Raw genomic sequence first — 144,179 nt, forward strand, 5'->3', positions numbered from 1 at the left:
ATAGTACCAGCCGATCGTCTCGGCTCCATTGTAGCATGCACCATTCAGATGCATCGACAGTGGATCAGTGGGCGGCTGGTGGTCTGAGTCGTCGGCTACAGTTCGGGATCGCTCGTTCTTTGGGGAATAACCCTAGCATCTTCGACGGCCTGACGCCTCGCCTGCTTGAAGGCATTTTTCGGTGACAGTACTGGTCGGGGGTCTCATATCCGTTGTAGCATGCACCATTCAGACGCATCGGCAATGGATCAGTGGGCGGCCGGTGGTCTGAGTCGTCGGCTACAATCCAGGATCGCTCGTTCTTTTGGGAATAACCCCAGCGTCTCCGACAGCCCAGGAGAACAAAAGGAGGCTTTGGGAGATTTGCAGAGCCAAAGGAGTTCTGGCATGACTGTGTCAAGGATAACAATCCAACGACGAGTGGTCTCTCTCTCTCTCTCTCTCTCTCTCTCTCTCTCTCTCTCTCTCTCTCGATGGCCTTGCTTTAAGGTTTTTTCGCTTGCCTTATCCATGCCTCCCTCATCCCTCTTCTTTTGGGGCCTATGCCCCATCCATCCTCTGCTTGTCAACCAGCAATCCCTCTTCTCCATCCAAGAGGCCTTGAATGACTGGGGGCTAGCTTTCGCCCTGCGTCGCCTAGGCGCCTTTGTTGCCCTCCCTTTTCGCCTCTCCTTTCATATGTTCTTTTCCCTCTCGAATGTGTTAACTTCTTGTCTGGCCTTTGGTTCGTTGCTCCCTCGTGACATCAGGCATTTCATGTCGCCCATCAAGGTTGAGCCCCTTCATGCTTGCTCAGTCGGTGCCCTGCTTCGTGCTCCTTTTTTCTACTGTATTTCTTCCCGATCGAACGGCTTACGTGGCTGGCAAGAGGTTAAGTCACCCTGGCAATGGTCATTTACCCAGTATCTATCTCGTTTGAATCTTCCTTGGGCTAAGTCGGGTGACTGGTGGTGTGTCGTTTGTCGGTCACTCAACTATCAAAAGTGTCTCACTTGCCACCTTTGTGCCTCATCTTTTTGGTCCAAGCGACACCCGGTCTGCAGGCGCTCTAGTGTTGTTCTCTCATCTCCTTCCTGCAGTCGGGCTTCTTCGCGTGTTAAACACCCCCAACGCAAAACTGCGTTCTCACCTTGGATGAAGATCGGCCAGTTGCAGGATCCTTCATCTTCTTTCATGGCTATAAAGATTGGTTCTACTTGGGTGTCGACTCTACCGTCGTCGTCCGCGCCTATGTCGTTCACGGGGAAACTTTTTCAACAAGCTCATCTTGGTCGCGTCCCTCCCGGTGGACCTCTCTCCCCCAATGCTCGTCTTGGTTCTTGCGCCTCAATGTTGGTTCCCCCTTCCTCTAGTGCTGCCATCAATTCCACGGATTCTTCTTCCAGCGATGATTGCAGTTCTAGGGTGTCGTCCAAGTGCTCTATGGTTTTGATGGCAAAAGGAATGGTAGGCGGTCTTTTTGACTTAGCTCTGCCTCGATTCTATCATTCTATCATTTGGTGGCTGCATTGGCTCTTGGTAATCAAGTTCGGCTGCAGCCATCTGATCGGGTGGTTCTCCTGCTCGACATCGCTGGGTCAAAAAGCCCTATGAAGGTTTTTCATGGTACTCAGACGACTCTAGGCTCGCCCCTCAAGGCCTTAGCATCAGTTTGTCCTCTTTTCCAAGATGGTAGCTCATCTCATGTGTGTTCCAAAAAATTGGTGTTTCTTCTTTCATCTAACGATGGGTTTGCATACAACAATCATCAGCCTCTGCATGGGACCTCGCCACCTTCCTTTATTGTTGTCACCTCTTCTCTTGGCACTTCATCCGGAGTTGACAGTCGTCTTGGGGGTCCGCCCCTTTGCGCTTTGGAGTCTGTGGTTGGGATGAGTGGTGGTTCATGTTGAACGCATCCTTTCACATCCTACCCCCTTGCCTCTCATTCCTGAGGCATCGAGCCGACTCAAGGAGGAGCTGGTAGGTGTTCCGAGTCATCTATGTCAAGATCTCGCCCCTCCAGTGTTTGGTGGGTTGAATGGATGCTCGATAAGCATTGTTCGTTGTGGCTGCCCTCTATGGTGGACCACTTGCCCGAGGCTGATAGGCCTTAGTGCCCTTTCGTGGTCATCCAGGAGCCTCAGTCTTCTCTCAGCCCATCGTATAAGGCCGCATCATCATTTTTGTCTCCTCTTCACGATGGTGGTTCAGCTCCTGTGTCTTTCCTGCAATCGACGGTTCATCTCTCGGATGCTTCTGTTTCTGTGTGGTTCAATCATCAGCCTCTCTTTGGAGACTCGTGTCTGCCTCGATTCCTCTGCATGCACGTTGATGGCATCTCGGTGATGGTGTCGTCTCTCAAAGATTGAAGCAACATATCTCCTATATGCCTGATTTCCAACAATCTTGTTCGTCCTCCACCATTCATCGCGGCTGTCTGGAATCAGTCCTCCTCTGCCGACACCCCATCCTCCAGATAGTCTGAGTTCGATGGACTGGGGGGCTCTCCCATCTTTCCCTCTCCTTCGATTGCCGCTCTGCCTTCTCCGCAAAGTCCTCTCTCTTCCTCTATGCATCTATCAGTGGTTGAAGCAGCTCGGCGTCTCGATCTATTGCTCCCTCAGTCGCAGATACAAAGCATCTACATCCTTATGCGTGAGTCCTTCGATGCTATCACAGATGATTTGTCATGTGTGATCGTTGTTGATCCACATATCCCAGCAGTCAACGCGCCTCCTCCTTCTTTGGTCGGGGCCTTTTCATCTCTGGGGCATGGTGGTTTCTCCCACAGGGGATGCCATCGGACCGTGCATTCTCCCTCCTTCCAGTATGGGGTAACTCCTAGGTGCTCAGCACAAAATTGTACTCCTCGGGGTTTTTTCTGATTTCCAGTTATGAAGATTCTGTGTTGGAATATTAGGGGTTGGAATTGCCCCTCAAAGTGTCTGTTCCTTGCAAGCTGGATTCGTCAAGAGAAGCCTGATCTCATCGCTCTTTGTGAGACAAAGATGGTGGAGGTCTTGTGCTTGATCGTATCTGAATTATGGCAAGGTGCAGATTTTTTTTTTAAGCTCGCGCTCCATTACACTGGAGGTCTCTTAATCCTCGGGGAGCCTTCTCTAGGCATCTATCAACTAGACGAAGGCACGTTCTCCATCTCCGTTGCCTTGCCCCTTCCTGCCAAGCCCATGCCGATCGTGATCACCATGGTGTACGGTCCCCACCGCCAAAGCCGTCGGAAGGAGTTTTGGTCAGACCTGAATAGGATCATTCAGTCCCTGGGGGAGCAGCATCTTATCATGTCAATTTCAACTGCCTGTTGTCATCAAATGACTCAAGCAATCATGTTTCCTACTCGGCTTCTATGTTTGGCTTCCAAAACTTTATTCAGATACACCAGCTATATCTCATCCCCCATACCGGTGAAGCTTTCTCTTGGTTCAATCGGTGATCTCGCTCGTGCTATCGCGTGCTTGTCTCTTTGGTTCTGCTGGGCTCTCTTAATAACATCTTGTGTTGTCTCCTACCCCAATTCATCTCGGATCATAGTCAAGTTGTTATCCGATGGGGGCATGACTTCTCCAGCTACAGAACTTTCAAATTTGAGCAATGGTGGCTTAAGGAGCTTGGTTTTGAGTCGATCGTCCTCCATTCTTGGAGTAGACCTTGCTCTACGGCTAGGGCGGCAACCCGTTGCCTGGTCAAGCTCCTTCGCTTATCTCGCAACATTAAATCTTGGCTTATTTCTAGTAACATCAGCAAATTCCATAATCTAGGGGAATGGGAGCGCGAACTGTCTTCTATCCATCAGTCTTTCTCAGATACGACCTCCTTGTCTGTCTCCGATATTGAAAGCCTCAATGCAAGATCTGTTGAACTGACTCTGCAATTGCATTCTTGGCGACTGAAGGATGAGATTCGCTGAAAGCAGCGGTCTCGTGTGATATGGCTTAAAGCGGGTGACGAGAACACCAAGTTTTTTCATTCCTTTGCATTTCATAGGCATAGGAGGCAAGCCATTCACTCTCTTTTAATTGAGGGTGTCTTCTACTCAGGCGAACAGGTCCTACCCGCGGTTACCAATTCCTTCATTAACCTATATTCCTGCAGCCACTCAGTCAGTGGTTCAATGGGTTCTGCCTTCGTTTGGTTCATGGACTGTGCTCTTTCCTCGTCTATGCAAGTTTCTTTCACTGAAGAAAAAATATATTCTATCGTGCAGAATTCGTCGGGTTGGAAAGCTTCGGGCTATGATGGTTAGCCTGTGGATTTCATTCACATTTTTTGGCCCTGTGTTAAGAGTGACATTTTTAGTGTCTTCGCTGAGTTCCATCGCAACTATCGCTTGTCGATCCACTATCACCTGGCCATTGTTTCTCTTATTCCTAAGGAAGTAGCTTCATTAGACGTCTCGCGGTTACGCCGCATATCAATTTTAGGGGGAATTTACAGAATTATCGCCAAGGTCATGGCAAATAGGATGCATTCAGTCGCTCCTTGGATTTTTTTTGGATGCTCAGTTTGCCTTCATCCCTCATAGATGACTGCAACATTCCTTCATTCTGGCCACAAAAGTGCTACACTCTCTCAAGATCAGTGGGCGGCCTTTCTTCACCCTGAAGCTTGACTTCCACAAAGCCTATGACTCGGTTCATTGGCCTTTCCTTTTCCACATGCTGGTGAACTTTGGTTTTGGTCGGCGTTTCTCTAGTTGGGTGTGTGAGCTGGTTACAAATGCTTAGTCACAAATTCAGATCAATGGGATCCGTGGCTAGCAGTTCAAACTTGGTTGCGGTCTTCGGCAAGGATGCTTCACGTCTCCTTTGCTCTTTAACGTCGTCTCTGAAGGCATTATGGTTCTGTTTAAGAGGGTCTTGGAGTGTGGTCTCATTGGTTCTCTCGGAATCCAAGAGTTTCCTAGTCATATCCTGACTTATGTCGATGACATGATAATTTTCGGCAGTGCATTCATCCAACAAATGTTAAGAATCAAGCTTATCCTCTCTTTTTTATCGATGTCAGGTTTATCTATGAACTATGATAAGTGTTGTCTGTTCATGATAAATGCCCCTCCTTCTATGTTGACTATTGGTCAGCGAATTTTTGGATGTGCTATTTCAGAAAATTCTTTTTCCTACTTGGGTCTGCCGCTACAGATCTCGTGTATCCCATCAACATCCTGGAATGCAACTCTTCAAAAGGTTCAGACTAAAATATCGGTCTGACAAGCATCCTACCTTTCCATTATTGGTAGACTTACTCTCATTAAGCATGTTTTAAATGCTATGCCAGAATTCTTTATGTCTATGTTCCTGATGCCTATGGGGGTCAGCAAGAAGCTCTCTCGGTTGTTGGTGAATTTCCTTTGGTATGGGCGAAGTACCAACAACAAGCGCCACCTGGTGGGTTGGAAATACCTAATGCTTCCTTAGAATAGGGCGGGGCTGGGGATTCCAGATTCCAGGTTGATAAGTATTGTTCTCGTCGTGAAGTAAAGCTGGTTTGCGCACCAACCGAGGTCTCCTTATGCAAGCTTTCTTCTTGCTAAATACGGATCAGTTGAATCGTTGTTTGTTGACCACAGTGCGATTCGGCCAACCGTTTTGCAGTTGCATCGCTCGTGGATCCAAGCTTGGTCTGTCGCTTTTTCCTATGAGGGTGACGATGTCTCTCAGGCCCAGTTCTTTCGCAGCACTCTCGCCCCTAACGGCTCTTTTCGCATAAGAGCTTGCTACCTTTCTCTCCTTCTTTCGGGGATGGATTGGTTCCCTGCGCCTTATCTGGGGCAAGGGACCTACTCCTCAATCATGTTTATTGGCATGGCTAATCCTTCACGAACAGGTGCAGACAGATAGCTTCCTCAAATCTATCAGTTTTCATCTTTTCAGTAAATGTGTTCTATGCGAGGCGGCCGAAGAATCTGCGTTTCACCTTTTCTGGGGGTGCCCTGTTTTCATAACCTCTTTAAGGTTACCTGGAATAAGCTTATCGTTAATGTGCGCCAGGAGTCGTTCGTTGTAGACCTTTTGTGGGGCCCTCAGCCAGTTCGCAGTTGCAAGCACTGGCGGATTATTTGGAGAATGTGGCTTCTCTCATCCTGGGGGGCTGTTTGGATGACTCGCAACAATGTCATTTTCTGGCAAGTTCCGGTTGTTTTTAATAAATTAGTGAATTGTATTTTGGCGGATGTGTACACCATTTTGAGCATTACCATCCTCGATCTTCAGCGCTTTCTATTGCCCTAACCCCCCCCCCCCCCCTCCCCCCTGAACCAGGCTGATCTAGCTTGGTTTTTGTTTCTTTTTGTTTATAGTTTTGTTTCTGTGCTCTCGGCCTGTTTGGGGCCAGTTTTGCGTTGCCGCCGGGTTTAATGTTTGTTGACCCTTTTAGTAATGTTGATGTTTATAGTCTCTCTCTCTCTCTCTCTCTCTCTCTCTCTCTCTCTCTCTCTCTCTCTCTCTCTCTCTCTAGTCTTTATTCCATTTACATTGTCTTTGGATTTTGTCGCTTTAGGTAAGGACCTGGATTCCATGGCACTCATTCATAAGTAGAACCAGATGGGTCTTTTATACTTGGATCTAGATCATGTTCCAAACATAAGGAGTCAGACCCATTTAAAAGCTTTGCTCAAGTTGAATCCAGCTTTGTAATAGCACACTGAACATTGACACAAGGATCCAGACCCAAGAGCACCCAAATTTTGTTGTAGTAACCTTTTTTCTTCTTTTCCGTAATCACGCTATATTTAAGATAGAAATGCCAATGGCATGGGGTTGGGTCGGATATCCAACTGACACAAATTCATTTAATCGGATGTTGTACTGGTTTTCACATCCAATTAGTCAATTGGGTTTGATTCAAATTCAGATTTTCACATCCAACTCTGTTTCTGTCTCAAGATCCTATTCCATTTACATGTGAATATACTCGTAGATTATGAAACGTAACTAATCAGATATTGGCTTAGGGAAGCCGCCTTGATCATGTCAGGACCCGAACTCTGAGAAGATGGTCCTGCAGAATTCGAGCAACATGGGGCATGAAGCACAGTGCGAGAGAGAGAGAGTGACGCAAACCACAAGAGAGGAACATGCTGTGGGAGAGGAGGGAGAGAGAGAGTCGTCTCTCATGTCCGACAGCTTAGAGAGACGTGATGTGGAGAGGTTGACGACAAGAGGAGGGAGAAAGAGTGTTTCCTGGCGATGAATGCGGATGAAAAGGAGGTGAGGAAGAAATATGCTCCTTCAAGTGTTAGAATTAAGAATCAAAACTAAGATTAGAGAGTTTTCAATAAGCATCATTGAAAAATTATCTAAGTTATGTAGACATATTTATAGATTTACAAAGAGGGCAATTACATAAAAATACAAGGAGGGTGTCTCAACTTTGATGATTTAGTGGTTTAATATGCACCCTTAATTGTTTGTCAAAATCAAATGATATGAAAGAGTGTGTTGCACCATAATCAAATAAAGCAAGGGCGGCTTGAGAAATGACAAATATACCTTGCACTAGATCACCCTTCTTTAGTTATTCTGCCATAGTCGCATAGACTCATCTCGGTAATTTCTTCTGCATGGTCGATTATTGTTGCTACTACTTATATTGTTGTGGTTGTTTCTGCCTCCCTCTATTCGTCTGCCTCTGCAAATCCGCTATCTTCTTTTGACAATACTAGGCGTAGTGACCCACCTTTCTACAGTAATGGTAGGTGCCTGTGTCATAAGAATATAGTTGTCCGTTGTGGAAGTGATTGCACTTCAAACACGGCTGGTTCATCCTCAATTGTGAATGGTTCTCTCCCTGATTTCTTTCCTTCTTGAATGGAGGTTGCCCCCTTCCACCAGTGAAAGATGGCCTATGGGCTCCACTTTTGCCACTACTCTTGCTATGGTCCTTCTTGGATTTCTCCCACTCTTCACTTAGAGTGGTGGCTACTTCTATGACATCATTAAATGTGGAAGGTCGGTTGGTCATCACTCGGTACCCTAAGCCATCATTGAGCTCTCTCACGAACTTGGTAGCCTTAGCCTTATCATTCACAAACAAGTTGGGGCAGTAACACTCTATGTAAAACCCATGAATTTTCAATATTGTTATGAGGAATAAAGGCAAAATTTAATGTTAAAATATTATTTAAACTTAGGATGAGATTTAATTGTAATTCGAGCTTTAATTGGATTTGGAATGAATCTCGAACTAGAAATTTAATTTGAATTGAGTTTTGATTTTTAATTGAATTTAATTTGAATTTAAGTTGGACTTGATTGAAATTTAATTTGAGTTTCAATTTAGTTGGGATTTGAATTGAGTGTGCATTTGAATTTTGAGTCTCATTGAATTTTGATTTCAATTTCTGAAATTTAAATTCAGATGTGGATTTAATTTAGATTTAATGAATCTCGAATATTCTAATTGGATTTAGACTTGACTTAAATTTTTATCTAAACTATAATTAAATTGGATGTCAATTCAAAATTTGAATCTTTATTAAAATTAAACTTGGAATTTAAATTGAATTTTGATGTAACAACTATGATTCTTCGAAGCATTTTAATGAATAAAATAATAGTAATAAAGATTTTTATGAGAAAAACAATGTAAAAATGCAAATTTGTCTAAGTTGAATGCTAAAAGATATTTTTAAAGAATTAAAGTTGATTTTAGGGAAATTCGCATTCAAAACCAAATTTATGAAAAAAAATAGAATTTCAATCAAATAATTGACAAATTTTGTCAAAATATCGAATAGGATTTCAAAAAATTTAGGTTTAATTTGATATGTATGTAGTGTAATTATATTAAATTAGAATTGAATTTGTATGCATTTGAAATCTAAATTTTAAAATAACATAAAATATTAAATATAGATTTTATAGAATGAAAAACTTGAATAAATTAAATTTTATAAAATGGTAGAGTCCATAGGGTGGGGCATCCCCTTATGTGGGCCCATCCTATGTGGCACCTCGTGCTGGAATTAAATTTAAAAGTTGTAAGTTAAAAACCTTAGAAATTGATATTTCAAAAGTTTTCAAAAAACAAAACAAGCATAGAAAGAAAAAAATGCAGAAGTCAAAACTTATCAAATAAGTGGTGCAGTAGTGTTAGGCTAAGTGGTTTTGGAATTTGAAAAGTTTGGGCTAAAAATTTAGGAATTAAGAAAGGTTTGAAAGAGAGGAGAACACTTATAAAAAGGAGCCAAGAGAGGCTCATGCCCCACTATTGGGATTTTTTAGAGTTTTGCCTACTTTGCTTTCTTCCCTCTCTGATTATCTCTTTTCCCTCTTTTTTCACTTGCTTCTCTCCTTCCTCTATTGAGTGTAAGAGATATGAACCTCCATTGAAGGTGGGCTGATTAAAGAGTTGCAGCCACACAGCGAAAAAGTGGTGCAGATCAAGCCATTGGATTGGTTGTTTTGGCATACGTGTTTACCGATTTTGACAAAACAAGGTAGGGGGTTCTATTTTTTACCCGTAGATCAGAACTCGTATACATGAGTATATTTCGAGGTTGAATAGGTGAAATCATACATCAATCCTTTTATACGAGAATTCAATGTTGGTTCTAGCATATTTAGCATAGAAACGATTTTTAGAATCGAAAATCGCTTCTATAATGTGATTCAAACCCAAATCGGTCTTGGATATGATTTAAATCTTGGGCTGTGTATATATATTGTATTTAAATATCAGATTTGACATGTATATATATATATATATATATATATATATATATATATATATATATATATATATATATATATATATATGTGTGTGTGTGTGTGAAGATATTTGTTTCTAGGACAAACACTATAAAATTAAAAAAAAAAGTGAATTTTCGAAGTGTTATAGCCTTATGCAGGCAAAATCGCGGATAGCTAATTGGTCTGAAACTGGACGTATGGAGGGCTTCAAACGAAACCCTCCGTGGATCAGCTTTTGGTAGATGAATGAAAGGTCAGATTAGAGTCCTTATTAGAAATTGCTATTAGAGTCCTTAGTTATAAAAGGAGGTCAGCCCTCATGTTTCCCTCTTAAGGAACATATCACAGAAAAAGCAAGCCTGTCCATTCCCTTCTTCTCTCCTTTCTTTATTCTGAAATAAATCTGGTTTGAAGATTGTGAACCACGTTTATTAATAGACACTTGTGCTTCATTAGTGCCCCTCAAGGCAAAGCGTGCTTTTCACAACACTGTTGTGGATGCAACAGAATTGTTATTGTCACATTTAGCAGGACAATGAACTGAGGTAATGGCATTTAAACTTGGTTGTGCACTTTATTATGCTTATATTAGGTTTTCATATCCTATGGCAGCTAAAGCTAATTGGTATCTCTGCAATGCTCCTCACACTACATGGTATGGGACTGTCATATGCATATATTAGGCATCATAGTAAACAAATCAACTAGCCATGAATTTGATTTGCGACACAGATATCAAAGCTTGGAAGGTGACAAGTGGATTACACTTCTGCAATATGGAACCTTTCCAGGACAAGATGCTACAAAAGTAACACATAATAGATCATGATTTCCAGCATAGCAGTACTCCAGCAATGATGCACCCAAAGCCTGACGCTGATGCACAGTTTTAGGACAATTGCATTGAAATAATATATATATATATATATATATATATATATATATATATATATATATATATATATATATATATATATATATATATATATATATATATATATATATATATATAGTGATTTGTATGCTATAGTGCATGAAAAAAGGGTAAAATTGGTAATTTTAAAAAAATCAATTCGAGAACTCGAAAGGAGACTGATCTGATTATGAATTAGACCCAAGAGTGATATCCATCAAGCCCAGATCAGTCCAGCTATTTTTCCCTAACCAGTTTTCACAACTGGACTGATTTGGAGTAGAGGATATTCGTGCTTGTACACCGACCAAAATGTTTGATCAGGGATTTTTGGACTAGGCACGGGCTGTATATTAATTTTTTTATGAAAGGACTGATATTTATTTGATGTACTTTTAAAATTTGTGAACTACACTATCAGTTATATCAGAAAAAAAATAAAAAAAAAGTGATGTCCAAATAAAATGTATATATTATATAGAAAATACCAAAAATATTTATGTCATTAAATTAATTATAAAATTAGCAATTAAATTTAAAATCTAAATCATACTTGAAAAAAAATCAAGAGTCAGAGGTATAAAAAAAATGGAAAAAAAATATTATATTTTTTTTGCCAGGGGATTCCTTATCTATGAGGGCAGCAAACATTATCCCTCATCCAACGCTTATAATATGATAATTTGCTACAAGAAACTTTGATCATAAAGAAAGAGGCCCTCGAAAGCATCAAATTCCCCATAAAAACCCAAATCCCCACAAAGCCATACCAAAAAAATTCTTCAAACAAAAATTGCTCACATACACAAAAAATATACAGAATTCACCAAAACCAAACTTATTTCATAGAATCACATACACAAAAAAACCACCCACCCAAATACACAGAATGCCACCAAAATCTCAAACCCTCAATCCACTTTACCCACGGAAACACACACCCAACTTCACCTAAAACCCCAAACTCAGATAGATAGATAGATAGATAGATAGATAGATAGATAGAGAGAGGGAGGTCAAAGGAAAGGAGCTCCTTGGACCTGAGCCAAACCCTGACCCACACGACCGCATCTAGAGCTTGGTGGTACCTGGGGCCTGCATTTATGGTTGCCCTTTAACTCGGGTTAAATCACAAGCCAAATTACAACTCTTCATGATCAAAAGTTTCAATTTTCAAGGGACAAAAGGGAATCATGTTTGGCAATAGGACAAATATCGACCTGAGGTCCCTATTTGACTGTTTTGAGGAAAAGTTTGGCTCATATTTGAGATTTCAGAAACCTGAGACCCATATTTGGAGTTAAGGGCAAAAGGTTGGCTTCTAATGAAATTTTCCCTATTTTTTTTAAATGTATTGAGATTTTCCTGATAATTTTCCATAGAAAGCAAAAACAACTAAAACTGTCATGAGGTTTCCCCTTGCCGAGAAAATCAACCGAACAAGTTTCTGATTATGAATTTATGATACAAGCCATGTAAGAATGTCACCAAAAGTTGTAGCACCACCAGATTGGAGGCCCTTGAGATAATGCTTACTTTTCCGGGTCCTTATCTCTTGGAACTTGATTTACGCAAGTCTTGGTAGACGAGTCGAAACTCTTGTCTTGGTTCAAAATTGATCCAACCAAGATTGTTGGATCCGAACAGTATATATCAAAATATTTGTCAGATTTAAAACAAACTAGTCCCGTTTTTTCGAATCCAAATCATATTTGGATAGGAAAATATGGTCTGACACGAGTCACAATCAAGTGTAATCCTGGCTTTTTTATCTTTTTCATCGTAAACTACAAGTTTTGCCTGTTTTCAATGGATTCAGCACCATAGAGGTTCATAACTCAACCTGATCCAGAATTTCATTTTGAGTTCTGATCATATCTGAATCCAGAATTGAACCCGCTATTCAAAAAATTAGTCCTGTATTGGGTCAAGCAGGACCCAACCCATATAAGACCAGTTTGCAACCCTAGCCTAACACTTTCTCCAAATTATCCCAAACCAATTTGTAGGGAAGGGGATGTGGGTGTGGAACCATATCTAGAAAGAGTATTGCTCTTTTGACCTAATTGAAGATTTGCAAAAAATATGTCCATCAAGTTAGCTGCCCCACAAGAGCTCCTCTTTCGATTGGAGCGTAGGTGCTTTGTTACTTGACATGGGACAACCACAGTTAGGCGAACCAGCAGTGGGCATCCCTTGCTGCAAGGTCGAAGCTGGGTTTGCTCCTTGGTGAGCAGGGGAATCTCAAGTGTTTAAACAACCAGAGGCCTGCCAATACATGGCAGTTCATGGGGTTTTCCCCTTGGCTTAGCCCCCCCCCCCCCCAAAAAAAAAAAACTGCTGTAACGTTTAATGTGATAAAAGTTTACATTTTTTGTTAATTTATAAGGTACATCTAAATTTTGTACAGCTAGTAGCATGGAACAATGGAGCCTTGGACGAGTTCTCAGTTAGTTCATCATCACAACTCATAATTCTGCGACCACATACCCAGTGGGGTCTTTGAAAATGATTTTCAGTTAATAGGTGGCCCATTAAGCATCAGCATTGTAATTATTAACCTTGGTGTAGATCAAAGTCATAAACGTCCGTAAGATTTTGAAGTTATTGCAATATTATTATATGGGATTGTTTTTGGACATTTCCATATTGTCATTATTTTATATTAATAATCTCTTTAGATTTTTTGTTTGAAATGTACCAAGATTTTCTTGCTATTTTCTCAAAAAAGTTTAGCATGAGATATTTCCTTTGTTGAAAAGATCTAAAACCAAGATGATCTAGATTTTCCAAAGGATTAAAAATCCCTTTCCAGCCACCCAGCGATAAATAGAACTGGCTAATCATAAATTAGAAGTTGAAAAGCTGACTTAATCCTATCTCAAAGGGTCAACAGTCTTTAGCTATTCCGAATTGTAGTAATTTTTGGGTTGCTGATGTGACACACACACATTGGAACAAACAGTATCCTTGTGCAGCTTGAACGCATCTAAATTCAAGCATTGCCTTGTGTTAGTTCACCTGCTCCAACATTAAGGCACTAAGGATGTATTTGGTATAACAAGTTCATGACTGTTTTTTGTTTTTGTTTTTGTTTTTTTTTTTAAGGACGAGGAACCCTCGCTGAAGCGAGCAAAACCTCGGGTAGGGCTTCATGATCACCCTGCCTTGGCCTACCTCTGAAAGCTAAGGATACATCCGTGCACCAGTGAGGTTCGATCTGGTGCCTTCATCTCAGCATCCTCACAAACACCCAACTGGCCACGCAGGTGACCCCCGCAGTGGTAACAAGTTCATGATTGTTAACCAATGTTAATGAGCTTGGTAACCTTTATCTGACATATGTAGATGTACCTTAAATCCTTTTCTACCATCAACTTGAATTTGCATAATTTTCTGCCTAGGTGACAGGATCTGAGATTAAAACCAAGAGTAGCGTGTATCATCAAACACACTGTGTTTGATGATACATCAGACCATTTTGCACAGCTGATAGCATGCGTGATCAGCAGTGCAAAAAAAAAATGCTCAAATAATGATTTTTACTGGTGGTTTTGACCGCCGCTAAAAGTCAAAATTTAAGAAAAAACAGGTGCAAAGCAAGGCCGTGCATCCCAGAACATAGGACGCCTGGGGCGTCGACAATACACTCAATGAGTTCAGTGCCAAACAGTCATGAAGAATGATAATGATGCAATTGAACATGAAATTATGACTCAACAGTGAGTTGGCTTAATGACATCATTTATCGTTTATGTTTTTTTAGTCTTATGTGTAATTTCTAATCTTGAGAACTCATGTCATTGGTGCCAGGGGTCGATTCGATCGCGGCCAACATGAAGGAACAGAAGATTACAGTGATCGGTGAAATGGATCCAGTTGCAATAGCCAAGAAACTGAAGAAGATGGGCACCATAGAGATAGTGTCTGTTGGTCCTGCAAAAGAGGAGAAGAAGGAAGAGAAGAAAAAGGATGATCGGAAGGATGATAAGAAGAATGGTAAGAAGTAGCGACCTAATTACAGGTCAATGAGTTTTGGATATATATATATAAAGAGAGAGAGAGAGAGAGAGAGAAAGAGTGTGCTTACTTTGATCATAAAATAGTTCCTATTTATTCATCAAAGTTTTGTGTGGGCGGAATATAAGAAGTTTTGCAGTGGCCAACAATTAACGTTTCGAATATATTATTTTCAGAATTTGAGCAATTTGTGATGTACAAACCCAGTTTGAGACAACTTACCTCTAAGGCGTGTTTGGAGGTTGCCAAATATCGCATGATCCTGAATTTCAAAATTCTTACAGCTAATAGGGATGCCAAATAGACAGTACAAGGTCATTTCCTTAGATACCACTGAAAACCTAGAAAATCCTGAATTTCCCAATTTTCAGCATCCCTATTAGCTGCAGGAAATTTTGGGAATTCAGAACCATATAAATTTGTATGGATCGTCTTTCGTGTACAGGTGTGTGGCTTTTGCGTGCATTATAAACTGATGATCATCGGACACACTGATTTTAGTTTTGTATGTCAAGCAAATTAACTGATTCTGGAGAATAAAGAAGCGTCTCCAATCACAAGTTTCAAACACTAAATGGATTGATTACATAAACGCATAGAGTGCATAGAATTAGATTCAAGCCTGATTGAGCCATGTTCCAACATGGGTCTGTTGGAGGAGTGTGGAGCTTGTTTCCTACTTGAATACAAATCTATAATTTTTGCAGATCTAATTTCGTGGTAAGTTGGCCAGGAATTGCAAGAGGTAGGCCCACCTGCCTGTAAGGTGGGGATTTGGGGGCATTACCCCCGAGGCAAATTTTTGAAGGGTAATTTTTGTAAACGACAAGTTTTACCTGTTTTCAATGGATCCAGAGCCATAGAGGTTCTTAACTCAAGATCCAGAACTTCATTTTGAGTTCCCATCATATCCGGATACAAAATTAAACCCGCTATTCAAAAAAGGAGTCCTGTATTGGGTCAAGCATGACCTAACCCATATAAGACCAGTTTGCAATCCTAGCCTAACTCTTTCTCCAAATTATCCCAAACCAATTTGTAGGGAAGGAAATGTGGGTGTGAAACCATTTCTAGAAAGAGTATTGCTCTTTTGACCTAATTGAAGATTTGCAAAAACTAAGTACATCAAGTTAGCTGCCCCACAAGAGCTCCTCCTCCTTCGATTGGGGCGTAGGTGTTTTGTTACTTGACATGGGACAACCACAGTTTGAAACCAGCAGTGGACATCCCTTGTCGCATGGTCGAAGCTGGGTTTGCTCCTTGGTGAGTAGGGGGAATCTCAAGTGTTCAAACAACCACAAGCCTGCCAATACATGGCACTTCATGGGGTTTTCCCTTTGGCTTAGCCCCAAAAAAGAAAAAAAAAACAGGTGTAACGTTTAATGTGATAAGAGTTTACATTTTTGTTAATTTAAAAAGTACTAAATTTTGTACAGCTAGTAGCATGGGACAATGGAGCCTCGGCCGAGTTCTCAGTTAGTTCATCGCCACAACTCATAATTATCAGACCACATACCTAGTGGAGTCTTTGAAAATGATTTTCAGTTAATAGGTGGCCCATTAAGCATCAACATTGTAATTATTGGCCTTGGTGTAGATCAAAGTCATAAGCATCTGTAAGATTTTGAAGTTATTGCAATATTATTATATGGGATTTGTTTTTTGGACATTTCTATATTGTCACTATTTTATATTAATAATCTATTTAGATCTTTTTGTTTGAAATGTACTATTTTGGAACCAGGAAGATTGAGATATATTGGACAGACAGGCATTAGGAGTTTTCGATTGATGTTAGCCTGAAATATCGATTAATGTTAGCCTAAAATGTCTCATTCAACATAAAAAAAAATGAGAAGACCGCGGTTGGTCTCTTGAAGGTGCTCTCAAACATGTATGAGATAAAAAGAAATTTCAGATTTGATGGAATACATGTATGCAAAGAAATTTCAGTTTTGATAGAATGCATGTATTCAAAGAAATTTCAGTTTTGATATAATACATATATGAAAAAAAATTAAGATTTTATGAAATATATGTATGCAAAGAAATTTTAGTTTTGCTAGAATACATGTATGCAAAGAAATTTTAATTTTACTAGAATGCATTGGTGTAAAGAAATTTCATATTTGATGAAATGCATGCATGTACAGAAATTTCAAGTTTGATATGATGCTCACATGTAGAGACATTTTTTATTTAATAATATGCATGTGGGCACAAACATTTCAGATTTGATAATGTGCATGTATACAAAGAAATTTCAGATTTGATATTGTGCTCATTTGTACAAAAAATTTAGATTTGATATGGTGCTCCTATGTATAAAAATTTCATATCAGATGAATATGTTGGTGTAATGTTTGTGTATTGTGTGATGTTTATGTGCATAGAAAATCAAATTTGATTTGTGTCATGCTTATGTGCATGAAAAATCATATTTGATGTATATGATTGTGTCATGCTTATGTGCATAGAAAATCAAATTTGATGTATGTGATTTGTGTCATACTTATGTAAACAAAAAATCAGATTTAATGTATGTGATTGTGCAATGCTTATGTGCACAGAAAATCAGATTTGATGTATGTGATTGTGCCATGCTTATGTGCGCAAAAAATCAGATTTGATGTATATGATTGTGCCATGTTGATATACAAAAAAAATAGATTTTTTATATATGAATTGTGACATTCTTACATGCACAGAAAATCATATTTGGTGTATGTGATTGTATCACACAGAAAATCAGATTTAATGTATGTGATTGTACAATGCTTATGTGCACAAAAAATCAGATTTAAGGTATGGGTTATGTATTATGTGTACAAAAAATAGATTTGATACATATGTTAATGCCATAGTTATGTACATAAAGAATATAGCTAAATATCATGCTTGTGATGAATTATTGTTGAGCATGTTGTTATATGTTATCATGATAGTGAAAGGATTCGTAATGTTAAGCATGATGTTTAAATGTAGCATAATATGTTATGATGCAATATAATTGATAATGCTTGTAATGCATTATAAATTAAACATCATATGCATGTAATTATCCATATTTTTATAGTTAAAACTCATTGTATGTTAGTCCAAGTGATAAAGAGCTATGTTTCAAATTTTATCCAATTCCGATTTAAATTGGCAAAGTTATGAGCTTTTTCGTGTAATGGAGTGAATCCAGCCAGAATCCAAATCTAGACCCATATAAGAATTATGAATTTTTGGATCTTGGATCAGATTGGATTACATTGACCCAATCCATAGATTCATTCATGGTTTTCTAAAAGAGGCACCCAGTAATTTCTGAGAAACTTTGAGTGTTTTTGAAAGCATAGTTTCATAAGAGTGTTTCTAAAATAATGAAAAGTATGAAACAAAAGGGGGGGGGGGGCTTATTCTTATTTTTGTCTAGAACTTTGAGAAATCCTCCATAGCACCAGCCACCTCCATTTCCCATCCTCCATCACTGTTTCGTTGCACTGAGGAGCTTTCCGAGTGTTGCGCCGCTGAAGAGTTTTTTGGGCGTCTTCTATTTCCTTCTTTTCATGTCTTTTTGTAAGTTTTATTTTTGTGTCTAATTTCTACTAACTTCTGATTTTTGTTTGCAACACTACAACAGCCATTGAAGGAGCTTTATCTTCGCACTGCAGAGTTATCTGAGTGTTATTCGATCGAGGAGTTTTTTGGGCCCTCAAGCGAGCCGAGGAGTTTTTCGGGCTCGGCCTTCTTTCTCACCTACCATCCTTCAAACCACTGACCATTGTTCCTTTCTGGAAGTTATAGACCTTCTTAGAGGATTAGAAGAATCTGTGGGAGGCCTCAAATCTTGGACCAAGCACGGATCGTCCAGTAAGATCCTCGTTTCATTTTTTTTAGTTATTTTGTGAAAATTAGCTAGACATAGTCTAGCCATTTTTGTTGTTCCAATTTGTTTTTGTTCTGATTTTTTTAGCAAATTAAAAAGTTTAAATCCTTGTTTTGGATAGCCTAAGATCGAGTCTTGAAGTGTTTTGTTGTATAGAAAAGTCGATTTTTAATTAGTTTTGCTTTTTAGACCAAGATCATTTTTTTTGTGTTCTATTGTAAAATCAAATTTCATAAGGTTGATGTCTTCTCCATAGAGGATGGCAGCCATTGTTTCTCAGTCAAGCTATATTTTAGCAAGGTTAATTTAGTTTAGTAAGGTCTTAATTTTGTATTTAGTGTATTTAGGGCATAGATTTTTTTTAATTAGCACTTAGTTAAATTAGTATAGGTATATTTGCTAGTCAAAATAGTCATTCACATTTCTTTTACATTCTAATTTTTCCCATGCATTTAGTTTAGATATTAGCTAGGTTAGATTGTAGTTAGTAGCTTATTATAATTTTTAAATTTTGAATGGTATGAAGCGTAATAACGCTCTTTTTCACACTTAGCCAAATTATGATTTTTTGAAAATTTGGCTAAGTCTGAGAGAAAAATCAATTGGACCCCATTATTTAGACCAATGTTTTTGAGTTTGGGCTTGGCTCCAGTCCCATCAACAGGGTCGTAACGAGCAAATCGAAGCAAGATAAAGAGTTTTAATTTCGACCTTTAAATTCAAGCAAAAACTTAGCGAAAATCAAGTTATTTTGGGGCAAAATTCAGAATTTGATATTCGTGTAATATGTCATTGGATGTGTCTCAGAATTTTGAGCGTAATGATATTTTAATTTTTTGAATTCGAGTTCCGGTTAGAGTGAAAATCGTATTTTTTTTTTCAAAAATTAAGCAGTTTATCGAACTAGATCTGAACTGGATCGGATTGGATCCAATGCACATGATCCAAATTATTATGGATTTGAATTTTATTTAAGATCTACTTTAATCTAGGTTAATCCAAATTTCTGACCCAATTTCTTTTTGGATATGGATTTGGATTTTTAGATCTAGATCCAGATCCAAATCTATGTCCAAAAATAATTTAGCTTTAAATTTAGTTTAAAACTTTAAAATAAAGTTAGTTAGGGTTAAAAAGACTCCTAGAGTAATTAAACTAACATTGGAAATTTGAAATTTATTTAATTAATTATTAAGTAATTAATAATTAATTAATTATTAATTTAATTTTATTAATTTCAAAAATACAGTTTAGGGCTGAGTAGGACTCCTTATTCTTACTTAAGAGAGGCTATGAGAGTTTTAAAAGAATTGGTAAGTTAAAAATAAATAAATCTACCAAATATGGAAAAAAAAAGTTAACATGGGAAGTTTCTAAAAATTTGGAAACTAGGGTTGAGAACTCTCCAGCCCTTTTAGAAAGGGCTGGAGAAGGGAGAACGTCACCCCCTCTCCCTCACTTTATAAAAAAAAAAGGGAAAGGGGAAAAGAAAGAGAGGAAAGAAACAAAGGATGAAGAAGAAAAAGATCTCCTCATCAACAACCGTCCGGTGATTGGAACCATTCTTTTTTGTCTTTCTTTCGATCTTCGGTTAAGGTACGAGTTCCCCTTTTGATTTTGAATGAGAAAAGGAGAACAGATTTGTTTTTATGCAATAGTTTAGCGAATCCAATGGGAAGAGGATAAATTTTAATAGTCACCCTAACGATCCATGGTTGAAATTAACGTTTTTTTGTTTGAACACTTTTTCAAAATAAAACCACATATGAGTGTAATTGCATCCCTCTTCTCTATGTTCTGTAAAGTTTTCAATGTTGTGATTGATGTACCATATCGTCTTGACTCCAAATTCTGGAAAAAAAAACTAGATAAAGAAGCTTAGATATTCTCATATTTTCTTGTGTCTCAAATCTGAACGCATATATTCAACTTATTAATCTTCCAAATACGTGTAAGTTTCAAGGAATAAAAGTTGTAGGCCTCTTTTAAATTCTTATATTTTTATTATGTTCTTGTATGAACTTTATGTCATTTGCATAAAAACTATCAGGCATGGCATCGATATAATATATATATATATATATATATATATATATATATATATATATATATATATATATATATATATATTGCTAAGGTACTATTTTTGAATAACAGCAATGACAAGAAGAGTGTTTTGTTAATCTGATGATACTTGAAAAAGTGTCTAACCAGATACATGCCCAACACAATGTGTTTGTGGTTTTACCACCGCATTGGTTACCCACATGGTCAGTGGGGTCCTATGTCAAGTTGAAGGCTCAGGATCAAATTTTGGTGGCACATGGGGGCAGCCATTACTTTTAACATGGTTGGGGCGTGTAAGGCTGGGTAGGTTTGTCTTTGGGTTTTCACAGTTCTTGTTGTTTGCTTGTAATGCATTGCTCCTGTGGTATGCAACTTTCTCTATAAGACATGGTCATGTTGGTCTGATGACTGTTATTAACTTTCTCAATAAAAAAAAGGTTAATATGAGTGTGGTGTATCTTAATTTCATATTTCTTTTAAGTGAAAAAAAAAAATAGCAGGCTTATGTAACCTGGCTCGGGTCTGCAAACCCCCAGCCAGCTACCATGTTTTGGATGGACAGTTGGGTGTTGCACCCTACTGAGCACAGCGGATGCAGCCCACCCTGTTTAGTAGGATGGGCAGCAGCTGCTGCACCTATTTAGGTGCAGCAGGCTGGGTTCAACTGAACCAGCCTGCATGCCAAAGGCATTCTGGGTACTGTTAGGGTTTAGCCCCCAACTGGCTGGGTCATATCTGTATAATCTATATATAGTGCATTTAGGCTAAGTTTTGGATTCATTTTAAATCTATGGTTTTTAATACATGTTAAACCTGAGATGTTACTTATCTGAACTTGTACTTTAAAATGCACGTTAAATCTGGATTTTCAGCTAACTAAGCCTAAGTTATTGTACAACATGTTTTAAGTCTGGATTTAATTAAATCAATCTGGGTTTTTGTTAAACATGCAGACCTCGGGTTCTTCAATTTGTAAACCTGGGATTTTACTTGATTTCGAGCTGTAAAGGTAAATTATGTTTCTTTTTAATATGGTCATAAATCTGCTGTGAATTAGGGCCAAACGACAACTTCAATTAACATTGCATTCAAGAGTTTCATGAGATTGATTGATTTCTCTTAAGTTCTTTGAGGTGGATTATTTGTTTTAATGTCCTTCAGTTTTAAGAGATGCATTTCTATTGCTATTACTCATCAAATTTTTGTTCTGCAAATTATTTGTGTCTTACTTATGAGGCCTATGTACATGTGATTTCATTGATGTTTCTCTACCTGCAACTGTGACCATGATTATACCCCTGTGTTATTTTTAGGAATCTAAAATTTATCCACCTAAGCTATGATATTGATTTTTGTTTGGCATGCACTTAAAGGTCTAATTACTTATATGCTCTAAATGAGATGATGCATAATTGAAAGTATGTATATGGGAGGTTACATTGTATGCATGATAAAATTTTCAGATTTTGTTATGTACATTTATGTGGATTTTAATACATGTTATGAATGAAAATTTTCACATGGTTTGAATTGATGTGACACACTTAAGCATCATACTAATATAAAGTTTGTTTTAAATGCATGTGCATACATAAACTTAACATGTGTTTCGCATGTACATAAGTGCATGAATGTTCACTCGCTCAAATTAAGTTGATTCATGAATAAAAGCATATTTGTGGTTTGGTCACCTGAAAGCACATGCACATGAATAGTGAACACATGCATATGATTGCTATATTTCATGCATATTGTTAATTGGTGAAATTGGTATATATGGATATGCATTTGGAAAGTACGTGATTTATTTTATATATGGCACAGTATTATGGTTTTTGCATATGGTGCATCGATGATTAAAATGAATCATCGTGGGTCGAGTGGGCCTCGAGCTGTGGTTTGCTCCTTTATTTATTTTAAATGCATCGCAAAAATAACATTTATTTTTGTTGCATTATATTGCACTATTCTATTATTTCCACGGACGGGAGTCTCATGATGGCTCTCGCAAGTGTAGATGCAAGTTGTTGCCTTTGTTTGCATGCTAAACTGCAAATTAAAGAAATTGGATGATAATAATCTAATAAAAAATAAATAAAAGAATAGTGTAATGTACTTTCTAAGGTGTCTTGTCGGGAGTACGAGACTCTTAGAGTTGTGGTTTCGGGGCACCACGAGGATACAAAAACTTTGTGTGCTTTATTTATTACCCTTGAACTCGATATTGAGGTTCTTTCTCTTGGCCACGATTTTAGGGAGAGTTTGTCACATTGCCTGGAGGTGGTGTGTAGACACAGTTGTTGTTTTTGTATATCAAGAAAGTGGCGCCAATGAATGCTAATTTTCATGGTATCCCCGACATTAGATGTTGATTTCTAATATTCTGATGGATAGTGTCGTTTTATGATATTAGTCGAGGGCTAAGTTTGGAATCTAATAATAAAATATAAATTATGTGCTAAGCTACCCTGAGAACCTAACTTGACCTCAGGAATTTTACTCGTTTGGTGTATCCGCGGGCAACAGTAATTAAAAAAAAAGAACTTAAATTATGTGCATTTAATAGGGACATGCATATGAAAAAAAAAAATTAATAAGAGGTAATAATTTACTCATGCATTGCACTGAAGACATGCATATTCTTGTTATGCATTAGATCATGCATGTTTACTTGTTTTCTTAATTGTTACATGTTGGTGGATGAATGTTGTTTGATTATTAATGCATGTTAAATATCCTGGTTACTTAAATTATGGTCTCTGTCATTTATTAATGTTCTCTCATGCTTAGTAATTGTTCCATGTTGTATGGATGATTAAATTGAATTATGTAAATGTCATAATTGTATTCCTCTAAAATATTGCATGAATTCTTGTATGTATTCTTTTGCTCATTTGTTTCATTAGAGGTACTTGTACTCAAGATTTTGGTTCTGACACCCCTACTTCTGTGGTTTTTCGCAATCGCAGAGGATCAGTGAAGCAACTAGCTTCTGAGAGAGCTACGAGTGTCACACTTTTGCTAGACAGTTCACAGAGGAACAACGTGGCTCAGTTTTTCCTTATTTACTTTTATGTCATTTAAATAACTCTCATATATCTCTTACAATTATTGTTTAAACACTCTTTCTTTCTTAAATAATGAGTTGCTATGGTTTGAAGTGATAAATGTAAGATCCCTTGTGGTTAGTTGAGTTATTCAATGGTAAGTGGAACTGTAAAGGCCCCGGTCTTTGAGAATGTTTCTGCAATAGTAAAAAAATTTGAATTTTCAAGGGGTATGAGTTAGGGTGGTTATAGGTTTGGTATTAGAGCAACTACAAAATCTTACACTTTTATCATCTTTTTAGCATTAAGTTTTTAAAATTTGGTAAGTGAGTCATGTCTTAAAGTGTCAGCAAGTGATGCCTCGTACTCCAAAGCAGTCTTCTTCATTGGTAAGACTATTTAGTACTTTTATTTAAGCATGTAAATTTTGTGTGCTTAATTGCATTCAGCTTCTCTCTTCTAGTGTCAGTTAAAAAAAAATAATATTGATGTGATTGTATGAACGTAATGGTCTAGAATCAATCCTAAGAGGGTAGGATCGATCAAGGTGTATTTAAAAAAAAAAATTATGCTTTAGATATATACATATTTTTCTAATTTCCCGGATAAAATTCTTTTAAGGGGGTAGGGATGTAATATCACATTTTTTCACATTTAGCCAAATTATGATTTTTCAAAAATTTGGTGGTCTAAGAGAAAAATCAATTGGACCCCGTTATTTAGATCGATGTTTTTGAGTCTGGGCTTAGCTTCGGTCCCATTGACAAGGTCGCAATGAGCCAATCGAAGCGAGATAAAGATTTTTAATTTTGACCTTTAAATTCAAGCAAAAAATGAACAAAATTCAGGTTATTTTCGGGCAAAATTCAGAATTTGATATTCATGTAATATGTCATTGGATGTATCTCGGAATTCTGAGCGCAATGATATTTTAATTTTCTGAATTTGAGTTCTGGTTGGCACAGAAATCACATTTTTTTAAAAATTGAGCAGTTTGTCGAAATAGATTCGAAGTGAATCGGATTGGATCCAATGCATATGATCTGAATTATTATGGATTTGGATATTATTTAAGACCTACTTTAATCTGGGTTAATTCAGATTTTTGCCCAATTTTGTTTTGGATATGGATTTGAATTTTTAGATCCAGATCCAAATCCAAGTCCAAAAACAATTTAGCTTTAAATTCAGTTTAAAACTTTAAAATAAAGTTAGTTAGGATTAAAAATATTCCTAGAGTAATTAAACTAACTTTAGAAATTCAAAATTTATTTAATTAATTATTAAGAAATTAATAATTAATTAATTAGTAAGTAACTAATAATTAATTAATTGTTAAGTAACTAATAATTATTTAATTATTAAATTAATTTTATTAATTTCAAAAATACAATTTAAGGCTTAGAAGGACTCCTTATTCTTACTTAAGAGAGGCTATGAGAGTTTTAAAAGAATTGGTAAGTTAAAAATAAATAAATATACCAAATGTGGAAAAAAAAAGTTAACATGGGAAGTTTCTAAAAAATTGGAAACTAGAGGAGAGTTCTCATATTGAGAACTCTTCATCCCTTTTAGAAAGGGCTGGAGAAGAGGGAACGTCACCCCCTCTCCCTCACTTTATAAAAAAAAAAGGAAAAGGGGAAAAGAAAGAGAGGAAAGAAAGAAAAGAGAAAGAAAGAGAAGAGAGAAAGAGAGGAGGAAGAAGAAGGAGATCTCCTCGTCAACAACCCTCCAATGCTTGCAACCATTCTTTTTTGTCTTTCTTCCGATCTTCGATTAAGGTACGAGTTCCCCTTTTGATTTCGAATGAGCAAAGGAGCACAAATTTTTTTTTATGCAATAGTTTGGCGAATCCAATGGGAAGAGGGTAAATTTTAATAGTCACCCCAATGATCCATGGTTGAAATTAACGTTTTTTTTTGTTTGAACACTTTTTCAAAATAAAATCGCATATGAGTGTAATTTCATCCCTCTTCCCTATGTTCTGTAAAGTTTTCAATATTGTGATTGATGTACCACATCGTCTTGACTCCAAATTCTAAAGAAAAAAACAAAAGAAAAGTAGATAAAGAAGCTTAGATATTCTCATATTTTCTTGTGTCTCAAATCTGAACACATATATTCAACTTATTAATCTTCCAAATACGTGTAAGTTTCAAGGAATAAAAGATGTAGGCCTCTTTTAAATTCTTATATTTTTATTATGTTCTTGTATGAACTTTATGTCATTTGCATAAAAACTATCAGGCATGGCACCAATATAACATATATATATATATATATATATATTATTTTTTGCTAAGGTGTTGTTTTTTAATAACAGCAAGGACAAGAAAAGTGCTTTGTTAATCTGATGATAATTGGAAAAGTGTCTAACCAGATACATGCCCAACACAATGTGTTTGTGGTTTTACCATAGCATTGGTTACCCACATGGTAAGTGGGGTCCCGTGTCAAGCTGAAGGCTCAGGATCGAATTTCGCTAGCACATGGGGCTGTTGTTACTTTTAACATGGTTGGGGCATGTAAGGCTGGGTGGGTTTGTCTTTGTGTTTTCACAGTTCTTGTTGTTTGCTTGTAATGCACTGCTCCTGTGGTATGCAACTTTCTCTATAAGACATGGTCATGTTGGTCTGATGGTTGTTATTAAGGAATACTTGGTTTTTGCCTTTGCAAAAAAAAAAAGAGGTTAATATGAGTGTGGTTTATCTTAATTTCAGATTTATGTTAAGTGAAAAAAAAACCAGCAGGCTTATGTAGCTTGGCTCGGGTCTGCAAACCCTCAGCCGGCTACCATCTTTTGGATGGACAGCTGGGTGTTGCACCCTGCTGAGCACAGCGGATGCAGCCTGCCCTGTTAAGTAAGATGGGCAGCAGTTGTTGCACCGGTCTAGGTGCAGCAGGCTGGGTTCAACCGAACCAGCCTGCATGCCAAAGGCATTCTGGGTACTGTTAGGGTTTAGTCCCCAACTGGCTGGGTCATATCTGTATAATCTATATCTATATATATATATATATATATATATATAGTGCATTTAGGCTAAGTTTTGGATTCATTTTAAATCTATTGTTTTTAATACTTGTTAAACCTGAGATGTTACTTATTTGAACTGGCACTTTAAAATGCACATTAAATCTGAATTTTTAGCTAACTAAGCCTGAGTTACTGTACAACATGTTTTAAGTCTTGATTTAATTAAATCAATCTGGGTTTTTGTTAAACATGCAGACCTGGGGTTCGTCAAATTGTAAACCTGGGATTTTGTTAAATAAACCTAAAGTTTTTGTTTGAACACACAAATTTGAGATTTTGTTTATGAATCTGGATTTGTCTAAGGTGTAGTTATAAAACTTGATTTCGAGCTGTAAAGGTAAATTATGTTTCTTTTTAATATGGTCATAAATCTGTTGTGAATTAGGGCCAAACGACAACTTCAATTAACATTGCATTCAAGAGTTTCATGAGATTGATTGATTTCTCTTAAGTTCTTTGAGGTGGATTATTTGTTTTAATGTCCTCCAGTTTTAAGAGATGCATTTCTATTGCTATTACTCATCAAATTTTTGTTCTGCAAATTATTTGTGTCTTACTTATGAGGCCTATGTACATGTGATTTCATTGATGTTTCTCTACCTGCAACTGTGACCATGATTATACCCCTGTGTTATTTTTAGGAATCTAAAATTTATCCACCTAAGCTATGATATTGATTTTTGTTTGGCATGCACTTAAAGGTCTAATTACTTATATGCTCTAAATGAGATGATGCATAATTGAAAGTATGTATATGGGAGGTTACATTGTATGCATGATAAAATTTTCAGATTTCTTTATGTACATGTATGTGGATTTTAATACATGTTATGAATGAAATTTTTCACATGGTTTGAATTCATGTGACACACTTAAGCATCATACTAATATAAAGTTTGCTTCAAATGCATGTGCATACATAAACTTAACATGTGTTTTGCATGTACATAAGTGCATGAATGTTCACTCGCTCAAATTAAGTTGATTCATGAATAAAAGCATATTTGTGGTTTGGTCACCTAAAAGCACATGCACATGAATAGTGAACACATGCATATGATTGTTATATTTCATGCACATTGTTAATTGGTTAAATTGGTATATATGGATTTGCATTTGGAAAGTACGTGATTTATTTTATATATGGCACAATGTTATAGTTTTTGCATATGGTACATCGATGATCAAAATGAATCATCGTGGGCTGGGTGGGCCTCAAGTTGTGGTTTGCTCCTTTATTTATTTTAAATGCATCACAAAAATCATATTTATTTTTATTGCGTTGTATTGCATTGTTCTATTATTTCCACGGGAGGGAGTCTTGTGATGGCTCTCGCAGAGGTAGATGTGAGTTATTGCCTTTTGTTTGCATGTTGAATTGCAAATTAAAGAAATTGAATAATACTAATCTAATAAAATATAAATAAAAGAATAGTGTAATATACTTTCTAAGGTATCTCGTTGGGAGTATGAAACTCTTAGAGTTGCGGTTTTGGGGGACCACGAGGATACAAAAACTCTGTGTATTTTATTTGTTACCCTGAACCTAATATTGAGATTATTTCTCCTAGCCATAATTTTAGGAAAAGTCTGTCATTTTACGTGGAGGTGGTGTGTAGACACAGTTGTTGTTTTGGTATATCAAGAAAGTGGCACCAGTGAATGTTGATTTTCATGGTGTTCTCGACATTAAATGTTGATTTCTAATGTTCCAATGGATGGTGTTGTTTTCTAATATCGGTCGAAGGCTAAATTTAAAACCAAATAATAAAATATAAATTATATGTTAAGCTACCTTGGGAACCTAACTTGACCTCAGAAATTTTACTCGTTTGGTGTATCCGCGAACAACGATAATTTAAAAGAACTTAAATTTTGTGCATTTAATAAGGACATGCATATGAAAAGAAAATTTTAATAAGAGGTAATATTTTACTCATTCATTGCACTGAAGCCATGCATATTCCTGATATGCATTAGATCATATATGTTTACTTGTTCCCTTAATTGCTACATATTGGTGGATGCATGTACTTTGGTTCCTAATGCATGTTAAATGTTCTGGTTACTTAAATTGTGATCTATGTCAGTTATAGTGTTCTGTCATGCTTAGTAATTATTCTTTGTTGCATAGATGCTTAAATTGAATTATGTAAATATTATAATTGTATTTCTCTAAAATATTGCATGAATTCTTGTTTGTATTCTTTTGCTCATTTGTTTCATTAGAGGTACTTGTACTCACGATTTCGGTTCTGACACCCCTATTTCTTCTAGGGAAGAGATCTCCTCTTAATTTGAGAATTCTAGTCAAAGACGTGTGGGCCCATTAGCGCTGGCATTTTTTACTTTGAAAGGTCAATTTTTTTTTATGTAAAAATGAACTTGGGCCCCACCTTAATTCCAATTAGCCTAACCATTAATTAATTGCCTTTTTCTTAATTAGATTACAATTAAGTATAGGCGTGTTTCATATTTCATGTAATTAGGTAAGTTTTACTTAGACATTTTTTTTATTTTGTATCAATTAGAATTAATATTGCACATTAATTGGGTCATCATTCTTTCCTTGTTACCTTGTTTTCTTTTCTTTTAAATTCAATCTTTAGGAGGTCCCAGATAGGGGACGGTTCATAGTAGGTAGCTTTTAACTTCCTTCTAGTATGTTATTTAGGTAAGTGGTTTTTTTTATATGCATGTTTTATATTTCATACCTTTTAATTTTTGTAGTGCTTAAGTAGGATTCATAGTGCTTAATATTGATATTAGTTGATGCTTGTGAATTAGGTAAATCTTGCATTTACATTTTCTTATTATTTCATGTTAATTAAGAATTAAAATAGCATAATAGTTATTTTCTCAATTTCTTTACTTACATTGGTTATTAGTCTTTTCATTTTGAGTATAGTTTGAGTAGGTCCCACATAGGGGACGACTAACATTGGTGTGCATTTACTTTAGTTAATAATTATATTAACTTAGGTTCGTTTATTTACTTGTGTGTTAGAGTTAATCTAATTCTTTCAAAACAGTTTATGTCTTCTTTTGTTCAAATTAAATTTTTTTAACATATTTAACATTCTGATTTTGGTAGTTTAGCTTAATTATAGATTAGTATCTATGCCTGCTTAGGTTGCATAATGTTTATTAGTGCATGAATTGATTTTTGTTGAGTTATGCTGAATTGATTTTTGAACCAGAAAATTCATTTAATTGCACTCATCATTTTATGTTAAAATTTTCAGAGTTTTGGATTCAAACTGGTCCTATTCTTTTTATCTACGTGTTATCTGAGGCAAACCAATTTTCAATGCAATTAGAGTTGATTTAGTCAGGTTTTTAAGCATTTTTTAAAAACTGGTTTAGCAGAAAATTGAATTTCAAGACGGGCCAAATTTCAGAATTTAAGGGTTTTTAAAACACTAATATATGGAGATTATGAATGAATTTCTAATTTCTGGAAAAAGGGTTTGATTCCTGCACGTGTCAGTAATCCAACAAAACAAATTTCATCAAATTTGAATTTTATTTGACCCTTTAAATCATCTGTTTTATAAAGTCTATCAGAAAAGTCAATTCTGCACTATAGCGAGGTTAAAACAGGCATTTCAATAGTTAATTAGATTTTTGTAGTTTTTTGTATTTTTCTGCAGCTTATCTAGTTTAATTATAGAATTTGAAGTAGTTAGTATTAGAATAAATTAGTTGTTTTTATAGAATTAGCACAGTAGTATTGTTTTTATTTCAATTACATATTAATTGTCAGAATTATTTTTAAAATTAATTTTAGTTATGTTTTTAAATTAGTTATAGTAATTTCATTTTCTAACTTGTTATTTCTCTTTTTATAGGTTTACAAGCACACTGCAGGTCAAAAGGCATTTTATGCCAATGGATTAAATGTGATATTTGTGAAATGATGAAAATACCCTTTTGGACTTGAATGAGTGCTCGAGCAGCATAGTTTAGATTTTTGTATTCTTAGTTAATTTTTGTTCATATTGATGGTTTAATTAAATGTTTAATTGTTATTGTAAACATTTTGAAATATTAATAAATTAAAATATTTAGATTTGCATATTGGATATCATATTGTTCCCTGTGGATTTGACCCGTACATGTATTTTGTAAATATTCATACATGTGCATAATTTATGGTATTGATGCAAATCTTAGCATGAATGGGTGTACATAAACTCGATCTGCCATTTTAATTGTTAGCATGATCTTATGTTATTGTCTGCTAAGATATGCGTTACATAATTGATTTTTTAGAATATATTTGAATGTATTCTGCTATCATGCATTTATTGCAAGTATGTTATTTCATATTAAGCTTTCAAGAGTCTTACTCATTTTATGGGGTTTCAGGTAGATTATGATATACAACTGCGGAGCGAATGCAGAATGTTTGGGCAGTGTCGAGAGCTAGTCTTTTTTTTTACCATCGATAGTTTTGAAAAATAATTATTGTTATCTAAATACTCTGATATGTATTTTAAATTATTGAAACTGAAATAAATCTTAACATTCATATTTTAATTAAGTTATGATAATTGATTATATTGTAACCCGTCCAGAATGTTTAACCCAAAGAAAAATATTGTTTTCTCTGTTTTAAAAAGAAAAAAAAAGTTTTCTCTAAAATTTTAAGGTTAAAATTTTGGGGTGTTACATTAAGCACTCATACCTTCTTGCTAGAAATTGATTGTTAGCCCAATATTTCTCCACCAGTTTCTTAATCACATATAGGTATGCAGCTTCATCTTGCTCCTAGATCTACACTATTGTCTCATGGTTGCTCGAGATGCACTCTATTAGAGTGTATTGAGTGGTGAACCAAATTTCTTATAAAAGATTTCTATTAGGTATTTCTTACAAAATCCAACATAACATCTAGGCTATGCAGGGGGGACAACATACCAAAGCCATAAATGTATATCTAAGATAACTATCAACTCTATTCTTTTTTATCATCGTTGAAGCATGAGAATTTTTTCTTTGAATGCCTCAAAAACTATACCCATAACTCATTTGATACCTTATCTACAACTACAAATGCTACAAGAAACATCTTACCTATAGAATCCATACCATGTGCACCTATGTATTTTTCTTTAAAGAATGTGTCATCTACTATAAAAACCGGAAGACATCCTTTAAAAATTTCATCGATACATAGATGGAAGGATAAGAATAAGTATCGAAATTGATATTTCTAATTGATCTTGATGACACCTAGCAATCCTCAATTAGCCATCATCAAATTATTGCCATAGGCGAGAAGTATTATGAAGGACTCTTCACGAATTTTGTTTTATGGTTATTCTGGATCACACGATCTTTTAAAAACTCATGATAGTGCTCAAGATCATTAAACCTTGTACTGCAAGCAATTTCTACATTGTTTGAGTTTGCTGTTAGCTACTAGAACTGTTTACAAATGTTGAGTTTTTTATTGTGCACATCGTCATACAACTCAGATGCTTATGTTTCAATGATTTTCAATTGTTTTTCATTGAATGAAAAACTATTGAATGAGAACAAAGAGTTTGACTTCCCAAATGTCATTTGTGCATCCTTCTCACTCGCCATTATTTGTTTTATATTATCATTGTTTGGGTCTTTTCCTATTGTTTCTAATTCTTGCTCAGCCAACATGGCATAGTTATCATCTGATTCTTCATTATGGTCATCATTGTTACTACCCCAAATAGATTAATCGAGTGCACAAACTAAATAAAAATTTATCATATATTGCTCTCTTTGCTTTTATGCATGCATTATTCTTAAATTTTTAACTTTCAAGAACAATAATAAAATTAACACATTCAACTCATGTATAAATTAGAAAGTCCAACAACCTTTACATAGATTTGTCATCTGTATTGGAAGGCTAGATGTCATCCCACTTATTGCGATAAAGATTATGAGCACTGGTTTGTCTATGTAGTTCTACATCCTCTGTCGTGATCCTCTCATCATTAACCGTTTGGGACAGTGAGATGTTCTTTAAAGGACTGAGCTCAATACATAAATCTGTCTGAGATAGATGCACATTATCCACTAGATTCTCATCATTTCATCCATCAAGTGGTTCTTATACATTACTTATGACTACTTCTTGTACATCGCTTCTGACTGCTTCTTGTGTAACTTTGCAACCAATAACTTATTGTTTAACTTTACAAACAATAACTTCTTGATTACCTTTACTAGCACCTGTAGTTTTACTAGTAACTAAGTAAACATCACCAATATATAATATTGATTCTACATCATCATTGTCCAAGGCATGTATCCATGTGTTAGCCATCTAATTTTTAAGAACACTTATATTGGAGGATCATTGTCTCTTCGACATATTCAGGTTTATGAGACATCAATGCTACAAATTTCTTATAGTTATTGTTTTAGAGACTAATATATATCTCCAAATAAGTTGATCAATGCTATAGTAAAATACCTCTATCCTTTCAAAGGTCATCATAACTGACCACACAACATATCATTCAGTTAACAACAATCACTTAAAAAATCAACAACTCACAATAACCCATGTAACCTGCATTAAATGTGTGTGCACATTATATATATATATATATATATATATATATATATATATATATATATATATATATATATATATATATATATATATATATATATATATATATATATATATATAAAAGAATTGAGAACCCACAAAATTGAACGTCAAGTGGATATCAAATTTTGTAATGATTTAGAAAATTGCATCAAATTTGTCGTACAATACAATATTTTTTTGTATATATATTGCATTAAAAAAGGCAGTAACACAATATTGGTGAAAGCTCAATAATGATTGTGATCATAACAAAATAAAAAGAGTGGTAGTGAAAAATAAGTAATAATAATAATAGCAAAAAATGGCAAAAATGGGCGGTAAGATAGTAGTGATAGTGGTAGTGGTATTGTTGATAGTAGCAGAGAAATGTGGTGGTGGTGGTGGTGATAGTAGTGCATAAAAGTGTTAAAAGTGGTAGCAAAAAATGAGCAGTGATGATTAAAAATGGTTTCAATAAACTTTATTAATTTATGATAGTGAATCTACTAATTTCAGTTAAATACATAAACTTTTGTATTAAAGCTTTAATAAATTTTATTATTTTTTTATAGTGAATTTATTATTGCCTTGATAGTAACTATAAAAATGACACTATTGCTATATTTCATTAATACTATCACCACCACCACCATTTTTAATAATTATTGCTCGTTTTTCACTACCACTGTCAATACCTATAGTCACTACCATTGGTATTACTACTACCACCACCATCACATTTCTCTGCTACCACCAATACTGCCACTACTACTGTCACAATTATCATAACTATCTTATTGTTCTTTTTTATCTTTCACTATTATTACTCATTTTTTACTACCGCCACTCTTTTATGTTGCCATTATCACCACCAGTATTGCTCTTTCACCAACATCATGACCACGTCACCACCACTACTTTTTTAATGAAAAAGAGAGAGATATAGGAAGTACTAGTTAAATGACATTATAGGAAAATACTGATTGAATAATGCAGAAAGTGCATGCACTTAGGATGGCAGTGGACCGGGGGATAACGGGGCCCCGCCTCGCCCCATTTGGACCGGGGATGAAGGGCATGAAATGGGGATGAAGGTTAAAATCTATCCCCGTGCGGGGATGGACTTACGCTTTCTCCCGCCCCACCCCCGTTTCAATCTTCGCCCCACCCCATCCTCAATCCTTTAAGGAATGACTATAGACCGAGGAGAAACGGGCTCCACTCCGCCTCACCCCCGTTTGGACCGGGGATGGAGGACATGAAACGGGGATGGAAGAGGGGGTGGAGGTTAAAATCCATCCCCGTGCAGGGATGGAGGCGGGGATGAAGGTTTAGATTTTGAAACGGGGCAGGGGTGGAGACCTTGTCCCCCGCCCCCACCCCGGTCCACTGCCATCCCTACATTCACTAACGGAAGAAAGTGGAGGATACTAATTAAAAGTGTTAAACACATGAACTTATAAGGAAAAGAGAGAACATACAATAAGGAATGTTTCAAAAGATATTGTTTAGGTGAAATTAAAGTTAAACAAACTCTCAATAGTCAACTTGCTTTCACTGACACGTTCTTTAGTATAAATTCGCATAAAAATGTGCAACACAAGTAACTTAAATAATTGACAATTCGCCCCCAAAGGGGTTTGACGCATTGGGATAGGGCCTAGGACGCTAGGCAGGTGGTCTAGGTTTAACTCTCGTGGAGCAAGTCGAAGCGTGGCGACTTCCTAGGGGGCAAGGGTACGGAGTTTCACACTGCCAGGACAGTGATCATAAGGAAGGCGTGGCTCCGTCTCTGATCTTGGGGGGCAGTTTATCTGTGCAAATATACACAAAATAAAAATTGCGTAAATTTATCTAAATAATAAGGTACATAATTTTAACTTTTTTAAACATCTACGCCCTACTATATATATATATATATATATATTATTGTTTATTTGAAAAAAGGTTTTTCATTTACTCTTTCTTTCTCTCTCATAAATCATATTGTGGATTATGTGATTAATAAAAAAACACAAGTGAAGAACGACGTCATTTACTTTTTTACTCTCTCTCTCTCTACAAGTATCACAGTAGACCTTTTTTAAAAAATATATATATTTTTAAACTGCAGTGCTGAAGACAGAGTCTGACACGTTTTGAAGCATGTCATCAACCGATTTGGGCGTGTCACTATGACATAGGAAAGAAGGGATTGGCCACGTTCGTCGGCCGTCCAGCTTCCATCCACATTGGCGGAACAGACGGAGTCCGGCTGCCCCTGGTCGAAAGACAAACCACAGATTGCTGCCCCTGGTTTGACTCATTGTTCTGATTGGTCGCCCACTGTGAATTTCTGAAAAATCCAATGTGGGAAGATACATTAACCAGTGGCCAATAAGACGCCAAAATCCCCCCATCATCCCCATCGTCTGGCACATCACGTCATTGCAGCTAAAAAAGGTCACTAGACAGACACATTGCCAATGTCATAACAAGCAAAGTTCATGCTGGCACCACCACCATCGAGAGTTCAACATCTCATCGCAGGTAAAATAAGCCATGACCACAAAGGAAAGGGAACTAAGCACCTATGGTTTACTTTAACCTAATAAAGTTCTTCAAAAACAGTATCTGCACACGCAAGAAATCAATTCATACAAAAGGCACCAAACGGCTTTATCTAATAAAGAAGTTCTTCGAAAACAGGATCTACACCCTCTCCCCATTTCTCATGGTACAATTTTAGAAGCTTCTCTGCTGGTGTAATTCCTGCAACCAAAGAATGACAAATAATTACTTTGAGAAGTAAATAGAGGGAGCACCAACAATCAGTGTAGACTGAGATTCCCGACTTGATGCACACTAACACCCAAGGCAGATGCAATTTGAATCTGTGAAAAAGTTCATGGATTTGGCCATTAAACAGCCAATCCAATTCAACACCACGTTTGGAAGCGGAAAAAAATCATAGAAAAATTAGATTTTTCATATATGAAAATTTCATGTGAAAAGCATGAGACATACAGCTGGAAAAACCGTGAAAGCATGAAAAGATGTCCAAGAGAAATTTCAACATCTCCATGCAGGATAAAACTCACACGTACACAGTGACAATTTATATGAAAATTTTTCTATCATTTGGAATTGCATAGGAAGATATAAACTTCTCATTTCAGTTGGAATCTGTTGTTTTTTCACTTCCAAATGTATAGCCTAAAGGGGTGTTTGTTACACACCCACACAAGGGAAGCCACTTTCTCTTGAAAGGGAGGCCCACAAGAGAAAGTGCTTCCCCATGGGGTAAGGTGTGAACCATTTTGATAACAAAGATGCTTTTATGATTATTGTGTAGACCCCACCACATATTTCACATGGACTTCTCCGTTTCACCCCTATTGAGAAAGAGGCCCTCCCAACTATGAAAGGCCTCTTTCATAGGGAAGGGTATGAAAGAAACATCTCCTAGAGTCAGAACAGATTAGCCATCCAAGTAAAACGACTTAACCCAGTTGTTTGGCATACTAAGATTGGCCAAAAATGTGAGAGCTTGCCACAAAAGTTAATGTTGTTTCAAAGTACCAGATCTGTTAACTCAACCTAATCTGTTACTCTGAGTCTGGAATCAATTGGTCCAGTTTATACTCTCACATTCCTATCAGCAAATGACAACCAAATGATGACTAGCATTTTATTTCCCTTTCATAATTGCATTAAAGCTCAACCATGGCTTTCTATAGTTCAGAATAACGAAATTTATGCATGGATAACACTTATTTTCACATATACACACAAGCACACACATAAAAACAAAGCTCTGCAGCCATACATCAAGCTCAGCAACCAACATACATTACCCCTGTGTGACTTCAAAACCCATATCATGCCAAAGGTCACAATACATGCAGAAAATATTTCCAAGGTTGGCTTCAAATGATTACCTGTTCTGACCACTTCAGCCACTTCATTTAAAAATCCAGTTTCCTTGTAACCTCTTCGTTCCAAGCCATCCTGAAAAGATAATAGTTAGTTGCCAAACCACCCAGAGAAGCAAAGGCAGACAATGCAAAGAAGAGTAACCAAAATCCAAAATGAAGTTCCCATTACCCTTGCCAACTCAACCACATCTTCCGCTATATGTCTAACCAAACCATCTCGAAATGGTGTTTGCAAACCTGTCCTTGGCACCTGCAAATTTCAAACACTGGATGGTTAGACTCCCATCCACCCCAACAAACAATGATATTTATATTTGTGAGTGAAGAAACACATACTGCTAATATGTAGGAAAAACAATTGGGCAGAAAGTCATTTGAACTTTGAAGTGCAGAACATCTCAAGTTCTTAACTCACTTTCCTGAATGTTGCCTCCTTTTTTTTTTGTTTGAGATTAATGAAATTTATTAATAAATAAAAATCAGAGGCGGGAATATGAGTAATAGATTTTAATCTTGAAGAGTCCGGCCCAAGATAAATCAGAGTCCTTCCACATAGCTAAAGCACAAGATAATACATTAGACTGGGTACGCAGAGGAGAAATTTTATCCTTAAACAGCCCTCAAGGGACATGGAACAGTTCTGGCATTATCCCTATGCCTTCCTCTCGCTTGCACTTAAGAATACTATGATGTTATAGGCCTTCCCCGCTGATGTATGTAACATCCCCGTTGAAACCGCAAGATAGGTCTGCACCAGTTCCTCAAAGTGCCACAAGAAGATGTCTCTTTCTCAACTATTCTCACTTTCTGGCAACCACTTGATCAAAAGCTTATGGAAGTAACTGACCTCACTGTACCCTTTCAGCCTGCAGTCCAAAATATGCTCAATCTTCCAATTAAACTGAACAACAATACTAGAGATGCTTAGACCAATCTAGATCACTAGGATTCCCTTCATCTTCAGAATAAGGTTTGAGAAAACTCATATGGAACACCAAGTGGGACTTGATGTGATTCGGCAACGCAAGTCATAGGTGTTGGAACCAGGGTTATCGGAAGCGCCCCTAGACATGGGGAAGCATGCTTCCCCCGAGATGCAGTTCGAAAGCGCGAAACGTGGCACTTTCGAAATGCTAGGGGAAGCCTTGTTTTAAAATGGGAAGTGTTTCACATTTAGGGGAAGTGTGATTCCCCATTGATGGGGAGTGCGCTTCCCCTAAATAGGAAGCGAGATTCCCCATTGATGGGGAGTTCGCTTCCCATCGAGTTTCCCCTTAATGTGAAGCTTGCTTCCCCGAGCAAGCTTCCCCGAGCCCTTTAAAAAAATTAGTTTTTACCAAAAAAATAAAAAGAAAACCTTTTTTTAAGGCTATAATGGTCATTTTCCATTATAAAAGGGAAAGTCAAAACCCTTTTCGACTTTCCCCTCTCTCTCTCTCTCTCTCTCTCTCTCTCTCTCTCTCTCTCTCTCTCTCTCTCTCTCTCTTTGACTCACGCATTGTCATTGATTACATGTGTGGCAAAATTGCTCTATGATTGTTATAGTTAATATTGATGTTTTGGTTTTTCATGTGCTTTGTTATATCATAAGTTGACTTAAAATGGTTGTTTTTTCAGTTTTTTTTTTCATATTATTTATGTATTTATGGCAACTTGTTTTTGTTGATAAATGTATTTGCAATTTTGCGCCAGTTATTGTTAATGGTTCAGTCTCTCAAGTTAACAAAATTGTTTTCCTCAAACTAATTGTACATCATGTGTTTTTTTTTAATCTCTATGGCATTGTTTGTAACTATAATTTATATATCCTTTTAGTACATGAGCATTGCAAGATCTTTTTTATTGCTTGTGACCTACAGTAGGTGGGGTTTCTACTTGACTAGATTTCCAAGTGTCCTCTGCTATTGTGAAATTAAATTTTTTTAGTGCCATTTTGTGCATTTAAAAATTTAACCATATCTCCATGTAATAATTTAGTTTATTGATTTTTCTCTTGCAGATATCACAACCTCAAATAACAAGCCATTTGATTCATTTCTTAAAAAGGTATGTTTCTTAATCGAATTTATAAGATTTCTTGATGTATTATTTGTTAAATGCTTGCATTCAGATGCATTTGTTAAATGGTGGCAACAAGAATATGAATTATGAATTTTTCTTAACATATTATTATTAATTACTTTCAACATGATGCATTTGTTAAATGGTTGCAACTTACAACAGGAATATGAATTATGATTTTTTATTGATGTATTATTTATTAAATGCTTGTAATAGGATGCATTTGTTAAATAGTTGCAACATAAATATGAATTATATACTTTTTTATGTATTATTTATTAAATGATTGCATCAAGATGAATTTGTTAGATGGTTGTCTTGCATACATGATTCAGTTTTGAGATTAATAGATCAACTTTAATGTTATCTAGTCAAGTTTTATTTTGTCAATGATAATATAAATTTTATATTTTGATAAATTAGAAAATTATACATTTCCGCTTTCTTTTCGATTTCTTCTAACTTCCCTCTTCATTTTACCTTTGAATCCTTGTTCTCTCCGGTTCGCTTCCTAGGTCTCTTCCGGTTTGCTTCCTAGGTCGCTTTCGGTTTGCTTCTCTTCTCGCTTTTGAGACGATTTCTAGTTCGCTTCTAAGTCGTGTCCTGCTTGTCACTCCCTAAATTGCATCGCTTCCCGCTTCTGCTACCCGAATCGCTTCCCACTCTTGCTTCCCCGACTGGCAACTCTAGTTTGATCAGGTGAAAAGCAAAATTGTTATTTGAATAGTGATGTGTTTTAGAGGATATTCCTTTAATTATTTTGTTAGGCATGTGCGTTTTATGTAATGTCCCATATGGGACAGATGCGCAATTCTTCATTTTTTCTTGAATTGTTTTGTGATCAGCCCTATTACGGCAAACATATATAATGAATCATTGAGGTTCAACCCTTTATTGACAATCAAAAGGTTAAGGGACAACCATATCTTCTCTTTCCCTCTTCACCTTTGTTGTTGACAATTTTGGGATCATGTTAACATGGTATTAGAGCCAAAAATCTTCATGGGCTTTCTTGTTTTGGGTGCTTGATAAAAGGTAAGACTCCTTTTCCTTTATTGTAAATCTTCAGGGGCTTTCTTCTTTTCTTCTTTCCTCTTCCTTCTCATCGTTCTCTCATCTGATCTCTTCTTTTTCATTTAAATCAATCCTAGTTATCCCTTTTCTGTTTATTCCTATTAAGGTTGCTTTCTTTATATCAAAATCTCTCTTTACTTATGACCCAAGTAATTTTATTTGTGTTTCTTGTTGGGTTTTCTAGATATTTATTCGTTTAAATATTTTCTTATTCATGTCTGTTTTTGTGGCCTCTGATCTTTATTCGGCACCTATTCTTTGCTGACATCATCATCTTGGGTATTGTGTTAATCTTTCATCTTTGGACACTAGCCTATCAACATAGTGATCTGATATCTCAACTGCAGATCATTTATAATAGTGTGATCTCAAAAGAAAAAATCAAGATCATTGTGTCATTATCTTCATCCAATTTCTTTTAATCATGGTGTCTTCTTCTTCTACTTCATCAGCTACACCTATTTTGTTTTCCACAGTTAAATGTCAAATTATCTTCATCCAATTACATTGTTTGGAAGGAAATAGTTTTGCCCTATATCAGTGTAAAGTCAGCGGATTTTCTGGATTTTTCAGAAAAAAATAAAGGATTATTCTCGGTATTTTTTATGGAAAATTCATCGATAGTTATTAATCGATGAACTTTTGGATGTTTATCAAGTTATCTAAGTTATATGAACTTTTTAGACACTTTTGAATATGGGTCTCGACGAGGGATCCACGAGGATCGACCCCCCACCCCAGGAACCTAGTTCAAGTCATACATTTGACGTATGTAGTATCCACGAAATCTCCTAATTAAAATGTGTTTGGATCCAGTATATGATCCGAATTTATGAAACAGCATAACAGGAACTCAGATCCACTTAGCAGACCCAATCCGGGTTCAGAAGTTATTTCTAAAGGAGAGAACGAAGCTCTGGAGAGATTCGGAGCACTCCAAAAACCAAATGGCATAAGTTTGGATCCATTTGGTAGGGATCCAACCTCTAATCACATTGGATCTAAAAGAAGATCCACATCGATCTGGAGTCCAGAATTGGACCCAAACCAATTAAAAACACCAATACTTGGGTGGATATTGGAATCCAATAGTCATCTGATCCGATCCGACTACAAACCCCCTTAAAAGATTTCTCTTTTAAGACTATTGTTTTATTTGGATCTTTGAAAGATCCAAATGCACCCTTTTCTTTGTTTTTCCTTTTTGAGATAAATATACATACATATATATTTATATATATGTGTGTGAGGATTGAGTTGGGTCCTACTGGACCCAACCCATTCCAAATTAGGCTCCCAACCCATTCCAAATTGGGCTCCCAACCCATTTTTTGTGGGGACGAATCTAGGTTGGATCCGACCAGATCCAACCCAGATCTGGGTTGTGATGTCAACTTACTATTTAAAACCCCTACGGGGGTTTTCTGTTTTAAAAATATATATATTTGCACTCCCCCATCTATCTTCCTCTCACGCTCTGCAAACCCCCACAGTCTCTCTGCTCTCTTCTTACCCTCTCTCGCTGCAACCTCTCCCCCGTTGCTGAAGCTCGCCCCTTGCCTGTAAGTTCTCTCTCGCTCTCTCATTGTGGTCGACAGGAGGGTGTCGCCCTCCTATCACCACCACCACCACCCCTCGCTTGAACACCCACCTTCGCCCGACTCCTTTCGGTGTGTGTGCATGCATCTGCGTAAGTCGACCAAAGGCCAACCAACAGCCAACCCTCTCACCCATGGGGGTGAGCTTGTCGGAGAGCCACTTGAGCCTCACCCAGCCCTTCTCTCTCTGTGGTGCGAAGACCATCCGACAACCCTATCGCCGGGTCTTCCTCTGTTCATAGGCACCACCCCCAACCTCCCTGTTGGCCTACTGCTCCCCTCTTGTCTTCCTGCCACCGAATGGACCAAGGGTCGACCCCCCCTCCTCCCTGGTTACCTCGGTTTCCCAGGTCGAGGGTCAGCACCTCTGTTCCCCTGCTGAATCGCCACGGCCACTGCTACCCACAGCCGACCCTCCTCTTCCTCACCTGTCAGTGACCTTGACCCTGACCTGACCCGCGCTCTGTGCATAGGGAGGTACGACAACACCTCCACTCCACTCCAATCCTCTCTTTGTGAACCCTCTCTCAGACGGAGGCTAGCCGACCACTCTGACTGCCTACTCTCCCTTCCTCTTCTCTGTTGATTCCTGCGGGTAGGCCACCCTACCGTCGCACCATCACTTCTCATGTTCTTCCTTTTTGTCGGACGGGAGGTAGTCACCCCTCTTACGGATGTCAATCATGAGGAAGGAAATGAAAGAGGGAAATAAAAAGGAAAAGAAAAGATGGTTGGGGTTGTCAGCTCCGACACCACCATCGAGTCTGGTGGGCCCCACTGAGCTTGTCTGTATCACTGCCATAGTGAACGTAGCTACCTCGGGATTCAAGCACCATCTTGAGAGTCATGCACTGCTTCGGGAACCATGCCGCTTGTCCCATTTGATTTGTCGTGATTTGTTTCATCACTTTGTTTTGCAAACCCTCTCAGGTGCGCAAGGTCACGCACACTTCCGTATTTGTGACACGGGACCTATAGCGTACGCACTAGCCTTTGCCACGTTTGGACCATCTGCAAGCGCTTTGCATCACGGATTTCAATATAGAGATTTCCTACACTAACTCTGGTTTTTATGCGATTTTAATGCTTGTCTGTTAGCATAAGTTTATGTGTGCTTTCGTATTTTACAATGAGCATGAACATATATATATATATATATGTTGAAAGAAGCACCAAACCCTAGGTAGAGAGAGAGATAGAGGGAAAGATAGAAAAGAGAGAGAGAGAGAGGAAGAGACGGCTGCATAGAGAAAACACGTTTTCCTATTATTAGGGCTTCTCTCTGTGTTAAATAGAGAGAGGCTAAAAAGAATAATTACATCTAAGCCCATTATGAAAACATAATTTCAAATAGCCTCTAATATAAAAAGACTTAACTTAAAACCACCTATTCTCAACAATATCAAATAAACTTAAAACTTAAAACCTCTTAATCTCAACACTCCCTCTCAAGCTGGAGCATAGATATCAATCATGCTCAGCTTGTCACAACATTTTGAGAAATTTGGTCTCGCCAGGGCTTTGGTAAAAACATTCGCTACTTGATCTTCAGAAGATACATGATCGGTGCAAATAAACCCAGTTTGAACTGGGTCACGAACATAGTGACAGTCAACTTCAATATGTTTAGTCCTTTCATGAAACACTGGGTTGTTGGCAATATATGTAGCAACCCTATTGTCACACATCATCAACATAGGAAGGGATACTTTCTCCTGAAGCTCGGTCAAGACTGATTTTACCCACATAATCTCAGCTGCAGTCTGAGCCATTGCTCGGTATTCAGATTCAGCACTCGACCTGGCTACAACGGTTTGTTGTAACAAGATTTCCTCTCACAAACACACAAAATCCAGATGTTGACTTCCTATCTTCGACAGATCCTGCATAATCTGCGTCAGTGTAAGCAACCACATCCAAAGATGGATTTCGTTTAAACAACAGACCTTTACCAGGAGATGACTTTAAATACCGAAGAACCATCATAGTTGCATCCCAGTGAACTTTTGTAGGTTTGTCCATGAACTGACTGATTTTACTCACGGCTAATGAAATGTCCGGTCTAGTAACAGTCACATATAGCAACTTACCTACCAAGGATCTAAAGCTGGCACTATCCACATAGTCAGACTTCTCATCGAACATGTGAGTTTTGGGATCCATTGGAATATTAGCTGGCTTAGCTCCTAGCATTCCAGTCTCTTTTAATAAGTCCAACACATACTTTCTTTGAGACAACACTAAGCCCTCTCTGTTTCTTGCAACCTCGATACCCAGAAAATATCGAAGGTGACCAAGATCTTTAGTAACAAAGTGCTTCTGAAGATGATCTTTTGTTGCAGAAATATCTTGGGCACTGCTCCCTGTTAATATGATGTCATCGACATATACAACCATAACAACAATTTCAGTATTGGTTTCCTTGATAAACAAGGAATGATCTGAAGCTGACCTGACAAATCCAAAGCTCGACATTACCTCAAATAATTTATGAAACCATGCCCGCGGACTCTACTTCAGGCCATAAATAGCCTTCTTCAACTTGCACACCTTCTGACACTCCCCCTGAACCTCGAAGCCTGGGGGTTGTTGCATGTAGACAGTTTCATGCAAATCCCCATACAAAAAGGCATTCTTGACATCCAACTGAAACAAGGGCCATCCATGGTGCACCGCAACAGAAAGAACGAGACGAATAGTGCCAAGACGAGCAACTGGGGAGAAAGTTTCAAAAAAGTCAACCCCATAAGTCTGAGTGTAGCCTTTTGCAACCAACCGGGCTTTGTACCGTTCAATCGACCCATCCGAGTTATATTTAATGCTATATACCCATTTGCAGCCTACAATATCTGCATCTGTGGAAGGATCAACCAAGTCACAAGTGCCTCGAGACCATAGGGCATCCATCTCATCACGCATAGCCTGCATCCAGTTGGAGTCGACTAGAGCTTGACTGTGATGAAGCGGAACAGAAGAGGCAGACAGAGCAAAAATAAAATTCTTCATAAATGCCCCAAGATTAGCTTCTGATACAAATTGCGTGATGAGGTAAAGAGTGCATTGTCTCTTTCCCTTGCGCAGAGCAATGGAAAGATCAACATCAGATGTAGGGGCAACACTTTGCTCAGAAATACTTACCTGAGGAGAAGGAGGTGATGGCGGCATGGAGGTGGGAGGCACCATGTGAGTGTATACTATGGGAGGGTTTCGAAAGCGAGACACACCCGACACTGGAACCAAGGACTGAGGAGGAAGCGACTCTAACGGAAAGGGAGGAATCGGCAGAGGAAGAATATCACCAAGGCCCTCCTGTAGTCTGGGAGTGGTACTTTAAAAATAAGGAATAGACTCAAAGAAGGTAACATCCGCACTAACATACTCTTTATGAGATATAGGGTCGTAGCAACGATATCCTTTTTGGTTCTTAGGATACCCAAGGAAAACACATTTAATAGACTATGCAGCAAGTTTATCTCGATCCAGACCTAGCTTATGCACAAAACACACACATCCAAAAACTTTAAGGGGGATAAGGAAGAGAGGAGCCTCTGGATGGAGAATTTGAATAGGGATCTGGTCTTCTACAGAGCTTGACGGCATGCGATTTATCAGAAAACCGGCTGTCAAAACTGCATCGCCCCAGTATGAAGCAGACATATTGGATTGAATCATAAGGCACCGAGTAACATTAAGGATTTGTCTATGTTTCCTCTCAGCCACCCCATTTTGCTGGGAGGTATGGGGGCATGTAAATTGAGGTTGAATCCCATTACCAGAATAGAATTGAAGTAAGTCTTTGGATTTGAACTCAAGAGCATTATCAGTGCGAACAATTTTAACACATACATCAAATTGAGTTTTTATCTCGGCAATTAAAGATTTAAGAATGACACGACCTTGAGACCGATCTTTTAACAGAAACACCCACGATAACCTTGAGAAGTCATCAACAATAACTAGATAATAACGACACTGAAACCTATTCGGAATCCTACTCGGACCCCACACATCGACATGAAGAAGATCAAACAATCCTTGACTTGACGGACTCTGACTAGTGGGGAAAGAGCTTCGACAATGTTTTCCCAATTGACATGTTTCACACTGAAAAGAAACTGAAGGAGGTATATGAGGAATGACACGACGAAGTTTTGTCACTAGAAGGTGACCCAAACGATGATGCCACAATAGAGGACTTGAGGATGATGTACTAGCAGAATAGGCCGAAACTTCTGGTTGGTGTAGGTAATACAGACCACCTTCCTCATAGCCGCCACCAATCTTTCTCCCCGTCAGCAAGTCCTGAAAGGTGCACCCCATAGGATCAAAAATCACTCTACAATTCAAATCTTTTGTCATTCGACTGACGGATAGTAAATTCTGTGGAAACGAAGGAGCATGAAGAACATGCGACAATTGAAGAGTAGGAGTAATAGACATGCTTCCCTGCCCTACAATTGGGGAAGAACTTCCATCAGCAAGACGTACCCCTTTTTGACCAGTCACAGGTTTTAAACTCAAAAAATTACTCGAATTTTCGCACAAGTGACCAGAGGCTCCAGAATCAATGATCCACCTATCACCTTGACCAGATAGGCCATCACCTGCCGAGCACACAACCTCCGCAACAGAGGACTTCAAAGTGGATGATCGTAAAGCAAGGAGATCGTCATATTCAGCCCTGCTAAGAGTTACATAATCATTGGAGGAATCTACATCTGATTTAACCACTTGAGCCATAATATAAACTAATTGGCTAGATTAACAAAATGAAGGAGCAACCACACGTGCACACCCACAATCAACTACGAACCCGACTATATCAAGTTTTGACTTCACCAATGAAATCTGAGAAACACGACCTGCGACTATTCAGATCCAAACTTAAAAAAATTTTAAAGAAACTTGACCAGCACCTTCCACCTCAACCGCGGATGGCTATAGATTGCAAATCAAGATCACACATCCAACACGATAAAGATGTGTCTGGTTTTCAGACTATCACACATCAGTTTTCCGCGACTACACAGTTTTCCACACCAGAGATAAAATCTGGACAGGCTTCAAGCGACACAGGGAATAGCGTGTGTTATCATCACGCATCAGCCACTAAGACAACCAGTAGCAGTACTCAACACAGAATCCCTCAACAAAAAAATTCCCACAAACAAAATATTTTCCCACACTGCAGGGAATCACGCTTGCTGCTTAAAAAAAATTAACATGCTGCTTTCACAGCACACACGTTCCAAAGATATTTCTGCAATAAGTTAACATGCTGCTTTCACAACACACACTTTCCAGCCAAACAGATCACGACACAGCAGGGAATCACGGCTGCTAATATTCATCTTCTGAAATCGAACAACAAAATAGAATCTGAGACGAACTCAGCACTCAGATTCACGACCAACTATAGTATGAGCACACAGAAACTAGAAATCACGACACCTGCTCACCAAATAGAATCTGAGATGAACTCACCATCCAGATTCACAACCAGCGATAACTTGAGCACGCAGAAACATAGAACTTCAAAGAACTCGGCAACAATACAGTGCAGGAAATCACGGCATCACGGCAGAGATAAACTCAGCAAGAATCACGGCAGGGAATCCCAGCAAGGAATCACGGCAGGGGATCACGGCATCACAGCAGAAAATCAGGGCAGGAAATCTCGACAGGGATAAAAACTCGGCAATAGGGAATCTCAAAAAGAAAAGAGGAGCTACCAGAACTGCAGGGGGACACGCATCATGCTTCCTTAGATCTGATGACAGATCTCCAGATCTGTCATCAGATCTTACACAGAAACCTAACCAGCTGACCTTATTAACATACGCTTTTCGATCACGCTCCCACGATAGTTTGATCACGATCAATCACGCTCCCACGATCGATGGCTTTGATACCATGTTGAAAGAAGCACCAAACCCTAGGTAGAGAGAGAGAGAGGGAAAAATAGAAGAGAGAGAGAGAGTGAGAGGAAGAGACGGCTGCACAGAGAAAACACGTTTTCCTATTATTAGGGCTTCTCTCTGTGTTAAATAGAGAGAGGCTAAAAAGAATAATTACATCTAAGCCCATTATGAAAACATAATTTCAAATAGCCTCTAATATAAAAAGACTTAACTTAAAACCACCTATTCTCAACAATATCAAATAAACTTAAAACTTAAAACCTCTTAATCTCAACAATATATATTATGTTTTTAATTCAAGGACACAGTTTTGCGAATTTTTGTCCCGTTTTAATTACGTTATTTACTTTGTCGTCGCGTTGTAATTTGCACAAGCTCCAGTTTTCTGTAATTTATTTTGCTTGATGTATGGTTTCACATATAGGGCCTTGCTTTATGTCATTTACGTGCACAGGCTCATGCTTTACACAATTTACTTAGCTCGATATAAGGTTTCGTACATCGAGCCTCGCCTACGCAATTTATTTAGCTCGATGTGTGGTTCTACACATCGGGCATTGCTCTATGTCATTTACTTTTGCTCTATGTCATTTACTTTGCCGCAGCGCTGTAATTTGCACAGACTTATGCTTTTATATATATACATATATATATATATATATATATATATATATATATATATATTAAAGTTTGTAGTTTTGCGTACTCTTGCCTACTTTAGATTGCGTTAGAATGTATTTAAAGACGCAGATTTGTGCATCCTCGTCGAAAATCGATTTTTAAAAGATTTCACATGCAAGATTTCAAGCTTGCATTGTCTTCAAGCTTGCATTGTCTGATGTCTCGAAAATCAAAACAAGTGTTTTGCATTTGAATATTCGCAACCGAGTTTTCTCTTCGAATCAACATATCAAAAAGGCTTCGACTACGTAGCCCTCGATGGTACGTACGTCAAGTCCTAAAGCACGAGATATTGAAATTTTTAAATAATGTATGGGTTTGTTTATGAGAAACAAATATATTTCTCATCGTAGTGGTACTACCGAACATGCACAGCAAGTTAATTCTACGATGATTGGACTGAAGGTTTATGGTAACATCATAGTGCGATAATGCACCATGATTAAAAGAAAATCACATAAATGGAGATGATCGCCTTCACAGGCAGGATGCTCGATTTGGTTTAACAGATCAGAGCATGTAGAATGGATAATCAGTTAAAATAAAACCTGACATACTCATTCGTCTTTATGGTTCCGTCAAGAGAGAGGATGGGATGATACAAAAACTCTGATTGACAAGTTGTTAACAACTACGCTCCTCGAGTAGCAATGACTCGATGTCCCCAATCATCGGAGTTAGGGGACTGTGCTACCAAATATTATTCTAAGTGGTAGATCTCAATGACTTCTACACTATGTCACATGGGTACGGGTATGGGTGCGAAGCAATTTCAAAATTTTGGACACGGGACACGGCTATATATATGTATATATATTTTTAAAATATATATATATAACAATAATAAGACTCGGTCAAAGTTGTGCCCATTAGAGGACACGGCTATATATATATATAACGATAATAAGACTCGGCTATATATATATTTAAAAAAAATATAAAAAGATTAATTTTTTTAGCTTTTTTATACGTCTTTTGCCCTAAAAATGAACAAAAATAGACTCAATCAAAGTTAATCGAGTTCAAAATATGGACAAACTCGGCCCTGGTGCGTTGACCGAGTCTGACACTTGGTTGACCGTGTCCGCCCCGTGTCCGAAGCCGCACCCGTGTCGGTGCGTGTCGACGCGGGTGCGTCGACCTTATAGCCGAGTCCGTGTGACTTAGCTTCTACAGAAGTTCAGATGCATCTCCCTGAAACAAGTGGCCTCTGAGCTAAGTCACGGGGACTCGGCAAAGCAGGTGCCGCACCCGCATCGACGCGACGCGGGTGCGGTCAACACGACCCTGGGAGCGGTCAACGCACCCAGGGTCATTTTCGTCCACGTTTCGGCCGTTAAAAAAAAATCCCCAACGCAGCTCAACTCGAGCTCTCTCCTCCCGACGCCACCTCCTAGGCTCCTCCTCTCCTTCCGCAGGTACGTACCCTCTGGCTCCCTCTCGCTCTCTTCTTGTGTCGGCAGGGGAGGGGCCGAGCCCCCCCTCTCGCTCTCTTGTTGGGTCGGCATGGGAGGGGCTGAGCCCCCCCTGCTCTCTTGTTGGGTCGGCAGGGGAGGGGCCGAGCCCCCCCTCTCGCTCTCTTGTTGAGTCGGTAGGGAAACCCCTCCCCCCTCTCGCTCTCTTGTTGAGTCGGTAGGGAAACCCCTCCCCCCTCTCGCTCTCTTGTTGGGTCGGTAGGGGAGGGGCTGAGCCCCCCCTGCTCCCTCTGTTTTCGACAAAGGAGGGGTTGAGCCCCCCCTCTCGCTCTCTTGTTGGGTCGGCAGGGGAGCCCCCCCCCCCCCTCACTCTCTCTGTTTTCGGCAGGGGAGGGGGTCGAGCCCCCGTCCCTGCTCCCTCTTATTTCAGGGGAGGGGCTGAGTCCCTCCCTGTTTTTGGCAGGGGAGGGGCAGATCCCCCCTCCTTGCTCCTGATTTTATATATATTTTTATATCAAGATAATGTTGTGTCATCCTCATCCCAACATGTGAGTTCAGCTGCTAGTTTTGCTGATAGTTGTAGTGGGATTGATGATGTGGGGCCACTATGGGTGCAAGTAGATAAACTTGCAAAAACTTGAGAAGTAGGTGGTGGAAACAAGATATTTCGATGCAAGCTCTGCGAAAGAGATTTTGTTGGGTCTTACACAAGAGTGAAGGCTCATTTGTTAAAAATATCAGGACATGGCATTTCAGAATGCAGAAAAGTTGATGAGGCAATGCGAAGACAATACAAGAAGAATATGAGAAGAGAAAGACAATGGCCGATTTTTGTGCAGTTAGTGTGCCATTTGCAAGCCACCAAGAAGATGCTGGAAAAAAAAAAAAAGTCAATGTAGAAGGTAGAGGAACGATACAAGCAGCATTCAATACATAAGGAAGAGAAGAATTGGATAGAAAAGTTGGAAGGTATTTTTATTCTAGTTCACTCCCATTTAATGCAGCTAGAAATCCTTATTGGAAGGATTTAGTAATATCCTTGGCAAATTATAATTTGAGTAGCTATGTGCCTCCAAGTTCAGAAAAAATACGAACCACAGTTCTTGCAGAAGAGAGGGCAAATGTGGAGAGGTTACTGGAGATTAAAAAATATTCATGGGAGCAAAATGGAGTTTCTATTGTGTCTGATGGATGGACAGATATTCAAAGGCATCCATTGATTAATTTCATTGTTTGTTCGCTTAGTGGCCCAATATTCTTGAAAGCAGTTAATGCATCTGGAGAATATAAAAATACAGAGTATTTGAAGGGATTGTTTATAGAAGTTATAAAAGAAGTGGGTGATCAGAAAGCGGTACAAATCATTCCAGACAACACTCCAGTTTGTAAAAGTGCAGCGTTGAGTTTGGAGAGTGAGTACCCTCATATTTTTTGGACTCCCTGTGTAGCACACAGCTTAAATCTGGCCCTAAACAGCATCTGCAACCCCAAAGAAAAAGAAAATTCACAAGCATATGCTTTATGTTCATGGATTAAAGATTTAGAAAAAAATGTCAAAAGCATTAGGAATTGTGTTGTTAACCATCATCGTGCTAATGCTATATTTAATAGGCATTCTGACCTGAAATTGTTGAAGGTCGTTGAAACACGTTTTGCGTCCATCATTGTGATGATGAAGAGGATTAAAAGAGTGAAGAATGCTTTGATTAACATGGTGACTGATGAAAATTAGACATTCTATCGTGCTGATGATGATATCAAGGCTCAAGAAATTAAAAAATGCATTCTTGATGATGAGTTTTGGGACAGAGTGGTATACTTTCTTCAATTTACACAACCTATTTGAAAAATGTTAAGAGAAGTTGATAAGGATGAGCCCATGTTTCACAGAGTTTATGAAATGTGGGATAATATGATTGAAAAAATACAAGTTATAGTTTTCAAGCATGAAGAAAAAAATTCTGCATTGGATGATTCAGAATTTTTTAATCATATTCATTCAATTTTAGTCAGAAGATGGGATAAGAGCAACACTCCTTTGCATTGCATGGCACATTCTCTTAATCCAAAATACTATGCAAATAAGTGGCAGGCTGGTGGTATTGGTCATGTCCCTCCAAATTTAGACCCAAAGCTATCAAGACATAGAAATGTGTATGACAAGACTTTTTTCAGAAGCATATCTTCTACATCAAGTCACACAAGACTTTGAAAAAATTTCATCTTCGAGATTATATGGATCGGCATCATTCGCGAGATAAAAGAATAATATAAATCCTATCACATGGTGGTCAACATTTGGCAACATTTGGATCAGAAATACCTCTTGTCTAATGTCTTGCATTAAGATTGTTATCGCAGCCTGCTAGTTCATCTTGTTGTGAAAGAAATTGGAGCACATATTCTCAAATCCACAACATGAAGAAAAACAAACTCACCAGCAAGCGTGCAGAGGATTTAGTATATTTTCATTCAAATCTTCGATTACTTTCACGAACCAATGATGAATACAGGTACTAATTTGCTCTCTTAGTTATTTGATTATTTCTTAGTTTTTCATTTAAATATACTTGTATTGTATTTAACATTTTCAAATTGGGTTTGTAACAGACAAGAAACATCCAAATTTTGGAATGTAAACCCAGAAGAGTGTGACTTCGAGGGAGAGCATGATTTCAACATAACAAACATGGATTTAGTTGAGCCCAGTATTCCTTTTAATGATGCATTTGATGATGAAGAAGAAAATTATTAAGATCCATTACTTCATCAGGATATACTTTGGTATGTAATTTAGTTCTCTTCTGCTTTACTTATTTGGTTGATATTTAGGTTGATATATTGCATGCATGATAAATGATATTATGACAATGTTAAATGTTAAATGTTAAATGTTAACTGTTAAAACTTCAAAAATTATATATATATATATATTAATTTTTTTTTTACATTTTTTCCCCTGCTGCACCCCCGCACCCAAGGTTTTTGAAAGTGCCGCACCCCCACACCCGCACCCATGTGACATAGCCTCTGAGGAATTCTCTCGGTCATTTGGCCGTCCCCTTAGGAGCAGACTCAACTAATTGTCCGAGGTATCAAAATACATAGAATAACAAACCCCCGAACAGTCTCAGTTGTTTCTACGTTTATCCTATCTATACCCTCAAATCAATTAATTATCGAAACAAGATTACCATAATCATTTTACTTAGTCTTGTTGCAAATGATTGTATTGTGTTATATCTGGTTAAATACATTGTGTTTTGTCTGAATGACATATATCACATATGTTTATCTGATTGATGTATATCATGAATATCTGCTTGAACGGATTGAAATAGCTTGATACAAATTACCATGTGTTCTGGTGTAGAGCTATCAGACTTTCACGAGTCTGACCCATTTTATGTTCATACAGGTGATTATAGGTTTAGCTGCGGAGCGGATGCGAGATGCTGCGACGGTGTCGACGAGCCAATGATTTTCCTTTCTCGGGCACTGAATTTGGATACATTTTACTATTGTTTTAGCTTTTATAATACTCTTTTCGTTTGAAATTGAAATACCATAAATGAGTCATGTTATCCGCAATTAAATTCAATATAATTGATTCTTGTGAAACGTAGTCCACCTGAGGTCCCAAACCCCGTTAGAAAATGTTTCCGCTGATGATTTTAATAAAGAAAGAAAAGTATTTAAATTTTTGCATATTTTTCCTAGTGTTGAAAATCTAGGCATTACAATAAGGCACATGAAACTTTGCAGGGCACATTGATGGTACCGTGAAGGCACCGTTCGAATTCATTACTACAGAGGAATCTAAATGAGAGAACAAAAAGTGCAAGGTCGTTTTGCAGAATCTGGCATGCGATGATTGGTTGTGAAACACATATTACACTTCTCAACAGGTGCCAATTTCAGCATCACCTTGTCCCCCATCTTGAACTCTAAGGGTTCATGTCATCAGTCAACTATCTTTTTCATCCTTTTAATAGCCCTAGCCCAATAGTCACAAGCACTTTCCAACATGTACTGCCAATTCTTCACAATCTTCAACGCAGTTAGGCACTTCCCATGAGTGTAGCCAAGTCGCTACCTAAGAGGTTGTTAGCTTGTAGATAACTCAAAGGGACTATTCTTGTTGTTGTTGTTGCTCTTATGCAAATTACAACAAAATTGAGCAGCATTTAATAGGCCGTCCAATTTTTTTGTTGGTTGTTACCAAATGTAAAAAAAAAACATAGCAAAAATCATACCAGAAGGGCCAAGGATACAAGCTTATTATATTGTATCATATCATAAGATATAGAGAAAAAGGAACTTAAAAAGTGATAAAAAAATTAAAAACACAAAAAAATCTCAAAAATAAAATAAAAAATCTAAAAAATCATAAAATAGAAGAAAAAAATTAAACATTAAAGTTAACTAAACATTTACATAACATTAATATCAAGTATAGAAAATAAAGTCGGAAACATAAACGCATGAGATTTCATTACAAAAAAGTTTTATGACAAACCAGTAAAACTCATCATTTATATCGATTATCAAACACTCTGTTTTCTATATCAAATATGATATCTCGTTGTAAGTCTTGTGACTTCTCATCAACATTTGACAGTGCTTGTAAAGATCGTTCCCTTCTATTATTCCTTATTCATTTGAATAATTTCTTTTAGATTTACTTGCATCTCAACTTGTGCATCATTTAGAGCCCTCCAACATGGTTGCACTGGTGAATTTGGAAGGGCCATAATATGTTTCATGCGATGGAAGCCCTAGTTAATTAATAAATGACAACCTACATCTCAAAGTCATATAACCATAGGTCTTCAGCAAAGAGTGGGCATTAGCGAGTTATTGATAATTTGATCACCACACACAATTATTTAAGACAAAACATCACTACATCAAAAGCTAAAAGGTTTCCATCATTCATTGCAAAAATTATAATTTACATTTCTAAAAAACACGTGATGAATTAGGACCAAAGGCCGTATAAATTAGAGCTTAGAACCACACACACAACTTTATAAGACTTACAAGAAGCTCAATTCAAATATTAGATGGAATATAATAAGTACATAATAGTATAATAGAGTTGCTATGCCTCCAATACCTACAAATTTTCTATGCTTATTAAAATAAATAAAAATGGAATTTGGTCTCAAATGTAGTTTGCAATTTTAGTTTTTATTTAAATTGTATTTAAATAGTATTTAGATTTTATTTGAGTTCGAATACCCAGTTGGAAATAATTTGGGTCTAAACATGGTAATTGGACCCAGTGGGACTAAGCCCAAATGAATGGTGAGATCAACACGTTTTTGGGGAAATTAAAATGGGTAAGAATTTAGGTGGGATGCCCATTTGGATGTGGATATCAGGTTGACCCACTTGAAAGAAAGATCCAAGTGGGGAGGGATGCAAGTGTAGGTAGTGGAAAGTGGGGCCCACGCCTAGGGCAACCCAAAAAGGAAGTGTGTGGAAGGAAGGAGAAAGGTATGGCGTGAAAGCATCCTCTCCCTTGTTAGTCGTCACTCTCACTTCCACCTCTCATTGCCCTCACTTTAACGCCCCACCCTATCCCTATTTTTAACCCTTATCTCCCCCATCTTCTCTCATCTCACTCTCTCATTTGCCCTAGTTCATGCCACACTCTGATAGCTCTCTCCCTCTCAACGTCTCTATCTCTCTCATCTTGGAGGATGATGCCATTGGCGATTTTTGAAGAGCTTTCCCTTTTAACGATCTTTTTGAAGAGCTCTCCCTTGACGTTTTTGAAGAGCTCTCCATTGGCGATTTTGGAGTTACTTAGCAAGGGCTCTATTACAACATTTTTTGAGAGTTAGATTCCAACAATTTTTGGGAGGTAGGGTACATTATAACCATTGTGTGTGAGCATGGCTCTAAAATACTCAAATATAAAATTTATTGAAATTCAGATTTAATGGTGTGCATATATGCACAAAAAATTCAGATTTAATGGTGTGCACGGTGTGCATATGTACATAGAAATTTCAGTTTCAATAATGTGCATATATGCACAGAAAATTCAGTTTCAATAGTGTGCATATATGCACAGGAAATTCAGTTTGAACGGTGTGCATATGTGCATATAAAATTTTGTTTTAATAGTGTTCATTGTACAGAAAATTTTGTTTTAATGATGTGCACATCTCCACAAAAATTCCAGTTTTAATGGAATATTCATATGCACAGAAAATTTAGTTTCAATGGTGTACATATGTGCACAAAAAATTCAGTTTGAATGGTGTGCATATGCGCACATAAAATTTTGTTTTAATAGAGTGTTCATGTGCACAGAAAATTATGTTTTAATGGTGTGCACATGTACACAGAAATTTCATTTTTAATGGAGTGTTCATATGCAAAGAAAATTTTGTTTCAATGGGTTGCATATGTGCACAGAAAATTATGTTTTGGTAGAGTGATTATGTGCACAAAAAATCGATTTTGATGGAGTGTTTATGTGCACAGAAAAATCTGTTTTGGGTGTATGTTCATGTGCATAAAAATATGTGTTAAATATTATGCCGGTGAAGAGTTAATGAGAAGCATGATGTTAATATGTTATCATAATATTAATGTGTTGTCATGATGTTAAGCATGATATTAATATGTTGTCATGACACTAATGTGTTGTCATGATGTTAAAATGTTGTCATGATGTTAAAAGCATGTTATGAGATGTAACTTATGTTTGAAATGCCAATGAAAAGTATGTTTTGTGTTGTGATGGGGAACGTAACATGAAAAACATAATTGTACCCGTGCATGCAAATGGTTCAAAAAGATAATCGTGGACATACCGAACTGAATGGATTATCTATGTGAATATAATTTGTGACTGCCATGAGTGGGCAGTTTGTTGCTCTCGCTGAAAAAGGCAAATGTTGGAGAGCTACCCTAAAAGGGGGTACTTGGGCATTGTGGCTATGGTGAGCCAAATTGTAAATGGCATATGAAAAAGAATATATATGCCTTGACCTATTGCCCTTAATAAATATAACTCTATTTGGCATATTAAGTGTACACTTGGAGGGTGTATGTTATCGGATATCTGCGGATTCTGGGCATACTTGGAGGGTGTATGTTACCGGATATCCTGGGGTTCTGGGTATGCCTTGAAGGGTGTATGTTACCGAAAATCCTTGATGTACCATGAAAGAGGGTAGGTGGTACAACCCCCGAGTGACCACGTAAGATGCTTTTGTGAGGGAAAGGCATATTATCTTATCTCGGGTCCTCAGGTAGTAGGAGGCCTTTGGACTGCCAATGTGTCCTAAGTGGTAGGTCTCACGACTTCTGCATTGGTAGAAGATGCATCCTAGTTTATGTTGTCTTTGCAGGGTCTCTCTCAGTCGCAAAGCGCTTGCTTTGGAATCCGATTTAATAAGTCGCACGAGAAAATTAAAATACATAGCATAATAAACTCCTGCGTGGTCTCATCTGTTTCGATGATTTTCCATGAGTACCTGATGGGAGTGGTAAGTAAGATAAATAAAGACCTTATACTTGAGCACATTTGGTTTGTGTTAAACATGTATTGAAATCATGCTCTAATAATGCAAACACTCAATTATAGATATTTGCATGACATTAAATGGGAATATGAAATTACTAATAAAGCCACATGTGAGATTATGGATTAGATTTGGTTAAAGTTGTTATAGCATGCATTGATTTTGAATTATGTGTTGGAAGCATGTAACTAATGATTTGTATGCTCGATCATGGTCACGTGTTTAATTATGCAATTTGATGCATGAGTAATTGTTATAAATGTTGAACTGGTGCATTATGATTACTATGATTGAAATGCATATGTCCTAAATGGGGGTAGGATTTTGTGTACTCTTAGTTCAGTACAAGTATGCAATGTTATTGTGCTCCTACTGGGCCTCAATGAGTATGACCCCTTATTTTAATCACTCAAGTAATGAGTAGTTTTTAGAGTGATGGTGGAATGCGACAGAAGGTGCCAAGAGCCAATCATTTTTAGATCTTGGAACTTGATTTAGAAACTAGTTATATTTCTAAGAGTATAAATTTTATGTTGAAGTATTAGGACTGTTAATTTCAATTTGGAATTAGACAGTTATGTTTACTTAATGAATGGTTTGAAATACAATTTATGGACTGTATGTTATCTTTTATTTTTGGATTTAGATTCTTTAGTTAGAACCAAATTACAAGTTGGACTTGGACCTAAGTCCAAAACAGAATTTGGATCCAGTACCATGTTGTGTTTAATTATCTCTAACCTGCACAAGATTTCTAACAAAAAACCAAAAATAAATGTTTTTGTTGTATTATGGTTTCTTTGACGAAAAAGTTATTGTCTTTGGTTATCTCATCCTCATACTTAGTTATATTGACTATTAAACGCTAGTGCTTTTGCACAAGCTGACTCTCTAGAGTTTAGTCGGGTTAGAGCAATGTCATAGATAGGGTTTTTATCCTTAGTTGTCTCTTTCTCGAACTTGGTACTATTGCGCTATTAAATACTAGCGCTTGCGCACAAGGTGACCCTCTAGAGCCTAATCTGGTTAGTGCAATGTCATAGATAGGTTTCTTGTCCCTGGTTGTCTCTCTCTCGAACTTGGTTCTATTGGACTATTAAACGCTAGCGCTTGCGCATAAACTGACCCTCCATAGCTTAGTCCAATTGAAGCAATGTCATAGATAAGGCCTCGCATTAATTGCTTTAAAAAATAATAATTTGGCTAAATTTCGGATCAAGAATTTTGAGGCGTTACAATTATGGTATCAGAGTGGGATAAATGTTTGGTTCATGACCCGTCCAGCAATCCGTCATCGCCAAGTATGATCCAGCCTTATGGTTTAATTCTGATATATATGTGTTATAGAAAATAGCTAGGGACATCACTTGATATATACGACTACTAGTCATGTAGTCAGGTTAGACCTAGGAATTTATGGATCTTTTTGTTTCATTTGGTTCGGATAGATGGCTTGGTCGACAAGATGCAACAATAGCATTGACACGAACAACCTTACTGGGGTCGCGACCCAGCGGGTGGCCGCGATGCAAGCTATGGGGAATAACTTGCAATAAATGGCTCAAGAGAAGCAAGTTGTAGGTGGATAGATCACCTACTAGAAGTTTATGAACATGGATCCACTTGCATTCGTAGGGAAGACTACCATGGAGACTGTTGAGAATTGGATCCATGAAATCGAATGCATTTTTTGTATGCTCGAGGTCTGAGATGACTACAAGGTCAATTTTGGGACATATCTGTTAAAATATGTATCTCAATCTTGTAATCCGATACATATTATATATATAAGGTACTACATATACATATATTACATATATGTATATGTATATACTTTATATATATTATATAATATGCATTTCCTCATTATTAGCCGTAGGGGTAGTTTAGGTATTTCCTATATTTTTGCGCATATTCATATTACGAATATGCATGTAATTTTTACACTTTTATTCTTTTTATTTTTACTTTTTTTCTTTTTCTTTTTGACTTTTTGACCAACCTTGAGGGGCCAACCATATAGACGTTGGGCCCTTCCAACAGTCACAATTGTGACCGTTGGAGGTGCTCCAACATCTACATGTTGGCCCCTCCAAGGCCTCTTGATGTGTATAAATAGGGGCTCTCCCTTTTGTAAAAGGTATTGCTTTGGGTCTAAGCCCAAGCTAGTTTTCATTAATGTTTATGATTCACTTGTATGCCTTTGTGCATTTGTGAGTTTTGTATTGTGCTTTTGTGCACAAGTGTTTCAAGTGTTCTTGATTGTGCGTGTGCGCACGCGTTCATTATTAAGAAAATTATTATCTTGATCCTAGTATCTTGTTGAAGATACTTTTACATGGTATCAGAGCCTCGTTGAAGAAGGAGGATCGTGCGTTTCTTCACTTTTTTTAGTGCCTCAAAAAATGTGCCTTCAAGCTAGTGGATTTTGAAGTGGATCATCTTCTTCGGGCAATTTTTTAGAAATCTCCTTTGTCAAGAACGAGTTGAAAATCCTTTGAGGTACGTGTTATTTTTCAACTTCTATCCTCTCTAATGGGAGAAAAGGACTCCCACTTCTCCCTTGGATTTAAACTCAATGGTTCAAACTATCATGTTTGGGTCGGTAATATGGAAGCCCATATTAAAGGAAAGGGGCTTTAGGGGTATGTTCAAGGTTTGATATCGGAACCCAAACCAAAAATTACATTCATTGAAAAGAGGATATTAAGATTCTTGAAGGGAAAGAAAGACACAGGGCTCTTAAAGATTATTCAAGAAAGCATGACGAATGGGAGATGAAAAATTTCAAGATCTTGTCTTGGATTTTTTCATCCGTTGAAACCAAGATCAACGCCAACATTACCAAGTTCAAAAAAAGCTTCTGAAGCTTGGGCTTATCTTGAAAAAATGTATATTTCAAGAAATTTGTCACACAAATATTATCTCCAAAAGAGGGCATTGACCCTCCAACAAAATGAGATGACTATTCGAAAATACTTTGCCGAATTATCTTCTATTTGGGACGAGCTAGCTATGCTTGAACCAAAGTGGAGTGGTGAAGTGATCGAATTAAGACATAAACAATTGGAGGAAGATCGTTTCTTCAATTTCCTAAATGGGCTTAGACCCGAATTTGAACAAATTCGGTCCTCTCTTCTCTCCGCTTTCACGTCTCCCTCAATTGAAGATGTTATCACTAAACTAAGTGGGGAGGAAACCTGTATGGAGATCTATTTCGTTCATCTCTAAACTCATCCCCAAATAAACCTGTGATTGATTTTAAAATAGGGTTAAGAAACAAAAGAAATACATGATGCCACATTAACAATAGATCAAAGAGAAAAAGTTTAACCAACTTAGATCAAATTGGTCCAAATTTCAAAACCCATATGCACCTGGGTTTGTTTTGGAAAAATAAAAATCCAATAAAATCAAACAAATTTTGAAAACAATTTTATAAATAATTGGCATTATAGACTTAATGGCTGATACATAGCTCTCATTCCAGCTAGAACCATGAGTAGATACAGATCTTGAATCACTCAGTACAATCACACATGGTTAATTCAACCACGATTAGCACGAATCAAAGTTCACACTAGAACCATTTATTCAAGCTATGCTAGAGATTATGAGTTTCAACTTTCAATTCACCTACAACTTCTCAAAGTCTTAATAAGACCCGAGTCTAATGAAAAGTCTGTGGTAAGTCTTAGCGCATGTATGTGCTAACTACCATGATTTTCTAGGTTCCAGTGTGGATTTCCAGCAAACAAGCCATGAAACTATATATATATATCCACATGCTTTTCCAAATTATAGAAAGACCTCATCTTCACTTATTGTCTCTTTCGCTTATTTTGATATTTTACCTTATTGCTAGGTGCCCAACAAAAGTCATCCACATAAACTTAAATGTAGCAGATGAGTTAAACGGAGACACCAAATACATGCCTAGTGAAATAAAAAAGATGTAACTTGTACCTATCTATGCATAATTAAGACCAGCAAATGCACATGCTTCACAAAAGACTGATAGTCACTACACTCAAGGCCAGAGTCGAATATCATATTGAACCATGGAACTGATATGGTCTATAAAAAAAATTCTATCAAGAGAAAAACCTTCTTATCAATTTGTCAACAACTGTTGTAAAATTGCTTCCCAGATTCATTTACCTTGCTTCTCAGCATCTGCCTTTCTTCCATAGTCCAGTCACTCGTCAAATCCAAAACTTTTTGTAGTGAAACCTCATCATACAACAAGCCCACCTGGAGCAATTAGAAAAATGGTTTATCCTTTAATGTTATCAGTTAAACCACCACCCAAGTAAATATAACCACTGCAGTTTACAAGGAACGAGAAATCAGAACATCAGACATTAGATCCATCACTTAGTACATGGAAACACTGGTAACTTTTTCTACATTATCAACTACAATGTCAGACCAGTTGCAAGTGCTATAACTGATTCTAAACTCCTTTTGAAGCAGGTTTAGTTAAACTTCTCAGCCACTAGCACATGGATATGACAGCCTCTGAGTGGTACATGCATTTGAGAAAAAGACCCAAAAGGCTGCCCTTCAAATTATGTGAATGCAGCAATCATCTTGACCACGAGAAAATGCATACTTTCTGCAATAATGGATAGTGTCATACGTGTAACAGAACCTCATGCAAGTTTCATACTGATGGAAACTGGGGGAGACAAAGTACCAGAGAATCTCAAGCACAACCACTCCAGAAAATCCAGAGGTATAGTATTTTGAAATTAAGCAGTTTAATCTTTTGCTACAATTGTTGGTATGAAAGCCTAAACATAATAGCAACCAAGAGAAACACAATGCATTTATGCAAACTAAATATGAAATGAATTGTGATAGGACAAGAAAAAGAATTAAGGGAAAAAGCATAATTGATAGTATTGTGAAAACTCAAAAACAATAATGCTTCAGTGGTTGGTTAGTTATAGGCAAAAGTTGGCAAACATTTACTAGAATTTACCAACTTTACTAAACTGGTGAAGGTCATGTTTCTTTTAGTGAAATCAGGCAGGTAACAGCAAGTATTGGTAGCTACTCTAATTGTTTGGTAAATTAAAAAAAATTTATGAGACAATATTTCCCTTGATTATTTCAATTTTCCTAAGTAATAACAATGGGTAATCTTACCCAAAGGTCAATGCATAAAGCCAAAACTCAGCCCTTATCCACCTTCTAAACCTCCATACCCCACTTTAACATGGCATTCTTCCATAAAAAGAGAGTACAAAAAGTTGAAAAAGGGGCCATTGTGGACAAAATATGACACCTGATGATGCTATATTGATTATTATCTCTTTTCAGAAATGATCAATAATCACATTTATGAACTCTTGTAGTCTCATAAAAATATTTTTCAGTTTAAAATACAATTTCCCGAGTCAAGCAAATATTTTCCCAACTTTGTTAATCAGATAAATAATTAACTTCCTACTATCCAAACTTCATGACACTGACCAATAGCATGCAAAATATTTCTTACAATTTTAATTATTAAATGGATGCAAAAGAAGGAAACCCAATCCATAAGATTCAATGCACCTATAGTAAGCTCAGCTGAAAATAGAAAGAAATAAAACAACTTAGCAAGTCACACAGTTATAAGCTAAATGAGACAGGCCTTCATCTGCAGTTACAAAATCAGGCCATGAAATGGCTATCTCACAGGACAAAGGATTACCACTAGAAACAACCCCGAACTATAAAAGTAAAAGAGCAAATACATAATGCATAATCAGATACCCAAAATGCTGGTAGGGCACACAATCTTCGCCAAGGTCCTCCATCTGCACCTCTCATCTCCAGGTACCGCTTCAGCCTGACCTGTAAAGGAAAAACACATGTGAGAGAGAGAGAGAGACCTGTAGAGAAAAACACATGAGAGAGAGAGAGAGACCTCAGGAAAGATTGTCGTCAGATGATTCTCCCAATCATGGAGTGTTGGCAACTCACCAGGAATGTTTGGAAGCTTACCCACCATGAAATCCTACAAGAATATGTCAACTTACATCAGATATAAAACATTGCACAACCGAATTTAGCCCTAGACTATGCTTATCTCAGTTCATGGATATGAATTTCAACTAAATACCAAAGATAAATTCTTCAGTAGATTTTCGTATGGAGTACTTTATAAGGTTAATGATGGACTTGTACCCGGAAAGACATCCCAGAGCAATCTATGTACTTCTTTTTCCGGTAGACAAAATACATAGGAACATCAAGTGCATAATCCACATACTGCTCAAATCTGCATTAATATTGAAAAAGAAATTGACAAATTTCAATAATCATAGAATAAAGTAGGATTCAGGAATGCACCAAGAAACCAATCCTAGATCGAAAGAAAATTCAAGATGGAAAGACTGTGAACAACAAATCATATAAAAGATGAACAGAAACCAAAGATATACAAAACAAAACATACCATGACTACAACTTCAATCAAGCATTAGTTCCTGCGATGTTAACGCCTCAGAAAAAAGAGAACAATGAAATCTCCCTAGTATGAGTGCAAGGACAGTGAAAGTGGCTGTGGTGGATGCAGATGTGATGGACGTTAGTCATACACAAGAAGTCTGTAACATTGACCGACCTGAATTAGGTAGAAATATGGATCTACCAATGGAAAATACAAAGACTACCATACTGCTTGCATTTTAGAGTTGTTGAAAATTAGCACCAATATTTTATTGATGCTTCCCTACTAAGAAAGGGCAAACACAGTTCCATTACGATTTCACTCCAGTCACAAGCCCTGCCTTCAGTAGTGCAGAAAAAATGCAACACAAAATGGTGCACCATAAAACTTGTGTAGGGAAGATGTTCCACAGTTTGCATCAATGCCTGGTTGCACAGGATAGCTGTTTGATGAAAAAACTTGGCTTCACTTAGTCAAAATCAATGTTTTTCAAGGCATTTTCAGGGGCATTAATGGTATACGCTTTTAACACCCCTCACCAATGGCTTAAGATACTTTGCTGGGTGGTGAGGCTTAAGCCTCCCCATCCGTGACAGTTATTAAATGCCATGAGGCATGGGCCTCTGATGCCTCTTTTAGTTTTTACTATGGTAAGTTTGGTAACTTCCCCTAGGCTCTAAAAGAGGACCTACCTCTCTCAGATGCCTACATAAAGTAGGTTTATCTATTTTATCTTCTACCACTTGCCTTTTTTTTTTTTTTTTGGAGATTATGGTTAGGTCCATTTGCACTTGATTTGCCTATGTACTAGATCATACGGTTACATTGACACCTACCAAACTAGTCATTAACAAAACCTTTTTGTTTCTTTTACAAAAGGAGGGGAGTACCCTTTCACCAGAAATTAATTGTTGAAGGTAACTATTTGTTATTTTTTATTTTTCTAACTTTTGATAAAATATTTTCGTTCTTGAACATTTGTTTCATAGAACTTCGTTGTTGTATTATGTGCTTGTCTAAATAATTAATTTATTTTATCATTATCTTTGTTCATATTTACTCTTTTTATTATTTATACTGCTTTTACAGAATTTCTTCTTAGAATGATTGGAAATTTTGAAGTATATTGAGATACATAATTGTAGTTCTTTATAAGCCGTAGAGGCCAGCCTTGTCTATTTAGGTCTTGTTATAGGCAATTCAGTCTTATAGGATAAAGGATATTTTATTGTAGTTGACTATGGTGCACATGCAATATTGATTTTTGTATTATTTGCTGTAAAACCCGAGTATTTAAGCAAAAAAAAATCAGATCCAAGTTGGATTCAAACCGGATCGAACCCGGATCCGGATCCATTTCCCCCTCCCCGTGTTCTATTTAAGTCCTCGCAGGGGGGTCTTTTGTTTTAAAGAAAACAGCGAGGACCCCCGATTCCTCGACTCTCCCTTACCCGACGCGACACCACCTCCTTACGCCTATCGAAGACCCCCGACTCAGCAGCCACCCTCCCTACGACCTCCCCACTCTCTCCCCCCTGTTTTTCCTCCCCTCTCCCATGTGCAAACCTGAAACCCCTCTCTAAGTAAAACGAAGACCCCAACTTTGCCGAAAACCCTTCGTGCACCAGCTGTAATGAAGTATGCAGAAGAATCAAGAATGCAAATGCATTCACAATGCCCAACAATGGACTTGGCACAAAGGCATACACGGAGGAAATCCACTAAGGGATAATACGAAAAGGCCTTACAAGAAAGCTACACATAAAAATAATAGACTCTTTTTATTAAAAGAGGAGCACTACAAGTCACACCAAGCACAAGGGGGAATGCCCCTATTTATACATTCAAGGGACCACAAGGGGGCTCCCAATAGAGTCGTTGGGAGCCCCCAACGGTCACAATTGTGACCGTTGGGGGCCCCAACGACTCTATGGTGGGGCCCCCTATGTGGCTTAAAAGAAAGGAAAATAAAAAAGAAAAAAAGGAAAAAAGAAAATACAAAAAAAAAGAGAAAGAAAATAAATACCCCTATCGGGTATTATGGTGTGTGTGTTTGTGTGTGTGTGTGTGTGTGTGTGTATATATATATATATATATGTTAACACCCCCCTCAAACTTTACGGGGAGATGACGGAAAGTTTGCCAAGAAGAAACAAGAAGCGAGGAGCAGGAAGTACTTTAGTGAAAAAGTCTGCAAGTTGATATTCGGATGTGACATATGGCAGTGTAACTGTCTCACGGAGATACTTATCACGAACATAGTGACAGTCCATTTCTATATGTTTGGTACGCTCATGGAAGGTGTGATTGTTGGCAATATAGATGGCACTTTTGTTGTCGCAGCAAAGCTTTGAAGAACCAGAAATTTCAATTCCCATATCTTAAAGAAGACTTTGAAGCCACACAAGTTCCATTGTAGTAGTTGTCATAGCCCAGTACTCAGCCTCAGTAGAAGATAACGAGACTTTCTGTTGTTTCTTGCATCTTCAAGCAATTAGAGAATCTCCTAGAAAGACACAAAAACCAGTAGTTGAGATTCTGTCATTTGGGTTTCCTTCCCAGTCAGCATCAATATAAGCAAGCAAATTTAATGAAGAGAGTGAGGATAGAAATAGCCCTTTAGTTAGAGTGTTTTTTATGTAGCGAATGATCCGAAGAACGGCACTCATATGCACAGTGGTAGGAGCATGCAGAGATTAGCTAGCAAAGTGAACAGTGTGAGCAATGTCTGGTCTGGTGAGAGTCAGATAGGTGAAAGATCCAATGAGTTGTATGTAGGGTGTAGGATCTTTCAGTAGAACCCTATCCTTCAACCGTAGTTTAGCATTGATAACCTCTGGAGTCTCTACCTTTTTATCATCTGAAATTCCAGATTTGGAACATATATCTGAGCAAGCTTCATCTGAGATAAAATATACACTTGGGGAGAGTATGCAATTTCAATGCCAAGAAAATATATGAGAAAGCCTAAATCAGACATATCAAAATTATCTTTTAACATATTTTTAACATTAATAATACAAATTTCATCATTGTCTGTGATGATCATATCATCAACATAAAATAATAGAATTACAATACAATTACCTGCACTTTTAACAAACAGAGCAGTGTCAGTATAACATGAACAAAATCCTAACTTAATCATGATAGCATTAAATCTATCATACCAAGCCTTAGGGGCTTGTTTAAGACCATATAAAGCTTTTAATAGTTTAAGAGTTTGACCTTGTTCAACAGTAATTCCCGACGAAAGATCCATATATACTTCTTCGTTTAATTAGCCATTAAGAAAGACATTTTTAACATCTAATTGGAATATAGGCCATTTCTTAGATGAGGCTACAACAATCAGGGTTCTGACAGTAGTCATTCGAGCTACTGGAGCAAGTCTCCTCATAGTCAATGCCATATTCTTGTGAATAGCTCTTAGCCACTAATCTTGCTTTATAGCGTTCTAAGGAACCATCACTTTTTGTATTAACTTTGTAAACCCAACGACATCCAATAGCTTTTTTATTTGGAGGAAGCTTAACTATTTTCCAAGTTTTAGCCTTTTTTAAAGCATCTAGTTCTATCCCCATTGCTTTAATCCAATGTGATATATTTTTTGCTTGATTATAATGAGAGGGCTCATAGTATGAATGTAAGGCTATTAGACAAGCTCTATAATTTGGTGAGAGAATTCATACGAGACAAACCTATTAGGTGGAATTGATTCTCTAGAGGATCGTCTAAGAGAAGTTTCTTCTAGAGGTTCGTTAAGTCGCGAGAATTTTTCTAAAGCACTAATAGGTTTCTCTTGCTCACGCCGGGTGTAGACATGAAGATTGTCACCATAAGTTGGTGATATTTCAATGTTATATGTATCTTCTAATATTTTTGGATGACTTATAGAATCATTATTTATATCTTCTAAAAGATCATTTAAAAACATATATTCAATTTCATTTTGTTTGTTTAATATTTCAAATCTGTTCTCATCTTCTAAAAATGTCACATCTTTTGAGACATATAACTTAATGTTTTTATAGTCAAAGCATCTATAACCCTTTTGATTTTCACCATATCTTAAAAATACACATTTAATTGCTTTTGGTGATAATTTATTTCTTTTATGTAGAAGAACAAAATATTTACGTCCAAAAATACGAAGACGATTGAAATCGGGAGTCATTTTAAAAAGTTTTTCATAAGAAGAGATGTTATTTAATTTTGAGGATGGCATTTGATTGATTAGGTAAGTGGAGATTAACACGGCTTCGGCCCAAAAAAAATTTGGAATATTTTTAGAAATAAGTAATGATCTTGTAAAACCCACGTAAAAAAAAAATCGGACCTGGGTCGGGTCTAGACCCGACCCGGGCCCGTTCTCGTTAGGGTTTTTTTAAAACCCGACGCATCTCCCCTGTGCGCCACACCTCGCTATGCCGCTCCACCCCCCTCGACAGGATAAGGGAAATCCCTTGAGGGTTTCCCCGAATGTCGCCCCTCCCCGAACTCTTTAAGAGCGTCATAGGAGGAGAGGATAGATGCACCAACCCCCTTCTCGTTCCCTACGGGGGACAGCCTCGCCGGCAACCCCGACCGACACCTCCCTACATCACTGCTCTCCTCCTCCTCCCCCTCACTCCCTCTTTCCTCGTCTGCCTGCCAAAGCCTGATCCCGGTGGCTTCCCCCGTACTGCTCCGCCTCTCCCCCTGCTACCCCCCACTCCCGACCTTTCGATCGGCGATCCCTCGTTTCCCCCTTCTTCCCTTCTCGACCACCGTGACCATCGACGACTGCCGTCGGCGACAGCCTCATCGATCTTCCCCCTTTTCTCTCGTGTTGGGCCGGCACCACCCAACATCGGAGCAGCCTCAACGCCGGCTACGCCTTGCCGAAACCCCGACGCTGGCAACTCCCCTCAGGTAACTCTCTCTCCCCTCTCATTTTTTTTTCTCGCTGGAGACGTCGACAGGAGGTCGTTGATCTCCTGCCTCCTTTTTCCCCCCTTCTTCCGTTTGATGACAGTGGACTGGCTCTGGGTTTGCTAAGAGGGAGGTGTCGATCACCTCTCCGCCTTGTTGTCTTCCTCTTCTTCACCCTTTCCTCTAGTAGATTTTTCGGCAGGAGACAAAGCCCCTACCTTTTGTTGTTTTTCGGCAGGGGGTTCTGCTCCCTGCCTCCTGTGGTCCTTCGACAGGGGGATCTACCCCCTGCCCCCATCCTGTTTCCGGTAGGGGGCTCTACCCCCCTGCCTTGTGTTTCCCGACAGGGGGTGAGGCCCCCCTGCTTTCTTGTCGTTTCCCAACAGGGGGAGACGCTCCCCCTACCCTCTGTTGCTCCTCAGCAGGGGCTGAAGCCCCCTGTCTCCTATTGCTTCACGATAGGGGGAGCGCTCCCCCCCCCCCTTGCTTCTTTTGTTTTTCCCAGCAGAGGGCAAAGCCCCTGCCTCCTTTGGTTTCCAGCAGGGGGCGAAGCCCCCTGCATCTCGTTTGTTTTCCGGCAGGGGGCTTCGCCCCCACCTTGTTCTTGCTGCCGACAGGGGCAGACTGTCTTGTTTCCAGCAGGGGTTGCGCCCCCTGTCCTGATTTATGTTCTGACAGGGGGTGTCACCCCCTGTCCTATTATGGCAGGTTCGGCAGGGGGTCTCTGCTCCCTTCCATGCCTTGTTGCCTCTGTTCCTCTTCTGCAGAGGGCTGAGCTCATTGCCAACCCTCGTATTTGGGATTCAGTATCACTGCAGGTCTTACCAGACCCGTTTCTCATTTATATTATGGCATATTACTAACGTTCTAAGCATCGCAGGTTGAACTGTGGATCATGCTCGCCCTCCGTGCCTCGAGCTCGTGTTTGCCTACGCTCAGAAACTATCGCAACCTCACAACTTTCTGAGGTAGGGTAAAGTCGCACTAGGAGCAATAGATGAACCTATTTAAGTTGAAATAATTAAGATGTCCATGCTAGATGTACTTAGATTTATATTGCTTCTGCGTTGCGTATTTTCTTGTCTGCATATTTATGAGTCGAGGTACGGTTTCACTCTTCGAGTATTAATTTGTGTATTTGCTTATGTAGTTGAGGTATGCTTTCGTACTTTTTGCAATACTTGTGCCCTTAATTGCTTGCATATATACTTGTATGTACGTTCCTTTGGGCGATGCACGATTTTGTACCTCGTGTATTACCTATGACCTTATTTGTTGGCCTGTATATTTGGCTATGGTACAACCTCGTACTTTGTGTATTGCCTTCAGTTTTTAGTTGTCTAAGGTACGGTTTACTACTTCGTGCATTACTTATGTGCTTTTCGATGTGTGACTTCGTAAATCGAGAGTTGTTTTGCGCTTCGCCATCATGGTATAATGTGCACATGCTCCTATTCATTGTAAGTATGTACCTACATAAATACAGTCTCGTGCATATCTTGTTTTGCTTGTTTTCAAAATAATGGAAGTTGCGCTTGTGCGCTATAGTTTTTTTAAGAAGGGGTTCCTTCTGCGAACCCAGTGCTCTTCAAAATGCATAGCTTTTACAAAGTTAAGTTTTAAGTCTTGCAGGATTGCGAAGTCGTAATTAAACCCTCCCAAGTCCACACACTTGGGAGAACTGTTTTATAACCCTGATTCGAGTTGCGACCAAAGTCGAATAACCCCCTATCAGGGGCATAAGCCTATGATTGAGTGGGGTTTTGTTGAAGGACTCTTTCTTCATTTATCAAACCTAGTGTCGAGTGTTGTGCGAATCATGTTGATACTAAGATGAATTTTGGATGCAAAATCGATAGCGATATGCCTTGTGTGAATGACTCAATGTGGCATTTTGGCTTTCAAGGATGAATTGTGCCAAATGAGCAGTCCTATATTCTTCGGATCGCCATGAAGTTGTGTGTTTGGGGTTTCCTGTTGAGAAGCCTATGCACCCCTTTCTTTTTTGGTGTAGCGTACTTTTAAACATGCACAACAGGTTAAGTACTTTGTTAATCAGACGAGAGATCCGAGACGACCTTGTATCATGAAATATGCAAAATATTATTAAAATGAATTCAAGACTTATCTTGCCAAACCGTGTTGAATTACTTCTTTTGCAGATAATATCTGTTGGGGTTTCTTTTGTGAAACCATCCCCCTTTCGTCGTAGTCGTACTTATGACATGTACGACCGTACTTTTTGACAAGTACATCTTCTTACGTTGCGATGATTGGATGAGTAGGTTGTGGCAACCTCTATAAGTGCAAATAACAAAATGCTGAGATCACCTAACTAGGTGATGATTCCGCCTTCACCGGCAAGATACTCGAGTTGGGTCGAAAGACCAGAGTACGTAGAATGGGTCTTCAGTTAACAACCTCTTATGTACTCATTCGAACCGCTGACTCCCGTCAGGAGAGAGGACGAGAAGGTACAAAAACTTCGATGGACAAGCCATTAATAGCAGTTACGAGCAAAAGACTCAGCTTCCCCAGTCATCGGAGTTAGGGGAAGAGAACTACCATAATTATCCTAGGTGGTAGCTCTCCATGTTCAGGATGCATCCATTGTTTATGCTGCTTTGAGGATTTCTCTCTTGGTCATTGACCGTCCCCTTAAGTGCGGACTGAGTCAGTTATCCGGGTTATCATAAAATACATAGTATAATAAACCCCCGGATCAGTCTAGGTTGTTTCTAGAGTTGTGCATTGTGCGTACCCACTTGGCCAGTTAATATCGAAATATAATTTAAATCTGATCACACAATTTGTTAAGTTATGCGCGTATGAAAGTTATAGCAAGCAACTGGTTTCAATACTTATGGAATTGTGTGTGTGGTTGATGTAGCATGGTATTTTGATAATTAAATTGTTTATGCAGTTCCTCGTTTGTAATAGTTAGCCTACTTGTGTCAGTGAAATGTTTGTAATAATTTTAGCATTGTGCTCATGATAGTTTGCTCCATGACTCTGTTGAAATTAAAGTGCTATTTAATTGTTGTCTACTGGACATATTAAATTATTCTGCTTAATTATGTTCTATATCGTCCTGTATGTGCACCTACCAGTTTTTCGTGAAACTGACCCATTTTATGGGCAGGTGATGTATAGGTGATACAGTCTGCGATGGCACGATGGCGTGATGAGATCAAGATAGAGTTTTTTCCCTAACGTTTCGCTCCTGAGGACATGTTGGTAAATTTGGTATAAAGTGTATTTCAAAAATTCTCTTTTAATTAAACCTTGAGTTACTAAAATTGTTTTAGTAAACTTCTTTTTTGTTTCAATAAATATAATGAGTTGTAAAATCCCATGAACAAATTCTCAATTATTGAAATTGTATTTTGAAACCATTTGATTTCAATAGTTGTGCGGAATTCGACAAAGGAAAGTTTACGCTGTAATAAGCTCAAGGTCCATTGACTTGTTTTAAAAATATCATTTTTCGCTGAAGTACTATTTAAACTCTGATAATCGTATGATTTCAAAGCTTTCTAAACTATTCTAAAAGTTTTAAGTCCTGGATTTTTTGGGCATTACAGATCTAGTGGTTTCTAAAATATGCCTATGTTTTCTTTCCGCTAGACCGTTTTGTTGGGGAGTTCTTGTGCATGATCTTTGATGACAGATGTCATGTTGTTTTAACTATGTTTGAAATTCATTTGACAAGTATTCTCCACCGAAGTCGGATCTAAGAATGGATATATGACTTTGAAATTGATTTTGAATTTTTGCACAAAATTCTTTAACATTAAGAAAATAGATCATGCATATCTAGTATAATCATCAATAAACGTCACATAGTATGAATAACCACCTTTAGATAGAACCGGAGATGGTCCTCACACATCCGAATGCACCAACTCAAAAGGTCTTGTTGAAATAAAGGTTGTTGTAGGAAATGGAATAGACTTCATTTTTCCAAAAATGCAATCTTTGCAATTGATATCTTTTTCTTTACAAAATTTGTTTCCAAAAAAGAAAAATATACATTTTAGAGTAACTTGGATGTCCAAGTCTTTTGTGCCATGTTTCAATATTTTTATCTTCGACGTAAGTACAAAAAGAGTTTGTAGGGAGCATCAAGTGATCCATATAGTAAAGATCTTCTTTTCTATGGCCTTACCCAATCCGCTTCCTAGACTGGAGATCCTGCACAAAGCACCCTTGAGATGAGAAAGATATTTCACATCCATGGTCGGCAATTTGGGAAACGGAAAAAAGGTTGAGGTTTAGTTTAGGGACTATTCTTACTTTTGGAATAAAGAAATTTTGGAAATTTTTAGGATCTTAAGTTCCAATGCTATTTATTTTGAGAAAAGTTCCATCGGCCGTTGAGACACAAGACATTTTTGAATTGGTGCATACATTGGTTAAAGCATTTTCTTGGGGAATCATGTGAAAAGAAGCTCCGAAATCTAAAATCCAAGAAAACTTACCGGGAGGTGACGAAGAGGCAATGGTGGCACCGGAGGTAGAGGAAGTAGCCTTTAAGATTTGTTGGAGAGCCATGGATATTTGTCCAAGTGTGTCCTTAAGATCCCCGCTTTTGCCTTCATCTTCTTTAGTGGAGGATTCCTCAACAGAAGTCACCTTAGGCTTGAAAGTCCCATTCAATTTTGGGCATGCGGGTTTGATATGTCCCGGCTCATAACAATGACATATAATCATCTTCCTTCCACTATTCCCTTGTTTTCCAAAATGGGGTGGTTTGTATGTCTTAACATGATTGTCGGGTTTAGATACGGCAAGAACTTCATCCATACTTTTACTCATGCCATGACGAGTATCTTCTTGAGTAATTTCGGCAATGGCATCCTCTAATGGAGGAAGAGTGGATCTATGAAGGAGTAAGGATCTTACTTGTTCAAATTCGGGACGAAGCCCAAATAAAAATTGAAACAATCTATCTTGTTCCATTTGCTTTTGTCTAAGCTCCACATCCTTCGTGGCCACACATTTAGGCTCTAAAAGAGTCAATTCATCCCACAAAGGGTTTAAAGCACTATAGTAATCTTAGATGCTCATATCCCCTTGTTTCGTAGCTCTAACTTTCTCTTGCAAAAAATAAGCTCTTGCAAGATCTTTTTTAGTATACATACCCTTCATAAAAAACCAAGTTTCACTGGCTCGGCGAAATTTTGCAATATTTGCACATACCTTGAGTTCAACGTTGTTCATAAACCATGCTAGGATTTTTGCATGGTTGCTTTCTCAATCCTCCATTTGTCGTTGATGGTCTTTAATTGTTTTGAGGCGAGCATCTCCCTCAAGAGCTTTTTCTTGACCTCCTTCAATTTTTGTAAGCTTAAGTTGGGTTTTCGGAACGATCCTCATTACATATCCATAAAGCTTCTTACCTTTGAGATTATTTTCCATTGTGGATGCCCACATCATGTAATTTTTTTCATTAAGCTTGAATGATGGGTCGATCTTGGTCTCCATTGATTTAGCAAGAAGATATATAAAAGAAGTGGGGAGAGAGTCAAGATTTTACCTTGGAAGGATCGGATGGCTTTGATACCATATAATGAAGTATGCAGAAGAATCAAGAATGCAAATGCATTCACAATGCCCAACAATGGACTTGGCACAAAGGCACAGAAAGAGAAAATCCACTAAGAGATAATACGAAAAGGCCTTATAAGAAGGCTACACATAAAAATAATACTCTTTTTATTAAAAGAGGAGCTCTACAAGTCATACCAAGCACAAGGGGACATGCCCCTATTTATACATTCAAGGGACCACAAGGGGGCTCCCAATAGAGTCGTTGGGAGCCTCCAACGGTCATATTTGTGAGCGTTAGGGGGCCCAACGACTCTATGATGGGGCCCCCTATGTGGCTTAAAAGAAAGGAAAATAAAAAAGAAAAAAAGAAAATACAAAAAAAAAGAGAAAGAAAATAAATACCCCTATCGGGTATTATATGAAAAGACCATAATACCCCTATCAGGTATTATGGTGTATTTGAAGAAATACATACATATATATGTATGTATCGATACATGTGTTAACACCAGCAACCTCCTCCGACCCCCTCCCTGCGGCTGCGACCTCTCGTCTCCTGCACTCTGCTGGAAGCCTGACCCCATCGGAGTCTCCTGACTCCTGCCTCCCTCTTTCACACACCGGAGCCCCCTCAGGTAAACTATAACGCCCCCAAAATTTTAACCTTAATTATTGTTCAAATTTTGAGGCCAAATTTTTTTTTATAAGTAAATCAGATCTTATAATGCGGAAACGATTTTAAAAAATGGTTAAGACTTTGAGCGAGGTTGCACTAAAAATAACAATCAAATCAAAATGTACGGGATATACACATTTCAAACCATGTACAATATAAGACTGAAATATGAAGAGTTTTAATTTCATTTAAAATCAGAGTATAAAAACAACACTTCAGTCTCTACATTATCAAGTACTTAAAACGAAAAGATCATGAATACCAAGATCGCAAGGTAAGAGTGGACCCTCGAGGATGTAGCTCGACCAGCCCTTTACTCCAACTACTCATTATACCTTACCTGCATTACCTATTCCCCACAAAACGGGGTCAGACTCGCTAAGGTCTGGTAAAGCAACTCAAACTCAAACTTAAAGAAAACATATCAAGCATTTAAAAGTAAAGACATGATATATTATTCATCAATCGTTAGGTAATAGACAAAGCAACAATGTCCTATGAGTCATTCATTTCAAGCATTCGAACATAAAGCATTTCATCACTTAATATTCTATTCAATATTAACTCACACAATAAAGCATAATCTATATACATTCAAGTTATACAAGTCATCGCATATATATATATATATAACATTCAGATCATTGTATTATTTTCATATGCATTCATAATTCTTATAAACAATAAGTCAAATCACATTTAACCATTCCAGCGTGAAACACACACGCATACATTCTAAGTAATTTAGTTAGATATTCATGATACACATCAATCATGATACATGGGTGTGATATATTTACTCATACAATCAAAATGCAATCATTTGCAATGAAACTATGTAGGCGTGATGTATCAATCACTTAATAAGTCAAAACTAGTCATTTGTAGGCATGTCACATATATGCTACCATAGGCGTCACAATTATAACCTCATATCAAGATCTAAAATCAATAAGGATCTGATTCTCACATTTGAGTTCAGCATATAATCATGCTATAACAAAAAAGTCAAATTTATAGATTCAAAACTGGTTATCTCAATCAACTCAGAAGATCACCACAATTCATCATAATATTTTGTTTAATCACAATAAAAATTTACAAGATCCACGTTGGATCACCTGGTCTGAGAAATGTACAACCTTACAAGGAGTTACCGCCCTAGATGAATGGTCTGCCTGGTGTTGGACAATGCACTTCCTCACACGAATATACCGTCTTCGCGGACTACCCACTCTTGAACAATGCATTTCTTCACAGAGACTTACCGCTCTAGCTGGATTACCTGATCTGGTCATGCACACCCTCACAGAGAATCCTTTGAGAACAGTTCATCAATGGGTACCATATCCAATGAAAACTATTGTGATACATGCATCAATACAATTGACCACTCTAAGGGTCGATAGCCACCAACACACTACAAGCATGTATACAATCAATATGTATCACATCATATGGGACTTAAATCATAAAATCACACATTTAACCAATAAGGTTTCATGAACCATAGTTCACTATTGAACTTAAACATTTATCGCATGCCTTCATAACTTTATATCACATGGCATTTAAATCATATCATACGTAAGCATATTATCCTACGCACCATATCATCGCCACAAGAAACATTGCATTTCGTAAATTGAACCTCAAAGCATGCGTAAACAAAATATGAGTTTTATGCATGCATACGTGAACATGCATATTTCTTAATACAAAGAAACTAAACCTCAATATCCATAACTCCTACATAGTTCAAGATTTGCACACACGATAAAAGTCATATGCATTTTTCACCACATGAATCGATAATATCACCTTAGATATAATTGTATAAGGGTAGGTCAAAATCTCATTGACCATCCCACCGTACATCATACGCATATATTTCTCAAGCAAACAAGACATACAAGTTCAAAACAATTTATAACATTTGCAGTATGCATCGAACACGACTTACACATATTCATAGTAGTTATATGTGCACCATGTATCAAATTTATACAAACACACAAAGCAACATAATATGCGCAAACCAAAGTATCATGGCACACATTGCGTACATATTATACATTCATAAGTGCACGGGTATTCAAACCCACACACAAGTGTACCTGCAGCAAACACACTCCATATTCCGCTAACTACAATCATGACAAGCATGATCTCCGAACTACAATCACAAGAGTCCTAGATATCTACAAATAAGTGAAGTGTGTAAGCATAACTTGTATTTGCAATTCATTTAGATATTCAGTGCAACATCATGCTTACACAATTAGTGCCTAAACATGCTCTCTATAAGTTCAGTTAAACTGTTAAAGTATCTTACCTTAATAATGTGAAGAACATTTAATCGATATCCAAAAGACCGAGGGGTTTTGAAGTCCGCAAAGAGCACTACCTAAGCAATACAACGAACCCTTGTGCAATCGCAAATGCCAAAAACTCAAAAAATGCAAATTATAACAAGATTAGCCAAAAATAGCAAATTATCCTATAAACCATTACCAAGAGTCACATAACACACAAATACACTCAACAATTTATAAACTCCATCAAAAATATATTTAAATATAATATATATATATATATATAAATAGTGATTTATACTCCAAAATAGTTCTATAAATGCAAATTATGCTCTAATTGGCTTGAATAAACAAATGAACATATAATATATCAATAAATGAAATTCAAAAGCTAGAAACACATTTATAATTTAGAGATAAAAAAATGAGTTCTTTATTTATTAATAATCCTTAAAAAATATGGGTTTTACATAAACCCCTGACACCCACCTTCACTCAGCTTCCCCCTGAGCACCTCTCGAGCCTCCCCGTTGCTACCTCCCTCATCGTCGAGCTCCCTAGACTCATCGGTGAGACCCGACCCCCTTCCTCGCCGGAACCCTCCCTAGGTCAGCAACCCCCCATTCTCTCCTCTCCTCTCTCTTCTCCCTGTGTGGCGTCGGCAGCAGGGTGCCGGCCCTCCTGCCTCACCCTCTCTGTTCTCCCTGTGTGGTGCCGACAAGAGGGCGTCGACCCCCTGCCTCCCATTTTCTCTCTGTCAACATGTGCAAGACGGCAGAGCCCTCCTGCCCTCTCCCTCTTTTGAACCAGCGCGGGAGGGCAGCACCCTCCTGCCCCTTCTGCCTCCTCCCCTTCTCAGTCAACAGGAAGGGGCAACACCCCCTACCTCCTCCAATTGGGATCGGTCTGAACCGAGCCCAGCCCGTTCAATACCCCAACAAGACCGAGCCCAGCTACGGCTACACAAGGCTACGGCTAGAGCACCCATCTCGTCAGGAGAAAAGTGAATACTAATAGCCACCAAGGCTCTACTCTACCACCACCATTATCATTTATTATGGAGAGAGAAAATCCTTGACGAAAAAAGGATTTGGTTGGTTGAAGCATAAAGACTTCAAAAGGCTCTTGAATTTTGGTTTTAATTTTTAAGGAAGATGGATCATCATTTCCAAGTTAACAGTATGTTTTCCAACGCTGTGAATTAATTGTTTGGAGGCAGGAATAGCATGGGATGCCAACAAAGCTTGTCAGATGTTGTGGACACAAGTGCCCCTTTATAAAACAAGAGCAGCAGCAGCAAGCAGCTGTCCAGGAAAAAACTGCAGCCCATTTCATAGGGCAAAATTTTTTTAAAAAAAAAATCCAAACAAAAATGGACCGAAATGACCCTGGGTGCGGTCAACGCACCCAGGATCGGGTTGACCGCACCCGGTGTCGCACCCGCATCGAGTCGTATCGACGCGGGTGCATCACCCTGCTAGCCGAATCCCTGTGACATAGATTATATATAAATCTGAATTTATATATGCATTAGAAATGTAATTTTATGCAAATATAAATTTATACATGCATTACAAATACGCTTATATGCATAACTGAATTTATACATGGGTTAAAACCATGAGGTCATGCAAATCTGAAATTATTTGAGCATTGGAATGAGTTCCCATGCAAATTAAAAATTAACTGTGTTTGATTTTAGAATTCATGCAAATCTGAAATTAACATGGTGTTTAATTTCAGATTTGATTATGTACATAAGTGCACATAAATTTCATATTTGATGAAATCCATATGATCAATTAAAATTCAGTTTTTTATAAAATGTTCATCTGCATAAAAATTTCAGGTTTGACGAAATGAATAAGAAAAATTAAAACTCAATTTTGATAAAGTATTTATATGTACAGAAATTTCAGATTTGATAGAATACATGTGCATGATTTAATTTCAATTTTGAATTGTTCATGTGCACGACAGATTTTATGGAATGCATATACTTGACTGAAATTCAATTTTGAATTAGCTCTCATGTGCACCGAAATTCCAGATTTTATAGAATTCATATACATGATTGAAATTCAGTTTTTAATTGGTGTTCATGTGCACCGAAATTCCAGATTTTATGAAATACATATACATGACTGAAATTCAGTTTCGAATTAGTGTTCATGTGTACCAAAATTCCAGATTTTATAAAATAAATGTACATGTCTGAAATTTAGTAGTGATTGTGTGCTCTTATGCACAGAAATTTCAGATTTTATGGAACAAATGTACATGTTTGAAATTCAGTTTTGATTGTAGTTTGATTATGGTAGTTTGATGAGTTTTATTTGTGTTGTTGCATAGATGTAAATAGTTTGTATCAGTGTTGTGAAAAGCATTGAGGCGCGGCGAGGCGCTCCACCAAAAAATGAGGCGAGGCATAAGCCTCGAGTCGTAAAGCGTAAGCCTCAAAAAAAATTGAAAACTTTAAAAAAATTATAAAAAAATATCTAAAAATACAAATAAATAAAGAAATGCTTCATTGATGAAATAACAACCAATAAGAAATAGAAAATCTCAAATAAGTACTAAAAAATATGAGATTAACATATAAAAGTAACTAAAAACTGATTATATAACTGGAAAATATATGAGATTAACCAAAAAAAGTTAAAATATACTAAGAAACTGATTACATAACTGAAATAACTGGAAAATATATGAGATTAACCTACAAAAGTTAAAATATATGAGATTATTCTAAAAAATATGAGATTAACATATAAAAGCAACTAAAAAATGATTAAATAACTGAAAAATATATGAGAATAACCAACAAAAGATAAAATATACTAAGAAACCGATTACATTACTGGAAAATACATGAGATTAACCAACAAAAGTTAAAATATATGAGATTATTCTAAAAAATATGAGATTAACAAATAAAAGTAACTAAAAAATTGATTACATAATTGGAAAAATATATGAGATTAACCAAAAAAAGTTAAAATATACTAAGAAACTGATTACATAACTGAAATAACTGGAAAATATATAAGATTAACCTACAAAAATTAAAATATATGAGATTATTCTAAAAATGTGAGATTAACATATAAAAGTAACTAAAAACTGATTACATAACTGGAAAATATATGAGATTAACCAACAAAAGTTAAAATATACTAAGAAACTCATTACATAAGTGAAATAACTGAAAAATATGAGATTAACCTACAAAAGTTAAAATATATGAAATTATTCTAAAAAATATGAGATTAACATATAAAAGTAACTAAAAAACTGATTACATAACTGAAAAATATATGAGAATAACCAACAAAAGTTAAAATATATTAAGAAACTAATTACATGACTGAAATAACTGAAAAATATACGAGATTAACCAACAAAAGTTAAAATATAGTAATATACTAAGAAACTTATTACATAACTGGAAAATATATGAGATTAACCTACAAAAACTTTATTGATTATGTCTCAGAAATCTTATTGTAAAAAAAACAAAAAAAAATGTGCCTTGAGGCACAGAGGGCCGCGCCTCAAGGCAAGGCGCGCCTTTTGCACCTCAAGGCACGTTTTTTATAACATTGGTTTGTATGATACCACCTAGTGTGGCACTGTTGTAATTGTTTCTTTTATGTTGACATTTCTGTACCACCTTAATTAGGCTCTCCATATAAAGAAAAGAGAAAGTGTGCAGCGGCTACATCATGAAAAAAGAGCTAGTGTCTCTTCCCCTAAGCGTTCTTCCTTTTCCCTGTTGCATCTACAAAGATTATTAATCCCTTATTATCTTACCACAGTTACAGCTTCTACTTTTGTGCTGCAACCTGCAATCCATGACTCAGCATTCTGAGCATACTGGATCTTCGGTCAATGATAACTCACAACCCATAACCCACAAGCCTGGTGGCTATGAAGTCAATCATCTACACCACTAGAGGTTTGATCATTTTAGACAACAATCAACAATGAGAAATGAAAAATAATACTTACCCAAATGAGTCGTCAAAAACAAAAGGCAGCATGCCTGTCCGGCTGTTGTCAGTGTCACTCCAGATATGGCTGCAACAGAATGATGACTAGGTAAGAAGAAACTATGCAGCCCAATAAAATTCAGAAGCACGTTTCACAGAAAAGTGACCTTCTCAAACTTAGAAATCCATTTGGCTTTCCTTCAATGAAAGGTGAATTTGCAAAAATTGCAGTTGCAATCTGTTTCAAGAAAGACATGATAGATATGACATACAATTGTACACAGTTTAAAATTAAATTGTTTATAGAATCAGTGGTTTAAACCCTTACAGGTTGCAATGCGAGACCCGCCCTGAATTTTCTAATCATGTCCAGTTCAGAACTGAAATCAAGATTAACCTGTAATGAATGCAGTACAGCATGCATTAGAGTTAAGACAATCAATTATGCCATATCAATTGACATGTGTAATACACTAGTGCTTTGGATAAAAGAAGGGTTCTACTTTAATTTTTTGTTTAATATAATTAAGATATTATACCAAGATAAGCAAGCAAGACCCAAAATATAGCTGCAAAAAGCACTGACTTCTCAAAATATAATTACCTGCACAGTGCAGGTCCGGAACATCATGTCAAGGCCAAGAGAACCCACTTTGGGCATATATCTCCTCATGATCTCATATCTTCCCTGCACCAGAATTTTCAGTACCAGAAAAATAAAATTAAATACTCATAGTTAAGATAGGGGTTACCCCCATGTAACATGCGGCTTCATTAAAGGAAAAAAAGGCTGCAAGCAAACACTTTATACGGAGCATTGATATTGGATGACAGCTGTGAGAACTCAACAGCTGCTTGATAAAGATCACTAGTTCAAAGTGCCAAATAACCTTTAATATATGGTATTTGAAAGGCTTTCACATGTATGTTTAACAAAATATACCTGATGAGAACAATTTCAATATCTAAGAACAAAGATGTCTCATATTCAAGAAACAATGGATAAAGGGGTGTCATAGCTGAAGAGAAGTGTTTCATGCAAGACCACTTATATGCACTAGAAAAGGTAATTGCGTATGGGAAGGATGAATTCAAGAGATACCTTGGGCATTATTGGTATATCACTTAGTCCCCACTTTGGCTGAAATCCAATTCCCAGGAATCCTATTCCCATTTCCTCTGCCACAGCTTTTACCTATTAACATTCAAGAATGAATTCTACTGTAACAAATAGCAAAAACAATAACATCCATGTCATATTTGTCATCACAAAAAAGTGATTCAACTTGTAATCATAGTAAAGGGTATGTCCGTTATCTATCTATCTATCTATCTATCTATCTATCTGTCTATCTATATATATATATATATATATATATATATATATATATATATATATATATATATATATATATTTGGTTCAGCCCTAGCATGTGCATTTAAAAATTTATAGCCTTCTGTAAAACAAATACAAATACAAGGGAGAGAAGAGAGGAGAAAATGAGAGAGTTCATTGCATAAAGAAAAATGAGTTACAAGATAAATGGGGGTCAACCTAGGTATGTCAAGGGATCCTATTTTACCCAGTATATGACTGAATCCAACTCCATTTACTCAGATTTGGTAAACCAAATCCATATCCAATTATAATTGGATGCAAATATGGTTTAGATTTTTTGCTACCAAATTCGAGAGATATCCGGATTTAATGGATATCTGAATCCGATTACATTTAAAAAAAGCGGATTTGGTATGAGATTTTCACCATCCGAGTCCAAATCTGAATTTGAATCCATTTAGGCAACATCCAATTAGTCAGATCTGGTATTTGGCCAAATCTGACTTGAATCCAAAGCCCTGACATCCCTAGGTAGACCCTTCTACCCTAATAATAGAATACAAAAATGAACAAGAATGACCATACTACTTTGACGCTTAGACTACTTTCTAATTTTGTATTAAAAATGAGCCTCAAGGTCACAAGGCTATAGTAGTACACAGAAATAATACATCTTAGTATACATTTCTTTACACTCACCCTCAAACTTTAGATAATGCAAGGAGAATCATCACAAGTTCGACTTGAGATAATGCAAGGAGAATCATCACAAGTTCGAAGAGGAATGGTCTGAAGTAAGAGCAGGAAGACTGTTATTAAATACATCTGCAATCTGTTGTCCTGAGCTAACACGCTCCAAAAATATAACCCAATCATGATAAGTACTCTTTGTAAAGTGCTAATCAATCCTAACGTGCTGAGTCCTCATGAAAGTTTAGATTCTTGACTATGGGAGCAACACTTTGGTCACCACATTACAAGAGGGTCCTGCCTTGCACTTTTACTCCATGAACCATTTAATCTCATACTATTTTGACCTATGTCACAAGGGTGCGGGTGCGCGGATGCGGCACTTTAAAAAAACTTGGGTGCGGGGTGCGGGAGAGCAAAAATATAAAAAATTATATATATATATATATATATATATATATATATATATATATATATATATATAATTTTATATTTATGCATAAGCAGTATAATGTTTATATTACATAGTTTTTACCAGTAAAAACTATGTATGATAGCCCTAAATTTCAAACTTGCGAACCTTTTCAAAAAACAGGCAAGAGACTAGAAATATTTCTTTCATTCAGAGTTTGTTTATGAAATCAGCGGAAGGCTATTCTTTTGTTAAATTCAGAAAGGCAAGCGGACAATTTTGGGCGCGTTAGCTAAAAGAACCAAAGCGCACAAACCATGCTACTTGCAAGACACTTGGAAAAGCCACTTCCATTAAAAGAAGTTTTCAAATAGTACAAAATTCGGATATCCCAAGGAAAATCTGTTACAAAACCCAAAACGTCCAGGACTCGAGCTAAGAGCAGGAAGAAGAAAGTCTTGAAGTCATCTTGCTATCGCCCGTAGTGTACCTAATCATCACCTATACCCATAGAATAGGTTAGTTTCGTGAAAAACTAGTAGGTGCACAAGAGAGACTACAGGAAATTGAATTATATACATTTACTTCAGTATGTTAAGCAATTTAAAGCAGATATGCAGTTAAACAGGTAAGCAGTGCAAACAGGGTAAGTAGTGCAAGCGAGTAAGCAGTGCAAACGCGTAAGCAGCGCAACTGTCAAAACGTAGCAAAACAATTCATTTGATCGTGAGTTGTGAACTACCACACAACAAGCAAGTCTGACGACCCAACAACCAGTGTGAACAGACTTTATGTTTCGATATTACTGGTATGCAGGTACGCGCAGGCAAAATGTAGAAACAACTGAGACTAGTTCAGGCGTCTGTTATTTTATGTATTTTCAATAACCCGAATAGCTAGTTAAGTCCGCTCCTAAAGGGACGGCTTTAGCCGAGAGAGGATTCCCAAAAAGGCAGGTAAGCAGTGCCACGGATGCATCCAACTTCTACAAAAGTGTTGAGCTAACTATTGTAGCCCCTTTCCCCTAACTCCAATGACTGGGGACGCCGGATCATTGCCCGTGGGGTGGTTGTTAACAACCTATCCATTGGAGTTTTGTACCGCTCTGTCCTCTCCCTTGACAGACAACAAGAAGCGAATGGGTGCTTTAGAGGTTGCTTAACCAACGACCCATTTTATGTTGTAGTCTTTAAACCACTCAAGCATCTTGCCTGTGAAGGCGAATCAGTCACCATTTAAGTGATTACAGCATTGTGCATTTAGCACTATTCGAGGTCGCACGACCGTCTCATCCGATCATCGCAGTACTAGCATGTAATGCACGACTACAAGTACTCTACAATGAAAGGGGTATAGCTCCTCAATAAGGGCCTCAACAGGAGTGTTTCATAAAGATGTAATGTTTATCAAACTTTACTTTTGACATTCTTTATCTTTTGAAACAGCTAGCAGCTTGTGCCAACATTTGGCATGCGATTTTCTAAAATCTCATCCGCTATCAGGGTATCTACATGCCTCGCATGACTCGATACCGGCCTCGATAGACGGAATATAGGTTTCTCAACGAAACCCCTGCTAAGAAGTTCGCTCGAACCCCAAATCGTCTGCAAAACTGTGTACTCGAAGAACCCGAATCCCTGCTAGGGATCCCTCTCCTTCGACGATGATGAATCGCTAAGCTCCTAACTCAACTCTTGTCGCAAGAGAGGGAGCAGTAAATGCCTCTTGCATCCTCCACGAGGATGCCTCTAAAGCGTATGCAATGAGCGAAAACCTAAGCATCATCTATAATAGCAAGGCAGTAACAACACATATGCAAAAGCAAGAACCTGGGCGCAAAGCACGACGGCAAAGTAAAGACTGTAAGCAGGAGTGCAACGAAAGACCTCGACGCAATGCGCGACGGCAAGTAAATACTGTAAGCAGGAGTGCAACGAAAGGCCTCGACGCAATGCGCGATGGAAAGTAAAGACATGACAGAAAGTAAAGGACAAGGATCACGAAACCGCGTCCTTAAGTTAAGTGCATACTCGTATAAATAAATAAATATATATATATATATATTTGTATATATATATATATTTATTTAATGGTCGTTTTTAGTTTAATTGAACTTAATTCAATTATCCAAGTCCTTTGTGCAATCTTCCCCTACCTCAAAGAGTTGCAAGTTTGCTGGCGTCTGCGGGTGTAAACGATTGACGGCTCGGGTCGCGGAGCGCGAGCGGAATTCGTCGTAACTGCAAATATGCGATATTAACATGCAACCAAGACAAAAGCAAAAACAAGAAGAAGACTCAACTTCTCCGATACATAGGGCTGGGGCAGGGCCGAATGACTCTTGCCGCCAAAAGAACAGGTGCAGTGGCCATCGGCCCCCACTGGTTATTTAAAAAGGCAGGGGCCTTTGGCCCCTGCTGGAAATTTAAAAAGGGCAGAGGGCCATTGGCCCCTACTGGAAAGGTACACAGGGCCCTGCTGAAACAGCAAAAAGGGCACCCTGCTTAAAAGGGACAAGGGCCAAAGGCCCCTGTCGATTTCTTAGAGGAATAGGGAGCGGAGCCCCCCTGTCAACCAGAGGTGACGGCAGGGGGCTTCAACCCAGTGTCGACCAACCAAGGACAGTGGTAGGGGAGAGAGAGACCCCCTGCCGATAAAACAGGAGGGACAGGGGGAGCGGAGCCCCCTGTCGACGAGCAAAACGAGAAGGAAGAGAGGGGGAGAGGAGAGAAAATAGGAGAAAAAGAGAGAAGTCGTACTTGGTTGTCGTTGGCGGCGGCAGCGTCGAAGGGAGTTGCCGGTGGCAGTGGTTCGTCAACGGTCGCCTGCATCGCTCCCGACAGTAGGAGAGTCGAGAGAGATGCAAGGAGGAGACGAGAGAGAATCAGGGACGGAGAGTGCAGAGAGCAACGAGAGAGAATCGGTGATGGAGAGAGTCGAGGGAGCGTGAGGGTGAGAGAGAAGAGACGAGAGAGCAAAGAGGGGAAAGGGAGGTTTCGAGAACCTCCCCCCCTTTGCCTCATTGTCTTTAAGAGAGAGCGAGGGAGGCGGTGCCTCAGTTGGGTTTGAGTCGGGTCAGGTCACGATCCGACCCGAATCCAAAGTCATTTAAATTTTTTTTTTAAGTTTTACATCCTACCCCCCTTAAAAATTATTTCGTTTGCAAAATTTCTATTGAATATATTGGTCAAAATACAAGTCAGGGTATTTTTCTCTGATATCAGACTCAGGCTCCCATGTACATTCATTTGTTCTATGGTGTTTCCAACGTACTTTTACAAGAGAAATCATTTTCGATCTGAGCACTTGGTCTCGACGATCAACGACTGCCACAGGTCTTTCCTCGAACGTCAAGTCTTTTTGGATGTCCACATCATCGTAATGAATGATGTGTGATGGGTCGTGAACGTATCTTCTCAACATAGATACGTGGAAGGCGTTGTGGATCTGAGCGTACTGAAGAGGCAAAGCGACACGGTAAGCCGCCTCACCGATCCGATCCAGGATCTCAAAAGGTCCGACGAATCGGGGACTCAGCTTTCCCTTCTTCCCGAACCGAAAAACGCTCTTTGTAGGAGATACCTTAGCAAAAAACATATCTCCCGTTCAGAATACGAGCTCTCTACGTCGACGATCGGCGTAACACTTCTGCCGACTTTGCGTGGTACGCAGACGTTCCCTGATCATCTGCACTTGCTGAGTATAGTGTTGTAGCACTATTGGTGAACCATGCGTCCATTCACCAACCTCGTCCCAGTAGACAGGTGATCGACAAGGCTTTCCGTAAAAGGCTTCGTATTGGGCCATACCGATGCTCGCATGATAACTGTTATTGTATGCAAATTCTGTCAATCCGATATAAGAGTCTCATTCTCCCTTCTAGTCCATCATGCAAGCTCGCAGCATGTCCTCCAAAGTCTGAATCGTGTGTTCAGATTGTCCATCGGTCTGAGGGTGGAAGGCAGTGTTGAATTTCGGTTTCGTGCCCAGGGCCAACTGCAGCTGCCCCCAAAACCTGGAGGTGAACCTCAGGTCACGATCGGAGATGATTGACACAGGAACACCGTGCAATCTCACAATCTCCCTGACATAGAGGTCTGCCAAGCTGTCCAATGACTGACTGAGGCGTATAGGGAGGAAATGCGTCGATTTAGTGAGTCGATCCACGATCACCCAAATCGCATCGTGTTTCCTCCGCGTCCTCGGCAAACCGACGATGTAGTCCATCGTGATATCCTCCCACTTTCATTGTGGAATCTCCATCTGCTGTATCACTCCGCCTGGTCGTTGGTGCTCAATCTTAACTTGTTTGCAAGTCAAGCACTTTGAAACGTACTCGGCTACGTCTCGCTTCATTCCGCTCCACCAATATCTGCGTTGCAAATCTTTGAACATCTTCGTGCCGCCCGGGTGAATCGTGTACTTGGACTTGTGGGCTTCTGCGAGAATCTCCTCTCTCAAAATAGGATCTTCTGGCACCCAAAGACGATCCTTATGTCATACACTTCCTTCCTCAATCAGACAGAAGGAGGTATCGGCCCGCTGCGCTAGAGCCTTCAACTTCTCATATTGCGCATCGATCTTCTGACTGACAAAGATCTTTGACAATAGCTCAGGTTGAGCTACCATGCTGGAAAGACTGATCGAATCTTGAGTGACCGCAAATGGTTCCCACGATATCAGATCCTCGATCAGCTTCCACCCAACGAATAACAAGTTAACGGAAACACTGAGAGAGTTGCGGCTCAGAGCGTCGCCCACGACGTTCGCCTTTCCTGGGTGGTAGGACAAGGTAAAGTCGTAATCCTTGAGGAATTCCAGCTAACGCCGCTGCATCATATTCAGCTCCTTCTGCGAGAACAAAAATTTTAAGCTCTTTTGATCTGTAAAAGCCTCAAACCGCTCCCCGTACAAATAGTGTCGCCATATCTTCAATGTGAAGACCACCACTGCTAACTCCAAGTCATGAGTCGGATAATTCTTCTCATGTATTTTAAGTTGGCGCGATGCATAGGCGATCACTCTATCATTCTGTATTAAGACGCAACCCAAGCCTGTCCCGAAAGCGTTGGTGTAAATTACGAAGTCGCCTTGACCTGAAGGTAAGGCCAGAATAGGAGTGATCGTAAGACGTTCCTTCAACATCTGAAAACTGCTCTCGCACTTGCCGTCCCACACGAACTTAGCTTCTTTCTTCAGGAGCTTCGTCATGGGTAGAGAGATCTTAGAAAAGTCCTGGATAAATCTTCGGTAATACCCAGTTAATCCAAGAAAACTTTGGATGTCACAAACATTCCTCGGCTGCTACCACCTGAGTACAGCCTCTACCTTCGCTGGATCCACGCACACACCTTCCTTGGAGATAACATGTCCCAAAAACATGATCTCCTCGAGCCAAAACTCGCACTTAGAGTACTTAGCGAACAAACGCTCCTTTCGCAAGGTTTCGAGAATAACTCTCAAGTGCTCACAATGTTGCTCCCAGTTGTCTGAATACACCAGGATGTCGTTGATGAACACGATCACGAAGGTGTCCAAGAAGGGTTTAAAGACCCTAATTATGAGATCCATGAACGTTGCAAGAGCGTTAGTGAGTCTGAAGAGCATGACCATAACCTCGTAATGCTCATACCTGGTCCGAAAGGTCGTCTTGGAGATATCATCTCCCTTAATTCTGAGCTGATGGTACCCAGATCTAAGGTTGATCTTTGAGAAGATCTTGACCCTCTGCAACTGGTCGAACAGATCCTCGATGCGTGACAACGGGTACTTATTCTTTATTGTTGCCTGGTTGAGCATCTGATAATCGATGCACCACCGCAATGATCCGTCCTTCTTTTTCACGAACAAGATAAGAGCTCCTCATGGCGAGACGCTAGGGCGGATGAATCCTTGATCCATCAACTCCTGCAACTGCTTCTTGAGCTCTTCGAGCCTGGCGCCATCCGATATGGAGCCTTAGAAATTGGCATTGTACCGGGCAGCAACTCGATGTTGAACTGCATCTCACGAGATGGAGGAAGGCCGGGCAGTTCCTTCAGAAAGACGTCTGGAAAATCTCGAACCTCCAAGTCTCCCATCGAGACTCGCGTCGGCTCGGACTGGATGACACTGACCAAAAAGGCAGTGAATCCCTTCCTCAGGTAGCTCCGCGCCTTTAGCGACAAAATCAACTTGCTCACCCGAACGGGTTTCACGATCTTGAATTCCACCTTGGGCATTCCTGGTGGAGATAAGACAATCCCGCTATCTTGGCATGATACTTGTGCAGTCAATCCATGCCAAGGATGACGTCAAATTTCGTTATCACTAGCAGGATAGCACAAGCCGATAAATGCCGGTATGCCAAGACTACGTCCAACTCTGGTACGTAGGCCGCATAAATGGTGTTTTTCTCAATCGGGTTATACACTTCAAGGGTATTACGCAAGGGTTTTACAGGTATGTACAAAAACTCAGCAAAATTTACTGAAATAAAAGAGTGTGTGACACCATAATTAAAAAGCACAAAAGTCACTTGGTTAAAAACAAAAAGGGTACCTTGCACTAGGTCGCCCTTGGTCAACTGCTCGGCCTTGGCGGTATAGACGCGTCCCAGTGCCCTCCTCTGACCGCTCGACTACGATTGTGGCGACTGATACTGTTGTCACTGCTGTGGTGGGCGAGAGAGCAAAGGTGCTCCGTTGTTCTGCCTGGAGTCGTCAGCCACCTTTTTGCGGCAATCGCAGGCGTAGTGGTCCATCTTGCCACAATACAGGCATCCGCCTGTCTCGAGCGGGCACGCCTGCCCATAGTGAGATCGTCGGCATCTGAAGCATACATTGTCAGTCTACTGCCTGGCTGGAGTGTTGCCCTGAGGCCGCTGACACTTCGAAGGAGGATACCGTTTCTTTCCTCCTTCGCTCTTTATAGAAAGAAACAGTCGTTTTCCTGGGCCGTCGGAAGGTGTCTTCGGCTCATCACCCGCAACGGGTGGCTTCCTGCCCTGAGTACTCCTAGAGCGCTCCCAAGCTTCACTCAAGAGGGTGGTTGCAGCAACTGCCGCAGAGAAGGTCGAGGGCATGTTGGTTAGGACCCGATACATGAGCCCCTCCTTCAGTCCCTGAATAAACTTTCCTGCCCGCTCGCGATCATCAGCGAAAAGATTGGGGCAGTAGGGTTCTAAGCTCTAGAATTTGGCGATATAATCCGTCAAACTCGAGGCAGGAAGTAGTTCTCCAAGAAAGCCTTTCTGAAAGCTTCCCAAAGAATGGGTGAAATTCCCCGAAACTGCACACCCCGGGCCATGTCCCACCAACTGCGGGCATTGTCCTTCAGCCTGAAGGTCCCGAATAACGTCTTTTTGTCATCAGGGACTGACAAGACCTCGAACACTCATTCCACCTCCTTCACCCAATTATCGGCCATTTCTGGGTCGAGCTTATCGTCGAAGGTCGGGGGTCAAGCTTCAAAAAAAATTTATACGTCACTGTGGTATGCGGGCTCGGCTCAGGAACGTGTGTTGGTTCCCTTTGGGAACGAATCTGGTCTCGCATAGCCGCTGCCAAGGAAGTTAGGGAATCCATCACGAATCCCCGTTGATCTGACCATTCGTCAACAGACTCTTCATTCGAGTTCCTCACCATCCTTGAAGTAAACAAGAAATACTAAAAATTAGAAATTTCAGGAAGCTCGTAATAAAAGCAAAAAACATAAGTATTATTCATGTTTAACATGAGTAGTTTACAAGAACCCAGCAATGCTAGCACATAAACAGAACGTGTCAAGCCACTTAACTTAACAAGGCAAAAATACACCTACTAAGCAAGAGGAAAGGTATACTCACAGCACGATGCGGATGCTCAATGGTCAAGAATCTTTGCTTCCCTTAGCTCTGATACCAAGATATAACGCCCCAAATTTCATACTTGCGAACCTTTTCAGAAAACAGGCAAGAGACTAGAAATATCTCTTTCCTTTAGAGTTTGTTTATGAAATCAGCGGAAGACTATTCTTTTGTTAAATTCAAAAAGACAAGCTGACAACTTTGGGCGCGTTAGCTAAAAGAACCAAAGCGCACAAACCATGCTAGTTGCAAAACACTTGAAAAAGCCACTTCCATTAAAAGAAGTTTCCAAATAGTGCAAAATTCGGATATCCCAAGGAAAATCCGTTACAAAATCCAAAACGTCCAGGACGGGAGCTAAGAGCAGAAAGAAAAAAGTTTTGAAGTCATCGCCCGTGGTGTACCTAATCATCACTTGTACCCATAGAATGGGTTAGTTTCGCGAAAAACTAGTAGGTGCACAAGAGAGAATACAGAAAACTGAATTATATACATTTCATTCAGTATGCTAAGCAGTTTAAAGCAGATATGCAGTTAAATAGGTAAGCAGTGCAAGCGAGTAAGTAGTGCAAGCGAGTAAGCAGTGCAAATGCGTAAGCAGCGCAACTGTCAAAACGTAGCAAAACAATTCATTTGATCGTGAGTTGTGAACTACCACGCAACAAGCAAGTCTGACGACCCAACAACCAGTGTGAACAGACTTTATGTTTCGATATTACTGGTATGCAGGTATGCGCAGGCAAAATGTAGAAACAACTGAGACTAGTTCAGGCGTCTGTTATTTTATGTATTTTCAATAACCCGAATAGCTAGTTAAGTCCGCTCCTAAAGGGACGGCTTTAGCCGAGAGAGGATTCCCAAAAAGGCAGGTAAGCAGTGCCACGGATGCATCCAACTTCTACAAAAGTGTTGAGCTAACTATTGTAGCCCCTTTCCCCTAACTCCAATGACTGGGGACGCCGGATCATTGCCCGTGGGGTGGTTGTTAACAACCTATCCATTGGAGTTTTGTACCGCTCTGTCCTCTCCCTTGACAGACAACAAGAAGCGAATGGGTGCTTTAGAGGTTGCTTAACCAACGACCCATTTTATGTTGTAGTCTTTAAACCACTCAAGCATCTTGCCTGTGAAGGCGAATCAGTCACCATTTAAGTGATTACAGCATTGTGCATTTAGCACTATTCGAGGTCGCACGACCGTCTCATCCGATCATCGCAGTACTAGCATGTAATGCACGACTACAAGTACTCTACAATGAAAGGGGTATAGCTCCTCAATAGGGGCCTCAACAAGAGTGTTTCATAAAGATGTAATGTTTATCAAACTTTACTTTTGACATTCTTTATCTTTTGAAACAGCTAGCAGCTTGTGCCAACATTTGGCATGCGATTTTCTAAAATCTCATCCGCTATCAGGGTATCTACATGCCTCGCATGACTCGATACCGGCCTCGATAGACGGAATACAGGTTTCTCAACGAAACCCCTGCTAAGAAGTTCGCTCGAACCCCAAATCGTCTGCAAAACTGTGTACTCGAAGAACCCGAATCCCTGCTAGGGATCCCTCTCCTTCGACGATGATGAATCGCTAAGCTCCTGACTCAACTCTTGTCGCAAGAGAGGGAGCAGTAAATGCCTCTTGCATCCTCCACGAGGATGCCTCTAAAGCGTATGCAATGAGCGAAAATCTGAGCCTGGGCGCAAAGCACGACGGCAAAGTAAAGACTGTAAGCAAGAGTGCAACGAAAGGCCTCGACGCAATGCGCGACGGCAAGTAAAGACTGTAAGCAGGAGTGCAACGAAAGGCCTTAATGCAATGCGCGACGGCAAGTAAAGACTGTAAGCAGGAGTGCAACGAAAGGCCTCGATGCAATGCGCGACGACAAGTAAAGACATGACAGAAAGTAAAGGACAAGGATCGCGAAACTGCGTCCTTGAGTTAAGTGCATACTCGTATAAATATATATATATATATATATATATATATATTTAATTATCATTTTTATTTTAATTGAACTTAATTCAATTATCCAAGTCCTCCGTGCAATCTTCCCCAACCTCGGAGAGTTGCAAGCTTGCTGGCTTCTGCGAGTGTAAACGATTGACGGCTTGGGTCGCGGAGCGCGAGCGAAATCCGTCGTAACTGCAAATATGCGATATTAACATGCAACCAAGACAAAAGCAAAAACAAGAAGAAGACTCAACTTCTCCGATAGATAGGGCTGGGGCAGGGCCGAACGACTCTTGCCGCCAAAAGAACAGGTGCAGGGGCCATCGGCCCCCGCTGGTTATTTAAAAAGGCAGGCCCTGCTAGAAATTTAAAAAGGGCATGGGGCCATCGGCCCCTGCTGGAAAGGTACAAAGGGCAGGGGCCGATGGCCCTTGCTGGAACAGCAAAAAGGGCAGGTGTAACGCCCCAAATTTCAACTTGTGAACCATTTCAGAAAACAGGCAAAAAACTAGAAATATCTCTTTCCATAAGAGTTTGTTTATGAAATCAGTGGAAGACTATTCTTTTATTAAATTCAGAAAGACAAGCTGACAACTTTGGGCGCGTTAGCTAAAAGAACCAAAGCACACAAACCATGCTACTTGCAAGACACTTGGAAAAGTCACATATATTAAAAGAAGTTTCCAAATGGTACAAAATTCGGATATCCCCAAGAAAATCCATTACAAAACCCCAAACGCCCAGGACGCGAGCTAAGAACAGGAAGAAAAAAGTCTTGGAGTCATCTTGCCATCGCGTCATCGTTCGTGGTATACCTAATCATCACCTGTACCCATAGAATGGGTTAGTTTCGCAAAAAACTAGTAAGTGCACAAGAGAGACTACAGGAAACTCAAATATGTTAAACAGGTAAGCAGTGCATGCAGGTAAATAGTGCAAACTCGTAAGTAGTACAAGTGAGTAGGTAGTGCAAGTGAATAAGTAGTGCAAACAAATAAGTAGTGCAAGCGGGTAAGTAGAGCAAGCGCGTACGTAGTGCAAGCGAGTAAGTAGTGCAAGCGAGTAAGTAGTGCAAGCGAATAAGTAGTGCAAGCGGGTAAGTAGAGCAAGTGCGTAAGTAGTGCAAGCGAGTAAGTAGTGCAAGCGTGCAAGTAGTGCAAACAAATAAGTAGTGCAAGCGAGTAAGTAGTAGTGCAAACAAATAAGTAGTGCAAGCGGGTAAGTAGAGCAAGCGAGTCTCAAGACCCAACAACCAGTATGAACAGACTTTATGTTTCGATATTACTGGTCTGCGGGTATGCGCAGGCAAAACGTAGAAACAACTGAGACTAGTTCGGGCGTCTGTTATTCTATGTATTTTCAATAACCCGAATAGCTAGTTAAATCCGCTCCTAAATGGACGATTTTAGCTGAGAGAGGATTCCCCAAAGGCAGGTAAGTAGTGCCACGGATGCATCCAACTTCTACAAAAGTGTTGAGCTAACTATTTTAGCCCCTTTCCCCTAACTCCAATGACTGGGGACGCCGGATCATTACTCGTGGGGTGGTTGTTAACAACCTGTCCATTGGAGTTTTGTACCGCTTTGTCCTCTCCCTTAACAGACAACCAGAAGCGAATGGGTGTGTTAGAGGTTGCTTAACTAACGACCCATTCTATCTGTGGTCTTTAAACCACTCGAGCATCTTGCCTGTGAAGGCGAATCAGTCACCATTTAAGTGATTACATCATTGTGCATTTAGCACTATTCGAGGTCGCACGACCGTCTCATCCGATCATCGCAGTACTAGCGTGTAGTGAACGACTACAAGTACTCTAGGATGAAAGGGGTATAGCTCCTGAATAGAAGCCTCAACAAAAGTGTTTCACAAAGATGTAATGTTTATCAACTTTACTTTTAACATTCTTTATCTTGTAAAACAGCCAGTAGCTTGTGCCAACATTATGCATGCGATTTTCTAGAATCTCATCCGCTATCGAGGTATCTACATGCCTCGCATGACTCGATACCGGCCTCGATAGACGGAATACTGGTTTCTCAACAGAACCCCTGCTAAGAAGTTCGCTCGAACCCCAACTCGTCTGCAGGACTGCGTACTCGAAGAGTTAGGATCCTTGCGATGTATCACTCTCCTTAGACAAGAATGTAACGCTAGCTCCCAACTCAACTCTCGTCGCAAGAGAAAGAGTAGTGAATGCCCTTGCATCCTCCACGAGGATGCCTTTAAGGCATACGCAAAGAGCGAAAACCTGCATGTCATCTGCAATAGCAAAGCAATAATAACACATGCAAAAGCAAGAGCCTAGGCGCAAAGCGCGACGGCAAGGTAAAGACAGTAAGCAGAAGTGCAACGCAAAACCTCTGCACAACGCGCAACAGCAAGTAAAAACTGTAAGCAGGAGTGCACGCAAAACATCGGCACAACGCGCAACAGCAAAACTGACAGAAGGTAAAAGACACGACAGAAAATAAAGGGCAAAGATCGCGAAACCGCGTCCTTGAGTTAAGTGCATACTCGTATAAATATATATATGTATATATATATATATATTTATTTAATGATCATTTTTAGTTTAATTGAACTTAATTCAATTATCCAAGTCCTCTGTGCAATCTTCCCCTACTTTGGAGAGTTGCGAGCTTGCTGGCGTCTGCGGGTGTACGCGATGGACGGCTGGGGTTGCAGAGCGCAAGCGGGATCCGTCGTACGAGCTGCAAAAGCGACAATCTTAGCACGCTAACACCAAAGCAGAAGGTCGGGGTCATTGTCACTGACCTAACGCGAAGGAAGCAGAAGTAGGAGCATTGTGCCCTTGCATACATGTTATGAGCGCAAGAAGCAAGGGCAGGGGCTACGAGCCCCTGCTGACCTGCTGTCAGCAAAATACGAGGAGGCAGAGGGTTGTACCGCTGCCCTCAGAAAGCGAGGGCAGGCAGGGCTGCGCCCCTGCCTGACGAAGTAAAAGAGAGGCAGGGGCAAAGCCCCTGCCTGATGCAAGGGAAGAACGAGGCGAGGGGGCTTGCCCCTGCCTGTCGAAAAACAGCGGAGGCAAGGGCGATGCCCCCGCCTAAAGAGCGAAGAGGCACAGGGAGGGGGCTCGGCCCCTCCCCTGCCGAAACAAAGAGCAGGGAGGGGCTCGACCCCCTCCCCAAGCATAACAAGAAGCAGGGAGGAGGTCGACTCCCTCCCATGCCGTAATAAGAAGCAGGGAGGAGACTCAGCCCCTCCCCTACTTACAAGGGTGCAGGGAGGAGTTGGGCCCCTCCCCTGCAACAAGACGGTATCGGGAGGGGCTCGGGCCCTCCCTTACCAACCACGGCACAGAGAGGGGCTCCGCCCCTCCCTCGCTAAAGAGAGTCGCAGGGAGGGGGCTTTGCCCCTCCCCTGTGATTTAGGGCAGCAGGGAGGTGGCTTGGCCACCCTCCCTGCGCAACGGAGAAACGAGGGAGAAAGATAGAGAGAAAGACGGACGAAAGAGGAGAAAGGGAGGAGGAGGAGCGTACCTGGGGAGGCTGCCGGAGAGAAGCTCGCCAGAGACGGGAGGTCGCCGACGTCGGTGGTGGCGGGTTGTCGGGGGTCGCCGGCGTCGGTGACAGTGGACGAGCGAGAGGGTAAGGGAGAGAGACGAGAGAGCAGAGGGGAAAGACGGTGAGGGGGGTTTCGTAACCCTCCTCCTGCCTGCCTCGCTGTCTTTAATGACAGCGAGAGGCGGTGGTCCAGGTCGTGTCCGGATCCGACCCGAATCAATACAATTTTTTTTGAGTTGTTACAGCAGGGGCCTTCGGCCCCTGCTGGAACACTAAAAGGGGCAGGGGCAGGGGCCGTGCCAGGAAAATGAGCAGAGAGAGAAAGAGGCGCAGGGGCCAACAGCCCCCCTGCAGCTTTTGGGAGAGGAGGCAGGGGCCAAAGGCCCCTGTCGGTTTGCTTAACAAGGAAACGAGTCAGGGGCCAAAGCCCCTGTCGGTTTCTTAGAGGAACAGGGAGTGGAGCCCCCCTATCAACCAGAGGTGACGGCAGGGGGCTTCAACCCCCTGTCGACCAACCAAGGACAGTGGCAGGGGAGAGAGAGAGAGACCCCCTGCCGGCAAAACTGGAGGGACAGGGGGAGCGGAGTCCCCTGTCGACGAGCCAAACGAGAAGGAAGAGAGGGGGAGAGAAGAGAAAAAGGAGAAAAAGAGAGAAGTCGTACCTGGTGGTCGTCGATGGCGGCGGTGGCGGAGGGAGTCGTCGGTGGCGGTGGTTCATCAACGGTCGCCTGCATCGCTCCCGACAGTAGGAGAGCCGAGAGAGATGCAGGGAGGAGACGAGAGAGAATCGGGGGGCGGAGAGTGCAAAGAGCGACGAGAGAGAGTCGAGGGAGCGTGAGGGTGAGAGAGAAGAGACGAGAGAGCAAAGAGGGGAAAGGGAGGTTTCAAGAACCTCCCCCCTTTGCCTCATTGTCTTTAAGAGACAGCGAGGGAGGCGGTGCCTCAGTTGGGTCCAGGTCGGGTCCGGATCCGACCCGAATCCAAAGTCATTTAATTTTTATTTTTTTCGAGTTTTATAATGTAACAGATAGATTTTTAAGAAAATGAGCCAGCTGAACTGAGTTTTCCCTAAAATGGGTAATTTTTTTTTTCAAAAATGGGCTTGTTTAGCCGAGATTGAGAGAGACTGAGGTACATAGTAAGGGGGAAAAGATTGACTACAGAGAGAGGCACGCAGTATGAAAATGGAAAAAAAATAGAGAGAGAGAGGTAGCTGAGGGATTGAGACAGGTGGAGAAAGAGAGAGATTGAGAGAGAGAACGAGAGAGAATAACGTACCTTGGAGATGGAGACTGAGTTCGCGCTCGCCGAACGGTAGCAGGCATCGGGGTGTCGCAGCTCAGCAGCGTCGGAACTCGGAAGACAGGAAAGAGGGCAAAACAGTTTTGCCCTAATCCTTAGGCTCAAGCTCATTTCATCGAGCGATAATTTTTTTTAAGTCTAAAATTTGGATGAATATGACCGCACCCAGGGTCGGGTTTGCCGCACCCGCATTGCATTGCGTCGACGCGTGTGCAGCACCTGGTTGGCCAAACCCCTGTGACATAAATCTTGACAATCAATTGTGCCATGGCCCTATAGTCTACTTCAGTTGTGCATAGCATTATTCTTTGTTGTTTCTAACTTTTCCATGACATTAATGAGCTACCAAGAAAAATACAAAAAACCTATGGTGGACTAACTATCACTGGCAGAACCTCCAAAATTTGTATCATAATACCCTCTCAAATCAGTGAAGGCAGATGATAAAAAGAACATACCAAAGTGCATAGCATCTCTCACACATCTAATTATCCTAATCATAGCTGCCAGGTGAACTAAACGTGGAGAGCTCATAAACCTATTCACTGCATGCACACCAAACATGATATCTAGCGAAATGAATCAGGCTACCAACCAATTGTCTATGCATACCAAAGTCTTCCAACAACCCCCCATTTAGGGATCGAAGCCTTATATTAGGCTCCATAGGTGGATCAATTTTTTTTAGTGTCACCTTTCAAGCTAGCCTTAGCCATAAGTTCAATAGCATACTTATGTTTAGACAAGCAAAATCCTCTTCTCAAATATGCAACATCAAGCCTAAGAAAATAGCGCAATACTCCCAAATCTTTAATTTGAAAGAATCATGCTAACCTCTTCTTTGTATCTTCAATTCACGAATTCTTCCTTATTTTTGGCTGAGTGTTTATTCAACCTATTTTCCTCCATGCTTAGCTCTTCTATAGTATCAACAATAGAGGAAACTTTTTCTCTATGTAAAAGAGTTGACTTAATGAATTAAAGTCTTAGCCTATTTATGAATTGATAGAAATGCTCCATATCAATTTGTTTTTGTCGGAGCTCAATGTCTCGAGGACAATGCCACTTTGGTTTAAGAAGAGTCAACTCTTCCCAAAGTTCGGATAATACATTGTAATATTCCCTAATATTTTTGTTTCCTTGAGTCATGGCACGAACATTGTCTTGCAAATTGCACACATGTGCAATATTCTTAATGGAATACATATTTTTGAGGTATTCTCAAGCATTATTGGCATGCTCAAATTTTGCAAGACTTGAGTATTTTTTAATATTTACACTATTAATGAGCCAAAACATTATCTTCACATATCACATTCTCCACTATTCATTTCTTTCCACATACGGATACAACTTTTGTTTTTTCTCCATCTAAAAGAGGCACTTCCTTTCTATTCTCTTCTTTGGTGATAATTAGTTTAGGTTACGAATCGGATCCATCAACTAACACCTACAATCCCTTGCCCCAAATGTGATGTTTCATAATAGAAGACCACATCACATAGTTAGTATTGTTTAGTTTGATAGGCATGATGGTGACACTTCCTTCTCATCCATGATTACAAAAGAGAATAGGAGAATGAGATAGAGAAAAAAAGAAGTGGTCAGAGAGAGAGAGAGAGAGAGAGAGCACGATCACTTGATCACCACGAGTACGGCACCACAAACTCTTTGAGTAGGATGAACCAAAGGACCAAGTAAATCTCCAAGAGAGCAATACACGATCACTTGAATGACAATCACCAAAAGAGCAATACGAGATCACGCGAGCTCTGATACCATGTAATGAAATGAGTCTTCAAAACACAAATGTCCACCAAATATGTACTCCAAATGGACATGCACAAAAGTGGGCCACAAAGAGCACACTCACATAACCCACAATGGGTACACACAAAGAAGACTACAACAACAACAACAACAACTACGCCTTCATCCCAAAACAATTGGGGTCAGCGATATGAACCAAAAAAGAAATTCATTTTGGGTCTTCCACATGAATCCTTTTCCTCCAATCATTTCTATCCAATGCCATGTCCTCGGTGAGGTTCAAAGCATTCATATCCTTTCCTACCATCTCCATCCAAGTCTTCCTAGGCCTACCCCGACCTCTTTTAACTAATATATTTTCCCATTTCTCCAACCTTCTAACAGGAGCATCATTAGGCCTTCGCCGAATATGTCCAAACCACCGTAAACGATTCTCTCGCATCTTATTTTCAATGGGTGCAACACCTACCTTCTTACGTATCTCCTCGTTCCGAATCTTATCTTTTATTGTATTTCCACACATCCATCTAAGCATCCGCATCTCAGCTACACTCATTTTTTGAATATGATGTCTCTTGGCAGCCCAACATTCCGTACCATATAGTAAAGCGGGTCTAATAGTCGTCCTATAAAACTTTCCCTTCAACCGCAATGGCATTCTACGATCGCACAGCACTCCAGTTGCACTTTTTCATTTCATCCACCCAACCTTTATCCTATGATTTACATCTCCATCAATTTCTCCATACTTTTGAATGATAGATCCCAAATATTTGAAATAATCATTCACCGGTATTTCTTGCTCACCAAGCTTCACTACACTCCCATCAATACTTCGTTGCTTACTAAACCGACATTACATATATTCAGTCTTACTCTTACTCAACTTAAAACCTCTAGCTTCTAATGTCTGTCTCCATAATTCTAACTTAGCATTAACCCCAGCTCTAGACTCATCAATCAAAACAATATCATCAGCAAACAACATACACCACGGTACATTTTCTTGAATTGATCTCGTAAGCTCATCCATCACTATCGCAAATAGGAAAGGGCTTAAAGCAGATCCTTGATGTAACCCAACCGTTATAGGAAAATTGGTTGTCACCCCTCCACAAGTGCGGACATTGGTTACTACTCCTTCATACATATCTTTAATTATACTAATGTACTTGAGAGAAACACCTTTCTTCATCATTGTCCACCAGAGAACGTCCCTAGGTACTCTATCGTATGCCTTCTCTAAATCAATAAAAACCATATGCAAATCTTTGTTCCTCTCTCTATATCTTTCAATAAGTTGTCTAAGAAGATGTATAGCTTCCATAGTTGATCTTCCAGGCATAAAACCAAATTGATTCTCCGATATCATGACAACCTTCCTCAACCTGGACTCAATCACCCTCTCCCAAAGTTTCATAGTATGACTCATGAGTTTTATACCACGATAGTTTGTGCAATCTTGTATATCACCCTTATTCTTATATAAAGGCACCAAAGTACTCTTCCTCCACTCATTAGGCATCTTATTTGTTCGCCAAATCAAGTTAAAAAGATTTGTCAACCATTCTAAACCTTTCTCTCCCAAGCATTTCCAAGCCTCGATAGGTATACCATCTGGGCCAACTGCCCTTCTTGATTTCATTTTCTTCAAAGCCTCTGTAATTTCTTTCTTTTGAATCTTGCGCATGAAGTCACGATTAATCTCATGAAAAGGAATGAAGAAGTCTCCAAGATCTTGAGCATGACTATCATTAAATAGCTTAACAGAACCCCTGCTAAGAAGTTCGCTCGAACCCCAACTCGTCTGCAGGACTGCGTACTCGAAGAGTTAGGATCCTTGCGATGTATCACTCTCCTTAGACAAGAATGTAACGCTAGCTCCCAACTCAACTCTCGTCGCAAGAGAAAGAGTAGTGAATGCCCTTGCATCCTCCACGAGGATGCCTTTAAGGCATACGCAAAGAGCGAAAACCTGCATGTCATCTGCAATAGCAAAGCAATAATAACACATGCAAAAGCAAGAGCCTAGGCGCAAAGCGCGACGGCAAGGTAAAGACAGTAAGCAGAAGTGCAACGCAAAACCTCTGCACAACGCGCAACAGCAAGTAAAAACTGTAAGCAGGAGTGCACGCAAAACATCGGCACAACGCGCAACAGCAAAACTGACAGAAGGTAAAAGACACGACAGAAAATAAAGGGCAAAGATCGCGAAACCGCGTCCTTGAGTTAAGTGCATACTCGTATAAATATATATATGTATATATATATATATATTTATTTAATGATCATTTTTAGTTTAATTGAACTTAATTCAATTATCCAAGTCCTCTGTGCAATCTTCCCCTACTTTGGAGAGTTGCGAGCTTGCTGGCGTCTGCGGGTGTACGCGATGGACGGCTGGGGTTGCAGAGCGCAAGCGGGATCCGTCGTACGAGCTGCAAAAGCGACAATCTTAGCACGCTAACACCAAAGCAGAAGGTCGGGGTCATTGTCACTGACCTAACGCGAAGGAAGCAGAAGTAGGAGCATTGTGCCCTTGCATACATGTTATGAGCGCAAGAAGCAAGGGCAGGGGCTACGAGCCCCTGCTGACCTGCTGTCAGCAAAATACGAGGAGGCAGAGGGTTGTACCGCTGCCCTCAGAAAGCGAGGGCAGGCAGGGCTGCGCCCCTGCCTGACGAAGTAAAAGAGAGGCAGGGGCAAAGCCCCTGCCTGATGCAAGGGAAGAACGAGGCGAGGGGGCTTGCCCCTGCCTGTCGAAAAACAGCGGAGGCAAGGGCGATGCCCCCGCCTAAAGAGCGAAGAGGCACAGGGAGGGGGCTCGGCCCCTCCCCTGCCGAAACAAAGAGCAGGGAGGGGCTCGACCCCCTCCCCAAGCATAACAAGAAGCAGGGAGGAGGTCGACTCCCTCCCATGCCGTAATAAGAAGCAGGGAGGAGACTCAGCCCCTCCCCTACTTACAAGGGTGCAGGGAGGAGTTGGGCCCCTCCCCTGCAACAAGACGGTATCGGGAGGGGCTCGGGCCCTCCCTTACCAACCACGGCACAGAGAGGGGCTCCGCCCCTCCCTCGCTAAAGAGAGTCGCAGGGAGGGGGCTTTGCCCCTCCCCTGTGATTTAGGGCAGCAGGGAGGTGGCTTGGCCACCCTCCCTGCGCAACGGAGAAACGAGGGAGAAAGATAGAGAGAAAGACGGACGAAAGAGGAGAAAGGGAGGAGGAGGAGCGTACCTGGGGAGGCTGCCGGAGAGAAGCTCGCCAGAGACGGGAGGTCGCCGACGTCGGTGGTGGCGGGTTGTCGGGGGTCGCCGGCGTCGGTGACAGTGGACGAGCGAGAGGGTAAGGGAGAGAGACGAGAGAGCAGAGGGGAAAGACGGTGAGGGGGGTTTCGTAACCCTCCTCCTGCCTGCCTCGCTGTCTTTAATGACAGCGAGAGGCGGTGGTCCAGGTCGTGTCCGGATCCGACCCGAATCAATACAATTTTTTTTGAGTTGTTACAGCAGGGGCCTTCGTCCCCTGCTGGAACACTAAAAGGGGCAGGGGCAGGGGCCGTGCCAGGAAAATGAGCAGAGAGAGAAAGAGGCGCAGGGGCCAACAGCCCCCCTGCAGCTTTTGGGAGAGGAGGCAGGGGCCAAAGGCCCCTGTCGGTTTGCTTAACAAGGAAACGAGTCAGGGGCCAAAGCCCCTGTCGGTTTCTTAGAGGAACAGGGAGTGGAGCCCCCCTATCAACCAGAGGTGACGGCAGGGGGCTTCAACCCCCTGTCGACCAACCAAGGACAGTGGCAGGGGAGAGAGAGAGAGACCCCCTGCCGGCAAAACTGGAGGGACAGGGGGAGCGGAGTCCCCTGTCGACGAGCCAAACGAGAAGGAAGAGAGGGGGAGAGAAGAGAAAAAGGAGAAAAAGAGAGAAGTCGTACCTGGTGGTCGTCGATGGCGGCGGTGGCGGAGGGAGTCGTCGGTGGCGGTGGTTCATCAACGGTCGCCTGCATCGCTCCCGACAGTAGGAGAGCCGAGAGAGATGCAGGGAGGAGACGAGAGAGAATCGGGGGGCGGAGAGTGCAAAGAGCGACGAGAGAGAGTCGAGGGAGCGTGAGGGTGAGAGAGAAGAGACGAGAGAGCAAAGAGGGGAAAGGGAGGTTTCAAGAACCTCCCCCCTTTGCCTCATTGTCTTTAAGAGACAGCGAGGGAGGCGGTGCCTCAGTTGGGTCCAGGTCGGGTCCGGATCCGACCCGAATCCAAAGTCATTTAATTTTTATTTTTTTCGAGTTTTATAATGTAACAGATAGATTTTTAAGAAAATGAGCCAGCTGAACTGAGTTTTCCCTAAAATGGGTAATTTTTTTTTTCAAAAATGGGCTTGTTTAGCCGAGATTGAGAGAGACTGAGGTACATAGTAAGGGGGAAAAGATTGACTACAGAGAGAGGCACGCAGTATGAAAATGGAAAAAAAATAGAGAGAGAGAGGTAGCTGAGGGATTGAGACAGGTGGAGAAAGAGAGAGATTGAGAGAGAGAACGAGAGAGAATAACGTACCTTGGAGATGGAGACTGAGTTCGCGCTCGCCGAACGGTAGCAGGCATCGGGGTGTCGCAGCTCAGCAGCGTCGGAACTCGGAAGACAGGAAAGAGGGCAAAACAGTTTTGCCCTAATCCTTAGGCTCAAGCTCATTTCATCGAGCGATAATTTTTTTTAAGTCTAAAATTTGGATGAATATGACCGCACCCAGGGTCGGGTTTGCCGCACCCGCATTGCATTGCGTCGACGCGTGTGCAGCACCTGGTTGGCCAAACCCCTGTGACATAAATCTTGACAATCAATTGTGCCATGGCCCTATAGTCTACTTCAGTTGTGCATAGCATTATTCTTTGTTGTTTCTAACTTTTCCATGACATTAATGAGCTACCAAGAAAAATACAAAAAACCTATGGTGGACTAACTATCACTGGCAGAACCTCCAAAATTTGTATCATAATACCCTCTCAAATCAGTGAAGGCAGATGATAAAAAGAACATACCAAAGTGCATAGCATCTCTCACACATCTAATTATCCTAATCATAGCTGCCAGGTGAACTAAACGTGGAGAGCTCATAAACCTATTCACTGCATGCACACCAAACATGATATCTAGCGAAATGAATCAGGCTACCAACCAATTGTCTATGCATACCAAAGTCTTCCAACAACCCCCCATTTAGGGATCGAAGCCTTATATTAGGCTCCATAGGTGGATCAATTTTTTTTAGTGTCACCTTTCAAGCTAGCCTTAGCCATAAGTTCAATAGCATACTTATGTTTAGACAAGCAAAATCCTCTTCTCAAATATGCAACATCAAGCCTAAGAAAATAGCGCAATACTCCCAAATCTTTAATTTGAAAGAATCATGCTAACCTCTTCTTTGTATCTTCAATTCACGAATTCTTCCTTATTTTTGGCTGAGTGTTTATTCAACCTATTTTCCTCCATGCTTAGCTCTTCTATAGTATCAACAATAGAGGAAACTTTTTCTCTATGTAAAAGAGTTGACTTAATGAATTAAAGTCTTAGCCTATTTATGAATTGATAGAAATGCTCCATATCAATTTGTTTTTGTCGGAGCTCAATGTCTCGAGGACAATGCCACTTTGGTTTAAGAAGAGTCAACTCTTCCCAAAGTTCGGATAATACATTGTAATATTCCCTAATATTTTTGTTTCCTTGAGTCATGGCACGAACATTGTCTTGCAAATTGCACACATGTGCAATATTCTTAATGGAATACATATTTTTGAGGTATTCTCAAGCATTATTGGCATGCTCAAATTTTGCAAGACTTGAGTATTTTTTAATATTTACACTATTAATGAGCCAAAACATTATCTTCACATATCACATTCTCCACTATTCATTTCTTTCCACATACGGATACAACTTTTGTTTTTTCTCCATCTAAAAGAGGCACTTCCTTTCTATTCTCTTCTTTGGTGATAATTAGTTTAGGTTACGAATCGGATCCATCAACTAACACCTACAATCCCTTGCCCCAAATGTGATGTTTCATAATAGAAGACCACATCACATAGTTAGTATTGTTTAGTTTGATAGGCATGATGGTGACACTTCCTTCTCATCCATGATTACAAAAGAGAATAGGAGAATGAGATAGAGAAAAAAAGAAGTGGTCAGAGAGAGAGAGAGAGAGAGAGAGCACGATCACTTGATCACCACGAGTACGGCACCACAAACTCTTTGAGTAGGATGAACCAAAGGACCAAGTAAATCTCCAAGAGAGCAATACACGATCACTTGAATGACAATCACCAAAAGAGCAATACGAGATCACGCGAGCTCTGATACCATGTAATGAAATGAGTCTTCAAAACACAAATGTCCACCAAATATGTACTCCAAATGGACATGCACAAAAGTGGGCCACAAAGAGCACACTCACATAACCCACAATGGGTACACACAAAGAAGACTACAACAACAACAACAACAACTACGCCTTCATCCCAAAACAATTGGGGTCAGCGATATGAACCAAAAAAGAAATTCATTTTGGGTCTTCCACATGAATCCTTTTCCTCCAATCATTTCTATCCAATGCCATGTCCTCGGTGAGGTTCAAAGCATTCATATCCTTTCCTACCATCTCCATCCAAGTCTTCCTAGGCCTACCCCGACCTCTTTTAACTAATATATTTTCCCATTTCTCCAACCTTCTAACAGGAGCATCATTAGGCCTTCGCCGAATATGTCCAAACCACCGTAAACGATTCTCTCGCATCTTATTTTCAATGGGTGCAACACCTACCTTCTTACGTATCTCCTCGTTCCGAATCTTATCTTTTATTGTATTTCCACACATCCATCTAAGCATCCGCATCTCAGCTACACTCATTTTTTGAATATGATGTCTCTTGGCAGCCCAACATTCCGTACCATATAGTAAAGCGGGTCTAATAGTCGTCCTATAAAACTTTCCCTTCAACCGCAATGGCATTCTACGATCGCACAGCACTCCAGTTGCACTTTTTCATTTCATCCACCCAACCTTTATCCTATGATTTACATCTCCATCAATTTCTCCATACTTTTGAATGATAGATCCCAAATATTTGAAATAATCATTCACCGGTATTTCTTGCTCACCAAGCTTCACTACACTCCCATCAATACTTCGTTGCTTACTAAACCGACATTACATATATTCAGTCTTACTCTTACTCAACTTAAAACCTCTAGCTTCTAATGTCTGTCTCCATAATTCTAACTTAGCATTAACCCCAGCTCTAGACTCATCAATCAAAACAATATCATCAGCAAACAACATACACCACGGTACATTTTCTTGAATTGATCTCGTAAGCTCATCCATCACTATCGCAAATAGGAAAGGGCTTAAAGCAGATCCTTGATGTAACCCAACCGTTATAGGAAAATTGGTTGTCACCCCTCCACAAGTGCGGACATTGGTTACTACTCCTTCATACATATCTTTAATTATACTAATGTACTTGAGAGAAACACCTTTCTTCATCATTGTCCACCAGAGAACGTCCCTAGGTACTCTATCGTATGCCTTCTCTAAATCAATAAAAACCATATGCAAATCTTTGTTCCTCTCTCTATATCTTTCAATAAGTTGTCTAAGAAGATGTATAGCTTCCATAGTTGATCTTCCAGGCATAAAACCAAATTGATTCTCCGATATCATGACAACCTTCCTCAACCTGGACTCAATCACCCTCTCCCAAAGTTTCATAGTATGACTCATGAGTTTTATACCACGATAGTTTGTGCAATCTTGTATATCACCCTTATTCTTATATAAAGGCACCAAAGTACTCTTCCTCCACTCATTAGGCATCTTATTTGTTCGCCAAATCAAGTTAAAAAGATTTGTCAACCATTCTAAACCTTTCTCTCCCAAGCATTTCCAAGCCTCGATAGGTATACCATCTGGGCCAACTGCCCTTCTTGATTTCATTTTCTTCAAAGCCTCTGCAATTTCTTTCTTTTGAATCTTGCGCATGAAGTCACGATTAATCTCATGAAAAGGAATGAAGAAGTCTCCAAGATCTTGAGCATGACTATCATTAAATAGCTTATCAAAATAATCTTTCCATCTCTCCTTAATCTCCTCATCTTTGACTAAAACCCTTTGCGTTTCATCTTTGATATATCTAACCATACCCAAATCCTTCGATTTCCTATCTCTCATCTTTGCAAGCCTATAAATATCCTTCTCGCCTTCCTTGGTATCCAACTTGTCATAAACCTCCTTATATACCTTAGCCCTCGCGTTTCGAACAATTTTTTTAGCTTCCTTCTTTGCTATCATATACTTCTCCAAATTCTCATTATCACGACTCTTAGATTTCTATAACACTCTCTTTTAACCTTAATAGCTAATTTGACATCCTCGTTCTACCATGATGTATCCTTACCTAGTGGTGCACCGCCTTTAGACTCACCCAATACCTCCTTAGCCACTTTTCTCATGCCACCCGCTATCTTATTCCACATTGATTCTGAATCCTCCTCGAGACACCATTCCACATTGATTCTGAATCCTTCTCGAGACACACAAAGAAGACTCTCACATCTAAAAATAAATATTTTATTGGATGTTCAAATATTCTTGAAAAGCATTGCACAAATGAGGGGATTCATCCCCTTAATATACACAAAAAGAGAGGCAAAATGGGCTTAAAGGATAGCCCATTATAGCCATTGGAACTAGTCCAACGCCTAGATTTCTAGCCGTTGGACTAGCTCCAAGTTTCCAATGGCTAGTCAACCTTGGTTGACCAAGACAAAAAAAGGAAAAATAAGGAAAAAATATACAAGAGTTAAATATATATATATATATACATATTGAGATATGTATATATATAAATACATATATATATATGTATAATATATATACATTATACATGTACATTTTAACAATTTATTGATGCGGAAGTTACTATTCATGGAACAGATTTCATGCTTGCATACTTCATACTTGATATTCGTAGACCAAACTGCTCTGGTACATTTCTTAACATCATACCTTGCCAGTCAGACAAAAACACAGACTTAATACTTCAAACTTTTTACTCAATCTGAGTTTCATCTTCTCTTGAATCACAACCATGACATAAAGCGGGGCCTCCCAATCATCTACTTGAGAGTCAATCCTATGAAGAAAGAAAAAGATAATGAAGGCCAACCTGATAAAGATGAGAGTTCACTTCAGCACAAGTTTGATGAAGAGTCTCAAGAGGTGCTCCACTAAGTTCAAATTGTCCACCAGGCTCCAATGAAATACTTTGCTTCCCCTGTTCAATCACAACATCAGATATCTGCACATACGGAAGCATGCACACACAAACACACATGAATTTCTCTAGCCTAAAAGGCATTAATTTTATTTTGGTTGTATACCGATATGTATAGTAGACAATTTAAGTGCATCTCACTATAAAAATGTCCATCATGTTTGAAGAATAGAATCTACAGAAGATGATTTGTTATTGTGAAGTGATATTGAAGAATACGACGCATTGCCATAGTGTAGTAAGTTGTTGAGGTGAAAAGAATTTGGTGGCCATTCATGCTGATGAAAAGATGATGATGCTAGCAGGTTGACCTTTTCTCTTTCCACTCCCTCTCACCACCCACCTCCTTCCCCCGAGAAAAAAAAGATCAAGCAGAATACTAGTGTATCATATTGAACAGAACCACCAGGATGATTCAGTAAATTTGTGGAAATATACAAAATACCTTTTTGAATAGATTTTGTACAGTCAAAGGTTTTAATAAAAGTCACTTGGAGATTTTATAAATTTACTGACCGACCTATGATGGCAACAACTAACATAAGGTGCTGGCATTGTATTATAGCTTCTGTTAGGGGAAAAAAGATGGCGTCACAAATACCACTAAGAGTTATGAATGTTAAAATGCCTACATCAGGCTCTTTGTGGAAGGAAATTGTGAAAAATTTTGTCATTGTTAAGAACATAATGAGAGAACTTACCAGATTAAGGCCAATGATCTTATCCTCTTCCATAACTTTTTCCCAGTCAAATCTTTCAGCAATACCTTCAAGCAAGTTCGCAATTTGGTTGTATTTCATGGGACGGAGAGTTCCAAATTCAAAACCAAACTTCTCATGCTCAGTTCCTATCCTGTCAGCATAATATCATGTCATACCCTACTGCTCGTGTGTGTGTGTGTGTGTGAGAGAGAGAGAGAGATAGAGATGCAACCAGTACAACATAGTTCCTCCATGGGCAAGGTTTTCTCAACATTACTTACAAATAAGGGGTTCTTATCAGGAATCTCAGAACCATTTTGAAAAATAAACAATAAGCATTTTGGAAAATCTAAAAATTTGACTTTTTAAGATCAAAGATAAAATATCATTATATTAATGTGATCAATGTAATTTAGTGATTTTTCAATTAATTATGAGATTTGTCTTTTCTCTAGAAATAAAAACTTCAAAAACGCAATAAACTGAATACATGGTCATATTTAATTAATATACCATAAGCCTATGTTAAGCCTTAGAGCTCTAGAAGGATCACACATGATAGATCCATATTTCAGTCTGGAGACAATCCATAAGGTCTAGATCCTAAAAACATTGTGCAACTCTTATCCTTAAAACATTGTCATAGAACTATGATCTAGATTGGACATGCCTTCCCCAAACCCAGACATAAAGTTCGCTGAACCAAGTCGAAAGCTTCTTTGCTACCACATAAGATTTTAGTTACTTTTGCCAAGTCTCAGAAATATGTTAAGCAAGTAAATCAATTTGATTAAGAAAATATATTCATAGAATTCATGCATTACATTGTTACCCTCATTCTTTCTATACCAAGAATTTCTCCTTCGTTAGTTTTAAGTTTTTCCCAATGTAGCCATAATATTTGTTGTTATTACATGCATACCAATTTAATTGTTTCAAATGTTATGCCTTTGTTAAATGAACTTATCTTGATTGGGTAATTTCCCCTAAGTTTATATTATAGTTGATCCAACTTCATTCAAGGTAAGAATGGGGCTTAAACAAATGAGAGGTTTCAAATGCAACCTCTCATTTGTTGTTCATAGTTATCTAACAAATGAGTAGGCATATCATCCTAATTACATAGCTTCCATAAGCAATAAGGAATCTCCCAGTATTGTTCCCAATTACCTACTATAAATTTGTAATGTAATTAAAGGAAGGACCCTTTCATGTTCCTCCTGAATTTGAGAGAAAGCATATACAAATGCCTATACAAGTGTATTTTCCTATTTGATAAATAGCAAAAAACACACCCAACTTATCAACTGTTTCCAAAACCCACCAACTTTTAGATTACTGCATTTAACTACTTTAGTTTTTCCAATCTTTGTGACAAAGAAATGCCTAGTCCTTGAATCAATTGATTCCCTATGGTTTAGTCAAATAATCAAATAAAATGTCTCCTAGTATTTATTTCTCAACAAAAGAACAAAGGATAATTTATTCTAATGATTCCACAAAATAATTTGTTATGTTATGAAGGTATCTTAAATGCATTAAAAAAAATTAGGCAATCCAATGTAATAACCAAAAAAGTTAGGTGGTTTTTTAATAGCTGATAAGTTGTGCAGCTTGTAGTTTTCCCTTTCGCATTGAAGTTCGGACAGAGAGAGAGACTCATAGATTCAAATGAAGTCATGTCATCACAATGTTGATACGCAAGAATTTTGTTTGATTTCACCTCCAGTGATGCAGGTTTCAAACCTGCAATATTTTCCTTGATGGAACCAGGTCTAGCAACTGACCCACTTGTATAAGGATCTCATTAAGCACTTCATTAGGAGAAACTAGTAGATTTACTAAACATACATAACAGAACCATAATTGTCATAATAAAGATCAGCCAGTTTCACAAGCAAACACTTCCTCTGGCAATGGAAACAATGTTAAGGGAAGAGAAGATGAAGATATTCATCATTACCTCCATTTCTCTTTGGATTTGCACCCAGAGGAGAGATAAGATACTAGATCCTCCTTTGTCAAAGGTCCTGCAGCAACTACAATATCCTCCACCGAAGAACTAGCAGCAACCAGGGTAGAGTTTAATCGTCTTCGGCCAATAAAACTAGAAAATTGCATAGTTTGCTGCTTATCAGAACTCCGCAAAGAGGACGAAAAAATTCTTAGGCCATCCGTTGTATTGAAGAGCTTATCCATATTTGTGCTGTAGTTTCCTAAGTGTGAAATATTATTAGAGGTACACCTCTCATATCGGTGATGTAAAACTTCTGAACATATGTAATGAGAAGGTGCATTGGAAACTAGCGTCATCACCACTTCTGTCAAGATCAAAACCATCAAAATCATGATCGTTACATAGAATTATAATCGCAAAATGTTTCAGGAAGGGGAACAGGAAAAAAAAAGGACTAAAGAATGCATAATTTGTCACTATAAAATGTCTCATTTTCAAACAACAGCCAGCTATAATATGAATTTGAACTAGATTTCGGATTTTAGAAAAAGTAACAGGAAAACAAAAAGAACACAAAGTTAAGTAAAACAAAAGACCAACAGACATTGATACATCGAGTGGTAACGCATCCCAAAAACATGTACAACATTCTAAGATAATTATATTATTAACAGGGAGAATCTCTTATAAGATGGAATAAGCAGCAAAAATAAGAATGTTGGATGGTTTCTTTTAGTATTCTAAAGTGTAACGCTATTCCTAAGGAAGGCAAGCTTCATTAAAGAGAAAGGATGACAAGTGATCAAAGAAAAGGCACAACAGGCATAATAAAAAAGGCCGCCTAGTACAGAAGATAAGCACTAGAAACCCAAGACCAGACAACATTAATACACCACACACAGGTTGACCAATCCAGCCAAGGTCAAATCCTTTCCAAAGCTCATGAACAAAAAAGGGAGAGCTCCTTTGATCCTCAAGTGAATCACAAAAAGACAGCAACCTGTGCCATAAAAAATTCCATTGTTATGCTCTATCAATATAAACCACAGCCAGCGATCTCCATCATTCTATACTAGCTTCCACTCTGCCTTATTACATCTCAACCAAGAGACCATGAGAACTGGTTTCAACTGTCTAGCACCAAAAGGTATTCATTTCCCAATAAGAGCATGTATACTTTAGAAACTTTTGGTAAAATATGTGTTCCCAATCTCAGAAAGAATATTAGTCTCGTGGTTACCAAGTTTTTGCATATCTTGGGAACTCGCTTCATGAAAAAACGCTTCAAAAGCGAGAAGCTAAGCACTTCTAAGACTCAATTTCCTTACCATGGGAAGTGGACTTCAAAGTACATTAGATTCAACATGACAACAAAACTTTCACTGAAAGCAACATATTTATATAACTAACAAATTGTACTTCATACAATAACAAAACCATTTTGACTTATTTTAATTAGACTGAAGAATAAATCTTAACTAGCAATGTGTTTTTTATAATTTCTTAAAGTACAGATATTTCATCTTTATTAAGCTGAAAAGATTTTCTAGGAAAGAGAACTGGAGTCGTCTAACAAAAAATTATCAGCTATCAAACCTGTTTTGGCAAACAAGGATATATAGCTCCTTTGAGATACCGGTCAATCAATCACAATGAATTGTTTTGTGCAAGATGCCCAAACTAGATCAGTAATTACCGAATTACCTAGCAACACTCCCTCATGATAGGAAGCATTCCTCAATTTCCAGATATTCCAATAGACTATATGGAATGCAATATCCCAGCAAGGTTTGAGCTACAGAGGATGATGTGAAGACGTCATCCACCATTTCAACTCGGAATAAAATGTGCGTGAGGGACTCGCTTCTTCCTAAAGATTTTGCACACAAATTTCCAAATCAATTGGATAGTGGGACACGAAAACAGCATATGGGACTGAGTCTCTTCGTTCTTCAAACAAAGGAGACATCTATTAGACAGCGCAACACCAAAGCCCTTCAATCTTTCTTGAGTAAGAGGTCTACCGTGACCAGCCAAATACGCAACCTAGGCAGCCCTAGGAGGGATTTTCTTGGGCCACACAAACCCATACCAATTATGGGCAGAGGCATCCTCTCGAACTGCATCCCAAATTTCTTTACGAGTAACTTCCGCAACACATTTAGAGTCATTCCATGACCATGAAAGAGTTGGAACCCAATCAGATTGGGGCCACATGCTTTCAAGACCTGGGAAAGGAACATGACGCTCCACACAAAGATCCAGGCCTTTCTTGACGGTAGTATTTTTCATGTTACTGCGTCTTTCACTCTGAAGTAAGAGAGGTAGAAGCAGTGGCCCCATCCAAGGATCAGTCCAAAATCACGTAAGAGTCTCATCAGCCGCCACACAAGACATTAATGGTTCAATCTTTTTTTATCCCCAGAATATTCCCTTCCATGCTCCAAAATTGGAATCCATATTTGCTCTCCAGAAACTTCTATTGTGGAGATATTTACAACGCATAAATTCAGCCCATAGAGAGTCTCCAAATAACACATCAATAGCAAGCTTAGCCAAATGCGCAAAGTTCAACTCCTCAATCCTATGGAGACCAACTCCACCCTCTCTATTCGGCTTACATAGGACCTCCCAAGCCACCAAATGAGGCTTTCTCAGAGAGTCTGAATCTTGCCACATAAAAATTATGAACATAGTCTCCAACTGAACCAACACTTTCTTTGGAACCTTGAAAGACAAAATCCAAAATACAAGGATAGAGGTGAGTGTATTTTGAATGAGAAGCAATTTCCCCGCATACAACAACAATTTTGCTTTCCAACTTCTACTGAATTTTCGCAATAAGAGGCTGACATAAAGTTGTATTCATCTTACCGACACAAAGAGGCAGCCCCAAATATTTTAACAGTAAACTGCTCGCCTTCCAACCGATCAGTTGGGAAACCCGAGCAGTAACTTCGGTGTTTACATTAATGGGTACAATAACAGATTTCTCATTACTTATGTTCATGCATGTAGCAGATTCGAACTCCAAAAAAATATTCATAACCTTTCGCACCTGATCCTTGGTTGGATGGCAAAAAAGCAATACATCATACGCAAAAGAAAAGATGAGAGATGTTCTGATTAATATAAGGAACTTTAACCGCCTGTAACTGATTATTGGATTCAGCAAATTTCAGTCGCCTAGATAGTATTTCTATCACAATTAGAAATAGATAAAGAGACAATGGATCCCCTTGCCTCAGCTCGCAAGAGCTCCAAAATTTTTGCCCCAGAGCTGTCACAGGGATTCGGCCAACAAGGTGCCGCACCTGCGTCGACGCGACGCAACTCGGGTGTGGGTGCGGGTGCGGCACCCGATGTGATCAAGCCAACCTTGGGTGCGATCAACGCACCCAAGGTCATGAATGTCCAAATCTGGACTTAAAAAAATACTATTAAAAAATAGTGTTACTGTTGTTAACTGTTAAAAATTATATATATATATATATATATATATATACCCCCGCAGCTCCCGCACCCAAGTTTTTTTTAAGTGCCGCATCACCGCACCCGCACCTATGTGACATAGCCCTGGAGCGTTATTCACCAAAACATGAAATGGTGTTGTGGAAACACAGAGCATAACTCTTGCAATCCAAGTTGGGTGGAACCCCAATCGAACAAGAGAACTCTTCAAGAATTTTCATGACACTTTGTCGTAAGCTTTAACAAGGTCCAACTTTAAACAAAATGCAAGAATATTCTTCTTATTGTAAGAATCAATGAACTCATGCGCAAGCAATATACTATCATGAATATCCTTACCTTTTAAGAATGCCCCTTTGTTCTTGGATATCACTCTTGTGAGGATAGCTCTCATTCTGTTCACCATCACCTTTAACACAATCTTATACAAGAAGGTGTATGTTATTGTGCTTCTGTAATTGAATATATAATTATATATGTATATACAGTTATATATATATATATAATTATGTATATTCTGCAATATAATATGTATTTAAGTATATTATTTATACTGCAATATAATTTGTATTTCAGTATCTACTTTTTTTTGTGAGATCTGAAATTTTTTATTTATTTATTTTTTTATCTACATTCTTATTTGTGTTTTTATATGTAATTGTAATTGATTCATGAAAGTGTTGAGATTAGTGGACGCAGATGAGTTTGCTATGGGATTTTGTATGAGGCAATGGATAGATCAAAGGAAGAAATTGCTTCGAATCTTAGTAATGTGAAAAGCAAATATAAACCTATTTGGAAGATCATTGACAGACTATTGGCAACTCCATAAGCCTTTATGCTGACAACTTCAACCCAGTGCAAAAGTTATGAGTGGTTTTTATGATGTATCTAATCAGACCGAAATCGCCCATTAAAAAGTGATTTTAAAATTTTTTTAAAAAAACATTAAATTAAAATAATATAAAAAACAGAAAATTAAGAAAAAAATTAAAAATAAAAAATAGAAAGCAATCGACCTATTTTTTTAAAAATTGAAATTCCAGAAAAAATCAAAATTAAATTAAATTCAGAAAAATCAAGAGAAAAATTTACACAAATGAAATGAGATGAAGATGGACTAAGTTTAGGCCGACCATCAGAACTCTCTCAAAAAAGGCTTCAACCCTATTATAGCCAGCAGCACCACCACCATCCATGGGGCCTAAATTTGAGAGGCAGGTGACTGATTACTTTAACACCCAAATACGAGAAACGTCCAAAAAATCAAACAGGATCAGATGAAATCATTCATGAGAAATAAGTAACAAATTATTAAAAGAAGTAAATAAATCCACAATATAGTAAATAAACACATCCCCAAACAAACTCAAACTACTAAAAAAGACGGCAACGAATATGATCGCCATCATCACCATAGCCACAAGAAATACGCACAATTTTAAAAGGAAAGTTAAAATTGTTTCCAGATAGAGAAAAGAACAAGCAGATTATAATAGAAACCACATGAAACTAAAAGCTGGAGATAACACCCAGAGGCGGAGCTGGGGGGGGGGGGGAGGGGGGGGCAGTCCTGCATCCCGAAACAGTTAAAAAAAAAAATTTAAAGCCCAGCCCTGATTCCATATGAAATAGATTTTTATCCATTTTTTTAGCCCAGTCCAGTCCTAGCCCAGCCCTGACTGCAGCAAATAGTTTGATTTGTCCATATGAACTAGATTTTTATTAATAATTGTAGCCATTTTTTATTTTATCTCAAAAAAAAAATCCAGGGGCGCTGCCCCCGACTATCACACCAAATTTTTTTTTTTTGCTACACCCCCCCCCCCTCAGATGAATCCTAGCTACGACACAGATAACACCAATATACACGACAAAACCAATCATCTAATCAAAGTGAAACATCAAAACGAAACACAAGAATTAGCAAAAACTGCAACAAAGTGGAGAATCCAGAGGCAGAAATAAGCTTAAAATGCACATAAGTAGCAAAGAAAATGGAGAAAGGAGTGAGTATCTCAACAAAAGGAAGAAAGCCACAGTGAAAGGGGTGGAGCGAACCAGCAGATGGTACGAGTGCTCCGTGCACACCCAGGTAGAGACAACTATGAAGAAAGAGTGGAAAAGCAAAAATTAGGTTAGAGAGAGAGAGAGGGGAGGGTAGAGAGAGAGAACGTGATAGAGACGTAGCTCGACACCGGAAATGGCGACGAGCGATGCGGACGACGGACGTACCCGGAGTTTCTGCAGCGGCGAGAGCTCGAGGGCGACAATTGGTACCCCAGCTGAAACTGAAATAGGGATGCAAACGGATCGGATTCGGATCATCAGAGCCGGATCTGGATAGTATCGAAACAGCCAAAAATTACAAATTACAAAACCTGAATATTGGATCCGACCCATTAGCATAAACCTAAGGAGGGATGAGGAAAGCTTAGCAAAGAGTTGGGTTAAGCGGAGCTTGGTTGTAACCCAAAAAATCCCCTGCTGTGGGATTCGGTCCAGGGTGGAAAGTGCCTACTTTAAAAAGCTTCTCCCTGACGCCTACGTGCCTAATTGTCGGGTAAGAAAGTAAGCGATTTCGTGATATGGATGGGCCAGATTTTTACTTAGGTACGTTCCTTTCTGAAATTTTTTATTCAGTTGAGTGTTTTCTTGGTTATAGCCAATTTGAGACCTCATGTGAAGCCCCCCTTTTGAATATCGAAAAATGACTGTACTTTTAATAAAAATGACATCTTTTCGAAATGCCCTACAATTTCTTAAATTCGCCTCATGCCTAAAATTGTAAATGATTAGCTTTTTCACATTATCCTCATCTTTCATCGTCTCACTTAAAAGTATTTTTGCACGACATTTTAGGGATCTCACGAATAACCAAATTTGTGAACATCTTGTAATTGCAATTTAAGTACCTTCTCAATCTTATAAGAAATTCTTATATACAGATGACATCGCAAGCTACCGTGTGAATCTGTTGAACCTCACAGAGGTCCACTACTATGCTGCGACATTTGCAATGTCTTTAATGATGGAGACATGACCAAACTAGAGTCGGTCTCGCCATGTGTACGATGCACAAGCAACTAAACCTAAATTAAAAATAAACTTTGAAAACTAATATTTATTTATTTTTGAAAATAAATGATTAACTGTACTAAAATCAACTAAGGACTATTTACATATATATATATATATATATATATATATATGTGTGTGTTATGATATTAAAATGGTATGGTATCGACTACGGGTCAGTTCGCAACTGAGACTCTCGTCCTGTTAGTTCTATTGTAGAAGCGATTAATGAGAATGATTATCTTTTCAATGCAATAAAAATCAAAAAAATTTAATATTGGAGTGCAAAGATATGACCTGATGAACAAGACAAACTAGTACACTTGGGACATAGTCACACCCTAGATAGACACTCTGTTTACATCCATTTTCAAAGACTGTATGGACAGAATCTGCAAATGGTCAAAACGCAAAAGTTGAAGATATTTTTGATACCTTTTCAACGATTCTAAGAACACTAAAAACTAATACCGGGATACAGAGATATCACCTAAACACTGAGACAGACTGATACACACGAACAGAGTCTCATGGGAGATAGTGTTCATTGTTTGGGTCCATTTTTGGAGACTATATGAACAGAGTCTTCCAATGGGTTGAGCACGAAAGCTTTGATACTAGAATGATATGATATCGACTATGGGTCGATCCATGATCCGAGATCCAAATGGATCCACATGCGCGGAAGCTCTAAAATGGATAGTCTAGATTCTGACAGGGTTCAAATCGGGGTTGTTTAGACTCAGTTACATGCCTAAAGTGGAAATTGTTATAGCCAGAAATGTGAAGATCATGTTTTTGCCTTTCCAATGAACCTAAACTTGTACTTTTCTTACGAGGGGTAGATACAGCTCGAACAAAAGAGCAGTGACTAGTTTGAAAAATAGTCACACTTGGGATAGCTCAGTTGGAATAGACCAGAACAAAGGTTACCCTCCAGGTTTCTATCAAAGATCTGAACACGAAAGTTTGAGATAATATTGTTGTTACGTGAGTGGTTGTCCTCTATGTTTTGGAGCATTTTTTATTGGGTTGACACTGTAATCAGAAATCGAGCAAAACTTGAAGTTTGTAGAAGTGCTTGATAGCTTTCCAACAAGTTAAGTCATAAAGTGTTTCGACTATGAATGGAGGAGTTATATTAGAAATACTGAAGTATAGTTTTTTTTAACACAGTTGTGACAATCACTAAAACATTCATACAAACTATCAAACACCAAAAATTAGTTTAGACCAATTTTAGTTTAGTGTTTATAGTTCAACCTACATAAAAAAGCACTTCAAATGGTAGCTTCTTCAATGTGAAATTCCTTGTCCGCCTTAACCCAGCTTCGATTAGTCTAAGCAATGAAATATCACAAAAGCAAATATATCTAAACAAGCATCACTAAGAAAATAATCTTTCTAATAAAGTTATCTAAAAAAAAGAACAATCAATTCCAAAAATCTATATTTGTCAAACAAAATGCAGCAAGTTTTTCTATTCAAAAAAATCACCCAAGTTCAAGTTTTAGCTAGTATTGCATGCATTCTGCCACAATGCTTTCAATTTTTAGGTTTTATAAAGATTGGATATTCAAACCATAAACCACATGATAATGGAATCCAAGAGATAGATTTTTTGCAAACCACAACTAGCTGGACTCCAATGACAGTCCAGATCATTCTGATGGTGATGTGCCTCAACTCCTAGGCACAATTTCAGCTCCTCATGTCCAATGGTTCAAGACTTTCCAAAAGGAATCGACAATGATGAAGAAGAAATGGGGGTGTTTCTTCCAAACGACCTTCTCATGATCTTTCCAAGGTCAATCTCCTTCGCATGAGGTCTCCAAGCTCTCATACACCGTTCAATGTCTCTCCAAAGAGCTTAGGTTCAGACCACATGAACAACAACTACACAATTGTCCCCTCCACAGAATGATGCCAACATGATCAAGGACAAGGAACAAGGTTGAAGTAGACTACCACCTTCCTCCGGTGCCTCTCACTCTCAACACAAACCTTCCCTCACCCATGAGCTATCTTACCTCTCTTGGTTCAAACGTCCCTCACAGGGTACCCCTCTCCACCTCTTCTCAACATTTTTTTCCTCATAAAAATTGGTTCCATTTTTTTTTTTTTTGATTCAAGACTTTCTTCACATTTTTTCTGGGCTCTTTTGAAGGAAGAAGAAGGTTGCAATGGTTCTCATTGGCCATTTGGGAGGCCACTTCCTTGGTGGCCAATGAGAAGCCAAATTTTGAATTTTTTTGTTTTTTTAGGGTTAAAGAGGGAGGTGCCCTCCTATTAGCTACCTTGGAGGTTTCAAGTCCACCTCCATAAGGCCCAATAGGAGCCGCTTCAGGAAGGCCTGTCTGGGGAAAGAGACCCATCACACCTTGGCTCTTTTTGAAATAGCTTTAAAAATTACCTTTCTAAAAGTCAAAAACATAATTAAGCTTACATGTTTTTTTCAAAAGAACTCATAACCCCCACATGACTTTGGTTGCTGGACTAAAAGGCTAAAATGCGGGTTCACATTGGCTCAACCTCAAGGGTGCCAATGTGGATGCAACATGAGTAGTATTGGATCTTTTGCAAGATCTAATACTTGCAAATTGGATCTCTTCAACGGATGGCTCTAGATCCAAAACTAAAACTGCAAAAAAATATAAAAACTACTCAAATACCCCATTACACCCTTTAGTGCCCAAAATAAATCCTAACGAACACCGAAACTATCTGAATCTATAGAATCTCGTACCTAAAAAATAAATAAATAAATAAAATATAAAAACATAAAGATGATTTCAGAAATCACAAAAATGGAAATACAAGATAAAATATATTTTCTGATATGAATAAAGAAAAAATCTCAGAAAATTAAATGCATAAAATAACCAAAATACCCCTCAACCCTAAATGGACCCGAAATGGGCAATTTTGACATGGGGTCGCGGATCCTCCAATCTGAATCGGGTCTTCTACTCCTCGCTAATATCTGGATGCTCTGCATTATTTAACCTTTGGACTCTAGTCGATCTCCGCAAATAAGGTACTACCTTTGCATATATAGTACAACATTTATGAGCTACCATGTGAATCTACTTTAGTAAATGATCCTCAAGGAGGTCCACAAATGTGTGAGGACATTCACATATTAATGTTCCTAAATGTCCTCAACCTTCACACTTCGATTGATCTTTGCAAATAAGGTACTACCTTTGCATATATAGTATGACATTTGTGGGCTACCATGTGAATCTCTTGTAATTAAATGTTCTTCAAGGAGGTTCGCAAATATCGTACAAAATTCACATATATATTTTATGAATGTCTTCGACCTTCTTACTCTTATACAAGGATCGCAAATATGGTGCTACTTTCACAAATATTGTGCAACCTTCACGAAAAGTTCTTTCGGATCTCCCTGAATGAAATTCTATTCAATGAGATTCACAAATATGTGTTGAGATGCACAAATTTTTAGCATGTGAAATTTTGTACAATCTCATGCTTGTTGAATCATATATAGTCATTTTTGTTCTTTTTTTATTTTTTTTATTGTTTTTGGAAAGAACCCTAACCCTTTAAATTGTCGTGAAATCTTTTTGCTCTATTTTGATGAGGTAGCAGTATCCTTTGCATCGACTTTCTTGGTTAGGTCAAAAGGTGAGTTTCATATAAATAATGTATATATATATATATGTGTGTGTGTGTGTGTGTTGTATTATTTCATTCTAAACTTTTTTTTTCTTTTTTTGTATATATGAACATTTAATAGCCTTACAATATATGTGTTTGGATGTTGTTGAGGATGTTTTAAGTATGTTTCTCTGTGTTTTATTTAATATTTGGCACATGATTTACCTTTTAGGGTTTACTATGTTTAAGTTTTATATTTATATTTATATATATATATATATATATTTGTTGGTGTTGTAGATGATTTATACATGTTTGCTTGTCCTTTATTTAATATTTGGTGATTTTGTCATAGACATATGCATATTTTTATTTCATTTTGTACTTTTTTTGTAGTTATGAGCATATTTAATGGCATTGTAGTATGTGTATTTGATTGTTGTTGTAGACGTTTTATGTATATTTTTTTAATATGTGGCACCTAATTTACCGTTTAGGGTTTTTCATAAATATATATTTGTTGGTGTTGTAGATGATTTATGTTTGTTTACTTATCTTTTATTTAATATTTGGTGGTTTTGTCTTGGTGTAATGGGGCTAGGGTTGACTACACGCAAACACTAAATTGTTGTGATGGGGTTGAGTTGACTGTGCACGAGCATTGAATAGGGGTTAGGTGATTATTGTGGGCAGTTGGTTTTCATAGTGGTTGTTGTAGGTAGTTTTGTTAAGGGTATATGAATGATTTTTTTTCACAAACTATTTTTACTAGATGAATGATATGTTGTGTGGTTGGTGTAGGCAGATAATGATGGTCTCTAAAAGGGTTAAAGTATATTATCATTGCACTGATCACCCTACTTAGAGATCCATACTGGTCTCAAAAAATAATGCCTTTAAAGAATTCATGATTTTGATGTCTCATAAAACCATATATGTGGAAGAGTTAATGAGTGTCCAATATAGTTATTCTCCTAAAGTAGGTAGCCAACATATGTGGATAGATGTTTTGGATGATGATGATGTAGTTGTTGCTATTTAGTTGTGAAGTTTACTTAATTGCTCACAAAATTAAAAAAGAAGTTACTTTCGAAGATAAATAATAAGCAGTTGATGAATGAAATGATGGTAATCTTGGGAAGAATCTGCATTTATCTCATGCACCATCTATTGATCTCAATCCTTTGGCAAACAGCTAACTGTCCCAAATAGTGGACAATATTGATGTCCCAAATATTAAGCTCAAGCACACAGAGGGCATATAATTACATGCTTGGGCCCATAGTGTAGGTCTAGGTTCAAGGGTAGGTATAGGTAGGTTGGCTTAGTTAGAAAAAGGGTCAGGTTTAGTTTGGATTCTGATAGGTTTTGGGAAAAAGTTTAGTATGCCCAAATTACAATAGATAAAATGCTATAAATTTAGAGAAAGGTTTATGACACGTTGAAGTATGTCATGTTAAAATATTAGGGTCAAACTCCACTTGATTTGGGATTTATGAGCTTGGGATCAAGTTAGAGGAAACTGGGTTCAGACTGGGTCTGGACTGTATTTTGGGTTCAGTAGGGTTCAATAGAAAATTCGGTTCTTGCTATTGGGTTTGGATCTAAGAATGATTTTGGGAGAGTTGGTTGGGGACACGTGGGAGCACCTATGGTTTAAATCTCAAGCTTACATCTGATGAGATATGACTCAAGGAAGTTAGGTAAAATTCTGAAGTTCAAAACAAGCAAAATATATTGGGTTTCTTGGAATCAGTTTGGGTCAAATTGGTGAAGACATTGGTTTGGGGTAAGGTGATAGTTGGTTTGACTTATAGGGACCTAATAGACACTCTTGGAAAGTTCTATTATAGGACTGCAAGTCAGGAGGATTGTCTGCATGCAGGTTGGTGCAACAAGGTTTCGGTTACCACCAAGCTCGAGTCCACCGCACTTGGCTTTGGTCAAGTTTTCAAGTTTATGACCTACTAGAGGTCTGAGCTTGGTCCAACAACAAAGAAACTGAGAGAGAAGCCTAGTGGCTTAGAGAGAGACAATTTTGAGAGAGGGAGAGATTCAAACTTCATTTCATTTCATTTCATTAATTTGTTTATGCACATTACATGTGATTTATATAGACTGTAGGTAGAGTATTTACACTTTGCACAAGTTACTAAACTTTATAAAAGATACTTTAAAACAAGAAGAAGAATACTTGACCAAAATGTAGAATTAGGTAAGCATTCTGTAGAATTACATACACTTATTTGACCTAATCTATTCTGAGTAAACACCTCCCTTAACTTTGCCATTCTGAGATCAATAGTCAGATTTGTTCTACAGATTGGTGATTAGCCAGGCCATCTGATTCAGTTAGCATGTCTGATTGGCAGCGTGCTGCCAGCCGAGCATCCCAATCAGGATTTAGAATCAGACCTGGTCTGCCGGCCTAAATCGATCAGCCACGTGAGCCTATCGCAATCCACAAATCATGGTCATGAGTTGGTTAGATCTATCAACATCCTTCAAGCATAAATAATTTTTTTAAGAACCTGCAGCATGTGTATCTTTCATTTAGTCTACCTTATAGTTTGTTAGTTTCATCTTTCTTTGCAGACTAGGTTATATTTTGAGTTCTTCACGTAACAAGTTAGATAGTTTGTTATTAATTCAGTTATAATCTAGTTCATGTTTTCCCTTCATTAGTTTTTCTTTCTTTTCTTTCTTGCATTAGTCTTCTTGTTACAATTAGTTCAAGTAATTAGTGAGATTAGATTTTTGTATGTTTCATGTTTTTAATTAGTTAAATTAAAACTCTAGTTAGTTAGATTCAACGTTTCATAGTTAGATACTAGTTTATTGCATGTTAGTTTATTTATCTTGAGTTAGTTAGTGTTTCATCTTGTTTCAAGATTAGTTAGTTTGTTAGAATAGTTATTACTTAGTTTGTTACGGGTTAGTTTAGTTGTTTCAAGTTTGTCAGATTCTTGTTCTTTGTTTTGGATTTGATTAACATTAGATCTTGGTATAGTTTCTATTGTTTATTTTGTTTTGTCTTTTTGGGTTACAGGGAAGCATTTGCCTGTGTGATAAGCCTTCAAAAGTGCCCTTAGAGGTCCCCTGAAGGTCCCTAAAAGGTCCCCCAAGAGAGCCCTTATCAAGTAAGCAACAAGTATAAGAGCCTACAAATTAAATGCAAGTAGCTCTGGGGTTCAAGTAAAGGAGTGAAGATCAAGGAACTATAGCTCAAGCAACAGAAGACCCTTTTCTTTATTCTTTATTCTTTTCTTTTAGCTTTAGGTTTATTTAATTTTAATTTGGGTTTGTAATAAGGCCATTTATTATTTTTGAGCCCTCTGCAAGAGGGCAACTTATTGTAATTAGTTAGTTATTTTCTTTAGACAATAAAGCTTGCATTTTTGTGGAATACAAAGGTTTTCACTTTGTTCTCTGAGTTTGTCCTGGATCTCACCCTAGTGTGTGCCAGTTTTTATTATTTGGTGTCTGGCTTTCATAAAATATTTTTATCAAAAATATATCTTTAAAAATACATTTCATAAAACTTACACCGCTAGGTTTCAGCTCGTAGAGCATCTACGAGCTCTTGGGCTCAAGTCACCATGGTTCAAGTCCAAATATGATATCTCCCTATAGGATATAATTTTGTTGGTCTAGAGTTTGGTTGGTGCAGAGGGCTAGACTAGGTTTTATGGCTGGTTCTTGGCTTGGTCAATTAGTGGGAGGTCTCAGGTAAGTATAACAATTTTTTAAAGTTTTTTTTAGGTTTTCTAGGAGGTAAAAAATAATTAATTTTTGGGACTGGTCAGGACATTACATGTTCAGTTTGGGATTATGGTTGAGACAACTTCTAAATATGACCAAATCTCAGTGATCCAAATAATTTTTTTAGATCCATAAATTGGGTATGAAAGTTAACAATATACACTCCTAGGGTTAAAGTTTTAGGATTTTGGTTATGGGGTCTGGCCTAAGTAAGTTTTGGAAGTAGTCAGACAGAAATCGATGTGGATCTCAGTGTTTTTCCTGACCAGGTTCAGTAAAAACATGATATCTATAGATAGGGAATTAATTTTCATGATCTTAAATGGGGTTCAGCCAAGGATTGATAGAGCTAGATAGGGTATTTTTTTTAGAATTTTTAGGGTTGTCTAACTATATAAACCCAAAATTTTTAAAATCGGTATGGGTTGTAGGCTTGTGTCGAGTCTTCATGAAAATAGGCAAGGTGAGGCCTGCATTCCAAACGTCATATCAGGGGGGATTCGATATCATATTCTAACAAATAAACATTTGATTTAGAAGTAGGAAATTGAAAGAACCTGATATTGAAAGTGCAGATGTCTCCTAAGATTAGAGAGGGGTGATCCGAACGTTGGTAGCCACGCCTGGTGAAGGGCACCTTAGATGATAGCTAAAATGAATGGACATACACATGTAGGGCTTGGGCCCTTATTGCAGAGGATGAATGACATCTTCGGGGTCTAGAGAAGGACCTACATTGATACCAAATGTTATAGACCTCATAGATGGGGTTGCATACTTAAATTGGAGGCTTGATTGCAGGGGCGACAATGGTGTGGAGAGCGATATGCATGGGGAGAAAAGGAAATGCATGAGGGAGAGAGAGAGAGAGGGATATTCATGAAGGTGAGAAAATCTCCTTGGGCATGAATCCCAATGGGCCAATCTTCTTCCTTGAAAAGAAGCCAATCCTACCAAAAGGTAAGTTAAGAAAACTTTTTTACTAATCAAATGGTACTAACAAATATGTGAAGATCTGACTATAGTATATGCAATAATGAAATACTACTCATGTATTCTACAAAATAAACAAAAACTAATCTAACTGAGAAACTATAGAGAGATGGGGGAGAAAAATATATCAATGTTGTTTTTTACGGAGGGGTTGAGAAGAACGACTTTTCTTCGGGCTGCACGTACCTCAGACAATGGGGACAAGGAGAAGCTGACGACAGATGAGATAAGAGAGCAAGACAAGCAATAAGAAAATGAAGAGAAAGAGAAGAGGGAGAACCGGCCAAGAGTGAATCGGGGGAAGAAGAGAAGAGATGGAGGAAGGCGGAGAGGGGCATGAATCCCTAGAGGAAAGACGCCCCCTCTGTCTTGAAAGTTAGTTTTTATACTAAAACAAACTAGGTTACACGTTTTTTTCTAAAAAGTTCAAGTAATTTTCAAAAAATTCAAAAAACGTACTCCTAAAAATGTATTTCAAAAAGAGAACAATCCTACATAAAATCAAATATTAGTTGAAAAATCCTAAACTAATTATACTATAAAAATGCAGGGAATGTTTGAAATTGGCAAAATTTTTGCTTTTTTGATTTTAAAGTAGTTTCTTAAAAATGTTGACAAGAATGGGTTTTTAACATAAAAATATGTATATAAAATGCAAAAGTTATGCATGATCACCCAGCACCACTTAGGGTTGACAAATAGCAAGGTCGATGCGATGAATAACAAAGTTGATGAGACAAACTAAAAGGTGGATGAACTAACTATAATGTTGTGGGAGTTCATGAATCAAGGTGAAACAAGCAAGAAGTCCAACCCACCCAAATTTATGGACTAGCAGTCCGATCATGCCAATGGAAAAAATAAGATGAAGCAACCATATATCAAGTTTTTGACCTTCACTCACAATGATCCGACCAGCTGGATCTTCAAGGTTGAGCACTATTTTTAGATAATGCAAACCCTAAAGGTAGAGAAGGTATCCATTACTTCCATTCACCTGGAGGAAGAGGCAGTGCACTGGTACCATTGATTCGAAAAGAACCTTGGAGTACCCACTTGGGAGTTCTTTGCACATGTGATCACACTCTGATTTAAGACTTCGGCGTACATGAATCACAATATAAAAAAAACTTATCCAAGTTACGTCAGACTAGTAGCATCATGGAGTACTAGGCTGAGTTTGAAAGGCTCAGCAACTTGGTGGTTGACTAGTCCCAAGAGGCTCTTCATTGCAGACCTTTGGTACAAGCTCTAGATCAAAGTACATGCCAATCATCCCACCAACATCTTCAAGTGCTTCTAGCAAGCCCGCTTAGTAGAGGAGAAGTTGCAGCACCAAAGGTCCAAAAGCCTTCGAATCCGATTTAGATATGGATCCCATCAAGACCCAACTCATAATTATTCCCAAAGCGGATCAGGCGAATCCAGTATAGCAACTGACACTAGTGGATCCAAGCCCACTTCAAAACCTCCTTTTAATTTTGCATATGTAAAAATGAATGTTAAAAAGTTGTCTTCCAATGCCATGGTTGAAAGGCGAAAGAAGGGGTTGTGCTAGCTACCATTGTGATGAGGTTTGGTACCTCGACCATAGATGTAAAACCGTCATCTGTATTTTGTAAATAATGATAGTGAAAATAGTTACAGTGAGGAAGGAGAGGAAGAAACTTTTGAGGATAAGGATCCACCTAGATATAAGATAAAAGGCTCACTACACACCCTCACAAGGGTGGACATGCCCTAATCTACGAGAGTACATGGTACTCTCAAGAGCACCCTGATATCCGTCCTCATAGACACATGAAACATACACAACTTCCTTCATATTCAAGTTTTCAGTGAGGTAAACTGTCCAACTACTTCCCATAAACCATTCAAGGTAGTAGTAGGAAACAAGAGCAAATTGCAGTGCCAAGCGATTTGCCCCAAATTGAAGATCATGGTTCGAGGCACCCCTCTCAACTTAGATGCCTTTATGCTCCCTATCAAGGAAGCGGACCTCATATTAGAAATACAGTGGTTGTAGACCCTTGGGCAGTTCATATGAGAATTTAAATCTATGACCGTGAAGTTCGACCAAGAGGATCAATAGGTGGAGATCACTACTCCCTGACCCAACCAAGAGATCATGAGATCCAAATCTATGATCAAAACTATGCAACAAGGAGAACATGTCTCTCTGCCCTATGCCTTGGAAGAGGTTCCCAAGAACCCGTCTCATACAACTTGAAGCAGATCCTCAACCACCGTGAGGGCATTTTTGGTGAACCAACTGAGCTCCCACCTGAAGAAGCCTTGGAACTCGAGGCAACACATCAGAAGAAGAAATAAAGCTAACACAAAAGTCTCACTACCTGTCCCCTCAACTTAAAAGATGATAGATTATGTAGGGAAAGAAGTTGTAGCTATAAACTGAGGGAAGGGTCAACAATGATATTTGATCTAGGAGGACGGGAAGGACCAGAGATTGGGGAGACATCCCAATCACTGGCCTTGAGGACAAGGTTGTTTCAAAGAGGGTGGGATTGATAGCATCCCAACCCAATTAGCTTAGGTGTTTGGATCTAGACATCTTAGTTAGATAAATGGGTCTGAACCATATGAGTCTAAGCAGGATTTTGGGTTAGGATAGAGGATAGTCTAGTCATATGCAAGTACAAGGGATGAAGTCAGGTGATTCAGGGATAGAGCGACAGTCTTCCAGGCAATATTATGTTTCCAAGGAGAATATATGTCCATCTTCTAGATTGAATCCACTTGAAGGGCAAAATGAGAAGAATATAGAGGAAAATCTCTCTTTGATAGTGATGTTCAACTTGGTTTTTCTTTCTTGGTTCATTTGTTTCCATTTTTCTTTATTTCCTATTTTCATGTTCTTTTTTCTATTCAAGCTTAGTATTTGGTTGTTACTAGCATCTGATTAGTAAATAAGTTTTCATGGCTTACCTTTTGGTAGGATTGACTTCTTCCCAATAAAGAAGTTTGGCTCCTTGGGATTCATGCCCAAGGGGATTCACTCACATTCACGCATATCACTCTATCTCTTCCTCTCTTCTTCACGCATTCCCTTCTCTCTCACACGCATATTCCTCTCCACACCATTGCCACCCCCTGCAATTGAGCCATTGATTCAAGTGTGCAATCCCACCCATAAGGTCTATAACACACCTGATGTCCAAAAACACAAATGTTCAACATTAAAAGGATCATTTTAACCTTCTCATGAAATAAATTTCTCTCAAATATATGCTCAAGTATTGCATCCAAGATCTGTGATAGACTTTGCCACTAATTTTGACTCAAAAAAATGAAGGATTCTAGAAAAACACACAAAAAACAAAGAAAACAAAAATAACTTTCTAATGATACCTGATCCACTAGAAGTACAGAGATAAATTAGGGCGTAAGATTTCCAATGCCACCAAGATGACTTTGATCTTATGAGCGGTTGGGGAGAGATGTTCTCTGAAAGCTAGACTGATTGGTTATTCTAATCTGTAGAGCATGTTTTTTTTCTGGTTTTGAAACTCAAAAATAGGAATCCTGGAGGAGTTTTCAATTTTTACTAAACATAAGAAAGTTATAGGCGTGTGTCTCAACTTTCCAACGACTATAAAAATGCAGGTTTTCAATGTTAGATAGAAGAAATACATATCGTAGAATATAGATTGTTCTGTAAAAAAATGTGAATATATGAATATAAGGATTTCCTCCTAAATATGCAAATTTCTTCCTAAATATGTGATTTTTTTTTTCAAATGTGCAAATTTTCTTTAACCAAAAAATCACATAAAGTGTGGATGTCAGAACTCATTTGTAGACGTATGCAAGTTTTTAGTTAAAAGAGGTTCGCATGGTATCCACACGAATGTTGTGATGTTTGCATATATGTGATGCGAACCTACAATCAGTGTATAAAAATGCAAAGGTAAGAATGTTTGCAATATATGTTTGCATATGGACATACATTTATGGTTGTACATCTATACTTTATAAGAGTTTTTAATTAAGGAGGTTCACATGGTATCTGCACGAAAGTCATGACGTTCACAAATATGATGCAAATTTGCAATTAGTTAGTAAAACTGCAAAGGAAAGGATGTTTTCAACGTATGTTTGCAAATGTCAGGACATGCATTTGCGAACATATGTTCATTATAACACCAATGACTTTGATCTAGTTTAACTTTTAAATTAAAGCAAAAATTAAGTTAAATTCAAGCAAAATTCAAGAACCTAAGTCAAACTAGAACTCTAGTTAAATCTGTTATGAATCATAGATCTCGTAGGAGATCCGATTTAGCGATTTTGGATTTTGGTTGGTTTTAAAAATGCAATTTCTTGGTTTTCTTGAAATTCTTGAATTACTTAATTTTCTTGAATTCCTTGATTTTGAATTATTATGAAATTAAGTCTCAAGTTATGAAGAACATTGCAAGCTTAATTGTAAAATTTAAAATATGTGGACTAAACAAGAAAGTAAATGATTTATATATGTTTAGATTATGGATATTGGATTTGGATCTAAATCTTAGCATTCGGGTCTAATATGAAATTGGACCTTAAATTAAGTAGTGTATTTAACTCATGGTATTTGGATCCAACCCAATTAGTTTGGATATAATCCATAACATTTGGATCTAATTAGATGTTAATTGGGTTAGATATAACTCAGATTTTTTTATCCAATCTCATTAGATTGGACCCATAGTGTTGGACGCTCTGAACAATGTCACTACTGTTTTGAGAGAAATTTTGGCCGATCGGTGACTCACCTCTTAAATCGGATTCAACGTTGTCATTCCTTATCTTGAGGGCATCAAAATTGACTATCTACACACCCAAATTGATGTTGATTTGAGCATTTTATCAAAAATCAATATTTTCAACGTCGACTAAATTTTCTTGTCAATATATATGCATATGATTAAATCTAAGACCACCATGATGATCTACATTTTGAGGGCTATTGAATCAACTATTTCAACATCGAATTATGATAAGTCTTTAGGTCTGTAGGCCTACTGAAAGGTTACCATATCACTAGAGCCCAAACCAGGGTAAGAAACCCCCACTTATCTTTTATATCTTAAGTAGTTTCAAAATCTAATGAATTAGGACCTATAATTTATTTACTTATTTTATTAATAAATATTAACCTCTTATATTAGATATAGGACTCTTACCTAAGCCCATATGTAAATGGAGACCCTCATGAGGAGGATTAATAATGTTAGTTCTCTCTCCCTCTCTTATTCTCATTAGAGTTCTCTAATCTCTCTTTCTCTTTCATCTTCTTCTTCTTTTTTATTTCTTTCTTGGGGATTTTTTAGCAGTCATTGAAGCTCCTCTAAGGTTCTAAGATGGGAGACAAAGGTCAATCTACGTTTGAGAATCTTATTAAGGTAGGCACATCAATCACATAGACATCGATTTTTCCAAATGCATGAAATATGCTTGGGATGATTTTCAGATCTTAACCAATGATAGATCAGACCTTGAAACACCTCTCTAAGATTGATTTTCAATCTACAGAATACATTTTTATAGATCTATGATACCAAAGAATAAAAAAACAATGGGTTTTGAAAGAAGATTTTCGGTCCTTTAAAGAAAAAAAATGATTTGGGGAAAAACTTTTTTAATGTTTTTTGTTAGATCTTTTTGTTTCAGCATGATTAATATGTTAATATTAATTTAAATTGATGAGATATAGGTTTTATAAGTCCTAGAAATTCATTATGTGCTTGAATTCATGTTCTTGTATGCGAAAGATCAATTTAAACAAGGTTTTGGCAAAAACATTTTTAGGGTTTTGATGCATGCAATTTGTTTTAGCAAGATTAGCATGGATCTGAGCAAATAATTATTTTATGATGATATAAATATATATTTGTGTAAAACCCATGAAAAAATCTTTTGGGTCAGACCCGGGTCGGGTCCAGACCCGAACTAGCTACCTTCCCCCACCTCGAGTCTATTTAAAGATGTCAGAGGTTAGGGTTTCTCATTCGAGAAACGCTTCCCCCCTTCTCTCTTTGTCGCAGCACCACCCTCTCCCCCTGCTCGCTCCCCCTCTGACCTCACTCTCTGGCGACCTGGTCGGCGTGATGTCATCGACCTCCTTCTTTCTCTCTCTCTCTCTCTCCCCTGCTCACTGTGTTTCGGCCACCCCCAACCTGACATCGTCGCCCCACCCCTCATTCGGCACTCGACGATGGCAAACCCTCTCCTCTCTCCCCTCTCTCTTTTCTGCTCATCGTGTTCGAACTGCCGCTAACGGCAACCCCTAACTCTTCCCCCCGTTCGGCCATCTCCCTCGCACCTCATCCTCTTCTGACCGTCGGAGCCCACACCGGCGACCCCCTCTCCGTCATGTCACAGGTAAACCCGCCTCTCCCTGTGTTGTCTTCTTCCTCTTCTTCTTCTTCGTCTTCTTTTTCTTTTTCAGTCAAGCTGACAAGGGTGATGCCCCTGCAGCATGTGTCTTTCCGGCAGGCGAGGGCTTGGCCTCTATCTTTGGGTTTTTTGGTAGACAGGGGTGAAGCCCCTGCCCTTCTTTCAGATGGCAGGGGCAAAGCCCTCTGCCTCCACCTTCTTCGGCAGACAGGGGCTTCTTCCCCTACCCTTTATGTTTTTTGTCAGGGGCTTTGCCCCTGCCGCCCTATTGTTCGACAATTGAAGGGTGAGGCCCTAGCCTTTCCCCCCCCCCCCCCCCTCCGCTTTGTTTTCCCCTTATCGGGCCAAGGTGGGGCTCGACTTGACAGATTGAGCCCACCCCTTTGGCGCCTTTTTGAGCCAGAGGCCGAGCTCGAACTGACAGACCGAGCCCACCCCTTCGGACCTCCTATGCGAGCCAGAGGTTAGGCTCGGCCTGACAAACCAAACCCACCCCTGGGCTATGTTGTTGTGAGCTCGAGTCGGGCTCAGTCTGACAAACTGAGCCCACCCTTGCCCTTTTTTCTGTCAGGCAAAGGCGGATCCTTTGCCTCCCACCTTACCCTTTTACCAAGGGGAGGGTGCTGCCACACCCTCCTCGCTCTTGGTCCAACCGGCACTCTTGCAGGCAAGGGCAGAGCCCCGTGCCGCTTTTTCTACAGTAGTCCAGGAATTTTCATGATTTATGTACAACAAATTTTTGGGTTCTGTTTTATGGACTATTTTAGTACATCATAAGGGCATTAACAGTAAAATTGAGAAAGTATAATTTGGTATTTATGATTTTCGTTGGGTTAACAAGGATCTGAATTTATACATGATGACATGTATGAATGCTAAAATGTATTTTACATTTTGTAGCATGCTTATGGATGTTTATTTTTAAATTTGAGCTAATATGCATGCAAACTAAATGTATTTTATGTTATTCTTGATTTATAAACATTCATATGACATGCATGTCAATGAACATTGAATCTCATAAGGCATGATTAATGTAAAGTGAATTGTTACACATGTTGTAGCTTGTTTAAGCATGATCTTGAATTACATGTGGTTGCAACTTTTATGTATGCATGCAAGCATATGCATGGTGATAATGATGTGTGATATGACCATGTGTGTGTGGCTTGGTATGAGCCAAGGTTTGGTGGAACCTATGGGTGCCTGTGATGCACCAAAGATAGAAAAGATATCCATATACATAATCATATAATTGCCTTGTGGAGGCTGGGCTCACAGTGTTAACTGTGAGATCTGGATGGGTCAAAAACAAACTTACTTATGGAATCTTCAATGGAGAGATTGGGCAGGTGAGCCCGTGTGTGTGTGCTGTGCACATATAATTTAGTTTATGAGCCTAATAATTAAATAACACCCGTAACCCATTCGGAATAGGTCCTTTAGACTGAGGCTCACTTTAGAGAAAGTGGGAGTACACATGACTGAGTGACCATTTTTTTTTGTTTTAGAGAGCAGCGGTATCTCCAGATCCCCTGTCTCTGGTCATAGATGGCCTGAACTACCATGTGTCCCAAGTGTTAGGTCCAAAATCTCTACAGAGTAAGAATCAATTTTGTGCATGACCACTAAGAGTTCTTACAATTACAGACCGCTCTAGTGGGACCTTGAGGAGAGGTTGCAAGTTCTTTCAGTTTAATGAGGTTAATAAAATACATGACATAATATACCCCTCACTGGATTGGGTGGATCGAAGTTAGGAACCCGAGAGTGTACCTTTGGGCACGAGAAAAAGTGACACATAAGAAATTAGAATGAAATTATTATAATATTTCAGGTTATGCATAAATTGTTATTTCATTGGCATGATGCATTGTTGCATGTTTATCTTGTAATATAAATGCAAGCATGATTAGTTAAGTAATTATGATTTTTGCGTAATTCTGATATTGTGATATTGCATGATGTAGATGTTATTTGAAAATATGCTAAAGTTTATTTATGTGATTGAAATACTTATGTTTAGGTATTTTGGTGATTATCTACTGAGGTTGTGAACTTATACCTTTATTTATAATATTTCAGGTAATGAGTAGGTTGAGGGATGATGATTGTAGGCTCGGGGTGGCCCCAAGAGGGTCACAACTCTTTACGGTTTTGAGAGGACTTAATATTTTATTCTTTAATTATTTGATTAAGTCCCGTTAACTCTAATAAAATTTGAGATTAGTATTTGATTTATTTAAATGCAAACTATGGTTTGATTTAATTACTCTAGTATTATGCGTGTGTGTTCTATCTGTAATCCGCCCAAGGCTTGAACCATTTTTAAAAAGAGTTTTTGCTGTGTTTCTGAAAAATCGTGTAAAGGGATTTAAAAAAAAACCTTAAATTTTTTGTTTAAAAAATTGGGGCACTACAGACTTAGTATCAAAGCATAAGTTAAAGAATTTATGACTCTTGGTCCATCGAGCATTCAATCGTCAATGCAAGTATGGTCTAGTTTAATTTTTTTTATTGTTTGATTCTTGTTGTTTGAAAAATTATAGTATAATGCAAGAACCTAGAAACATGCTAGGGGCCTCATATGACAGACAAGACTGTACGGTCTTGAAACTTGCATAAACATTTATTTTTTAGTGATAAATTTTAATCTTTGAGGGTAAATATTCTATCAGAGTGCTCAGTGAAAGCTTAATGAACTATACTTTGACAGGTTTTTTGTTTAATATTTATATCAAACTTTCCGGATAATTTTTTTTTAAGGGAGGTCGAATGTAACACCTGCGATTTTGATGTAGTTTAAATTTTAAATTGAAGCAAAATTTAAGTTAAATTCAGGTAAAATTCAAGAATCAAAGTAAAACTAGGGCTCTAGTTAAATCCGATTTGAGTCGTAGATCTCGTAGGAAATCCGATTCAAAGATTTTGGATTTGGGTTGGTTTAGAAAAATCAATTTCTTGGTTTTATTGAAATTCTTGAATTTCTTAATTTTGAATTTTTATGAAATTAGGTTTCAAGTTATGAAGAACATTACAAACTTAATTATAAAATTTAAAATATGTGGACTAAATAAGAAAGTAAATGATTTATATATGTTTAGATTATGGATATTAGATTTGGAACTAAATCTTTGCATTCGGGTCTAATATGGATTTGGACCTTAAATTAGGTAGTGTATTTAATTTATGGTATTTGAATCCAACCCAATTATGTTGGATATAATCTATGACATTTGGATCTAATTAGAGATTAATTGGGTTAGATATAACTTAGATTTTTTGGATCCAATCTCATTAGATTAGACCCATAGTGTTGGACGCTTTGAATAATGTCACTACTATTTTGATAGAAATTTGGGTAGATCAGTGACTCACCTATTAAGTCGAATTCAACCTTGATGTTCCTCATTTTGAGGGTATCGAAATTTCCATTCTACATGCCCAAATTGTTGTTGATTTGAGTATTTTATCATCGACTGAAGTTCATGCCTAATTGTTGGTCGAAAATTAACATTTTTCAACATAGACTAAATTTTTTTGTCAATCCATATGTGTATGATTAAATCTAAGACCACCATGGTGATCTATGTTTTGAGGGCTATCAAATCAACTATTTAAACATCGAATTCTTATAAGTCTTTGGGTCTGTAGGCCTTCCAAAAAGTTACCATATAACTAGAGCCCAAGCTAGGGTAAAAAGTCCCCACTTATCTTTTATAGCTTAAGTAATTTTGAAATCTAATGAATTAAGACCTATAATTTATTTACTCATTTTATTAACAAATAAAATTAATAGATATTAGCCTCTTATATTAGAGATAGGACTATTACCTAAGCCCATCTATAAATAGAGACCCTTACGAGGAAGATTAACAAGGTTAGTTCTCTCTCCCTCTCTTATTCTCATTAGAGTTTTGTAATCTCTCTTTATCTTCCATCTTCTTCTTCCTTCTTTCTTAGTGCTTTTACAACAACCATGGAAACTCCTCTATGGTTCTAAGATAAGAGATGAAATCCGATCTACGTTTGAGAACCCGATTAAGGTAGGTATATCAATCACATAGACATCGATTTTTCCAAACGTATAAAATATGTGTGGGATGATTTTCTGATATGAACAAATGATGGATCAAACTTTGAAACACCTCTCTAAGATTGATTTTCAATCTAGAGAACACATTTTTATGGATCTATGTTACTGGTTTTCTTTTTATAAAAACAATTTTAAAACAATATTTTTAATAAAAAAAACATGTATAAACCGTACACCAAATGATAAGAAACCAGTTTACACTAGTGGTAAGACCGGGTCGAACTCAGGGAACGGAATATGGAAATGCACAATTCACTTAAATTATTCACTTTATTAATATCTCAAAAATAAAAGAATTACATTGTTTACAAGTACAATTTCAATGAACAACTAAAAATAGTAAAATCATAATCTATGCTTTGAGACTCCAATGGCAACTGAAGAAGCAAAACTTCAATCTTCACTACCCGCCCTCCTTCATATGCATTCAAACTTGCAAAATAACTTATTCTATTCAACTTGAATAATAATGTTAGTACCTACTCTACTTAACACTAAGCAAAATTAAGGAAGCAAAAAACAATTAATTAAAACAATTAACAACTAAATATCTCACAAATAAAGCAATAAAAACGCAATTAATAGAACACAATTAAACTAATGTTAACATAAGTGAAATTACAACTAACTACACTAAGTCCTAACTATTTACTACACTACAAAAGCTAGTGAATCAAACAATTAAGCAATTAACTAATTTAATCTAAACTAATTTACCAACTTCTAACAAAATAACAAAACCTACTCTAACTACAAATAATCAGAAAAATAGCAGTATTCAAATTAAAACCTAATTCTAAAGGAAATTACTAAACTACCCTAACTAATAGTCAACCAGGACAATTCAGGATAGATTCTGGGAGATCAGGATTTTGAAAAGATAAACAGGATCAAATAGCCACAAATTTTTACAGAGGTATTCTAGAAATACTCAAGGACCAGACCCAATTTAAAGAGTTAAAAAATTCTTTTGAAATCTAGAGAAAAAATGCCCCTTTGACAACAATGAAGCAAAACGATAATTTTTGCAGAACCAATTTTCAAAATCAAATTAATTACCTAGCCAAATCAACATGAAAAATTATAAAATTTGGTAGGGAGACAGTGGACATGCTGATGAAAATAGTGGAAAAATCTCAAATCAAAACTCGTTGAAAACATACATAAAATAACGACCTTAAGTTGATTGAAAATTCAAATTCTGCAGAGTTTACTATTTTGACTTAGCTTGACTATCTAAGCAACTAAAAACATGAAAAATTAATTACTAATTAATTAAAACTTAATTACTAAAAATAGAGAATGAATGAATTACAAATCTAACCTAAAACCAGTAAATGAACTAAAATAATTTTACAGTTAACAACAAACAATATTTTATTAAGTATGCTAACCACAAGAAGAACCATGCTAATTAACAATCTATTAAATATGAATAAACTAACTAAAGAACTAAACTAAAACAAATTAAACTAACAAAAGTTAAACACTATTGAACTAAACATGGAAGAAATGTAAACGAAATACATTGACTAACTACAAGTCATGAACTAACTTAACTTAGGCAAATACACAAAAAACTGTGCACTAACTCGACTAATTAATTAATTAAGCATGGACTAACTAACATATATACTAAGCAAGATATTAATGTATCTTAAAACAATAAGAGTAAACTAACCTAATGCAATTAACATAAACAGTCTAAGTTTATCTTGAATTTAAAATTTAATTTAAAGATAATATCTAACTTACTTAAAACAATTTAAAACTAAATTAAATCTAATTAGAATAATTAGGGCACAAGGGTCGGTTATGGATTTGAATTAAGATTGGATGCTCACGCCCCTTAGTGGACCACACTATGGACTAAATACACTTCACAAAAATAAAAGAATGGTGTAAACAAATAAGTAAAGAAGACAAAGAAATAAATTGCTAAAAAAAATAAATTACTAAAAACAATTCAAGAAATAAGAAAGGCAAGAATTGAAAAGCGAGATTGAAAAATGTCTAACCTAAGGCTACCTCTTAAATTACTTACCAAAAATAAAACTTACTTTAATTAAAATAAGGAAATGAAAATTTGAAATTAACCTAAGAATTCAAAATAAGAAAGCACTAAAACTAAAGAAAGAAACCAGCTAACTTACCTAAATTAACACACTACATGATTTCTAAGGAAACTCTAATCACTAAACCCTAATTACTACTTAAGGCCTACCAAAAATGAATACTTAACAAAATTAAAACAAGGAGTCAAAATTTAGAAATTAATCTAGAATTCAAAATAAGCAATTTACCTAAGACTAAAGAAAGCAATCAAATGAATTACCTAAAATAACACATTACATGATTTCTATGAAGAAAACCCTAATTGTTATTCAAGTCCTATAAAGAAAAATTGTGCCAACCTAATATGCTAATTAATGACTTAGTAACTTAACACAATCATGTTAACCTAATTCTAATTAACTTAACCTAACCTAATTAGATTAAATAAAGGTTAATGACAAAAATTAATGCAAATGAAATTAATCTACTCGACAATCCCTAAAACCAATTGTGTAATTGTAGCTGGATTTTTTTTTTGAAATACATTTAAATCTTTTAGCAGTTAACAACGGAAAAACACGTTAGGCATAAAACTTGGCGTGCTACTTTAGATGAATGCTTGCAAACATATAATTATGTAATTTAAACTTTAACAACTAATTAACCATGCATGAAATAAAAATCAAGTTCCATAATATCCAAAATTAATCACATTTGTCTTTGAATTGAATTAAAGTAAAATCAGAGTTCAGAATTCATGAATCAGAGGAAAGATAGTCTCAGTTCCCATCGCAACCTTCCGCCTTTGCATGTAAGTACCTACTCTTCACCTGAAAAATATTAAACTATATAGGATCAAACAAAACATGTCTCAGTAGAGTTAAATATGCTAAACTTGTAAGACAGAATTACAAGACAAAGATTTCAATAGAAATTTCATGGTTTAACATTTAATTTAACTTAAACAATCATACAACTAATCATGCATATTTAGAATTTTCACATTTAACAACAACACATTAATCCATATATATTCAAAATACAAAATGCATGAACAAATAATATGCATGACTATTCAAAATACAAAATGCATGAACAGATAATATGCATGACTTACCGTATGCAAAAGCCTTTCAATGCATGCATATTTTCTTATCTTTAATTATATTTTCTTAATTATATGATGCATGCGATGCCAACTTAATACAGACATCATTTAAGTTATCACTTCTTAGCTCTGCTGATACGACGCCGACAAACATTCTCAGATCAGGACCATGACACAGAACATGTTTCACATACGGAGGTGGCTTTAGCCTGACCAGGTCCATTCACTAAGACAGAGTGAGGGACGTTAATACGAGAGAGATTCCCAACACCTTTCAACCTGATGCATAAGTTTTTCCTCATGAGTACTATAATCTGTACGCTGCAGTTTAATGCAGAGGTTTTCCCCCTAAAATCGTGGGAGGGGAGGAGCAACCTTCTGTGCCCGTAACAGACTTGCCCCATGAAGTTTTGTATCACTTGCTACTCTCCCAGCAAGTATCTTGAGTTTTAATGTCAGCTGATTACTTGATTACAGTCATATTTTTTATGCAACATCAACTTAAACCACTTTATGGTCATGGATGCATTCTTATAAAGCATTGGACAAAATCACTTAATTAAACTTGCAACAGACACTTGAGCACATGCGTAGCAGAAATATCTTATTCATTCTTACACATCATAAGGCATATGCATGTACATGGCTAATGCAACAAAGAGAATATATATAAACATCCATATCAATGAAACAATCATATCATCACGATATCATGAACATATATGCAGTCAACACATTTTTAGAATTTAAAACATAAACTTGTATTCATTGGACCTTTTTATCCTTAATCTTTAATATATATGCTTTTATTAACATTTCATGTCATAATCCCATAAACTTTGCGTAAAATCATACCTGCATAATCATTCACATAATGCATGCTAATTAAATGAGGAAATTTGCATAAAAACATATAAACTATGCATCTCTTGAACCTCGGGCTAATGACTGGCCTTAAATTTACCGAATCCTTAACTCTGTCCGACTGATACAGAGCATACAGGAAATTTTTGGCTCCATAAACAGAGCTGAAATTTCTACAGTATATAGGAAATGTTGTTAGCTATCCATAGCCATAAACCGTTTGTAAAAATTTCTTCGTATGAGAGAGTTATGAATGTTTTACTACAGACCTATCAGTTTTTGTTTTGTCTATCACAGGGACATGCTCGGTCCATGGACAGAGCCCAAATTTATAAAAAAGATGCGAAATTGCGTTAGCTTTTCAACGCAATAATCCGTTCGTCAAAACTTCTCTGGATGAGGGAGAAACAACTATTTTACTGAATGGGGGTCAAGTTGAAAACCTGGAAATTCTGAGATTTGTATTCGGGTGAATAAAACCGAGTCACCCGAATCCCAAAAAAATCAAAAGAAATAGGAAAAACACATGAAATAAAATCCATAAGAATCTAAAATATTTACAATAGATGAAACACATCATATTCTATCAACCCAAACCAACATTTGCATAAAAATCATTGCATAAACCATATACTAGCTATTTTTACAAATCTACTTTCCGAGAAACCGATTTTTATGAAAAACCCGATTTCAAAAGGGGTTGTCTTCAATGGAAAACGTGTTTTTGCCATGGATCATTAGATCTGAGTCAAACCCACTGTTAGGAGGGCTTGATTATGATCTAAACTCATGAAAAAGCATCAAAATCCATGCCAAGAACTTCGTTCTTGCAAAAAAAGCATAGAAACCCTACCTTTTGTTGAAAAAACATGTTTTTTGATGGATGAACGGATCTTTTTGCTTGATTCCACCAATCAGCTCCTTCTTCCAGCAAGGTGGAGACCTTAGATGACCTCCACACACCCCTTGAAGTCTGGATCTTGCACTCAAGAAGCTAAAGAAACCCAAAAAAAAAGGGAAAAGGGAAGGGAAGAGAGGAGAGAGTTTTGGGGGGAGAGAAAAGCTCTCAAATTTTTTTTCAGCCCAAATGAGGGGGGCGTGGGTTATGAGAGGGTTTTATAACCCCTCACAAGTTAGGTTATGGGCTGGAATTAATTCCAGCTCTTGATCACTATAATGAAAGTCATTTGGAGCCCTTGATCTCCACTTTGACTTTTCAAGCTTTAAATAACTTAAAAATCACTATACCTTTATTTTCAAAATAAATTTAAAGTAAGATGCCACATAGGATGAGACGGCTCACCTATGGGCTCCTACTAAACTAATAAAATGGATTTCAATTTATAGAATAAAAAAAACTATTATATTAAACTATTATTGAATAACCATAAAATTCCAATTAAAAATCGTTTTTGTTTTATATAACCACAAATCATGTGAAAATGTAAAGGAATTGAATATAAGCTAATTCCATCTTATTAAGCATATTAATATGTATATTTTTAAAATCTACTTTTGTTAATTTACTTTATTTAAATAATTTTACTTAAAGAAAAATCAAAATTTTTGTTTTTAAGAGAAACGTTTTCAATTAGACATTACTTAGAATTTTCTCTAATATCCAAAACGTGTAGGGTTTATATTTACTACATCTTAACATAATTAAACCCTTTAAGCCTTACAAATATACTCACACATTCATTTTTTTTAAGAAATTAGGATTCTATATTGGCACAAAATTCAAGAATTTCACAATATTATAGAAAAAGAACTTAGAATTTTTTGGATATTACAGAAATGTTACCCTAACTAACTAACTATAGTTAATTTCAATACTTAACAACAAAAAATATAATTTAATTACTAATGTTAACCTACTGTTAATAACAAAATCTAGATTATAAAAATTAATGTTAATAGGTTACCTATTGAACTACTAATTACAATTAACCCAATCAAACCATTAACCGGCTGCTAACCTAAATTGGCTAACTCTAACCGAACAACTAATGGTCGGTTCTTGCAACAACTAGATCGCGACCAGTCTCTAGAAATTGTAAAAATCAGACTTTAATTAACAAAAAACAATACTAAAAAAAATAGAAAACAAAATTATTCACACCAGTCAGCCGACTGAACATTACAGTTTGAAATCGATTTTTGTTTGTTTCAATCGGCTGAATAGGAAAGATCATAATCGGTTCTTGCTCCTGAGCACGGACTCGATCAAGGATAAGATTGGTGACTGTAACATAATGGATTTTTGGACTGACATAACTACCAAAAGACAGACTTGTGACTGAACATAAGACACGACTATTGACTCGATGCTAACTAGAAGAACGGAGTGTGAAGACTTACCTCACGGTTATCCGACGAGTTGGGGAAGAACACGACTGATTGATGGAGTTGGTACACTTGCCTTTCACATCTTGAAGGTCTGAAACTTCTCTTTGAACTGCTGCACTCTACCGGGGGCCAAATTACGGAGGGGGAGGCTGATGTTGGAGGCAAAGAGGAGGACCGATTAAAGGGAGGACGCAGCAGGATCCTCTGCGGTGGTAGTCGGCATGCCAACTTCGAGTTGGAAGCTCCCATGAG

The 144,179-nt window shown here is 38.3% G+C and overlaps 1 protein-coding gene across 3 annotated transcripts; it reads right to left on the bottom strand.

Annotated features, from left to right (window-relative positions):
• Positions 1-35,662: 35,662 nt before the first annotated feature.
• On the bottom strand, positions 35,663-117,859 carry GSH1 (glutamate-cysteine ligase). 3 transcript variants are annotated; one of them, XM_089997447.1, is made up of 17 exons: positions 117,832-117,859; positions 117,658-117,701; positions 112,132-112,489; positions 110,169-110,319; positions 109,360-109,467; positions 82,445-82,537; positions 81,947-82,030; positions 81,671-81,739; positions 81,510-81,580; positions 81,362-81,430; positions 63,628-63,721; positions 63,368-63,457; positions 63,214-63,294; positions 61,609-61,701; positions 37,320-37,400; positions 37,154-37,223; positions 35,663-35,984 (listed from the first exon to the last, which is right to left on the bottom strand). In XM_089997447.1, the coding sequence occupies exons 3-17, from the start codon at positions 112,479-112,481 to the stop codon at positions 35,896-35,898; spliced, it is 1,593 nt and encodes a 530-aa protein (XP_089853573.1). In that variant the 5' UTR covers positions 112,482-112,489; positions 117,658-117,701; positions 117,832-117,859; the 3' UTR covers positions 35,663-35,895. The 3 variants fall into 3 exon arrangements, with proteins under 3 accessions (XP_089853573.1, XP_089853575.1, XP_089853574.1); XM_089997449.1 differs by lacking the exon at positions 117,658-117,701 and having other exon boundaries at positions 117,832-117,847; XM_089997448.1 differs by lacking the exons at positions 117,658-117,701; positions 117,832-117,859 and adding an exon at positions 117,620-117,636.
• Between the last annotated feature and the right edge of the window lie 26,320 nt (positions 117,860-144,179).

The sequence above is a fragment of the Nuphar pumila genome, chromosome 2 (assembly GCF_984573655.1).
Source record: "Nuphar pumila chromosome 2, dmNupPumi1.hap1.1, whole genome shotgun sequence".
In the NCBI taxonomy this organism is placed as follows: domain Eukaryota; kingdom Viridiplantae; phylum Streptophyta; class Magnoliopsida; order Nymphaeales; family Nymphaeaceae; genus Nuphar; species Nuphar pumila.

Coding starts and splice junctions, on each gene's coding strand:
- GSH1 (XM_089997447.1), bottom strand. CDS start 112,481: ATGACGCTAGTTTCCAATGCACCTTCTCATTACATATGTTCAGAAGTT. Junction 81,581..81,670: donor CGGGTCTCGCATTGCAACCT/GTAAGGGTTTAA, acceptor TTCTTGAAACAG/ATTGCAACTGCAATTTTTGC. Junction 81,431..81,509: donor GGATTTCTAAGTTTGAGAAG/GTCACTTTTCTG, acceptor ATTCTGTTGCAG/CCATATCTGGAGTGACACTG.